The sequence below is a fragment of the Mustelus asterias genome, unplaced genomic scaffold (assembly GCF_964213995.1).
Source record: "Mustelus asterias unplaced genomic scaffold, sMusAst1.hap1.1 HAP1_SCAFFOLD_261, whole genome shotgun sequence".
Taxonomy (NCBI): Eukaryota; Metazoa; Chordata; class Chondrichthyes; order Carcharhiniformes; family Triakidae; genus Mustelus; species Mustelus asterias.
The window spans coordinates 1-129,301 of NW_027590227.1; the positions used below are offsets into that span (position 1 = coordinate 1).

At 48.3% G+C, this 129,301-nt stretch overlaps 1 protein-coding gene across 1 annotated transcript; it reads right to left on the bottom strand.

Annotated features, from left to right (window-relative positions):
- Nucleotides 1-8,166: 8,166 nt before the first annotated feature.
- LOC144485989 (uncharacterized) lies at nucleotides 8,167-95,321 on the bottom strand. The gene is made up of 9 exons (XM_078204087.1): nucleotides 95,247-95,321; nucleotides 74,626-74,704; nucleotides 67,873-68,505; nucleotides 66,539-66,759; nucleotides 53,626-53,845; nucleotides 46,071-46,688; nucleotides 43,775-45,176; nucleotides 14,254-14,423; nucleotides 8,167-10,674 (listed from the first exon to the last, which is right to left on the bottom strand). The coding sequence occupies exons 3-9, from the start codon at nucleotides 68,499-68,501 to the stop codon at nucleotides 8,661-8,663; spliced, it is 5,274 nt and encodes a 1,757-aa protein (XP_078060213.1). The 5' UTR covers nucleotides 68,502-68,505; nucleotides 74,626-74,704; nucleotides 95,247-95,321; the 3' UTR covers nucleotides 8,167-8,660.
- Between the last annotated feature and the right edge of the window lie 33,980 nt (nucleotides 95,322-129,301).

A 129,301-nucleotide genomic window follows, 5' to 3' on the forward strand; every position in this document is an offset into this window, starting at 1 on the left:
AGAGTGCGGGTTAATGGGGAATAAAGAGTAAAAGAGTGCGGGTTAATGGGAATAAAGGGTGCAGAGTGCTGGTTAATGGGGAATAAAGGGTACAGAGTGCTGGTTAATGGGGAATAAAGGGTGCAGAGTGCGGGTTAATGGGGAATAAAGGGTACAGAGTGCTGGTTAATGGGGAATAAAGAGTAAAGAGTGTGGGTTAATGGGGAATAAAGGGTACAGAGTGCTGGTTAATGGGGAATAAAGAGTAAAGAGTGCGGGTTAATGGGGAATAAAGGGTGCAGAGTGCTGGTTAATGGGGAATAAAGAGTAAAGAGTGTGGGTTAATGGGGAATAAAGGGTGCAGAGTGCGGGTTAATGGGGAATAAAGGGTACAGAGTGCTGGTTAATGGGGAATAAAGAGTAAAGAGTGTGGGTTAATGGGGAATAAAGGGTACAGAGTGCTGGTTAATGGGGAATAAAGGGTGCAGAGTGCTGGTTAATGGGGAATAAAGGGTGCAGAGTGCTGGTTAATGGGGAATAAAGGGTGCAGAGTGCGGGTTAATGGGGAATAAAGGGTGCAGAGTGCTGGTTAATGGGGAATAAAGGGTACAGAGTGCTGGTTAATGGGGAATATCAGACAGGGTGAGGGGATAGCCTGTCCTCGATGCTCTCTCATAGCGTTGCTGCCGGCCTCTTTCTGCTCTGTCGCGGTTCTCCCATTCCTGATAGGAGCACCAAATCTTCCTAATTCACAGTGATGCCTGATACAGAATCACGTGTTTCTTCAAGTATTCATTCACAACATGGATGGAAAAAGCACAGTTTTGTGCAGTTGCGACTTTGCAAGAGTTATAATTAAGCCGACAGGAGTCATTTCTCTTTTTCAGTGTTGAGTTTGGCACTTTATGCATCTCGATCCCTGGAGTTTTACAGCACTAAACAGTCCATTTGGTCCTTCCTATCTGCTGGCCACCAAGCACCTAACCCATTTTCCAGCACTTTCTCCGTAGCCTTGGAGTAAATGGCATTTCAAGTGCTCATCTAAACACTTCTTAAATGTTGTGAAGGTTCCCGACTCCACCACCCTTTCAGGCAGCAAGTTCCAGATTCCCACCACCTTCTGGGTGAAAAAGCTTTTCCTCAAATCCCCTCCCCATCTCCAGCCCCTGACCTTAAATTTATGCCCCCTGGTTCTGACTGACAGCCTCTTTTGCTTTCTGCATTTCATTTCTCAACTTCATCTTCAGTTCAGGATGTTTACGAATGGACTGGTATTATGGGTCAGGTTAGAAACTCCAAAGTGTTTCATGAAGCCCGCCTGAATCACAAGGTTTGCATCTTGAATGTGGCTAGGATAATCATGAGATGTTTCACTTCAGGTATGATTCAAGTGACCCACTAGGGAGCTTTTATCAAACAAAGTTTATTTAAGAGTATCGTTAACATGTCTAGTAAGAAAATTAGCAAGAAATTTTATCAATTACAAACAAGAAACAAAACCACTATAATGTATAACTCTTAGTGTGTATAAGCTGTTCCAATCAAAACCAAAATCTCCCATAGACAAAAGATCACAGATTTAACACAGCACAGCTCACTTTGTACTGGGATCGAGGCCGTTAGTTGAATTCTGCAGTCAAATGCTCTTGAGACTCAGAACAGTTTGAAGACAAGACAGCTTCACAAAGCACAGACCCTTTACTGCAGGATGGCAATAAGCTGTGCTTTCAGCTAACTGGTAAAACTTTCAAAATAAACAGAGAGACTTCTTTCAGCTGTGCTTCTAACACTGCCGCCAAAATGAAACTAAAAACAACCCTTGTCACCTGACTGTTTTTACTCCTCCCAACAATGACATCACCTAAGGCTGTGAGCTGAGAAACACTCGCTGTGAGAGCGCCAGAGATCATGATTTTTTTAAAAATCTCTTAAAGGGACACTAACGTCACACTGGGAACATAGGAAATGGGGACAGGAGGAGGCCATTTAATCTCTTGAGCCTGCTCTGCTCGTCAATGAGCTCGAAACATCGAAACTAGAAGTAGGCCGCCATTTGGCCCCTCAAGACTGCTGTGCCATTCATTTTGATCATGGCTGATCATTGAATTCGATATCATGATCCCCCTTCTCCCCATATCCCTGATAGGCTGATCTGTTTGTGCTGAGTTCCATGTTCCCCATCTACCTGTCGATTATCTTTGATCCCCTTGTATTACCAGAATCTATCTATCTCCGCCTTAAAAAATATTCAGCAGCCCTCATCTCTAACGCCTCCTGAACAGAAGTTTCTAAAGATGGCCAGCCCTCCGGGAGAACACATTTCTCATCTCCCAGCTAAAAGGGCAAACCTGATTTTAAATCAGTGCTACCCCCCACCCCCCTAGTTCTGGACTCCCCCACAAGACGAAACTTCCTTTCCAACATCCACTTTGTCAAGACTGTTCAGGATCTTAAATTCTTCAATCAGTGTTTGTCTTGAACAATTTATCATGCCTTAACTATTACTTTCAAGTCCTTTGTAATGCAGGGTTTCTTGTTTGGATAGGTCTTACTCATGAACCAGGAGCTGTTTACATAATTTTATAAGATATAAAATTAGGCCATTTGGCCCATCAGGCCCGCTCTGCCATTCGATCATGGCTGATGTCCTCCTCATCCCCATTTTCCTGCCTTCTCCCCATAACCCTTCAACCCATTCCCAATTAAAAATTTGTCTAACTCCCCCTTAAATTTACTCACTGTCCCAGCACCCACCGCACTTTGGGGGAGCGAATTCCACAGATTCACAACCCTTTGGGAGAAGTCGTTCCTCAACTGTTTTAAATTTGCTGCCCCTTATTCTAAGACTATGACCTCTCATCCTAGAATGCCCCACAAGAGGAAGCATCCGCTCCATGTCTACTTTATCCATACCTTTTATCATCTTAAATACCTCAATTTGATCTCCCCTCATTCTCTAAATTCCAGAGAGTATCGGCCTAAACTGTTCAATCTCTCTTCACACGACAAACCCCTCATCTCTGGAATCAATCTAGTGAACCTCCTCTGAACTGCCTCCAATGCCACTACATCCTTCAAGTACGGGGACAAAACTGTGCACAATACTCCAGGTGCAGCCTCACCAATGCCTTGTATAGTTGCAGCAATACGTCCTTACCTTTATATTCTATTCCTTTAGCTATAAGTGCCAACATTTCAATCACTTTCTTTAGTCTGCTGGAGCTGCACGCTAGTTTTCTGTGACTCCTGAATGAGGACACCCAGATCCCTCTGCACCAGAGCAGCCTGAAGTCTCTCTCCCTTTAGATAATAAGTCGCCTTCCCATTTTCCCGATCAAAATACACGACCCCACACTTATCCACGTTAAACTCCATCTGCCACTTTTTGGCCCACTCTCCGAACCTATCTGTATTCATTTGTAGGGTTCTTATTTCCTCATTGCAACTTACTGTCCTGCTTATTTTTGTGTCATCTGCAAATTTGACTATCAAGCCTTCTATCCCTGTATCCAAGTCGTTATAAATAGCTGGGGCTCAAGGACCGAACTCTGTGGCACCCCACTAGATACTTTTTGCCATCCACATCCCAACACTCTTGTCTTCAGTCCATCAGCCTTTCACCTATCCAAGCTAATAAATTACCCCTAATCCCATGTGATCTAACCTTTTGTGCAGCACCTTAGCAAAGGCCTTCTGGAAGTCCAGATATATTACATCTAGAGGATCCCCATTATCCACTTTGCTTGTTACATCTATGAAGAACTCTAGCAAATTAGTCCAACATGATTTGCCCTTCATAAAGCCATGCTGCCTCTGGTGGATAGAGTGATGATATCCTTGGTTATGATATCTCTGTGCTCTTCATCTTGAAAGTATCTCAATTCATGTTCTCAAAGCCAATTTGCAGAACTTGAATGGCCAAATTAAGCCAAACATCAACCAATATCCCGCCAATCCCAGTCAAATCAAAAGACTGATTAAGAGTCGAGAATGGAGCAAAAATATCGACCCAGTGTCTTCTCTCCAAGAGTGTAGTCATTGGGAGCCTCCATCAAAGCCAAGTGATTGATGTCACCGAGGATGATTGTGATTAACCTGAGACCACAGTAAAGGTAGTTGAATGCATTGTTTCAGAGAAGGATCTTCTTTTATAAATAATAAAGTGTAACAATAACAGTAAAAACTATGAAAACAGGAGCACTAGTAAAACATGTTTTGCTGGCAGAACACACTTATAGATTTGAAAAACCCTCCAAAACCCACACATGCTCAGAACCCTCACAGACACCAGTGAAACTACATTGGAGTAAAGGCTAGTAAGAACACTCTATACTCAAAATGATACTCCAAAACAATGATCATCAATGTATCTGGAGAAGGAGCGCACATTTCTTTACTGTTTCATGAACAACTCCTGCCAGCTCCTTGGCATTTGAATCTAGTGGAATGTATGTAACAAAATGAATATTGCTGAAAATATAGAGATTTGTTTGTTGTGGTCGTTGCTCTTTGTCTTGCATTCATTGGGACAGGTTTGCAAGAACTCCAAATCTCAGGGAGCTTATACTTCTAACATGTAATTGATTAAATTCACAGGGTGATCAAGTGGTCTGTAAGATATGCAAAGTAATTAGTTAGCGAGACAAGTACGTTTCTTAACCTGAACATGTTGGCACCAACATTTATTCACCCAAGCCTCCTCCTCAGGATTTATTGTCGGTTAACAGTAGTGGATCTAACCTAGCGTACCAGGTCAAATTCAACATTAATTGCATTGTCCGTAACACCCAAACTCAACTTGGTTTTCTGTCAGAGAATACTCAACTCCTGAACTCTGACAGAAATCTCGTGCAGCTCCGAACCTCAGCAAGATTATTGCTCGGACTATTGACTAGAAGTGCTGAACATTTCCTCTCCTTTTTGCTCGATGTCTTGCACCTCCTCACTTTCCTGGTCCACCTCGCTTCCAAAATTGGGTTGTTAAAGCATTTCCTCCTCTTGCACAGCGAACAACTTCAGAACATACCGATGATATGAAAGCATTGTGAACTGTCAGGGTGGTGTAGAACTTTTAAAGGACAAGTTGGCGGACAGATGGCAGAGCGATATGAAGTGATTCATTTTGGTCAGAATAACATGGAGAGGCAATATAAAATAAATGGTGCAATTATAAAGGGGGTGCAAAAGCAGAGGGAGCTGGGTGTATATGTGCACTGAAGGTGGACAGCTTGAGAGAGCAATTAATCAAGCAGATAGTATTCTAGGCTTTATTAATAGGGGCACAAAGTACACGAGCAATGAGGTTATGTTGAATTTGCTTCAATGATTCAATCTCAGCTGGAGTAACGTGCCACACTTCACAAAGGATGGGAATGCACTTTGGAGAGAGTGCAAAAAAGATGGTTCCAAAGATGAGGAACTTGGGGACTGTATTCACTGAAGAGAAGGCTAAGAGATTTGATACAAGTACTCAAATTCATGGGGCGATCTGGACAGAGTGGAGGGAGAGAAGCTGTTTCCACGGGTGGATAGATTGAGAACGAGAGTACCCAGATTTAAGGCGATTGACAAAAGAAGCTAGAGACACAGGGAGGAACTTTTTCTCTCAGCAAGTGGTTCGGGGCTGAAATGTACTGAAAGAGCATGGGGGAAGGCTGGTTCAATCCAGATGTTCAAGACGGAACTGCATTGTTATCTTAAAAGGAAGAATGTGCGGGATTATGGGGGGGGGGATGTTGTACTGAAGGAATTGCTCCTTCAGAAAGCTGGGGTAGAGGTGATAGGCCAGACAACCTCCTCCTTCCCTCGGTTAGACCACACTCAGAGCACTGTGCACATGAAATGTTAAGGGGTTAACATCCAATAAATCTCCTATGATCTTGGCCATTTGTAAAAAAAGTGAGCTCCTGCAAAAGTGCAAACGCAGCTGGTTGCTGTAAGATAAAACATTAAAAGAAAAAAGTTATTCTGAACTGCCACCCCGGCTTTGCAAAATAACAATTCCTCCTCGAGTAAACCGGTTTAGACGAGACTCGGTTGATACACACATGATCTGCTGTCCTTGTTTGAAGGAGATAACATTCGCTTTATGGGCAAAGCAGCGTCCCAAGATATATGGGAACGGTTGCTATCTCACACTCAAGCAATGGTGGATATGCAGTTTCGATGGGAACCGGGGGTGGGTTTTCAACATATTTATGGTTTTACTCACATACTGTCTTTGTACTTACTTCTGCTGTTGCTAAGCGCGTGATCTGGGGGTGAAGTTATACTGTGTGTATGTGACTATTTGCTGTAAAAAGAGTATAAAGGGAGAGACTGCACCCTGTTCGGACAGTATCGGTCGGCGAAGTTCAGCTCACTGTGCTGAGTTAGTAAAGCGATCCTCCAAAAGCTTGTACTTGCTTGAAAAATAAAGGACTGGGTTTTCTTATACAGATGTGTCTTGCTCTTGCATCAAGTACGTAAGGGTCTCTGAAAAACGAACCTGACACACAGTTCCAGTCTCCGTATCCCTCGGTTGGACCACACTGGGAGCACCGTGCACAGTTCCTGTCTCTGTATCCCTCGGTTGGACCACACTGGGAGCACCGTGCACAGTTCCTGTCACTGTATCCCTCGGTTGGACCACACTGGGAGCACCGTGCACAGTTCCAGTCTCCGTATCCCTCGGTTAGACCACACTGGGAGCACCGTGCACAGTTCCTGTCTCTGTATCCCTCGGTTAGACCACACTGGGAGCACCGTGCACAGTTCCTGTCTCTGTATCCCTCGGTTAGACCACACTGGGAGCACCGTGCACAGTTCCAGTCTCTGTATCCCTCGGTTAGACCACACTGGGAGCACCGTGCACAGTTCCAGTCTCCATATCCCTCGGTTGGACCACACTGGGAGCACCATGCACAGTTCCAGTCTCCGTATCCCTCGGTTAGACCACACTGGGAGCACCGTGCACAGTTCCAGTCTCCATATCCCTCGGTTGGACCACACTGGGAGCACCGTGCACAGTTCCTGTCTCTGTATCCCTTGGTTAGACCACACTGGGAGCACCGTGCACAGTTCCGGTCTCCGTATCCTTCGGTTAGACCACACTGGGAGCACTGTGCACAGTTCTGGTCTATGTATCCCTCAGTTAGACCACACTGGGAGCACAATGCACAGTTCCGGTCTCCCTATCCCTTGGTTCGACCACATTTGGGAGCACTGTGCACAGTTCTGGTCTCCCTATCCCTTGGTTCGACCACATTCGGGAGCACTGTGCACAGTTCTGGTCTCCCTATCCCTTGGTTCGACCACATTCGGGAGCACTGTGCACAGTTCTGGTCTCCCTATCCCTTGGTTAGACCACATTCGGGAGCACTGTGCACAGTTCTGGTCTCCCTATCCCTTGGTTCGACCACATTCGGGAGCACTGTGCACAGTTCTGGTCTCCCTATCCCTTGGTTCGACCACATTCGGGAGCACTGTGCACAGTTCTGGTCTCCCTATCCCTTGGTTCGACCACATTCGGGAGCACTGTGCACAGTTCTGGTCTCCCTATCCCTTGGTTCGACCACATTCGGGAGCACTGTGCACAGTTCTGGTCTCCCTATCCCTTGGTTCGACCACATTCGGGAGCACTGTGCACAGTTCTGGTCTCCCTATCCCTTGGTTCGACCACATTCGGGAGCACTGTGCACAGTTCTGGTCTGTGTATCCCTCGGTTAGACCACATTTGGGAGCACTGTGCACAGTTCTGGTCTCCCTATCCCTTGGTTAGACCACATTCGGGAGCACTGTGCACAGTTCTGGTCTGTGTATCCCTCAGTTAGACCACATTCGGGAGCACTGTGCACAGTTCTGGTCTGTGTATCCCTCGGTTAGACCACACTGGGCACTATCTTGTGCACAGTTCCAGTTAAGCCACCAGGAAAGATGGAACAGACTGGGTCTCAGATCTCTCGAAAAGAGAAGCTGAGATCTAAGACCAACAGAGTGCTTAAGATTATTTAAAAAGTTCAATGCAGCAGACAGATGTTTCCATTTATAGGCCTGGGGTCATCGTGCCACAGGCAGTGGCTCAAGGGGAACAGCAGAGGTAGGTTGTGGTGGCCATCACTTTAGGAACGACATTGGAAGATACCCCCTCCCGGGATCTGCTCTGGTATGAGGGCCTTCAGTTCACACAGAGAAGCTGCAAAATACCAGTTTTGTTTTCCATCACTTTATTTATAACCGTCATTGCTTCTCACAATTCTTTAAACAAGGCAGGGGAGACAAAACATGACTTTCAACTTTTCCGTTAAATATAAATTCTTTGCAACTATCGATTGGGGCATCTGACTGGACGCCAGCCCACTCCCACCTCCTGCCATCGCTGAGGCTGGTTTCCAATGGGGAACAAGCATCCTCTTGACCCTTCCTGACTCATGTCGCACACATGGTTACATTAAAACTCAGAACTTCCCCTCCTCTCCCACCACCAATAATGACATCTGGCGGGAGTCAGATTCGACCAATGCTGGATTCCCAAAGTCAGCGTTCCTGAGGAGTAGGCCAGAACTGTTAACCAAACCAATGAAGAATGAGAGAGGCGAGGTAGGCAGGAGAGGGGAGAGAGACAGAGTGTCCCCATGTGGGACGTGCACACACGCACACCGCCCAGCGGCTCAGGGCCTCTTCCCTGGACTGAGCAGAAGTCCCTACACGTGTGACCGCTGGTGTACGGACAGAGAGGAGGAGGTGGAGAAGGATTTTGCACACAGCACACACTGGAATGGTTTCTCCCCAGTGTGGATTCGGCGGTGGTTCAGGAGGCTGGAGGACTGGGTGAAAGCCTTGTCACAGGTCTCACACTTAAAGGGCTTCTCGCCAGTGTGGATGCGCTGGTGATTGAGGAGGGTGGAGAGTTGGGTGAAAGCCCGGTCGCACACCTCGCAGCGATGTGGCTTCTCACCCAGGTGGATGCGCTGATGATTCAGGAGGGTGGAGAGTTGGGTGAAAGCCCGGTCACACAGCTCACACTGGAAGGGCTTCTCCCCGGTGTGGGTGCGCTGGTGTTTCAGCACGTCAGACGACTGGTTGAAGCTGCGGCCACACGTCTGGCACTGGAAGGGCTTGTGACCAGCGTGAGTGCGGCGGTGGTTGGCTAGATTGACCGCCTGCCCGAAGGAGCGGCCGCATACTTCGCAAGGAAAGGTCTTCTCACCATCGTGAGAGCGCTGGTGTCGGGCCAGGTGCGAGGGATTGCTGAAACTCTTGAGGCAGACAGGACACTGGAAGGGTCTCTCGGCAGCATGGCTGTGCCGGTGGTTGAGCAGCTTAGAGGAGGTGCTAAAGGACTTTCCGCAGGTGGAGCAGCGGTAAGGCCGCTCGCCTGCGTGAACCCTGCGGTGCATGGCCAGCGAGGAGTCGTAGGCAAAGCGTTTGTGGCACACGTCACACTCATAGGGACGATCGCCAGCATGCGAGCGGCGGTGCACAGCCAGCTCTGCCGGGTCCGAGAAACCCTCGCGGCAGACATCACAGAGGAAGGGCCGGTCCCCGGCGTGCGTGCTCTGGTGGAGCAGCAGCTTGGAGGAGGTGCTAAAGGTCTCGTTGCAGACCTGGCAGCGGTGAGCTGTCTCCCGCTGGCTAGCTCTCCGCCGTTTGGCAGGAGTGGGGCTCTCTGATGGCGCAGGCTTGGCCTCGGTGTGGATACGCTGGTGGTTGAGCAGAATGGAGGACTGGGCGAAGGAGCGGTCGCAGTGCTCGCACTGAAAGGGCTTCTCCCCGGTGTGGGTGCGCTGGTGGGTCAGGAGGGTGGAGGACTGGGCAAAGGAGCGGTCGCAGTTGTCGCACTGAAAGGGCTTCTCCCCGGTGTGCGTGCGGTGGTGGTTGAGGAGGGTGGAGGACTGGGCAAAGGAGCGGTCACACAGCTCACACTGGAAGGGCTTCTCCCCGGTGTGTGTGCGCTGATGGTTCTGGAGGTCAGAAGCCTGGGCAAATGATTTGCTGCAGACCTGACAACAGTGTAGCTTCTCATCCAGGTGGATTCGCTCATGGACCAGGAACCAGGACAGCTGGCTGAAGGATTTATCGCACAGCGAGCAGCTGAAATACTTGTCTTTGGTCGTGGGCTCCGGTCTGGGACCAGCGGATTTTGTCCGGCTCTGGGGAACTGCAGCTGCTCCTGGGCTCTGGAGTGAACAACCTTCCTGAGCCCCGTCCGGCCAATCTACCTCTTCCTCCGAGTCCTGTCCCTGGGCCTCATCCTTAATCTCTCTCGATTCCATCTCCCCCTCCAAATCCTGCGATTCTACCTCATCCTCAACACAATCTAACCCCCCCTCACCCGCCAGCTCAGCTCCATCTGCGGATCCTATCTCATTCTTAGGGCTGCCCGAGCCTGCCTCAGCCTCCGAGGCGCAAGGTTGTTCATGCATTCGGTCAGGCGATTTGCACTCTCCCTCTGAGCCCAGTGAATCTTCCTTCAACTCTGAATGGCGACAGTCTGCTGTCTCCCCTGGGCTGTGGGGCGATGTAACCATGTCGATCACCTTCATTACGATGATCTGCGGAGCCAGCGGTCCCGGAGAGGAAGAATCACGCTTCTGGCCACGTCTGCCACAAGGAAATCTCTCTGGAGAGTTCCCTCCACAGCCCTTGCGCTCAATGCTGGCCTGCACTGAAGCTCTGTCCATATTCCTGCGCCTCCGCTGCCTCCAGTCAATGCTGCTGCAGAAATACAACAACAAGACGTTTTAGCCACCTTTCCCAGCCAGGTATCATTCCCGACACAGAACAATCCCGGCAATCACCCACTGGCTCATCCCATTAGTAACCCGCCACCATTAACCTGCCCTGCCAAGCAGAGACCCACAAACGTCCACATGTACTAAAACTACTCACAGCATCCCCAAATCCCTCGATTAGATTCCAGCCTGTAACTCACTCCCGGGTGCCTGTTATTCTATATATAAACCGCCCCGAACCCCTCGATTAGATTCCAGTCTGTAACTCACTCCCGGGTATCTGTTACTCTATATATAAACCACCCCGAACCCCTCGATTAGATTCCAGTCTGTAACTCACTCCCGGGTATCTGTTATTCTATATATAAACCACCCCGAACTCCTCGATTAGATTCCAGTCTGTAACTCACTCCCGGGTATCTGTTACTCTATATATAAACCACCCCGAACCCCTCGATTAGATTCCAGTCTGTAACTCACTCCCGGGTATCTGTTATTCTACATATAAACCACCCTGAACCCCTCGATTAGGTTCCAGTCTGTTACTCACTCCCGGGTATCTGTTATTCTATATATAAACCACCCTGAACCCCTCGATTAGATTCCAGTCTGTTACTCATTCCCGGGTATCTGTTATTCTATATATAAACCACCCTGAACCTCTCGATTAGATTCCAGTCTGTAACTCACTCCCGGGTATCTGTTATTCTATATATAAACCACCCTGAACCCCTCGATTAGATTCCAGTCTGTAACTCACTCCCGGGTATCAGTTATTCTGTATATAAACCACCCTGAACCCCTCGATTAGATTCCAGCCTGTAACTCACTCCCGGGTATCAGTTATTCTGTATATAAACCACCCTGAACCCCTCGATTAGACTCCAGTCTGTAACTCACTCCCGGGTATTTGTTATTCTATGTATAAACCACCCCGAAGCCCTCGATTAGATTCCAGTCTGTAACTCACTCCCGGGTATCTGTTATTCTATATATAAACCACCCCAAACCCCTCAATTAGATTCCAGTCTGTAACTCACTCCCGGGTATCTGTTATTCTATATATAAACCACCCCAAACCCCTCGATTAGATTCCAGTCTGTAACTCACTCCCGGGTATCTGTTATTCGATATATAAACCACCCTGAACCCCTCGATTAGATTCCAGTCTGTAACTCGCTCCCGGGTATCTGTTATTCGAAATATAAACCACCTTGAACCCCTCGATTAGATTCCAGTCTGTAACTCACTCCCGGGTATCTGTTATTCTATATATAAACCACCCCGAAGCCCTCGATTAGATTCCAGTCTGTAACTCACTCCCGGATATCTGTTATACTGTATATAAACCACCCTGAACCCCTCGATTAGATTCCAGTCTGTAACTCACTCCCGGGTATCTGTTATTCTATATATAAACCACCCCGAAGCCCTCGATTAGATTCCAGTCTGTAACTCACTCCCGGATATCTGTTATACTGTATATAAACCACCCTGAACCCCTCGATTAGATTCCAGCCTGTAACTCACTCCCGGGTATTTGTTATTCTATATATAAACCACCCCGAAGCCCTCGATTAGATTCCAGTCTGTAACTCACTCCGGGTATCTGTTATTCTACATATAAACCACCCCAAACCCCTCGATTAGATTCCAGTCTGTAACTCACTCCCGGGTATCTGTTATTCTATATATAAACCACCCTGAACCCCTCAATTAGATTCCAGTCTGTAACTCACTCCCGGTATCTGTTATTCTATATATAAAGCACCCCAAACCCCTCGATTAGATTCCAGTCTGTAACTCACTCCCGGGTATCTGTTATTCCATATATAAACTACCCTGAACCCCTCGATTAGATTCCAGTCTGTAACTCACTCCCGGGTATGTTATTCTATATATAAACCACCCCGAACCCCTCGATTAGATTGCAGTCTGTAACTCACTCCCGGGTATCAGTTATTCTATATATAAACCACCCTGAACCCCTCGATTAGATTCCAGTCTGTAACTCACTCCTGGGTATCTGTTATTCTATATATAAACCACCCCAAACCCCTGGATTGGATTCCAGTCTGTAACTCCCTCCTGGGAATATAGCTCTTATAAAATGCGGATAGTTTGAAGTACTTAAACATTCAATCGTCCCAAGGTGTCTTTGTGCAGTTGTTAATAATCCCAGACAAACACCCCATTTTAGAAACATAGAAAAACTACAGCACAAAACAGGCCCTTCGGCCCCACAAGTTGTGCCGAACATATCCCTACCTTTTAGGCCTACCTATAACCCTCCATCCTATTAAGCTCCATGTACTCATCCAGGAGTCTCTTAAAAGACCCTATTGAGTTTGCCTCCACCACCACTGACGGCAGCCGATTCCACTCGCCCACCATCATTTGTGTGAAAAACACAAATGCCCCTAACATTTCTCCTGTACCGACCCCCCAGCACCTTAAACCTGTGTCCTCTCATAGCAGCCATTTCCACCCTGGGAAAAAGCCTCTGAGAGTCCACCCGATCTATGCCTCTCAACATCTTATATACCTCTATTAGGTCTCCTCACATCCTACGTCTCTCCAAGGAGAAAAGATCGAGCTCCCTCAGCCTATCCTCAGAAGGCATGCCACTCAATCCAGGCAACATCCTTGTAAATGTCCTCTGCACCCTTTCAATCTTTTCCACATCCTTCCTGTCATGAGGCGACCAGAACTGAGCACAGTACTCCAAGTGGTGTCTGACGAAGGTCTTATATAGCTGCATCATCATCCCCGGACTCCTAAACTCAATCCCTCGATTGATAAAGGCCAGCACACCATACGCCTTCTTAACCACCTCCTCCACCTGCGGGGCCGATTTTAGAGTCCTATGGACCCGGACCCCAAGGTCCTTCTGATCCTCTACAGTACTAAGAGTCTTTCCCTTTATATTGTACTCCTTCATCCCATTTGACCTGCCAAAATGGACCACTACGCATTTATCTGGGTTGAAGTCTATCTGCCACTTCTCTGCCCAGTCTTGCATCCTATCTATGTCCCTCTGTAACTTCTGACATCCCTTCAGACTATCCACAACCCCACCAACCTTCGTGTCGTCGGCAAACTTACCAATCCATCCCTCCACTTCCTCATCCAGGTCATTTATGAAAATGACAAACAGCAAGGGTCCCCGAACAGATCCCTGGGGCACACCACTGGTGACCGACCTCCATTTAGAAAAAGACCCATCTATACCCACTCTCTGCCTCCTTTGGGCAAGCCAGTTCTGGATCCACAGGGCAGCAGCCCCTTGGATCCCATGCCCTCCCACTTTTTCTAGAAGCCTTGCATGGGGGACCTTATCGAACGCCTTGCTAAAATCCATATAAACCACATCTACCGCTTTCCCTTCGTCAATGCGTTCAGTCACATTTTCGAAGAACTCCACCAGGCTCGTAAGGCACGATCTGCCTTTGACAAAGCCATGCTGAGTATTCTTGAGCATACTAAACCTCTCTAAATGCTCATATATCCTGTCCCTCAGGATCTTCTCCATCAGTTTACCAACCACTGAGGTTAGACTCACCGGTCAGTAATATCCTGGGCTATCCCTATTCCCCTTCTTGAAAATAGGAACCACATCCGCAATCCTCCGGCACCTCTCCCGTCTCCATCGACGACGCAAAGATCATCGCCAGAGGCTCTGCAATCTCTTCCCTCGCCTCCCACAGTAACCTGGGGTACATCCCATCCGGACCCGGCGACTTATCTATCTTGATGCCATTTAAAGATTCCAGCACTGCCTCTTTGTTAAAGTCCACCGCAAGCCCGCAGTACATCCACCCAGGTCCTTCTCCTCTGTGAAAACTGAGGCAAAATACTCATTAAGCACCTCTGCCATTTCTACTGGTTCCGTACAGGATTATCAGGTAAATATGTTGATTTCTTGATTTCTCGAGGAATTCTTGATTTCTCGAGGAATTAAGGGCAATGGGGAGAGAGCGGGTAAATGGAGTTGAAATCAACCATGATTGAATGGTGGAGTGGACTCGATGGGCCGAATGGCCTTACTTCCGCTCCTATGTCTTATGGTCTTATGTGGGGGTAGGGCCTGGGTGGGATTGTGGTTGGTGCAGACTCGATGGGCCGAATGGCCTCCTTCTGCACTGTAGGGATTCTATGATTTCACCTTTTATCGGCCCTATTCCTTCACGTCTCATCCTTTTACTCTTCACATATTTATAGAACGCCTTAGGGTTTTCCTTAATCCTACCTGCCAAGGCCTTCTCGTGACCCCTTCTGGCTCTCCTAATTTCCTTCTTTAGTCCCTTCCTACAAGCCGTATACTCTTCTAAATCCCTATCTTCGCCAAGCTCTCTGAACCTTTTGGATGCTTTCCTTTTCTTCGCGACTAGTTCCCGCACAGCTTTCGTGCACCACGGTTCCTTTAACCTACCAACTCCTCCCTGTCTGCTCGGAACGTTGTCCTGTAGAACTCTATGTAGGGATTCACATTCTAATCAGTATTCTGTAACTTGATTTTTTGTGTCTCTGTGCACTGTTTGAGAGCACATTTCCACTCCATCTGACGAAGGAGCAGCGCTCAGAAAGCTTATGGTATTTGCTACCAAATAAACCTGTTGGACTTTAACCTGGTGTTGTGAGACTTCTTACTGTGGAACTCTAGACAGACATTCCTTGAAAAACTGCCACCTCTCTTCAGTACATTTTTCTGCTACCATGCCAACTTTCCCTGAGCACAGCCAGAATTGGAAGGTGGCCATTCAGCCCCTCTTGATCCTGTTCACTCTACCATTCGATACAATCTCACCTGCACTGCATTCTCTCCTCAATTCCCGCTGCTCCATCTCAAAAAGCCCCAGCAGCTGAGTACCCACAGCTCTCTGAGCTCGAGTAATCCCAAAATTCACCACAGCGAAGAAATGTCTCGTCTGAAAATGTACAACCTCTGCCCCTGTGGCACCCACAATCCACTCCCCTCGCCCCCAACCTGCAGCCAGGAGTGTCGGTGGGAAGGAAAAACAGCCTGTCAGTGGCAAATCTTTCAAAACAGCCTCTCGGATTTTGACCTTTTCAATGAGTTCACCTCCATTCTTCCAAACTCTCGAGAGTATGTGACAGATAAACAAGCCGCACCCAGCTGTGTTTGAGACTTGGCTTGTTGACAGCCAGGGACCATGCGGGATCAACCTCATTTGTTGTTTGTGGAATCTTGCTGTGCCGTCACACAGTAAAAGTTATGTCACACCAGGGCACACCCTGAGGGTGAGAGGGGGCGTCCCACTGGACCCTGGCTAACTCCCCATTCCCACTGCTGCTGTCCACTCTAACTGCCTCAGGCTGCACCAACCAATTCTCCCAATGACAGAGGCCATTCAGCCCACCATACCTTTACTGGCTCGTTGTCCCAGTTCAGCAGCTAACTCTATTTCCCACCCCTGCAATCCTTTCTTTCTTTTTATATCCGGCAGGATATAGGTCCCAAGCGCTGCTGCCTCACAGCGCCAGGGACCCGGGTTCGATTCCCGGCTTGGGTCACTGTCTGGGTGGAGTCTGCACCTTCTCCCCGTGTCTGCGTGGGTTTCCTCCCAGTCAGAAAGACGTGCTGGTTAGCTGGATTGGCCATGCTAACTTGCCCCTTTAGGGGACTATCTCGGGTAAACGCATGGGGTTACGGGGATAGGGCCTGGGTGGGATTGTAGTCAGTGCAGACTCGATGGGCTGAATGGCCTCTTTCTGCACTGCAGGAATTCGATAATTCTCATCCAAATAAATACCCTGTTTTGCAATGCCGGAACCTGCCGGGGCCCCACGCACTGGATAGTTCAATCCAAACCACTGGCTGTGATTGAATCCATCCCCTGCCTCTCCCTGTCTGTCTCTTTCAGGCCTGAGGCCTATCAGGGTGGGTGGCGATGGTGTGGGGGAGGGGCAGACCCTCACTTCCGGCTTCCAGAACCTTCCCCACTGCCACCGCCGTTATTTATTAATATCCGGGCCGGATCGGTTCCGCTCTATTGACCGAGGCCCGTTCACCCTCCCTCCGGTCAGCGGGACCAACCTGGCCTCGCGGCACCGAGCAACCTCCTTCCTCCCGCTCCGCGCCCTCCGCCGTCCGGGCGCCGACTGACGCCCCGGAGCCGGGGGGGGGGGGGGGGGGGCGGCCGAGGGTGGGGGCAGGGGCGGGGCGGGGGGCCGGCTACTTGGAAAACGACCAATGAGAAGACGGCCTGTCCCAACAGGCTGAAAGCGCCAGCCAATCAGGGTAGGGCTGGCCCCTGACTGACAGCCGTCGCGACCAACCAGGTGTCGGAACACCTGACTGATGGTCTCCCTAACCAATCAGATGCGGGATTGTTCCTGACGGACAGCCGCGCCGACCAATCGGATGCGAGCCCAGTGCTGACGGACAATTGCGGCGGCCATTCAGATGGCGAGCCTCCTGATTGACGGTTCCTCTGACCAATCATCTCGGAGCCCGCCTCCCTATCTGATCCGACTCCATTCCGCTCATGGACAGACGGCCAGTGAAACGGGGGCTCGTCCCAGGCTTGGATAAGCCCCCACGCCCCGCCCCCTGGCAATGCTAGCCCCGCCCCGTATTCGGGGTGTCTGTCAATCAGCGGCCGCTGGTGGCGCGCGGGGTGGCGGTTGTGGCGGTTGGTGTTTGAAAAGCGCGGGAAGTGGGGTGAGGCGGAGGAGGAGGGAATGGAGGGGCCAGCCTTTCCAACTAAACCCCTTAAAAATCAAAATATCAGCAATAACTACAAGCAGGGCTTGGGGGTGCGAGAGAAAAATACACTGGCTAATGTAAACCCTCACAATTAAATCAAGTCTCCTCATGAGGAGCTCAAGAACAAAAGGGATGGTGTTGGGAATTAATTTTCCCCTTTAATTAGTTTTATTTTTATTTATTATTGAACCCCATGCTTTGTTTTCAACCCCAGCGGAGAGGCTCCCTTGCAGTTAGCCAAGGTGCCCATTGGCATCCCCACCAACATGACTGACATGGCCAATGGCAAGTTGGTTCGGTGTTCACCTTCATCTGGTGTCTCAGCTGGAGGCTCTGAGAGGGCCTCAGAGTCCTTTCATTCAACAACGAGGCTCCCCGCTATCCCTCCTTCCTTCCCGTGGCGCTGGGAGGAGTGCAGCCAGACCAACATTTGTCAAGCACCAATCCCAAGGGGGAGGATGGATTGGGGTGGGGTTGTTTGGGGAAATAATAATCCTGGGGGTAGTGGGAGGTCCTGTAAAATGGCTGGGAAATAGAGGGAGGTAACACCCAGGGGAAAGAGTCCCAGGGAGGCTGAGAAGGGGTGACTGATGGAGGGGTAACTGAGGGGACAGAGTCTGACGGAGGGGGAAGGAGACTGGGGGAGAAGAGACTGAGGGATGGGCGACTGAGGGGAGAGAGTCTAAGAGGGGGGGGGGAACTGAGTGAGGGGAAGCCAAGGGGGGGAAGAGTTTGAGGGAATGGAGAGTGAGTGAGGGAGACCAAGGGAGGGGAAATCCACAATAAAAATAATTAATTGCGGGAGAGGCAACTTCAATGAGGCAAGAACCGAACTGGGTCAGTTAGGCTGGAATAAAGGTTTGGCAGGAAAAACTGTAAGGAGTCTCACACCGCCAGGTTAAAGTCCAACAGGTTTATTTGGTAGCAAACGCCACTAGCTTTCGGAGCGCTGCTCCTTCGTCAGATGGAGTGGAAATCAAAAACTGTAGCAGAACAACGGGCTACCAAAATGGTCCAGACACAGTCAAGGTATATTCCCTTCAAGGGCAAAATGTGGCAAACAAATCCAGAGCTCCGTGGATGGAAAAGGAGATCAAAATTAAGATAAGAAAAAAATGTGTGTATGACAAAGGTCAGGTCGAAAATACAGTTGAGAAATAAGAGGAAATCAGAAGGTTCAGAGGGAAGGTGGAAAAAGTACATGAGAGAAACAAAGAGAATTTAGGAGAAAAGTCTGGCAGCCAACATAAAAGCGAATCCCAAAGTACAGACACATAAATAGTAAAAGGAGTAGGGTCAATTTAGGGACCTAATAGGGGATTGACATATGGAGGCAGAGGGCATGCTGAAGTACTAAATGAATACTTTGCATCCGTCTTTGCCAAGAAGGTAGATGTTACCCAGGACTAGGTGACAAATGAAGAATCTCTGTCCCTAGAAGGGTTCAAATTTGATGAGGAAGTGTTGAATATACTGTGGGTACTGAAAGTTGACAAGACACCAGGACCAGATGAGAGGCATTGAAGAAAATAAGGGAACCATGGATGACAAGGGAAATTGTAAGCTTAGTGAAAAGGAAAAAATAAGCATATGATAAGTCTCGGCAACTAAAAACCGACAAAGCCCTTGAGGAGTATAGAGAAAGTAGGAAGGAAGTTAAATGTGGAATTAGGAGGGCTAAAAGGGGCCATGAAATGTCTCCAGCAAACAGGGTCAAGGAGAATCCCAAGGATTTTTATACATATATTAGCAAGAGGGTAGCAAGAGAAAGAGTAGGTCCACTCAAGGACAATGGAGGAAAGTTATGTGTGGAGCCACAGGAAGTGGGTGGGATCCTTAATGAGTACTTTGTATCGGTATTTACCAAGGAGAAGGACATGATGGATGTTAAGGTCAGGGATGGGTGTGTGAATGCTCTAGAGAATGTCAATATATCGAAGGAGGAAGCGTTGGGTATCTTAAATTGCATTAAGGTAGACAAGTCCCTGGGGCCAGATGGGATCGATTACAGGTTACTGCGGGAGGCAAGGGAAGAAATAGCTGGGGCCTTAACAGATATCTTCACATCCTCTTTGACCACAGGCGAGGTTCCAGAGGACTGGAGAGTAGCCAATGTTGTTCCCTTGTTTAAGAAAGAAAGCAGGGATAATCCAGAGAATTATAGGCTGGTGAGCCTGACGTCAGTGGTGGGGAAGTTTTTGGAGAAGATACTGAGGGACAGGATATGTGCACATTTGGAGGATAATGGACTAGTTAGTGACAGGCAGCATGGTTTTGTTTGGGGAAGGTCATGTCTCACCAACTTGATTGGGTTTTTTGAAGAGGTGACAAAGATAATTGATGAGGGGAGGGCTGTGGCATTGAGTACAAGAGTTGGGAAATCATGTTGCAGCTATATAAAACCTTGGTTAGGCTGCATTTGGAGTATTGCGTGCAGTTCCGGTCATTTCCAGAAGGATGTGGAAGCTTTGGAGAGAGTGCAGAGAAGGTTCACCAGGATATTGCCTAGTCTCGAAGGTGTTGGCTATGAGAAGAGGTTGAATAAACTAGGATTGTTTTCACTGGAAAAACGGAGGCTAAGGGTAAAGGGAGACCTGATAAAGGTCTACAAAATTATGAGAGGTATAAACAGGGTGGATAGTCAGAGGCTTTTCCCCAGGATGAAAATGCCAATTACAAGGCTGCACAGGTTCAAGGTGAGAGGGGAAAAGTTTAAGGGAGATGTGCGGGGTAAGTTTTTCACACAGAGAGTGGTGGGTGCCTGGAACGCGCTGCCAGAGGAGGTGGTGGAAGCAGGAACATTAGCAACATTTAAGAGGCATCTGGATGGCTACATGAATAGGGAGGGAATAGAGGGATACGGACTGGGTAAGGGCAGAAGGTATTTTTTTCATTTAGTTAGGGCATCATGATTGGTACAGGCTTGGAGGGCCGAAGAGCCTGTTCCTGTGCTGGACTTTTCATTGTTCTTTGTAATGAGAATGGAAATTACAGGGGTTGGGAGTGGGGCTGGCCAAATTCGTCCACTCTTCTCTAGACTCGGGGGAGGTGCTAGAAGACTTGTCAATTGCGAAGGTTATGCTCTTGTTGTTAGAAAACCAAAGGTGGTTTTAAGGGATTTGTATGGGTAAACATTAGAAATAGGCAGTGTTTTAGGTAGACTAAATTTCATGTGTCTTTGCCTGGAAGGGAGTTGTAGTTAGATTTCATGCTGAAGAAAAATGTTTGTCTGTGTGGGGGTTAGTTTCAGCTCCAGCTGAGATACTATTATGTTTAGAGAGCTACGGTGTGAAGAAAGATAGTTGCTAAGCAACTAGAGGGGCTCTAAGGGGAGCAGCAATTTTCATTGTTTTTTACTTTCAGCTAGAGTTGGCTGGAGACAGACAATGGAGTAATAACGATCTCTCTCATCTCTGCTGGGGGAAAAGAGGAAATTACTCTTTTAGATTTGCTGTAAGAAAAACCCTCCAATAGAGTATTGGTTCAGAAAGCCAGAGCCAAAGATCCAAAGAGCAACTAGTTAAGAAGCTAGAGAAAAAAAGAAAAGTTTCCAGAATGTGTGGAGTTAAAGAGAACTAAGAGAAAACTGGGAAATAGAACAGGATTCCCTTCAGGGACACCAGACAAAACTGAGGAGAAATCGATTGGTGAGGATACTAGCAAAAGGTTTTCTATTCTAAAGTTTGAAATGTTACTATTGTCCATAAACAAACTATAAAGTATTGGCTTGATATCAGTATTGGTGTAACAGTGAAAATCCGAAAAGGGTTAATCCAAAACCCTGGTATATGCCTATTGCTAAAAGTGGAGTGGAAGCTCTGGTCAAACAGGTCTTTTGGAAAATGTGAACTGGATTTTGGAGTGCGCTAAGTGAACGTATTGTGAAGAGAGATGATTTTAAATCGTATTTTGGGCGTAGAGTTTAGAAACTCTGACATGACAATCATTTGGGGGGGCAGAGATTCTGAGGAGAAATCTGCAAACTGAGACTGTGTACTAATGAGACTATTGTAGCTTCGAATGTACTTTGTCATCCGTGCTAACCTTAAAAGCTGTGAGTAATTGTTAAGCTAAAGGAGGAGTAAATGTACATTGTATATAATCCATTTTTCATGTTTAATAATTTATTTTGTCGTTAAAACTAATTAGTGGTCCCATGCCTCTGTTCCTCCACATTTGATTTAACAAAAAGTTGCAGTCTTTTGAGCCAGGGTTCCATCCTGGGATCTTCCCATACAGTTATAACGTCAACTGGGATCATAACACTTGTTTAAAAAAGGTTTTAAGCCTCAGCAATTACAGACCAGTCAGTTTAATATCAGTGCTGAACAAGCTTCCAGAAACAATCATTCAGGATAGAATTAGTAGTCATATGGAAAATTGTGGGTGGATTAGGAAGAGCCAGTCCCTTTCTAAAGGGGAAATCATGTTCATAGAGTCATAGAAGTTTACAGCATGGAAACAGGCCCTTCGGCCCAACTTGTCCATGCTGCCCTTTTCAAAAAAAAACTCCTAAGCTAATCCCAATTGCCCGCATTTGGCCCATATCCCTCTATACCCATCGTACCCATGTAACTGTCTAAATGCTTTTTAAAAGACAAAATTGTACCTGCCTCTACTACTACCTCTGACAGCTTGTTCCAGATGCTCACCACTTTCTGTGTGAAAGAATTGCCCCTCTGGACACTTTTGTATCTCTCCCCTCTCACCTTAAACCTTTGCCCTCTAGTTTTAGACTCCCCTACCTTTGGGAAAAGATATTGACTATCAAGCTGATCTACTCCTCTCATTATTTTATAGACCTCTATAAGATCACCCCTCAGCGTCCTACGCTCCAGAGAAAAAAGTCCCAGTCTATCCAGCCTCTCCTTATAACTCAATCCATCAAGTCCTGGTAGCATCCTAGTAAATCTTTTCTGCACTCTTTCTAGTTTAATAATATCCTTTCTATAATAGGGTGACCAGAATTGCACACGGTATTCCAAATGTGGCCTTACCAATGTCTTGTACAACTTCAACAAGACGTCCCAACTCCTGTATTCAATGTTCTGACCAATGAAACCAAGCATGCCAAATGCCTTCTTCACCACTCTGTCCACCTGTGACTCCAACTCCATGTTTAACTAGCTTGGCTGGAGTCGCAGAGGGTGGATGAGGGGAATGCTGTTGATGTGGTGTACATGGACTTTCAGAAGGCATTCGATACAGTGCCACACAACAGACTTGTGAGAAAGGTTTTTGCTCATGGAATAAAAGGAACAGCAGCAACTTGGGTACAACATTGGCTGAATAACGGGGCAGAGAGTAATGGTCAATGGATATTTTTTGGGCTAGAGGAAGGTTTGAACTGGTGTTCCCCAGGTGTTGGTATTGGGACCCTTTCCCTGATATATAATAATCTAGATCTTGGTGTGCAGGGGAGAATTTAAAAATTGGTGGATGACACAAAACTTGGAATTGTTGTAAAGTGTGGGCAGAACAGTGTGGAATTTCTGAAGGACAGAGACAAGTTGGTGGAGTGGCGGATACGGGGCCAATGAATGTGAGGAAGTGATGCATTTTGGTGGGAAGAACATGGAGAGACAACACAAAATAAGGGGTAAAATCCTTAAAGGGGCAGGAGCAGAGGCTGCTAGGTGTATATGTGGATTGATCACTGAAGGTGGCTGGACAGCTGGAGGGAGCAGTTAATAAAACAGTGAGTATTTTGACTGTATTAATAGGGGCACAGAGTACAAGAGCAAGAAGGTTATGCTGAACTTATACAAGACACTAGTTAGACCACAGCTGGAATATTGTGTACCACACGATAGGAAGGATGTGAATGCATTGGAGAGAGAGCAGAAGAGGTTTCCAAGAATGGTTCCAGGCAGGGATGAGAAACTTCAGTGATGAGGACAGATTGGAGAGGTTAGGACTGTTCTTGAAGAGCAGAAGGCTAAGAGGAGATTTGATTGAGATTCCACTGGACAGAGAAGAGGCAGAAACTGTTCCTGCTCATAAAAGGATCGAGAATAGGAGAGCACAGATTTAAAGTGATTTGCAAAAGAAGCAAATGTGATGTGAGAAATTCTTTTCCACGCAGCGAGTGGTTAGGTTCTGGAATGTTGCACCTGGCAGTGTGGGGGCAGATTCAATCAAAGCATTCAAGAGGGCATTAGATGATTATTTGGATTGAAACGATGTGTAGGGGTACGGGGAAAAGGCAGGAGAATGCCACTAAGTCATGATGTTCGTTTGGAGAGCCGATGCAGACAAGATGGGCTGAATGGCCACCTTCTGGCACCATAACAATTCTGTGATTGTGTCCAGTCACATATTGCTTCCTAACCCTTTTCAAATTAATGTTGTCAGGGCAGCAGTTAGCAGGATGACCCATGTTTCAAGGTAAACGAGAGAGCTGCAAGCAGGCAAAAGACTGAGTGAGTATGTACACAGTACCAGCAACACATAGAGTACTGATTTGATTTGATTTGATTTATTATTGTCACTTGTATTAACGTAGAGTGAAAAGTATTATTTCTTGCGCACTGTACAGACAAAGCATACCATTCATAGAGAAAGAAATGAGAGAGTGCAGAATGTAGTGTTACAGTCATAGCTAGGGTGTATAGAAAGATCAACTTAATACAAGGTAGGTCCATTCAAAAGTCTGACAGCAGCAGGGAAGAAGCTGTTCTTGAGTCGGTTGGTACGTGACCTCAGACTTTTGTATCTTTTTCCCGACGGAAGAAAGTGGAAGAGAGAATGTCCGGGGTGCGTGGGATCCTTAATTATGCTGGCTGCTTTGCTGAGGCAGCGGGAAATGTAGACAGAGTCAATGGATGGGAGGCTGGTTTGCGTGATTGATTGGGCTACATACATTCACGACCTTTTGTAGTTTCTTGCAATCTTGGGCAGAGCAGGAGCCATACCAAGCTGTGATACAACCAGAAAGAATGCTTTCTATGGTGCATCTGTAAAAGTTGGTGAGAGTCGTAGCTGACATGCCAAATTTCCTTAGCCTCCTTAGAAAGTAGAGGCGTTGGTGGGCTTTCTTAACTATAGTGCCAGCATGGGGGGACCAGGACAGGTTGTTGGTGATCTGGACACCTAAAAACTTGAAGCTCTCGACCCTTTCTACTTCGTTCCCATTGATGTAGACAGGGGCATGTTCTCCTTTATGTTTCCTGGAGTCGATGACAATCTCCTTCGTTTTATTGACATTGAGGGAGAGATTATTGTTGCTGCACCAGTTCCCAGTTCACCAGATTCTCGATCTCATTCCTGTTCTCTGTCTCGTCATTGTCTGAGATCTGACCCACTACGGTGGTGTCGTCAGCAAACTTGAAAATCGAATTGGAGGGGAATTTGGCCGCACAGTCATAGGTGTACAAGGAGTATAGTAGGGGGCTGAGAACACAGCTCTGTGGGGCATTGGTGTTGAGGATGATCGTGGAGGAGATGTTGTTGCCTATCCTTACTGATTGTGGTCTGTGAGTTAGGAAGTTCAGGATCCAGTCGCAGAGGGATGTGCCGAGGCCCAGGCCACGGAGTTTGGAGATGAGTTTTGTGGGAATAATGGTGTTGAAGGCTGAGCTGTAGTCAATAAATAGGAATCTGACACAGGTGTCCTTGTTATCTAGGTGTTCCAGGGTTGAGTGCAGGGCCAGGGAGATGGCATCTGCTTTGGACCTGTTGCGGCGGTAGGCAAACTGTAGTGGATTCAGGTGGTCTGGGAGGCTGGAATTGATTCGTGCCGTGACTAACCTTGCGAAGCACTTCATGATGATGGATGTCAGAGCCACCGGCCGATAGTCATTAAGGCTGCTTGGTTTTTCTGTGGTACCAGGATGATGGTCGTCTTCTTGAAGCAGATAGGAACCTCATTGTTGTAAAGAGAGGTTGAAGATGTCTGCGAATACTCCCGCCAGCTGATCCAACTGGGGTCACTTTGTGAGGGAGGAGGGAAAGTACATAATATTGCCACCTCTTGCATGGCTATATTGAGTGTACACTGTACTGGGGAAGAAAGTGATCTCTCTGTACAAACATTGGGAGAATGATGGCCTGGATTATGGTGCTCAAATCCACAAGTGTACACATCCACCACCGACAGTGCAGCACTCCCTCAGTACTGGCACCGGGGAGAGTGTCAGCCTGGATTATGGAGTTCAAATCCTAGAGTATATACATCTATCTCCGACAGTGCGGCACTCCCTCAGTACTGGCACCGGGGGGAGTGTCATCCAGGAATATTAGATTAGTCTCTGTTGTGAGATAAGAACATAAGAACATAAGAAATAGGAGCAGGAGTAGGCCATCTAGCCCCTCGAGCCTGCCCCGCCATTCAATGAGATCATGGCTGATCTGAAGTGGATCAGTTCCACTTCCCCGCCTGATCACTATAACCTCTAATTCCCTTACTGATCAGGAATCCATCTATCCGTGACTTAAACATATTCAACGAGGAAGCCTCCACCACTTCAATGGGCAGAGAATTCCAGAGATTCACCACCCTCTGAGAGAAGAAGTTCCTCCTCAACTCTGTCCTAAACTGACCCCCCTTTATTTTGAGGCTGTGCCCTCTAGTTCTAGTTTCCTTTCTAAGTGGAAAGAATCTCTCCACCTCGACCCTATCCAGCCCCTTCATTATCTTATAGGTCTCTATAAGATCCCCCCTCAGCCTTCTAAATTCCAACGAGTACAAACCCAATCTGCTCAGTCTCTCCTCATAATCAACACCCCTCATCTCTGGTATCAACCTGGTGAACCTTCTCTGCACTCCCTCCAAGACCAATATATCCTTCCGCAAGTAAGGGGACCAATACTGCACACAGTATTCCAGCTGTGGCCTCACCAATGCCCTGTACAGATGCAGCAAGACATCTCTGCTTTTATATTCTATCCCCCTTGCAATATGGGCCAACATCCCATTTGCCTTCTTGATCACCTGTTGCACCTGCAGACTGGGTTTTTGCGTCTCATGCACAAGGACCCCCAGGTCCCTTTGCACAGTAGCATGTTGTAATTTTTTTCCATTTAGATAATAATCCAATTTGCTATTATTTCCTCCAAATTGAATAACTTCGCATTTGTCAACGTTATACTCCATCTGCCAGATCCTCGCCCACTCACTCAGCCTGTCCAAATCTCCCTGCAGACTTTCTACGCCCTCCACACGATTCACTTTTCCACTTATCTTTGTGTCGTCTGCAAACTTTGTTACCCTACACTCAGTCCCCTCCTCCAGATCATCTATATAAATGGTAAATAGTTGAGGCCCCAGTACCGATCCCTGTGGCACGCCACTAGTTACCATCTGCCAACCAGAAAAGCACCCATTTATTCCGACTCTCTGCTTCCTGTCGGATAGCCAATCCCCAATCCACGCTAACACCCTACCCCCAACTCCGTGTGATCCAATCTTCTTCAGCAACCTTTTGTGAGGCACCTTATCAAACGCCTTTTGGAAATCCAAAAACACCGCATCCACCGGTTCCCCTCCGTCAACCGCACTAGTCACATCTTCATAAAAATCCAACAAGTTCGTCAAGCACGACTTTCCCCTCACGAATCCATGCTGCGTCTGCTTAATCGAACCATTCTTCTCCAGATGGCCTGCTATTTCTTCTTTAATGATGGATTCCAGCATTACAAAGAGATTGTTGTGAATTGAGAAACTCTCTGACTCGGGAGATGTGTGGCTACCTCCCACTGATGCAGGGTTTTCCTACACGTCTGGCTAGGCGGGATCTGGGATGGAAACATGGCGTGAGGTGGGGGCGATGTGGAGTCAGGGATCAAGTGCAGAATGAATAAGAAACTGACTACAGAACAGTCACTCAGTTGTCGGTGGGTGGCTGCCCCTTCTACTCAATTCTCATGGGACAAAGCCCTCATCTCAGCAATCAGCCTGGTGAACCTTTGTTGCACTTTTCGGCAACGATATTGAACCTTGACATCAAAGCCAGCAGGGAAGTGATTGGCTGGTGACTGGAAAGTAGTTTTTCTTTTTTTTCTCTTGGCATTGTAGTTGTTTATGTAAGTTAACTTAAGGGTTAAGTCATGGCAGGAGATCTCAGACCCGCGTCATGCTCGATGTGGGAATTCAGGGACCCTTCCGGTGTCCCTGGCTCCTTCACGTGCAAGAAGTGCGTCCAACTGCAGCTCCTGTTAGACCACTTGACGGCTCTGGAGCTGCGGCTGAGGAAGTTGTGGATAGCACGTTCAGTGAGTTGGTCACATCGCTGATAACACTTACTGAGGGAGACGGGGAATGGGTGACCACCAGACAGAGGAAGAGTAGGAAGGCAGTGTAGGGGTCCCCTGCAGTCATCTCCCTCCAAAACAGATTTACCGTTTTGGATACTGTTGGGGGAGATGGCTCACCAGGGGAAGGTGGCAGTAGCCAGGTTCATGGCACCGTGGCTGGCTCTGCTGCACAGGAGGCAGGAAAAAGAGTGGCAGAGCTATAGTGATAGGGGACTCAATTGCAAGGGGAATAAACAGGGGTTTCTGCAGATGCAACAAGACTCCAGGATTACAATGAACAAAGAACAATACAGCACAGGAACAGGCCCTTCGGCCCTCCAAGCCCGCGCCGCTCCCTGGTCCAAACTAGACCATTCTTTTGTATCCCTCCATTCCCACTCCGTTCATGTGGCTATCTAGATAAGTCTTAAACGTTCCCAGTGTGTCCGCCTCCACCACCTTGCCCGGCAGCGCATTCCAGGCCCCCACCACCCTCTGTGTAAAATATGTCCTTCTGATATCCGTGTTAAACCTCCCCCCCCTCACCTTGAACCTATGACCCCTCGTGAACGTCACCACCGACCTGGGGAAAAGCTTCCCACCGTTCACCCTATCTATGCCTTTCATAATTTTGTACACCTCTATTAGGTGACCCCTCATCCTCCGTCTTTCCAGGGAGAACAAGCCCAGTTTACCCAATCTCTCCTTATAACTAAGCCCCTCCATACCAGACAACATCCTGGTAAACCTTCTCTGCACTCTCTCTAAGGCCTCCACGTCCTTCTGGTAGTGTGGCGACCAGAACTGGACGCAGTATTCCAAATGCGGCCGAACCAACGTTCTATACAACTGCAACATCAGACCCCAACTTTTATACTCTGTGCCCCGTCCTATAAAGGCAAGCATGCCATATGTATGTTGCCTCCCTGGTGCAAGGGTCAAGGATATCTCAGAGTGGCTGCAGGGCATTCTGGAGGGGGAGGGTGAACTGCCATCTGTGTCGTGGTGCATATAGACACCAACAATATAGGTAAAAAACGGGATGAGGTCCTACAAGCTGAATTTAGGGAGTTCGGCGTTAAACCGAAAAGTAGGGCCTCAAAGGTAATCGTCTCAGGATTGCTACCAGTTCCATGTGCTAGTCAGAGTAGGAATGTCAGGTAGTTAAGATGAATATGTGGCTTGAGGGATGATGCAAGAGGGAGGGATTCAAATTCCTTGGACATTGGAACCGGTTCTGGGGGAGGTGGGACCAGTACAAATCAGATGGTCTGCACCTGGGCAGGACTGGAACCAATGTCCTCGGGGGAGTGTTTGCTCGTGCTGTTGGGGAGGGTTTAAACTAATGTGGTAGCAAAATGGGAATCGATACAGGAAGTCAGAAGGAAGTAAAGTGGGGACAGAAACAAAAGGCAGTGAAGGGAAAAGTGGAAGGCAGAGAAACTAAAGGCAGAAATCATAAAGGACCCGAGTACAGAGAACAGAGACTGTAGAGAACTCAGTGAATAAGTCCAATAAGGCTAAGAGAAATAAAACACAGGGAGAGTGTACAAAACATGACAGGACAGATGGTCTGAGGTGTGTTTGCTTTAACGCAAGGAGTATCACAGGTAAGGCAGATGAATTTAAAGCTTGGATCACTACATGGAACTATGATGTTGTGGCAACTACGGAGACTTGGATGAAAGAAGGGCAGGACAGGCAGCTTAACATTCCAGGATTTAGATGCTTCAGGCGAGATACAGAGGTGACAAAAGAGGTGATGAGAGAGAATGTCACAGCTATACAGGGGGAGGACACCTTGGGGATCATGCAGTGCGGTCATATGGGTAGAACTCAGGAACAGGAGCAGTGCAATCACACCGTTGGAGTTGTACTACAGTCCTCCCAACAGCCAGCATGAAATGGAGGAACTGATATGTCAGCAGATTTTGGGAAGATTAAGGAAAATCCCAAAGCTTTTCATGTGTATATAAGGAGGGAGAGGGTAGCGAAGGAAAGGGTGGGTTCACTCAAAGACTGGAGGGAATTTGTGCGTGGAGCCGGATGAGGTGAGTGAGGTCCTTAATGAGTACTTTGCATCAGTATTCACAAAGGAGAAGGATGTGGTGAGTGTAGAAAGGAGGATGTTGACATTCTAGGAAATGCTGAGATAAAAAGGGAGAAGTTATTGGAGGTCTTGAAAAACATTAAGGTGGACAAGTCCCCAGGGCCAGATAGGATCTATCCCAGAATATCGAGAGAGGCGAGGAAAGAAATTGCTGAGGCCTTGACCAAAATCTTTGTATCCTCTTTAGCCACAGGCGAGGTGCCAGAGGATTGAGAATAGCTAACATTGTTCCTCTGTTTAAGAAGGGCAGAAGAGACAATCTGGGAAATTACAGGCCTGTGAGCCTCACATCAGTGGTGGGGAAATTATTGGAGAAGATTCTTAGGGACAGGATGTACTCACATCTGGAAGAGAATAGGCTTATTAGTGATAGGCAGCATGGTTTTGTGAAGGGGAGGTCGTGTCTCACAAACCTGGTTGAGTCCTTTGAGGAAGTGACAAGAAACATTGACCAGGGCAGTAGGTGTTGTATACATGGACTTTAATAAAGCCTTTGATAAGGTTCCTCATGGCAGGCTGATACAGAAGGTGAAGTCATATGGGATCCAAGGTGAGCTGGTAAGATGGATACAAAACTGGCTTGGGCACAGAAAGCAGAGAGTAGCAGTGAAAGGGTACTTTTCTAACTGGAGATCTGTGACAAGCGGTGTTCCACAAGGATCAGTGCTGGGACCTCTGCTGTTTGTAATATATATAAATGATTTGGAGGAAAATGTAGGTGGTCTGATTAGTAAATTTGCGGATGATACAAAAATTGGGGGAATACCGGATAGTGAGGAGGATTGACAGAGGATACAGCAGAATATAAATCGGCTGGAGACCTGGGATGAAAGATGGCAGGTGGAATTTAACCCGGACAAATGTATGGTGATGCGATTTGGAAGGTCTACTGCAGAAGGAAAGTATACAGTAAATGGTAGAGCCCTTTGAAATATTAGCATACATGCGAATGATCCAGACATGAAGATCCGCACTTCCCTGAAGGTGGTAACTGGGGTGGACAAGGAAGGCGAATGGCATGCTGGCCTTCATCGGTCAGGGCTTTGAGAATAGGAATTGGAAAATCATGTTGCAGCTGTATAAGACTTTGGTTCGGCTGCATTTGGAGTGTTGTGTACAAGTCTGGTCACCACACTACCAGAAGGATGTTGATGCATTGGAAAGGGTGCAGAAGAGATTTACCATGATGTTGCCAGGTTTGGAGGATATGGACTATGAAGAAAGGTTGAACAAACTTGGATTGTTTTCATCGGAGGATGAGCGGGGACCTGATAGAGGTTTACAAGATTGACAGGCTTGGATAGAGTAGATAGAGTCTTTTTCCCAGGGTCAAAGGGTCAATTACTCAGGGACAGAGGTTGAAAGTGAAAGGAGGAAAGTTTTACACATAGAAGCTGGTGAATACCTGGAACGTGCTGCTGGAGGAGGTGGTGGAAGCAGATTTTCTAACAACATTCAAGAGACATCTGGATAGATACATGAATAGGCAGGGAATAGAGGGATATGGACCACGTAGAGGTAAAAATATATTAGAGGCGTCTGTGTCGGCATAGATTTAGAACATAGAACATAACAGCGCAGTACAGGCCCTTTGGCCCTCGATGTTGTGCTGACCAGTGGAACCAATCTAAAGCCCCTCTAATCTACACTATTCCAATATCATCCATATGTTTATCCAATAACCACTTGAACGCTCTCAACGTTGACGAGTCCACTACTGCTGCAGGCAGGGCATTCCATGCCCTTACTACTCTCTGAGTAAAGAACCTACCTCTAACATCTGTCCTATATCTCTCACCCCTCAATTTAAAGCTATGTCCCCTCGTGCTAGCCAACACCATCCGAGGAAAAAGGCTCTCACTATCCACCCTATCTAATCCTCTGATCATCTTGTATGCCTCTATTAAGTCACCTCTTAACCTTCTTCTCTCTAACAAAAACAACCTCAAGCCCCTCAGCCTTTCCTCATACGATTTTCCCACCATACCAGGTAACATCCTGGTAAATCTCCTCTGCACCCTTTCCAACACTTCCACATCTTTCCTATAATACGGCGACCAGAACTGTACGCAATACTCCAAATGTGGCCGCACCAGAGTTTTGTACAGTTGCAGCATGACCTCCTGGCTCCGAAACTCAATCCCTCTACCAATAAAAGCTAACACACCGTACGCCTTCTTAACAACCCTATCAACCTGGGTGCCAACTTTCAGGGATCTATGCACATGGACACCCAGATCCCTCTGTTCATCCACACTACCAAGTATCTTACCATTAGCCCAGTACTCTGTATTCCTGTTACTCCTTCCAAAGTGAATCACCTCACATTTTTCCGCATTAAACTCCATTTGCCACCTCTCAGCCCAGCTCTGCAGCTTATCTATGTCCCTCTGTAACCTGCCACTTCCCTCTGCATTGTCTACAACTCCACCGACTTTAGTGTCATCCGCAAATTTACTAATCCATCCTTCCACGCCCTCATCCAGGTCATGAATAAAAATGACAAACAGCAGTAGCCCCAAAACAGATCCTTGCGGTACACCACTAGTAACTGAACTCCAGGATGAATATTTCCCATCAACCACCACCCTTTGTTTTCTTACAGCTAGCCAATTCCTGATCCAAACCACTAAATCACCCTCAATCCCATGTGTCCGTATTTTCTGCAAAAGCTTATCATGGGGAACCTTATCAAACGCTTTGCTGAAATCCATATACACCACATCAACTGCTTTACCCTCATCTACCTCTTTGGTCACCTTCTCAAAGAACTCAATAAGGTTTGTGAGGCACGACCTACCCTTCACAAAACCGTGCTGACTATCCCTAATCAAATTATTCCTTTCTAGGTGATTATAAATCCTCTCTTATAATCCTTTCCAATCCTTTGCCCACAACAGAAGTAAGGCTCACCGGTCTATAATTACCAGGGTTGTCCCTACTCCCCTTCTTGAACAAGGGGACAACATTTGCTATCCTCCAGTCTTCTGGCACTGTTCCTGTAGACAATGACGACACAAAGATCAAAGCCAAAGGCTCTGCAATCTCCTCTCTAGCCTCCCAGAGAATCCTAGGATAAATCCCATCTGGCCCAGGGGACTTATCTATTTTTACCCTTTCCAGAATTGCTAACACCTCCTCCTTATGAACATCAATCCCATCCAGTCCAACAGCCTGCATCTCAGTACTCCCCTCGACAACACTGTCCCTCTCCAGTGTGAATACCGACGAAAAATATTCATTTAGTGCCTCTCCTATCTCTTCAGACTCCACGCACAACTTCCCACTACTGTCCTTGACTGGCCCTAATCTTACCCGAGTCATTCTCTTATTCCTGACATACCTATAGAAAGCTTTAGGGTTTTCCTTGATCCTACCTGCCAAAGACTTCTCATGTCCCCTCATGGCTCTTCTTAACTCTTTCTTTAGGTCCTTCCTGGCTAACTTGTAACTCTCAAGTGCCCTAACTGAGCCTTCACGTCTCATCTTAACATAAGTCTCCTTCTTCCTCTTCACAAGAGATTCAACCTCCTTAGTAAACCACGGTTCCCTCACACGTCTGCTTCCTCCCTGCCTGACAGGTACATATTTATCAAGGACGCGTAGTAGCTGTTCCTTGAACAAGTTCCACATTACAATTGTGCCCATCCCCTGCAGTTTCCTTCCCCAACCTATGCCAGCTAACTCTTGCCTAATCGCATCATAATTTCCTTTCCCCCAGCTATAACTCTTGCCCTTTGGTATATACCTATCCTTTTCCATTGCTAAAGTAAACGTAATCGAATTGTGGTCACTGTCACCAAAGTGCTCACCTACCTCCAAATCTAACACCTGGCCTGGTTCATTACCCAGTACCAAATCCAATGTGGCCTCGCCTCTTGTTGATCTATCTACATACTGCGTCAGGAAGCCTTTCTGCACACACTGGACAAAAACTGACCCCTCTAAAGTACTCGAACTATAGCTTTTCCAGTCAATATTTGTAAAGTTAAAGTCCCCCAGTACAACTACCCTGTTACTTTCGCTCCTATCCAGAATCATCTTTGCAATCTTTTCCTCTACATCTCTGGAACTTTTCAGAGGTCTATAAAAAACTCCCAACAGGGTGACCTCTCCTTTCCTGTTTCTAACCTCAGCCCAAACTATCTCAGTAGACGAGTCCTCATCAAATGTCCTTTCTGCCATCGTAATACTGTCCTTGACTAACAATGCTACACCTCCCCCTCTTTTACCACCTTCCCTGTACTTACTGAAACATCTAAACCCTGGAACCTGCAACAACCATTCCTGTCCCTGCTCTATCCATGTCTCCGAGATGGCCACAACATCGAAATCCCTGGTACCAACCCATGCTGCAAGCTCACCCACCTTATTCCGGATGCTCCTGGCATTGAAGTATACACACTTCAAACTGCCTGCCTGCCTGCCAGTACACTCCTGTGACTCTGAAACCTCATCCATGACCTCACTACTCTCAACCTCCTGTACAAAGAACAAAGAACAAAGAACAGTACAGCACAGGAAACAGGCCCTTCGGCCCTCCAAGCCTGTGCCGCTCCTTGGTCCAACTAGACCAATCGTTTGTATCCCTCCATTCCCAGGCTGCTCATGTGACTATCCAGGTAAGTCTTAAACGATGTCAGCGTGCCTGCCTCCACCACCCTACTTGGCAGCACATTCCAGGCCCCCACCACCCTCTGTGTAAAAAACGTCCCTCTGATATCCGAGTTATACTTCGCCCCTCTCAGCTTGAGCCCGTGACCCCTCGTGATCGTCACCTCCGACCTGGGAAAAAGCTTCCCACTGTTCACCCTATCTATACCCTTCATAATCTTGTACACCTCTATTAGATCTCCCCTCATTCTCCGTCTTTCCAAGGAGAACAACCCCAGTCTACCCAATCTCTCCTCATAGCTAAGACCCTCCATACCAGGCAACATCCTGGTAAACCTTCTCTGCGCTCTCTCTAACGCCTCCACGTCCTTCTGGTAGTGCGGCGACCAGAACTGGACGCAGTACTCCAAATGTGGCCTAACCAGCGTTCTATACAGCTGCATCATCAGACTCCAGCTTTTATACTCTATACCCCGTCCTATAAAGGCAAGCATACCATATGCCTTCTTCACCACCTTCTCCACCTGTGTTGCCACCTTCAAGGATTTGTGGACTTGCACACCTCGGTCCCTCTGTGTTTCTATACTCCTGATGACTCTGCCATTTATTGTATAACTCCTCCCTACATTATTTCTTCCAAAATGCATCACTTCGCATTTATCCGGATTAAACTCCATCTGCCACCTCTCCGCCCAATTTTCCAGCCTATCTATATCCTGCTGTATTGCCCGACAATGCTCTTCGCTATCCGCAAGTCCAGCCATCTTCGTGTCATCCGCAAACTTGCTGATTACACCAGTTACACCTTCTTCCAAATCATTTATATATATCACAAATAGTAGAGGTCCCAGTACAGAGCCCTGCGGAACACCACTGGTCACAGACCTCCAGCCGGAAAAAGACCCTTCGACCACTACCCTCTGTCTCCTATGGCCAAGCCAGTTCTCCACCCATCTAGCCACTTCTCCTTGTATCCCATGAGCCTTAACCTTCTTAACCAACCTGCCATGTGGGACTTTGTCAAATGCCTTACTGAAATCCATATAGACGACATCCACGGCCCTTCCTTCATCAACCGTTTGTGTCACTTCCTCAAAAAACTCCACCAAATTTGTAAGGCACGACCTCCCTCTTACAAAACCATGCTGTCTGTCACTAATGAGATTGTTCCGTTCTAAATGCACATACACCCTGTCTCTAAGAATCCTCTCCAACAACTTCCCTACCACGGACGTCAAGCTCACCGGCCTATAATTTCCTGGGTTATCCCTGCTACCCTTCTTAACAACGGGACCACATTCGCTATCCTCCGGAGCTACAATTCAGGTACCCACCCCCCTACTGAATTAGTTTAAACCTTCCCGAAGAGCATTAGCAAATTTCCCCCCCAAGATATTGGTACCCCTCTGGTTCAAGTGCAGACCATCCTGTTTGTTGAGGTCCCACCTACCCCAGAAAGAGCCCCAGTTGTCCAGGTATCTGAATCCCTCCCTCCTGCACCATCCCTGTAACCACGTGTTCAACTGCTCTCTCTCCCTATTCCTCTCCTCACTATCACGTGGCACGGGTAACAAACCAGAGATAACAACTTTGTTTGTTCTAGCCCTAAGCTTCCACCCTAACTCCCTGAATTTCTGCCTTACATCCCCATCCCTTTTCCTACCTATGTCTTGAGTGCCTAGGTGAACCACAACTTGGGGCTGGTCCCCCTCCCCCTTAAGGATTTTGAAAACACGATCCGAGACATCGCGGACTCTGGCTCCTGGGAGGCAACACACCAACCGCGAGTCTCTCTTGTTCCCGCAGAATCTCCTATCTGTCCCTTTAACTATGGAGTCCCCAATGACTAATCCTCTACTCCTCTCCCCCCTTCCCTTCTGAGCCACAAGGACAGACTCTGAGCCAGTGACCTGTACACCATGGCTTACCCCTGCTAAGTCGTCCCGCCCAACAGCATCCAAAAGTGTACTATCCCCAATTTCTACTACATTTTTTGTTTCTCCCCCCACTTGGATGGCTCCCTGTACCTTGGTGCTGTGGTCAGTTTGCTCATCCTCCCCTTCCCTACCCTTCTGAGCTGCCGGGCCGGACTCTGCGCCGGGGGCACGGCCACTGTTGCTTCCCCCAGGTAGGCTGCTCCCCCCAACAGTACTCAAACAGGAGTACTTATTTTTAAGGGGCACAGCCACTAGGGTACTCTCTAGTACCTGACCTTTCCCCTTCCCCTTCCTAACCGTGACCCACTTGTCTGTCTCCCGTGGCCCCGGTGTGACCACCTGTCTGTAACTCCTATCTATCACCTCCTCATTCTCCCTAATTTGGTGGGTCGAAGGGCCTGTTCCTGTGCTGTACTGTTCTTTGATATCCTCAGGGAAGGAGACCAAAACATTACAGCACACAATACTCCTGGAGTTGCCTCACCAGGGCTTTGTAGAGCTGATTTTGGCCCCAGCACAAATCACAGATTGAAGATCGTCAACCGAAAGCCTTGGGAACCAATTGTATTTTGGATTTCAGATCATTTTGGTTTTTGAATACCACATGTAAATATACATTACAAAGCCCTGAGCCTCGGAAAGCTCTTGTCGAAAGTAAATAAAATGGCTGGAAAAGTAAGGTGAAAGCTAAGAAAGTGTTTATTTGGAGTAAGGGCAATTATGAGGCTATTAGGCAGGAAATTAGAGGCATAAATTGGAAGGAGGTTTTCTCAGGGAAATGTACAGAAGAAATGTGGCAAATTTTCAAGGAAAATTTGTCTGGAGCTCTGCACAGCAACGTTCCAATGAGACAGGGGAGTTATGGTAGGTTACAGGAACCATGGTGCATGAAAGCTGTAATGAATTTAGTCAAGAAGAAAAGCCTACAAAAGGTTCAGGGAGCTAAGTAATGTTAGAAATCTAGAAGAGAATACAACTAGTAGGAAGGAACTTAAGAGGGAAATTAGAAGAGCAAGAAGGGGTCATGAGAAGGCCTTGGCAGACAGGATAAAGGAAAACCCCAAGGCATTCTACAAGTATGTTAAGAGCAAGAAGATAAGATGTGAAGGAGTAGGACCTATCAAATGTGACAGTGGGAAAGTCTGTATGGAACCGGTAGAAATAGCAAAGGTACTCAATGAATACTTTACTTCAGTATTCACAGTGGAAAAGGATCTTGGTATTTGCAGTGCAGACTTGCAGTGGATTGAGAAGATTGAGCATGTGGACATTAGGAAAGAGGATGTGTTGGAGCTTTTGCAAAGAACAAAGAACAAAGAACAATACAGCACAGGAACAGGCCCTTCGCCCTCCAAGCCCGCGCCGCTCCCTGGTCCAAACTAGACCATTCTTTTGTATCCCTCCATTCCCACTCCGTTCATATGGCTGTCTAGATAAGTCTTAAACGTTCCCAGTGTGTCCACCTCCACCACCTTGCCTGGCAGCGCATTCCAGGCCCCCACCACCCTCTGTGTAAAATATGTCCTTCTGATATCTGTGTTAAACCTCCCCCCCTTCACCTTGAACCTATGACCCCTCGTGAACGTCACCACCGACCCGGGGAAAAGCTTCTCACCGTTCACCCTATCTATGCCTTTCATAATTTTATACACCTCTATTAAGTCTCCCCTCATCCTCCGTCTTTCCAGGGAGAACAACCCCAGTTTACCCAATCTCTCCTCATAACTAAGCCCCTCCATACCAGGCAACATCCTGGTAAACCTCCTCTGTACTCTCTCCAAAGCCTCCACGTCCTTCTGGTAGTGTGGCGACCAGAACTGGACGCAGTATTCCAAATGCGGCCGAACCAACGTTCTATACATCTGCAACATCAGACCCCAACTTTTATACTCTATGCCCCGTCCTATAAAGGCAAGCATGCCATATGCCTTCTTCACCACCTTCTCCACCTGTGACGTCACCTTCAAGGATCTGTGGACTTGCACACCCAGGTCCCTCTGCGTATCTACACCCTTTAAGGTTCTGCCATTTATCATATAGCTCCTCCCTACATTATTTCTACCAAAATGGATCACTTCGCATTTATCAGGATTGAACTCCATCTGCCATTTCTTTGCCCAAATTTCCAGCCTATCTATATCCTTCTGTAGCTCCTGACAATGCTCCTCACTATCTGCAAGTCCTGCCAATTTTGTGTCGTCCGCAAACTTACTGATCACCCCAGTTACACCTTCTTCCAGATCATTTATATAAATCACAAACAGCAGAGGTCCCAACACAGAGCCCTGCGGAACACCACTAGTCACAGGCCTCCAGCCGGAAGAAGACCCTTCCACTACCACCCTCTGTCTTCTGTGACCAAGCCAGTTCTCCACCCATCTAGCCACCTCCCCCTTTATCCCATGAGATCCAACCTTTTTCACCAGCCTACCATGAGGGACTTTGTCAAACGCTTTACTAAAGTCCATATAGACGACATCCACGGCCCTTCCCTCGTCAACCATTCTGGTCACTTCTTCAAAAAACTCCACCAGGTTAGTGAGGCATGACCTCCCTCTCACAAAACCATGGACTATCGTTAATGAGTTTATTCCTTTCTAAATGCGTATACATCCTATCTCTAAGAATCTTCTCCAACAACTTCCCCACCACGGACGTCAAGCTCACTGGCCTATAATTACCCGGGTTATCCTTCCTACCTTTCTTAAATAACGGGACCACATTAGCTATCCTCCAATCCTCTGGGACCTCACCTGCGTCCAGTGACGAGACAAAGATTTGCGTCAGAGGCCCAGCGATTTCATCTCTCATCTCCCTGAGCAGCCTTGGATAGATTCCATCAGGCCCTGGGGATTTGTCAGTCTTTATATTCTCTAACATACCTAACACTTCCTCCCTTGTAATGGAGATTTTCTCCAACGGTTCAACACTCCCCTCCGAGACACTCCCAGCATCAAGTTAGATAAATCACCGGGACCAGATGGGATGTACCCCAGGTTACTGTGGGAGGCGAGGGAAGAGATTGCTGAGCCTCTGGCGATGATCTTTGCGTCATCAATGGAGACGGGAGAGGTTCCGGAGGATTGCAGATGTGGTTCCGTTATTCAAGAAAGGGAGAAGAGATAGCCCGGGAAATTATAGACCAGTGAGTCTAACCTCAGTGGTAGGTAAGTTGATGGAGAAGATCCTGAGAGGCAGGATTTATGAACATCTGGAGAGGAATAGTATGATCAGAAATAGCCAGCACGGCTTTGTCCAAGGCAGATCTTGCCTTACGAGCCTAATTGAATTTTTTGAAGATGTAACTGGACACATACATGAGGGAAGAGTGGTAGATGTAGTTTATATGGATTTCAGCAAGGCGTTTGATAAGGTGCCCCATGCAAGGCTTATTGAGAAAGTGAAGGGGCATGGGATACAAGGGGACATTGCCTTGTGGATTAACAACTGGCTTGCCCACAGAAGGCAAAGATTGGTTGTAGATGGGTCTTTTTCAGTATGGAGGTCGGTCACCAGTGGAGTGCCCCAGGGATCTGTTCTGGGACCCTTGCTCTTTGTGATTTTTATAAATGACCTGGATGAGGAAGTGGAAGCATGGGTGGGCAAGTTTGCTGATGACTAAAAGGTTGGTGGTGTTGTGGATAGTGTAGAGGGATGTCAGCAGTTGCAGAGACATAGATAAGATGCAAGACTGGGCGGAGAAGTGGCAGATGGCCTTCAACCCAGATAAGTGTGTGGTGGTTCATTTTGGCAGGTCGAATAGGATGAAAGAATATAATATTAAGGGTAAGACGCTTGGCAGTGTGGAAGATCAGAAGGATCTTGGGGTCCGGGTTCATAGGACACTCAAAGCAGCGTCGCAGGTAGAGGCTGTGGTTAAGAAGGTGTATGGAATACTGGCCTTCATCAATAGAGGAATTGAGTTTAGAAATCGGGAGATAATGCTGCAGCTGTATAGGACCCTGGTCAGACCCCACCTGAAGTACTGTGCCCAGTTCTGGTCGCCTCATTACAGAAAGGACGTGGAAGCCATAGAAAGGGTGCAGAGGAGATTTACAAGGATGTTGCCTGGATTAGGTGGCATGCCTTATGAGGGTGGGTTGAGGGAGCTAGGTCTTTTCTACTTGGAGAAGCGAAAGATGAGAGGTTACCTGGTAGAGGTGTATAAGATGTTGAGGGGTATTGATAGAGTGGATTCTCAGAGGCTTTTACCCAGGGTTGTAATGGTTGCCACAAGAGGTCACAGGTTTAGGGTGCTGGGGAGTAGGTACAGAGGAGATGTTAGGGGTAAGTTTTTCACTCAGAGGGTGGTGGGTGCGTGGAATCGGCTGCCGGTGGTGGTGGAGGCGGATTTGATAGGGTCTTTTAAGAGACTTTTGGATAAGTTCGTGGAAGTTAGTAAGATAGAGGGTTATAGGTAAGCCTAGTAGGTAGGGACATGTTCGGCGCAACTTGTGTGCCGAAGGGCCTGTTTGTGCTGTAGCTTTTCGATGCTCTATGTTCTAACACTGAATAATGAATATAGAGTACTTGTGAAAGGTTTCTTTTTGACATGATCACCACGGAAATCACAAGAGCAGACAAACAACTGGACAGCCCATGCTAAAGATTGATGAGGCTCAAAAATAGTGGGGTTTCTGGATGTACAGACAAAGGATATTCAACCTGTACTGCAGTGTGGGAAATCCGATATAACACAAGACACTGGGAATATTCAGTGTCTTTGGAGAGAGAAACTGAGTTGATGCATTTTGTCAGAACTAAAAAAAAATCAAAAATGTCATAGGTTGTAAGCAGACAAAATAGAGGGAAAATGGTGGCAAAGGACAAAAGGCAAGGTTCATTTTCAAACTGAAGAGGGGGCAGCTTTGGTTGTCAAAGGCAGTAGTAATAGAGGCAACAAACAAAAAGATGAGTGTGTCCAGAAGAGGTGTGAATGGAAGGGTGGTGAACAGCAGCTGATGTGTGATGGGCAAAAGAAAGAGTTAAGACTCAAACAGGCAAAGACAAAGAAGCTAAGTTGGGATGGCGGAAGTCATGGTCTGAAATCGTTGAACTCAGCGTTGAGTCCATGTAGCTGTAAGTGTCTGATCAAAAGATGAGCTGCTGTCCACTGAGCTTGACTGGAACATTGGCAGCAGACCGAGGGCAGAGATATCAGTGGGGGTACGAGCTGGGGAATTACAATGACAAGTGACTGGAAGCTTGGGGGTCATGCCTGGTGGCTGAGCGGACATGTTCCACAGTCATCTAATCAGCACTTTATTCTGCCCTGGGAGTAGAGCTGATTGCATTGAGAGTGGTGAACAGGATAGATTGAAACAAATACCAAATAAATCACTGCTTCAGGTGGAAGGAGTGTTTGGGGCTTTGGACTGCGGGCAGGGAGAGGCTAAGGAGTGCAGGAGTTGCTATGGACTGTGAGAATGGGAACGAGGTGATGGGAGTGACTGAAGAGTGGACCAGGGTATTGCTGAGGGAACAGTCCCTTCTCGATATTCAGAAGGTGTGTTTTTTTTCATTTATAGGACCAGTATTTATTGTGCATCCCCAATTGCCCCTTGAGAAGGTGGTGGGTGAGCTGTCTTCTTGAACTGCTGCAGTCCGTGTGGTGTAGGTACACCCACTGTGCTGTTAGGGAGGGAGTTCCAGGATTGTTATTGGACATCAGTCAGTCCCCGTGTGGTGTAGGTACACCCACCATGCTGTTAGGGAAGGCGTTCCAGGATTGTTATTGGACATCAGTCAGTCCTGTGTGGTGTAGGTACACCCACAGTGCTGTCAGGGAGGGAGTTCCAGGATTCTGACCCAGCGACAGTGAAGGAACAGCCGATATATTTCCAAGTCAGGATGGTGTGTGGGGGGCTTGGAGGGGGAGCTTGCAGGTGGTGGTGTTCCCCATGTGTCTGCTGCCCTTGTCCTTCTAGGTGGTGGGTTTGGAAGGTGCTGTTGAAGGAGCCTTGGTGAGTCGCTGCAGTGCATCTTGTAGATGGTACACACGGCTGCCTCTGGGCGTCGGTGGTGGAGGGAGTGAATGTTGGAGGTGGGGGTTAGCGTGTCGATCGAGCGGGGGCTGCTTTGTCCTGGATGGTGTTGAGCTTCTCGAGTGTTGTTAAGAGCCGCACCGATCCAGGCAAGTGGGGAGTATTCCATCCCACTCCTGACTTGTGTCCTTGTGGATGGTGGACAGGCTTTGGGGGGAGTCAGGAGGTGAGTTACTCTCCGCAGGATTTCCAGTCTCTGACCTGCTCTGGGAGCCACGGCTGGGTCTGGTTCAGTGTCTGGTCAATGGGAACCCCCAGGATGTTGACAGTGGGGGATTCAGTGATGCCTTTGATGTCAAGGGGAGATATTAGATTGTGTTGAAGGTGATATGCAAATAGAAATGGTTGTGTAAGATTAAACACAATTTTAGTGATTGATATGGAGCATCCTCCTGCTCCTAATTTTCACTTTTGAGAGATTACTAAAACCAGGAAAAAGAGAGATCTTTAAGATTATGGAAGGAGTTTGATATGGACAACCTAGTGAAGACCAGACCGGGATTAATCGATATGAGGCAGTCAGAAGCATTTTCTCCAATCAGTAGTAATGAGATGCAGAAACCATATGAGGTGTGCAGCTTTCTTTATTCGTATTAGCTGGCAAGTGAGCAACAACATACACGGGAAATAACTACATCCAGGGCATCAGAGACATCGACAGGCACTAAATTCACTTCTAATTGATGAGCAGCAAACTATTTCTTCACTAGTCAATCTGTCAGCAATTTCATGGAATGTCTACTGGTTAAGGTTTAAAAAAACACACACCAGAGAAACAGTATGTTTCTCAGCTCTGAAAAATCCACCACTCTAACCATATCCCAGATTTCTAAACACTTCACTATTGGCTACACGTTTGCCAGCAGTGACCAACGCCCCCCCCTCCCCCCACACTGAGACAGTGTGACCAGAGCAGCATGTGTTAACGAGGAGGGTGTTGGGGTAACAGTCTGGTGCCTACATCACACCAACATGGAGTGACCACAGTATAGGCCACATAGACAGCCCCAGTTGTTCAGTGTGCCGGCTGCTGAATGCAACTACACGCAAATTCCCATACAGAGACACGCACATAGAAATAGTCTCACATACACACATCCTACACAAATACCCTCTCATGCAAATACTCTCACGCACACTCCCTGTGCAAATACTCTCACGCACACACTCAGACATTTCCACATGCTTTCGCCCACATAAATACCTCCACATGTTAACACCCAACCACACAGTCATACCCTGATGCAAATCCTCTCAGATGTTAAGAGCCAAGCATTCTCAGCCCTACAGAAACACGTGCCTCAGAAACACCCAGGCACATGAGGTGCTGTGGAGTAGCGGCCTGGGGCCGAGAGGGGAGCCTCTGCATCAGCCGGATGGGACAGAAAGACCCAGTCTCCCTCCTTCCCTCAGACACGAGCCCGCTGGTGGACGGAGAGTGGAGGGGAGAATTTGGTCAGAGAGTTAATCCAGACCAGACAGCGGAATGGCCCGTCAGCATCCAGATCGCCGGCTCTACCTTGGCGCTCCCTGTCCCCGCTGCACTGGTGCTGGGACAACTCGGAGGCGTGGCTGAAGGTGTGGAGACAGGCAGCACACTGGAGCAGGTGGTCAGCAGGCAGTGGGCTGCACAGATGCCGGGAGAGGCGGCGAAGGTCACGGAAGCTCTCCAGGCACAGCGAGCACTGATAGAGGGGCTGGATGGGGGCCGGCGAGGGGGCAGGGGTCTGGGCCCGGGGGCAGCAGGGTTCCGCTGAGAGGGCAGAGGGGCGGACCTTGGCACACCGGTGGTTGGCCAGGTGGCCGGACTGGTTAAAGGCCCGTCCGCAGGCCTGGCAGCAGTAGGGCTTCTCTCCGGTGTGGATGTGCCGATGCCGCATGAGGGAGGACGAGTAGGCAAAGCGCTTCTGGCACAGGTCGCAGCGGTAGGGTTTGTCGCCCGTGTGCACCCGCCGGTGGTTCATAAGGTTGGAGGAGACAGCGAAGGCCCGGCCGCACGTCTCACACTTAAAGGGCCTCTCACCCGTGTGGATGCGCCGGTGGCTCGCCAGGTGCCCTGACTGATTGAAGGCCCGGTTGCAGTGGCCACACTTGAAGGGTTTCTCCCCGGTGTGCAGGCGGCGGTGGCTGGTCAGGGTGGACGAGTTGCCAAAGTGCTTGTGGCAGATGTCACACTCAAAGGGGCGTTCCCCAGTGTGCACCCTGCGGTGGCTGGCCAGGTAGGACAGGTTGCTGAAGCTCTTGTAGCATACACTGCACTGGAATAGGAAGCGGTCGGTGTGCAACCGCTGGTGGATGAGGAGCTTGGAGGATTCGCGGAAACCCTTGCCACAGGCCTCGCACTGGAAGGGCCGCTCCCCAGTGTGGATGCGTCCGTGGATCGCGAATGAGGAGGAATAGGCAAAGCGCTTGTGGCACACGTCACACTCGAATGGCTTCTCACCCGTGTGTGAGCGCTGGTGGACCGACAGCCAGGAAGAGCTGGCAAAGCACTTGTTGCAGACAAGGCAGCGGAATGGCTTCTCGCCTGTGTGCACCCGCCGGTGCTTCAGCAGGCCCGAGGCGTGCGGGAACGCCTTGTCGCACGCCTCACATTGGAAAGGCTTGTCTCCTGGCATCCTGCGCCGCCTGTTCGCTCCATCCCTCTGCCGCTGGACATCCGCCCCCTCCCCGGCTCCGATTGCTGCCCTTTCCGTGCCACCTGGCTTGCTTCCGTCACCGAGCTGCTGCTCCTGCCCGTGTTCCCCGGACGGTGAAGGGCACTTGGGGGCCGAGACCTGCTCCAAGAGCCCGTTGCTTCCCTGCACTGGGTTCATTCTGTGGGAGCAACAAGAAAACAGGACGTTCATACAGTCGTGAAGAGTTTTACAGCACAGAGACTCTTTGGCCCATTGCCTCAAGCACTATCTACCTATCAAACACTTGTCCTCGCTCTAGCTCCCTACTGGAATCTGCCCTGCCTATCTCCCAAAACCCCTCTGCCTCACTCATGTCTCACTCCTGGATCCCACATTTTCATTACCAGAGCCCTGGCCGACAGCCTTCCACCCGTCCCATGGGACAGTCAAATGCCGTTAAATAAATTGCCACAGAATTGACTCATCTGCAAAATGGTAGCTTCTGGATTCAGCATCAAACAAAATGGACAGAGTCCCAGGAAAGCAGAGGGGAGTACTGAGCGATTGCTATTCAGAATGTGAGGAGGAGAGAGTGGGCTTACCCAGGGCTCGGCATTAAGATAAAAGCAAAAACATTGCAGATACCGGAAATCTGAAATGGAAAGTGCCGGAAAAAGTCTGAGGGTAGAGAAAGAGAATTGAAGTGTTGAGTCCGACCAGACTGCAAAGGGCCGCATGCGATGCAGTCCCCCCTGCAAAGGGCCGCATGCGATGCAGTCCTCACTGCAAAGGGCTGCATGCGATGCAGTCCCCCCTGCAAAGGGCTGCATGCGATGCAGTCCCCCCTGCAAAGGGTTGCATGCGATGCAGCCCCCCCTGCAAAGGGCTGCATGCGATGCAGTCCCCCCTGCAAAGGGCTGCATGCGATGCAGTCCCCCCTGCAAAGGGCTGCATGCGATGCAGCCTTCCTGCAAAGGGCCGCATGCGATGCAGTCCTCCCTTCAAAGGGCCGCATGCGATGCAGTCCCCCCTGCAAAGGGCCGCAAGCGATGCAGTCCCCCCTGCAAAGGGCCGCATGCGATGCAGTCCTCACTGCAAAGGGCCGCATGCGATGCAGTCCTCCCTGCCAAGGGCTGCATGCGATGCAGTCCTCCCTTCAAAGGGCTGCATGCGATGCAGTCCCCCCTGCAAAGGGTTGCATGCGATGCAGTCCTCCCTGCAAAGGGCTGCATGCGATGCAGTCCTCCCTTCAAAGGGCTGCATGCGATGCAGTCCCCCCTGCAAAGGGTTGCATGCGATGCAGTCCTCCCTGCAAAGGGCTGCATGCGATGCAGTCCCCCCTGCAAAGGGCTGCATGCGATGCAGTCCTCCCTGCAAAGGGTTGCATGCGATGCAGTCCTCCCTGCAAAGGGCTGCATGCAATGCAGTCCTCCCTGCAAAGGGCTGCATGCGATGCAGCCTTCCTGCAAAGGGCCGCATGCGATGCAGTCCTCCCTTCAAAGGGCCGCATGCGATGCAGTCCCCCCTGCAAAGGGCTGCATGCGATGCAGTCCCCCCTGCAAAGGGCTGCATGCGATGCAGTCCCCCCTGCAAAGGGTTGCATGCGATGCAGTCCCCCCTGCAAAGGGCTGCATACGATGCAGTCCTCCCTGCAAAGGGCTGCATGCGATGCAGTCCTCCCTGCAAAGGGCTGCATGCGATGCAGTCCTCCCTTCAAAGGGCCGCATGCGATGCAGTCCTCACTGCAAAGGGCTGCATGCGATGCAGTCCCCCCTGCAAAGGGTTGCATGCGATGCAGTCCCCCCTGCAAAGGGCTGCATACGATGCAGTCCTCCCTGCAAAGGGCTGCATGCGATGCAGTCCTCCCTGCAAAGGGCTGCATGCGATGCAGTCCTCCCTGCAAAGGGCTGCATGCGATGCAGTCCTCCCTGCAAAGGGCCGCATGCGATGCAGTCCCCCCTGCAAAGGGCTGCATGCGATGCAGTCCCCCCTGCAAAGGGCTGCATGCGATGCAGTCCTCCCTGCAAAGGGCTGCATGCGATGCAGTCCTCCCTGCAAAGGGCTGCATACGATGGGATTATTTCAGACTTCATGTAAAACAATCCCCCCCACCCACCCCTAAAACTTTGCACCCGCACCAGAAGCTCCAACCTCCGTCCCCACGGCCACCTCAGACAACCAAACTCCAGCTTGTAGCCGGATCTCCTCCCACTCCTCCGGCCCAGAGTGCACCACGGGCACGCCTGCGCTTTTCTCTCCACCGACCCCCTCCCCCCCCGGCGCGGGGAATAGAGCGGTTTCCCAGCCGCGGAGCATGCTAGGTATGCAGGGCCGCCATTGCTTGGACTAGGCCTCCGGTTCACAGAAAAGGCCCAGAACGGGACTTCTTCCTGATCGACCGTCCATTCGCTGTTCCCAGTCATTTCCGAGGGGAGGGAGGGAATCGGGACCGTGCAACAATAGGAACAATTAGTTGTTCTTGGCAAAACAGGTCTGGCAGCAGCTGTTTTCTGTTTTAACTTTGTGGTACAAGGCACCATGGGCCGCACCGTGGTGCTGCTATCTCACAGCTCCAGCGACTTGGGTTTGATTCCGGCCTCGGGTGTCTGTCTGTTTGGAGTTTGCACAATGTTTTCCTGTCTGCATGGGTTTCCTCTGGGTGCACCAGTTTCCTCCCATAGTGCAAAGATGTGTAGGGAGTTTGTTTATTTGGTTTGACCTAAAAATAGGGCGAAGATGTGTAGGTTGGGTGAATTGGCCATGGTGAATTGTCCCTCAGTTTATGTGTATGTGTGTGTGTGTTCGCCCTGTGATGGACTGGTGTCCGGTCCTGGGTGTATCCTGCCTGCTGCCCAGTGTCTGTCAAGATAGGCTCCGACTCCCAGCCACACAGAACTGGTGTCAGTGAAAGTGAAGCAAAGAAATACAATATCTCGGATGGGCAAGTAATTTTCGCACCACAAAAGTGCCAGGCAATGACCATCTCCAACACAAAAGAATCTAACCATCACCCCTTGCCATTCAGTGGCATTACCATAGCTGAATCTCCCCACTATTAACATCATGGGGTTACTATTGATCAGAAACTGAACGGATCCAGCCGTATAAATACTGTGGCTACCAGAGCAGGTGAAAGGCTAGGAATCCTGTGGCGAGGAACTCATCTCCTGATTCCCCCCAAGTCCCGTTCACCATCTACAAGGACACAAGTCAGGACTGTGATTGAATACTCTCCACTTGCCTGGACGAGTGCGGCTCCAGCGACACTCGGACGCTGGACACCATCCAGGACAAAGCAGCTGTTTCATTGTTAACCCTTCCACAAGCATTCAATCCCTCCAACATTAACACTCAGTGGCAGCCGTGTGTACCATCTACAAGATGCATTGGAGCAACTGACCAAGGTTCCTGAGGCACCACCTTCTAAATCCTAGCCACTACTGCCCAGAAGATCTAGGGTAGCAGACACATGGGGAGTACCACCACCTGGAGGCTCCCCCTCCAAGTTACTCACCATCCTGATGAGGAAATATATCGGCTATTCCTTCAGTATCGCTGGGTCAAAATCCTGGAATTTTCTCCCTAACACCACTGTGGGTGCTCCTACACCTCTCAGACTGCAGTGGCTCAAGAAGACTGCTCACCACCACCTTCTCAAGGGGCAATTAGGGTTGGGCAATAATTGCTGCGCCCGGTCAGCAATACCCATATCCCTTAAATGAATTTTAATAAAGTCACACGGACGCAAAACGTGATGTGGAGATGCCAGCATTGGACTGGGGTCGGCACAGTAAAAAATCTCAACAGCAGGTTAAAATCCAACAGGTTTATTTGGTAGCACAAGCTTTCGGAGCGCTGCCCCTTCATCAGGTGAGTGCAGGAGCAGTGCTCCAAAAGCTCGTGCTACCAAATAAACCTGTTGGACTTTAACCTGGTGTTGTTAGACTTCTTACTGGACCCAAAACATGAACTGTTATTTCTACCTGCACAGATGCTGCCAGACCTGCTGAGTTCTTTGAGCATTCTCTGTTTTTGTTGCTAGTCCAGGCTAATACCTGGATTGGGCGGATTGTCTTATGAGGAAAGGTTGGACAGACTAGGCTAGTAACCACTGGAATTTAGAAGACTAAGAGGCGACTCAATTGAAACATATAAGATCCTGAAAGGTCTTGACAGGGTGGTGTAGAGAGGACAATACCTCTTGTGGGAGAATCTATAACTGGAGGTGGGGGGTGGTCACTGTTTAAAAATAAGGGGTAAAAGCCCGCTTACAATTCTTGCTCAATATATTGGAACATCAGGATGATCTAGAGAACTGAGGTTGGAGGAAAAATGTTTGGGTTTGCCAGAAGGAGCTGAGGATAAACTGCCAGTTAAATGTTTTGAGAGCTGGCTACCAACGCTTTCTCAACATGGAAACAAAAGCCAGGTGCACTCAATTAGAAAAAACACACCCTTACCTACTTTGAGGCTTAGGGACAACCAACACCACCCCCGGCCCATAATTTGTTTCCATAACTTCAGAGATCACCAAAAAGTGATGGAGGCAGCTACACATAGTGGGGCCTTGCTCTACGATGGAGCAAAGATCACTTTTATTTAAGAATTTTCAGTGGCGATACAACAAAGCACAAGGGTTTTGATGAAGTTACAAAACGACTGAAGGTCAATGCTGCATGGGGAAAGTATTTCCATCATGAATGTATCTGACCCTCCAAATTATTCTACTGATTTTGTTACTAAAGTCTTTGTGGATGTTGCTGAATTAGCAGCAGCAAATTCCTTCATAGGAGGGGACTTCAATTGCCACCTAATGGACCTGATAGTTTTGGAAGTGAATTTTAGAAGGAATTCATAGACATGCTAATAGAGCCATTCATTTGAAACAGGACAATTGCCTCAGCCGCTTAGCAAAGCGAATATCTCTTTAATTTTGAAAACAGGCAGGAGTCCAGAGGAATGTGCATCTTATAGACCAGTCTCACTTCTAAATGTAGATTTGAAATTCCTATCTAAAATACTGGTGTTGTATTTTGAGAATATTCTTCCCATGATTATCCAGGGCGATCAGAGTGGGCTTATAAGAGATTGTAATTCATATCACAATGTCGGGAGATTATTAAATATCGTTCAGCTTTCTCAAAAACAAGCAATAGGCAGCTTGCTGGTTTCATTAAGTGCAGAGAAAGCATTTGATCGGGTGGAATGAAATTATTTATTCAATACGCTGCAGAAATTTGGGCTGAGGGGGGCAGTGGAGGAGTTTAAATGGATAAGTGCTTTATAAAAACCCACTTGCAGCATAGAACATAGAACATAGAACATAGAACATTACAGCACAGAACAGGCCCTTCGGCCCACGATGTTGTGCCGACCTTCATCTGAAACCAAGATCAAGCTATCCCACTCCCTACCATCCTGGTGTGCTCCATGTGCCTATCCAATAACCGCTTAAATGTTCCTAAAGTGTCTGACTCCACCATCACTGCAGGCAGTCCATTCCACACCCCAACCACTCTCTGCGTGAAGAACCTACCTCTGATATCCTTCCGAGATCTCCCACCATGAACCCTATAGTTATGCCCCCTTGTAATAGCTCCATCCACCCGAGGAAATAGTCTTTGAACGTTCACTCTATCTATCCCCTTCATCATTTTATAAACCTCTATTAAGTCTCCCCTCAATCTCCTCCGCTCCAGAGAGAACAGCCCCAGCTCCCTCAACCTTTCCTCATAAGACCGACACTCCAAACCAGGCAGCATCCTGGTAAATCTCCTCTGCACTCTTTCCAGCGCTTCCACATCCTTCTTATAGTGAGGTGACCAGAACTGCACGCAATATTCCAAATGCGGTCTCACCAAGGTCCTGTACAGTTGCAGCATAACCCCACGGCTCTTAAACTCCAACCCCCTGTTAATAAAAGCTAACACACTATATGCCTTCTTCACAGCTCTATCCACTTGAGTGGCAACCTTTAGAGATCTGTGGATATGGACCCCAAGATCTCTCTGTTCCTCCACAGTCTTCAGAACCCTACCTTTGACCCTGTAATCCACATTTAAATTAGTCCTACCAAAATGAATCACCTCACATTTATCAGGGTTAAACTCCATTTGCCATTTTTCAGCCCAGCTTTGCATCCTATCTATGTCTCTTTGCAGCCTACAACAGCCCTCCACCTCATCCACTACTCCACCAATCTTGGTGTCATCAGCAAATTTACTGATCCACCCTTCAGCCCCCTCCTCTAAGTCATTAATAAAAATCACAAAGAGCAGAGGACCAAGCACCGATCCCTGCGGCACTCCGCTAGCAACCTGCCTCCAGTCCGAAAATTTTCCATCCACCACCACCCTCTGTCTTCGATCAGATAGCCAGTTACCTATCCAATCGGCCAACTTTCCCTCTATCCCACACCTCCTTACTTTCATCATAAGCCGACCATGGGGGACCTTATCAAACGCCTTACTAAAATCCATGTATATGACATCAACCGCCCTACCTTCATCAACACACCTAGTTACCTCCTCAAAAAATTCTATCAAATTTGTGAGGCACGATTTGCCCTTCACAAATCCGTGCTGACTATCCCGGATTAATCCGCATCTTTCTAAATGGTCGTAAATCCCATCCCTAAGGACCTTTTCCATCAATTTACCAACCACCGAAGTCAGACTAACCGGTCTATAATTACCAGGGTCATTTCTATTCCCTTTCTTAAACAGAGGAACAACATTCGCCATTCTCCAGTCCTCTGGCACCATCCCCGTGGACAGCGAGGACCCAAAGATCAAAGCCAAAGGCTCTGCAATCTCATCCCTCGCCTCCCAAAGAATCCTAGGATACATTTAATCAGGCCCAGGGGACTTATCGACCTTCAGTTTATTCAAAACTGCCAATACATCCTCCCTCCGAACATCTATTTCCTCCAGCCTATTCGCCTGTAACACCTTCTCTTCCTGAAAAACATGGCCCCTCTCCTTGGTGAACACTGAAGAAAAGTATTCATTCATCACCTCGCCTATCTCTACTGATTCCATACACAAGTTCCCACCACTGTCCTTGACCGGCCCTAACCTCACCCTGGTCATTCTTTTATTCCTCACATAAGAGTAAAAAGCCTTGGGGTTTTCCTTGATCCGACCCGCCAAGGACTTCTCATGTCCCCTCCTAGCTCTCCTCAGCCCCTTTTTCAGCTCATTCCTTGCTAACTTGTAACCCTCAATCGAGCCATCTGAACCTTGTTTCCTCATCCCTACATAAGCTTCCCTCTTCCTTTTCACAAGACATTCCACCTCTTTTGTGAACCATGGTTCCCTCACTCGGCCATTTCCTCCCTGCCTGACAGGGACATACCTATCAAGGACACCCAGTATTTGTTCCTTGAAAAAGTTCCACTTTTCATCAGTGCCTTTCCCTGACAGTTTCTGTTCCCATCTTATGCCCCCTAATTCTTGCCTAATCGCATCATAATTACCTCTCCCCCAATTGTAAGCCTTGCCCTGCCGTCCGGCCCTATCCCTCTCCATTGCAATAACAAAAGACACCGAATTGTGGTCACTATCTCTAAAGTTCTCTCCCACAACCAAATCTAACACTTGGCCCGGTTCATTTCCCAGTACCAAATCCAATGTGGCCTCACCCCTTGTCGGCCTATCCACATATTGTGTCAGGAAACCCTCCTGCACACACTGCACAAAAAGTGCCCCATCCAAACTATTTGACCTACAAAGGGGGGGGGATGTGGTTGGAATGCGAATACTTACAACTAATCAAGTCTTTAAGGTACAGACAATGTGAGTGGAGAGAGCATCAAGACAGCCTGTCTTGATGCTCTCTCCACTCACATTGTTTCGTTTCTTAAAGACTTGATTAGTTGTAAGTATTCGCATTCCAACCATTATTCATGTAAATTGAGTCTGTGTCTTTATAAGCTCTGTTTGTGAACAGAATTCCCACTCACCTGAAGAAGGGGCTTAGAGCTCCGAAAGCTTGTGTGGCTTTTGCTACCAAATAAACCTGTTGGACTTTAACCTGGTGTTGTTAAACTTCTTACCATTTCTTCACTGCATTTGTCTTTACTCTCCCCCATCCCGTTATTTGTTTTTTTAAATTTTATGTGGGACCGTCGGGTTAAATGAACCAACTGTGTTAGTTTCCTTTTTTTTATTTGTACATGAAATTATTTTGCTGTATTGTACCAGCTCTAAGGGTGTGTCGTTTCGTTTATAAAAAAAGAAAAACTCAAAATGTATTTAAAAAATAAGGGGTTGCCCAATTAAAAGGGAGATGAGGAGAAATGTTTTGCCTCAGAGGGTCGTGAGTCTTTGGAACTCTTCCTCAAAAGGCAGTGGAAGCAGTCTTTGAATACTTTTAGGGCAGAGGTGGCTAGATTCTTGATTAACAAGGAGGTGATATGGTATGGGGCGGTAGACAGGATGCAGATTTGTGGTTACTATTGGAGCAGCCATGATGGTATTAAATGGTGGAGCAGGCTCAAGGGGCTGAGTGGCCCTTTACTTGTAGGTGTACATTTCCAGAATATTTTTCATTTTTAAGAAGGGAGGTGGGGTGGGAGAATGAAGCCTGGGTTTCCATCTTTCTAGATGTGGGTGGGGGTCTTATGGCGCAGCAGTTAGCATCCCTACCTCTGGGCTGGTAGCTCCAAGTTCAAGTTGAATGGGTCAATTAGTGACCTGTAAATCTTTCCAATGCGCCTGATGGCAGGCGGCAAAGAGCAGAAGAGTTTCCTGTCAGCCTGAATGCAGAAAGCAATGGCCATCCGCAACAGCATCTTTGCCAAGCAGAATCGTGGACCAATCCAACGGAGGTGCATGGTCAACAACAGCTCTCTCGGACGCATGGTACCTGGATGAGAAGGGGTGTGGACGTTGCTGGACATGGTCGGCATTTGTTACCCATCTCCGATTGCCTCTTGAACTGAGTGTCTCTCTCGCCCATTTCAGAGAGGCAGTTGAGAGTCAACTGTTGCTGTGGGATCTGGAGCCACATAGGAACATAGGTCTCAGGAGGAGAACATTCAGCTCCTTGAGCCTGCATCCCCATTCAATAAGATCATGGCCAATCCAGTTGTGGTCTCAGCTCTTCTTTCCTGTTTCTCCCTCCCCCATAACCCTCAACTCCCCCATTGTTTTCTCTGGAGCAGAGAAGGCTGAGGGGGGACATGATTGAGGTGTATACGATTATGAGGGGTATGGACACGGTGAGCAGGGAGCAGCTGTTCCCCTTGGTTGAGGGGTCAGTCACGAGGGGGCAGAGTTTTAGGGTGAGGGGCAGGAAATTCAGAGGGGATTTGAGAATAAACCTTTTCACTCAGAGGGTGGTGGGGATCTGGAATGCGCTGCCTGGGAGGGTATTGGAGGCTGGAAACCTCACAACCGTTACAAAATATTTGGATAAGATCTTGAAATACCAAAATATTCAAGGATATGGGACAAGTGCAGGAAAATGGGATTAGTGCACCTTTAGTGGTAGTTATTGTCGATGCAGACTCGATGGGCCGAAGGGCCTTTTCAGTGCTGCACAACTCTGACTCACCTGAGGAAGGTACATAGGCCAGACCAGGTAAGGATGGCAGATTTCCTTCCCTAAAGGAAATTAATGGAACAAGTGCTTATGTGAAGAGACATCTGAAGTCTGTTGTTCCCCACCCCCCACAAGAGCATTAGCCCGGCCCTCTGGATTACTAGTCCAGTGATATTACCACTCCACCCCACCTGCAGGAACCGACCAGGGCTCTTGGTGCATTCAAAGGAGGTTGATGAATTTAGTAGGGAGGAGGGGGGAGAAAGGAAATAGTGAGCAGTATGAGAGGGTAAGATAGAGTCATAGAGTTTTACAGCACAAAAAGAGGCCTTTCAGCCCATTGTGTCTATGCGGCCATTTGGAACGCAAAGAGGGACATACAGAAGCAAACTGGTGTTTAACTCAATGAGGAGAGGTTGGGTCGACTGGGCGTATATTCACTGGAATTTAGAAGGATGAGAGGGGAATTACCAGATTACGTTTACTTTAGCAATGGAAAAGGATAGGTATATACCAAAGGGCAAGAGTTATAGCTGGGGGAAAGGAAATTATGATGCGATTAGGCGAGAGTTAGCTGGCATAGGTTGGGGAAGGAAACTGCAGGGGATGGGCACAATTGTAATGTGGAACTTGTTCAAGGAACAGCTACTACGCGTCCTTGATAAATATGTACCTGTCAGGCAGGGAGGAAGCAGACGTGTGAGAGAACCGTGGTTTACGAAGGAGGTTGAATCTCTTGTGAAGAGGAAGAAGGAGAATTATGTTAAGATGAGACGTGAAGGCTCAGTTAGGGCACTTGAGAGTTACAAGTTAGCCAGGAAGGACCTAAAGAAAGAGTTAAGAAGAGCCAAGAGGGGACATGAGAAGTCTTTGGCAGGCAGGATCAAGGAAAACCCTAAAGCTTTCTATAGGTATGTCAGGAGTAAAAGAATGACTAGGGTAAGATTAGGGCCAGTCAAGGACAGGAGTGGGAAGTTGTGCGTGGAGTCTGAAGAGATAGGAGAGGCACTAAATGAATATTTTTCGTCGGTATTCACACTGGAGAGGGACAGTGTTGTTGAGAGGAGTACTGAGATGCAGGCTGTTGGACTGGATGGGATTGAGGTTCATATGGAGGAGGTGTTAGCAATAGTGGAAAGGGTAAAAATAGATAAGTCCCCTGGGCCGGATGGGATTTATCCTAGGATTCTCTGGGAGGCTAGAGAGGAGATTGCAGAGCCTTTGGCTTTGATCTTTGTGTCGTCATTGTCTACAGGAACAGTGCCAGAAGACTGGAGGATAGCAAATGTTGTCCCCTTGTTCAAGAAGGGGAGTAGGGACAACCCTGGTAATTATAGACCGGTGAGCCTTACTTCTGTTGTGGGCAAAGTATTGGAAAGGATTATAAGAGAGGATTTATAATCACCTAGAAAGGAATAATTTGATTAGGGATAGTCAGCACGGTTTTGTGAAGGGTAGGTCGTGCCTCACAAACCTTATTGAGTTCTTTGAGAAGGTGACCAAAAAGGTGGATGAGGGTAAAGTGGTTGATGTGGTGTATATGGATTTCAGCAAAGCGTTTGATAAGGTTCCCCATGGTAAGCTTTTGCAGAAAATATGGACACATGGGATTGAGGGTGATTTAGTGGTTTGGATCTGGAATTGGCTAGCTGTAAGAAAACAAAGGGTGGTGGTTGATGGGAAATATTCATCCTGGAGTTCAGTTACTAGTGGTGTACCACAAGGATCTGTTTTGGGGCCACTGCTGTTTGTCATTTTTATTAATGACTTGGATGAGGGCGTGGAAGGATGGATTAGTAAATTTGCGGATGACACTAAAGTCGGTGGAGTTGTAGATAGTGCGGAGGGAAGTGGCAGGTTACAGAGGGACATAGATAAGCTGCAGAGCTGGGCTGAGAGGTGGCAAATGGAGTTTAATGCGGAAAAATGTGAGGTGATTCACTTTGGAAGGCGTAACAGGAATAGAGTACTGGGCTAATGGTAAGATACTTGGGAGTGTGGATGAACAGAGGGATCTGGGTGTCCATGTGCATAGATCCCTGAAAGTTGGCACCCAGGTTGATAGGGTTGTTAAGAAGGCGTACGGTGTGTTAGCTTTTATTGGTAGAGGGATTGAGTTTCGGAGCCAGGAGGTCATGCTGCAACTGTACAAAACTCTGGTGCGGCCGCTTTTGGAGTATTGCGTACAGTTCTGGTCGCCGTATTATAGGAAAGATGTGGAAGTGTTGGAAAGGGTGCAGAGGAGATTTACTAGGATGTTGCCTGGTATGGTGGGAAAATCGTATGAGGAAAGGCTGAGGGGCTTGAGGTTGTTTTTGTTAGAGAGAAGAAGGTTAAGAGGTGACTTAATAGAGGCATACAAGATGATCAGAGGATTAGATAGGGTGGATAGTGAGAGCCTTTTTCCTCGGATGGTGTTGGCTAGCATGAGGGGACATAGCTTTAAATTGAGGGGTGAGAGATATAGGACAGATGTTAGAGGTAGGTTCTTTACTCAGAGAGTAGTAAGTGCGTGGAATGCCCTGCCTGCAGCAGTGGTGGACTCGTCAACGTTGAGAGCGTTCAAGTGGTTATTGGATAAACATATGGATGATATTGGAATAGTGTAGATTAGAGGGGCTTTAGATTGGTACCACAGGTTGGCGCAACATCGAGGGCCGAAAGGCCTGTACTGCGCTGTAATGTTCTATGTTCTAGAAGGACATGGAAGCTTTGGACAGAGTGCAGAGAAGGTTCACCAGGATGCTGCCTGGTCTTGAGGGTGTTGGCTATGAGAAGAGGTTGAATAAACTAGGATTGTTTTCACTGGAAAGACGGAGGCTGAGGAGAGACCTGATAGAGGTCTACAAAATTGTGAGAGGTATAGACAGGGTGGATAGTCAGAGGCTTTTCCCCAGGGTGGAAGTGTCAATTACCCGGGGGGGGGGGGCACAGGTTCATGGTGAGAGGGGGGGAGTTTAAGGGAGATGTGCGGGGTAAGTTTTTCACGCAGAGTGGTGGGTGCCTGGAACGCGCTGCCAGAGGAGGTGGTGGAAGCAGGCACATTAGCAACATTTAAGAGGCATCTGGATGGGTCCATGAATAGGGAGGGAACAGGGGGATACGGACTGGGTAAGGGCAGAAAGTTTTATTTTAGTTTCATTCAGGCATCATGATTGGCACAGGCTTGGAGGGCCGAAGGGCCTGTTCCTGTGCCGTACTTTTCTTTGTTGTTTGGGATCTTATTGAAATGTCTAAAGTTTTGACAGGGCTGTTCAGACTGGATACAGGGATGTTGTTTCCCAGGCTGGGGTGGGGGGGGTCTAGAACAAGGGGTCACAGTCTCAGGATACAGGAGAGGCCATTTGGGACTGAGATGAGGAGAAATATCTTCACTCCTCGGTTGGTGAATCTGTGGAATTCTCTCCCACAGAAGGCTGTGGAGGCCAAGTCACTAAAGATATTAAAAAAGAAATAGATTTCTAGACGATAGAGGTGTCAACGGATATGGGCATTATGGCACTGAGATAGAGGATGAGTCATTATCACATTGAATCATGGAGCAGGCTTGAAGGGCTGAATGGCCTACTCCTGCTCTTATTTTCCACGTTTTTATGTATTCAAGGTTGCCTTAGACCGACTGTTGAGTAACAAGAGAGCACGGACTGAACTTCAGCTGAATGGCAGCTCCTGCCCCTGAATCATGTGTTCTCAAGGGCTGAGATAGAATGGGATTGGAGCTGAGTCTGGAGCCCACATGCAGCAACTGCATCAACACATCTCAGCAATTATGATATCAGACTTGGAGGGAGATAGGTTTTAGATTGATTTCCTTTATTCATCCATTGGATGAAGGCATCACTGACTAGGCCAGTATTTATTACCCATCCCTAATTGCCCTTTGAGAAACTGGTAGGTAAGCTGTCTTCTTGAACCCACTGCAATCTATGTGGTGTAGGTACACCCACAATGCTGTTAGGGAGGGAGTTCCAGGATTCTGATCCAGCGACAGTGAAGGAATGGCCGATATATTTCCAAGTCAGGATGGTGTGTATGGGGCTCAGAGGGGGAACTTGCAGGTGGTGGTGTTCCCCATGCGACGGCCCCCCTTGTCCTTCTCGGTGTAGAGGTGGTGGGTTTGGAAGGTGCTGTCGAAGGAACCTCTATGACTTTGAGCAGGGTGAAATGGGTTAAATTACTGAGGTGGTTTGAGGTGGGGGGGCGGGGGGGAGTGAATTTGTAGATCAGCTTTTATTCCTGAGAGCCCACGAGAGTGGAGTGCATTGTTCCTGATTTTGGGCACCGGGGAAGGAGGTGGGGCAGGAAGGGAGGTGGACCTCTTTGTGGGCCTGGCCAAGCCGTCCATTCATAGGTCGAGGCAGCGTCCATCCTGACCGGTACCTCTCGTGTACAGTTATGTCCACTGCTGGGTGCCCCTGGTTATAGTGTCCGATTGAGGGCACAGCGAGGACTGGGTTTGGCCCCTTTGTTTAGAAACATCCTCTGAGTTTCTGGTCCCTTTGATGCAGTTTCCCTTTAAATGGGCTGCCTTTCAATTCATCCCTCCATTAGTTGAATAAGTTTTTGTTCATCCAAAAGAACCATGAGACTGAAGTGTTTGAAATGTTCAGAGGAAAGCTGTACTCAATCTCCTTTAGAGCAGAGATGGTAAAGAGAAGCTCAGTCCAGTCCTGAGGAAGTGCTGCACAGCTGGAAGTGCCGTCTTTGAATAAGGTATTAAATGGAGGCCCTGTCCGCTCGCCTGCCTGCCGCCCAGCTTGGGTGGAGAGTGGGTGAGTTCCCCTGGCACCCTCGGACCAATATTTAGCTCTCATTGCTGTTTTCACTGCACACTTCAAAAAACCAGTACATGATTGGCTGTGACAGATCTGCGGGTGAGTGATAATTGCAAACCTATTTTTATTGATTAGAACTGTTAAGCCCCTCACCTCTTCTCCCATTTCCATTCGCTCCTCCCCCTTTCGATCCCTCACTCTTCTTCATAATAGTTCCGTGGGATCTTTTGCGTCAAACCAAGCGGAGAAACGGTGTGTTGTCTTAACTTCTCACCCAGAAGACACCGACTCCCTTAGCATTGAGCTGGGGTGTCAGCCTCGATTTGGGTATGGTCAAATCCTCCTCTCAACCACAACCTGGTCACTCAGGAGCTAGTGTGCTACCCCCCACTGTTTATTCATTCATGGGACGTAGCTGTCGCCAGCTAGGCCATCTTTTGATACCCATCCCTAATCTTCCCTCCAGAAGGTGGTGGGTGAGCTGCCCGCCATCTTGAACCGCTGCAGTTCGTGAGGTGTAGGCACACCATGGAGCTGTTAGGAAGGGAGTTCCAGGATTGTTATTGGACATCAGTCAGTCCGTGTGGTGTAGGTACACCCACAGTGCTGTTAGGGAGGGAGTTCTAGGATTGTTATTGGACATCAGTCAGTCCGTGTGGTGTAGGTACACTCACAGTGCTGTTAGAAGGGAGTTCCAGGATTGTTATTGGACATCAGTCAATCCGTGTGATGTAGGTACACCCACAGTGCTGTTAGGGAAGAAGTTCCAGGATTTCCAGCGACAGTGAAGGAACGGCCGATATATTTCCAAGTCAGGATGGTGTGTGTGGGGCTCGGAGGGGGAGCTTGCAGGTGGTGGTGTTCCCCATGCGTCTGCTGCTCTTGGGCCTTCTAGATGTAAAGTAACTTCAGTTCACATGGTGGGAGACTGGGAGAATCTGAGGGTGCTGTGTTAGAGGGCGAGGGGCAGTTCTCCTTCAAATGGAGGTTAAGGGGGAGGTTGAATTGAGCCGTTTGAAAATCGGGAAAGGGGGTTTTGCTACTGGAGTCAATAAGAAGAAATTATTTCCAACGACAGAAGGGCAGGGACCAGTGGGGACAAAGATTGAAGATGATTGGGAAAAGAACCAGAGGGGGCGGGTGAGGGGAGAGGGAATATTCATTTCAGACAGCAGCCAGTCATTGTGATCTGGAAGGCGCTGCCTGAAAGGGCGGCGGAAGCAGATTCTACAGGAACTTTCAAAAGGGACAATTGGAGAAATACTCGATGGGGAAAGAGTTATAGAGAGATGAAGGGGAAGAGAGGGGGTTGATTGGCTCCAGTTTCAGCAAAGCTGGTACAGGTATAATGTGTTGAATGAATTCCCTCAGTGCTACATTGTTCTATGATGGTGGAATAGCAAAACACCCTTGAGGGGCTGAATGGCTTCCTCCTGTTCCTGTGTAATAGGCTCGAGGGGCTGAATGGGGCCTCCTCCTGTTCCTGTGTAACAGGCTCGAGGGGCTGAATGGGGCCTCCTCCTGTTCCTGTGTAACAGGCTTGAGGGGCTGAATGGGGCCTCCTCCTGTTCCTGTGTAACAGGCTCGAGGGGCTGAATGGCCTCCTCCTGTTCCTGTGTAACAGGCTCGAGGGGCTGAAAGACCCTCCTGTTCCTGTGTAACAGGTCGAGGGGCTGAATGGCCCTCCTCCTGTTCCTGTGTAACAGGCTCGAGGGGCTGAATGGCCTCCTCTTGTTCCTGTGTAACAGGCTCGAGGGGCTGAATGGCCTCCTCCTGTTCCTGTGTAACAGGCTCGAAGGGCTGAATGGCCCTCCCACTGTTTGAGAATATCATCGATTATTTTTTAAAATCCTTCTGGTTCACTCATTCCCTTCACAGAATGAAATTTGCTGTTCCTACCCGGCATGGCCTACATGTGACCCACACAGCAATGTGGCTCATCATAACTGCCCCTCTGAAATGGCCCGAACAGTTCAAGGGGTAATCAGGGTTGGGGCAACAAATGCAGAGCTTGCCCAGTGATGTCCACATTTCCGTGAAACAATAAATACATTTTGAATTCCGTTGCTCGCGCCAGATATCGCGGTCATGTCCTGATATCATTGTGCGCTATTTTGGTCAGGGATACCAGAGTTTTAGCTTTCTTTAGCCTTAAAGTTCTGGCTGCAACCTTGATCCAGGGCAAAATGAACTGTCCCGACAGAAATGAAATTTAAAAGGGTGTCTGGGGAACTGGAGGTTTGTGTTTCAATGAGCTACCAAGACACCGTTTGCAGCATCTTTCCCCATTGGGATTTATTTATTACTGTTACAGCTCTGAAGCTGCTTGAGACAACTCCGCAGAACTGTTCCCTTCCTCCCGCCTGCCAACCACTACCAACCCCGAGGGAGCCTAGTGGAAGCCAGGCAGCAAGTAATTGCGTTCTGGGGCCAAGTTTGTCCGGAAGCATATTTCACACCATCTTTCAGGCCACCAGGCGCACACACTCAAGGGTGGAAAATTCAGGCCCATGTTTTTGATCGGGGGCAGGGAGGCGATGGCCTTGTGGACTATCGATCCAGAAACTCAGCTAATGTTCTGGAGATCCAGGCTCGCATTTCCCCACAGCAACTGGTGGAATTTGAATATCTGGAATTAAGAATTCACTGATGACCATGAAACTATTACCGATTGTCAGTAAAACCCATCGGGTTCACTCATGTCCTTCAGGGAAGGAAATCTGTCATTCTTACCTGGTCTGGCCGACATGTGACTCCAGAGCCACAACAATGTGGTTGACTGTCAACTGCCCTCTGAAATGGGCAAGCCAAGGGCAACAAGGGATGGGCAATAAATGCTGGCCAGCCAGCAATGCCCAAGTCCCATGAATGAAAAAAGGCAGGTGAATGAGCTTCCACAACAGTAGTGTAACCATTCACAAGACAGTCTTTAGATACGTTGTCTGGGAGTGGGGTGCAGGGGGGGCATTGCGAAGGCCAGGACCTCACGGGTAGCCTCAGCATTTACCTTCTGACAGTGCGGCACTCCCTCAGTACTGACCCTCTGACAGTGCGGCACTCCCTCAGCACTGACCCTCTGACAGTGCGGCACTCCCTCAGCACTGACCCTCTGACAGTGCGGCACTCCCTCAGTACTGACCCTCTGACAGTGCGGCACTCCCTCAGTACTGACCCTCTGACAGTGCGGCACTCCCTCAGCACTGACCCTCTGACAGTGCGGCACTCCCTCAGTACTGACCCTCTGACAGTGCGGCACTCCCTCAGCACTGACCCTCTGACAGTGCGGCACTCCCTCAGTACTGACCCTCTGACAGTGCGGCACTCCCTCAGCACTGACCCTCTGACAGTGCGGCACTCCCTCAGTACTGACCCTCTGACAGTGCGGCACTCCCTCAGTACTGACCCTCTGACAGTCAGCACTCCCTCAGCACTGACCCTCTGACAGTGCGGCACTCCCTCAGTACTGACCCTCTGACAGTCAGCACTCCCTCAGCACTGACCCTCTGACAGTGCGGCACTCCCTCAACACTGACCCTCTGACAGTGCGGCACTACCTCGTTACTGATCCTCTGACAGTGTGGCACTCCCTCATTACTGACCCTCTGACAGTGCGGCACTCCCTCAGTACTGACCCTCTGACAGTGCAGCACTCCCTCAGTGCTGCACTCCCTCAGTGCAGACCCTCTGACAGTGCGGCACTCCTTCAGTACTGGCCTTCTGACAGTGCAGCACTCCCTCAGCACTGACCCTCTGACAGTGCAGGTCTCCCTCAGTACTGACCCTCTGACAGTGCGGCATTCCCTCAGTACTGACCCTCTGACAGTGCGGCACTCCCTCAGTACTGACCCTCTGACAGTCAGCACTCCCTCAGCACTGACCCTCTGACAGTGCGGCACTCCCTCAGTACTGACCCTCTGACAGTGCGGCACTCCCTCAGTACTGACCCCCTGACAGTGCAGCGCTCCCTCAGCACTGACCCTCTGACAGTGCAGGTCTCCCTCAGTACTGACCCTCTGACAGTGCGGCATTTCCTCAGTACTGACCCTCTGACAGTGCGGCACTCCCTCAGTACTGATCCTCTGACAGTCAGCACTCCCTCAGCACTGACCCTCTGACAGTGCGGCACTCCCTCAGTACTGACCCTCTGACAGTGCGGCACTCCCTCAGTACTGACCCCCTGACAGTGCGGCACTCCCTCAGTACTGACCCTCTGACAGTGCAGCACTCCCTCAGTACTGACCCTCGACAGTGCAGCACTCCCTCAGCACTGACCCTCTGACAGTGCGGCACTCCCTCAGCACTGACCCTCTGACAGTGCGGCACTCCCTCAGTACTGACCCCCTGACAGTGCGGCACTCCCTCAGTACTTACCCTCGACAGTGCGGCACTCCCTCAGTACTGACCCTCTGACAGTGCGGCACTCCCTCAGTACTGACCCCCTGACAGTGCGGCACTCCCTCAGTACTGACCCCCTGACAGTGCGGCACTCCCTCAGTACTGACCCTCGACAGTGCGGCACTCCCTCAGCACTGACCCTCTGACAGTGCGGCACTCCCTCAGTACTGACCCCCTGACAGTGCGGCACTCCCTCAGTACTGACCCTCGACAGTGCGGCACTCCCTCAGTACTGACCCTCTGACAGTGCGGCACTCCCTCAGTACTGACCCTCTGACAGTGCGGCACTCCCTCAGCACTGACCCTCTGACAGTGCGGCACTCCCTCAGTACTGACCCTCTGACAGTGCGGCACTCCCTCAGCACTGACCCTCTGACAGTGCGGCACTCCCTCAGCACTGACCCTCTGACAGTGCGGCACACCCTCAATACTGACCCTCTGACAGTGCGGCACACCCTCAATACTGACCCTCTGACAGTGCGGCACTCCCTCAGCACTGACCCTCTGACAGTGCGGCACTCCCTCAGCACTGACCCTCTGACAGTGCGGCACTCCCTCAGCACTGACCCTCTGACAGTGCGGCACTCCCTCAGCACTGACCCTCTGACAGTGCGGCACTCCCTCAGTACTGACCCTCTGACAGTGCGGCACTCCCTCAGTACTCATTTTACGAGACACGGAAAGTCCTGAGAGGCCCGAGTGAGTGTGAACCAACCAGCAGATTTATTTTACAAATAATGTGTGAACAAAAAGGAGAAGGACATGTACACTGAATTCTAATCTAATCCAGAACATTCTTCATCGCATTCAGATAATGAAAGATGTCACACTGCCCCGGTTGGTGGCAATGTCCACCTTCCTTATCACTGGTTTCTCACAAGTCTGCTCAGTGTTACTTTGAGTGAGTGAGCTGGTCTCCCCACCACACACAACCGTCACGCGCAGCCGTGTGCTGATTCGGAAACGGAATGGTGGTCTTTCTGACCCCTCTTCTGCCTGCCTCCCAGCAGCCCCCATTTGCCAGTCAGGGCGCCAATTGGATAGGGATTCCACCACCATGCCCCGAAACCTCGCTAAAGTGTCAGGACTGGCACTGGTCTTCAGACCCTCTGCGTTTATGTAAATCCTCTCGAGTGTGTGACAACTGGACGGATAGTGGTGTACGCATGGACCAGCCCTCCCCTTTCGGGAGAGCTTGTTAATGTAACAAATCGCCTTTATTTCCTCTCCATGTGGGAGAGAGAGGGACAGATAGTGAGAGAGAGAGAGCAGAGGAGGGAGTCCAACACCTCCCACAAAATAATCCAAGTTATATTGTGGAAAATAATTTTTAAAAATGGTCCAAAGCAGCACTGCACTTGCTCCGGAGCAATTAAAGAGGTGGTGGAGAGAGGGTGAACTACAATGCGACTCACTGACCCAACGTTGCCGAATATATCCCCCCCCCCCCACGACCCTGACCCCGCGAATCCCAGCTGATTTGCCTTGTTGCTAACCCCTTCATGGGTCAGACTGAGAGTGGATGTGCATTGCTTTAAAAATATAATAATTATCGGGTTGTTTGTTGCTTTGCCGCTATTTTCGGGATCCCGTTGTGTGCAAAATGGACACATTTTCCCTCAACCTGTGTCTAATCCCAAACCCACACCTTGCTCCTCCCCCACCTCAGTCAGGTCCTGAGTGCCAGCAATCAACCTGAAGTCCGTCGATCAAGACTCCAGCTATTTTTTGAAAATGTGAAGGCATGCTGACCCAATTTGAGCCTGTCATTGTGGTAGTTTTTATTCTGAGAGGGTTCCTTTAACTTATTGGGAAAAGGTGAATCTCTAGCTAGCACTGCCAGGGGCTAGAGGAGATGGCGGTGCTCAGTATGGGCAGCCATCGCTAGAGTAACCAGCATTAAAATGAATCCAAGCTGAATTTCTTTGTGCGTATGGAGCCCCATGTGTCCCAGGCTTGTTGGAGATGGGGGTAGTGGTGGGATAGTGAGGGGTGGGATAGTGAGGGGTGGGATAGTGAGGGGTGGGATAGTGAGGGGTGGGATAGTGAGGGGTGGGATAGTGAGGGGTGGGATAGTGAGGGGTGGGATAGTGAGGGGTGGGATAGTGAGGGGTGGGATAGTGAGGGGTGGGATAGTGAGGGGTGGGATAGTGAGGGGTGGGATAGTGAGGGGTGGGATAGTGAGGGGTGGGATAGTGAGGGGTGGGATAGTGAGGGGTGGAAGCCACCACACTGGACGGTTTCTGTTGTGTCCTGAAGCAAGCAATTCCAAATCATATCAGGAGGGCTAAAAATAGAGCAATAGTCAGACCCACAAGAGTTTATTTCTCACAATGTTTGCTGTCACTTCCAAAGACCAGGAGCTTCAGTGGCCCCCCTGCCCCCTACTGCCGATGACCTCAATTGGGGGTGAGGGGGAAAGGGGGTTAACTAATCATGTTAACAGTCAGTGAGTCTGTTCATTAACAATTGGAATGGATTCTTCATTACTTCATGAACACTTTGCGTCGTTAATTCAAGTTTCCTACAAACTAGTTTTGTGCCAGCCTCCCTGTAATCAACTACTGGAAAATAAATCTGACTATTTGTCTTAACCTGGAGCCAGCTCGGGATGCAAGATCAATATCAGCTGCCAAGTACAACAGTAGGGGTTTATCCAAGCAGGCATGGCACTCTGCTTTATGTCACTGCATGACTCAAGAAGCAGGTTTTAGTTCATCCGGAGACAAGGTACTGGCTCGCTCACCAGGGGAGGAAGCCACACGGGATAGGGCAGCCCAACCACCGCCACGCTCTCTCTTTCTCTCTCTCTGGCGAAGCTCCTCCCAGGTCTGTCGCGGCTAACGATCGGTGCCGGGTGGGGTGCCCTCCTCCTCGTGCTCCTTCTGGTGCTCCTCCAGCTTGCACATGGTCTTGAAGCTTTTGCCGCAATCTGAGCAGATAAAGAGCTCCACGGCAGCCTCGAGGAATTCCCCATCGGATACGTCGGAGTTCCTGGCCTCATCCTGCTGAACCACCTCCGCATGCTCTGAGCTGCCCAGCTGGAGATGCCCCACCTCCAACTCACTGCAACAGAGGACAGCACAGTCAGCGCCCCGATTTATCGCCCAATTGCCTGCAGGTTTCAGACCCCTCCCCCTGCCCTGCAGCTCCCTCGATACGTCGGCCAGATTCCTCCCACTCCTCACTCAACATCATCAACCCCCCTCTCCCCTGCACTTACAAATGGCAAGTAACACTTGCACCACGAAGTGCCAGGCAATGACCATCTCCGAAAACAGAGAATCTAACCATTACCCCTTGACAATGGCATTACCATCGCTGAATCCCCCACTGTCAACTTCCTGAGGGTTACCATTGACCAGAAACTGAACTGGATCCAGCCATATAAATACTGTGGCTCCCAGAGCAGGTCAGAGGCTGGGAATCCTGCGGAGAGTAACTCATCTCCTGACTCCCCCCAAAGCCTGTCCACCATCCACAAGGACACAAGTCAGGAGTGGGATGGAATACTCCCCACTTGCCTGGATCAGTGCGGCTCCCAACAACACTCGAGAAGCTCGACACCATCCAGGACAAAGCAGCCCCCGCTCGATCGACACACTAACCTCCACCTTCAACATTCACTCCCTCCACCACCGACGCACAGAGGCAGCCGTGTGTACCATCTACAAGATGCACTGCAGCGACTCACCAAGGCTCCTTCAACAGCACCTTCCAAACCCGCCACCTCTACCACCTAGAAGGACAAGGGCAGCAGACACATGGGGAACACCCCCACCTGCAAGCTCCCCCTCCGAGCCCCACACACACCATCCTGACTTGGGAATATATCGGCTGTTCCTTCACTGTCGCTGGGTCAGAATCCTGGAACTCCCTCCCTAACAGCACTGTGGGTGTACCTACACCACATGGGACTGACTGATGTCCAATAACAATCCTGGAACTCCCTCCCTAACAGCACTGTGGGTGTACCTACACCACATGGGACTGACTGATGTCCAATAACAATCCTGGAACTCCCTCCCGAACAGCACAGTGGGTGTACCTACACCACACGGACTGCAGTGGGTTCAAGATGGCAACTCACCCACCAGTTTCTCAATGGGCAATTAGAGATGGGCAACAAATTATGCCGACATCCAGTGAAAGAATACAAAAAGGAGCCCGCGGTCTCACCTGGCGTCTGCACTGTGCAGTAGGACGTGTCTCCCGCTGCGGGAGCCGGCTCCGTACATGACACATCGGTACTTCTTTTCCTTGGTGTGGGTGCGCTGGTGCCGACGGAGGATGGAGGACTGACTGAAATCCTTGAGGCAGATCGGGCACCGGAAGGGCTTCTCGCCAGTGTGGGTGCGCTGATGGGTGGCCAGGTTGGAGAGGCGGCTGAAGTCGCGGCCACAGGTCTGGCAACGAAAGGGCTTCTCTCCGGTGTGGGTCAGCTGGTGCTTGACCAGGTTGGAGGGCTGGCTGAACTCCTTGCCGCAGGTCTGACACTGGAAAGGCCGCTCGCCGGTGTGGGTGCGCTCGTGCCGCACCAGGTTCGACTTGTGGTTGAAGTCCTTGTCGCAGGTTGTGCACTTGAAGGGCCTCTCGCCCGTGTGCACCCGCAAGTGCCTCTCGAAGTGGCATGAGTGCTCGAAGGTCTTCCCGCAATCTGAGCAGATAAAGCCCCGTTGGCCAGGGCGGCAGCGCCTCCGGACGCCTCCCCTACCTCCTGGGGGCCGGAGAATTGCTCGGATGCCCTCTGGCAGCATCTTCTTCTGCCGAGGTGCTGGCTCCTGCTGCTTCTGCTCCTCCTCCTCCATCAGCCTGGGAAGAGAGGGTCCAGAGTTACTGACAAAATTCACTATTCATCCCCAGCATCACCCAGTAATAGAGAGAACACTGGACACCCCATAATATCTAGAACACACATCCCATCCCCTGTAATACCGAGAACACACATCCCATCCCCTGTAATACCGAGAACACACATCCCATCACCCTGTAATACCAAGAACACACATCCCATCACCCTGTAATATCGAGAACACAAATCCTATCACCCTGTAATATCGAGAACACAAATCCCATCACCCTGTAATATCGAGAACACAAATCCCATCACCCTGTAATATCGAGAACACAAATCCCATCACCCTGTAATACCGAGAACACACATTCCATCACCCTGTAATACCAAGAACACACATCCCATCACCCTGTAATACCGAGAACACACATCCCATCGCCCTGTAATACCAAGAACACACATCCCATCACCCTGTAATAGAGAACACACATCCCATCACCCTGTAATATCGAGAACACAAATCCCATCACCCTGTAATATCGAGAACACAAATCCTATCACCCTGTAATAGAGAACACAAATCCCATCACCCTGTAATATCGAGAACACACATCCCATCACCCTGTAATATCGAGAACACAAATCCCATCACCCTGTAATAGAGAACACAAATCCCATCACCCTGTAATACCAAGAACACAAATACCATCACCCTGTAATAGAGAACACAAATCCCATCACAGTTTTTTTTTTTAACTGGTCGGTGCAACATCGTGGGCCGAAGGGCCTGTTCTGCGCTGTAATGTTCTATGTTCTATGTAATAGAGAACACACATCCCATCACCCTGTAATATCGAGAACACAAATCCCATCACCCTGTAATAGAGAACACAAATCCCATCACCCTGTAATAGAGAACACAAATCCCATCACCATGTAATAGAGAACACACATCCCATCACCCTGTAATAGAGAACACACATCCCATCACCCTGTAATATCGAGAACACAAATCCCATCACCATGTAATAGAGAACACACATCCCATCACCCTGTAATAGAGAACACAAATCCCATCACCATGTAATAGAGAACACACATCCCATCACCCTGTAATAGAGAACACACATCCCATCACCCTGTAATACCAAGAACACACATCCCATCATCCTGTAATACCAAGAACACGCATCCCATCACCCTGTAATACCAAGAACACACATCCCATCACCCTGTAATACCAAGAACACGCATTCCATCACCCTGTAATACCAAGAACACACATCCCATCACCCTGTAATACCAAGAACACACATCCCATCACCCTGTAATACCAAAAACACACATCCCATCACCCTGTAATACCAAGAACACACATTCCATCACCCTGTAATACCAAGAACACACATCCCATCACCCTGTAATACCAAGAACACACATTCCATCACCCTGTAATACCAAGAACACACATTCCATAGAACATAGAACAGAACAGTACAGCACAGAACAGGCCCTTCGGCCCACGATGTTGTGCCGACCTTCATCTGAAACCAAGATCAAGCTATCCCACTCCCTACCATCCTGGTGTGCTCCATGTGCCTATCCAATAACCGCTTAAATGTTCCTAAAGTGTCTGACTCCACTATCACTGCAGGCAGTCCATTCCACACCCCAACCACTCTCTGCGTGAAGAACCTACCTCTGATATCCTTCCTATATCTCCCACCATGAACCCTATAGTTATGCCCCCTCATAATAGCTCCATCCACCCGAGGAAATAGTCTTTGAACGTTCACTCGATCTATCCCCTTCATCATTTTATAAACCTCTATTAAGTCTCCCCTCAATCTCCTCCGCTCCAGAGAGAACAGCCCCAGCTCCCTCAACCTTTCCTCATAAGACCGACACTCCAAACCAGGCAGCATCCTGGTAAATCTCCTCTGCACTCTTTCCAGCGCTTCCACATCCTTCTTATAGTGAGGTGACCAGAACTGCACGCAATATTCCAAATGCGGTCTCACCAAGGTCCTGTACAGTTGCAGCATAACCCCACGGCTCTTAAACTCCAACCCCCTGTTAATAAAAGCTAACACACTATATGCCTTCTTCACAGCTCTATCCACTTGAGTGGCAACCATTAGAGATCTGTGGATATGGACCCCAAGATCTCTCTGTTCCTCCACAGTCTTCAGAACCCTACCTTTGACCCTGTAATCCACATTTAAATTAGTCCTACCAAAATGAATCACCTCACATTTATCAGGGTTAAACTCCATTTGCCATTTTTCAGCCCAGCTTTGCATCCTATCTATGTCTCTTTGCAGCCTACAACACCCCTCCACCTCATCCACTACTCCACCAATCTTGGTGTCATCAGCAAATTTACTGATCCACCCTTCAGCCCCCTCCTCTAAGTCATTAATAAAAATCACAAAGAGCAGAGGACCAAGCACCGATCCCTGCGGCACTCCGCTAGCAACCTGCCTCCAGTCCGAAAATTTTCCATCCACCACCACCCTCTGTCTTCGATCAGACAGCCAGTTACCTATCCAATCGGCCAACTTTCCCTCTATCCCACACCTCCTTACTTTCATCATAAGCCGACCATGGGGGACCTTATCAAACGCCTTACTAAAATCCATGTATATGACATCAACCGCCCTACCTTCATCAACACACCTAGTTACCTCCTCAAAAAATTCTATCAAATTTGTGAGGCACGATTTGCCCTTCACAAATCCGTGCTGACTATCCCAGATTAATCCGCATCTTTCTAAATGGTCGTAAATCCCATCCCTAAGGACCTTTTCCATCAATTTACCAACCACCGAAGTCAGACTAACCGGTCTATAATTACCAGGGTCATTTCTATTCCCTTTCTTAAACAGAGGAACAACATTTGCCACTCTCCAGTCCTCTGGCACCATCCCCGTGGACAGCGAGGACCCAAAGATCAAAGCCAAAGGCTCTGCAATCTCATCCCTCGCCTCCCAAAGAATCCTAGGATACATTTCATCAGGCCCAGGGGACTTATCGACCTTCAGTTTATTCAAAACTGCCAATACATCCTCCCTCCGAACATCTATTTCCTCCAGCCTATTAGCCTGTAACACCTTCTCTTCCTGAAAAACATGGCCCCTCTCCTTGGTGAACACTGAAGAAAAGTATTCATTCATCACCTCGCCTATCTCTACTGATTCCATACACAAGTTCCCACCACTGTCCTTGACCGGCCCTAACCTCACCCTGGTCATTCTTTTATTCCTCACATAAGAGTAAAAAGCCTTGGGGTTTTCCTTGATCCGACCCGCCAAGGACTTCTCATGTCCCCTCCTAGCTGTCCTCAGCCCCTTTTTCAGCTCGTTCCTTGCTAACTTGTAACCCTCAGTCGAGCCATCTGAACCTTGTTTCCTCATCCCTACATAAGCTTCCCTCTTCCTTTTCACAAGACATTCCACCTCTTTTGTGAACCACGGTTCCCTCACTCGGCCATTTCCTCCCTGCCTGACAGGGACATACCTATCAAGGACACCCAGTATTTGTTCCTTGAAAAAGTTCCACTTTTCATCAGTGCCTTTCCCTGACAGTTTCTGTTCCCATCTTATGCCCCCTAATTCTTGCCTAATCGTATCATAATTACCTCTCCCCCAATTGTAAGCCTTGCCCTGCCGTCCGGCCCTATCCCTCTCCATTGCAATAACAAAAGACACCGAATTGTGGTCACTATCTCCATCACCCTGTAATACCAAGAACACACATTCCATCACCCTGTAATACCAAGAACACACATTCCATCACCCTGTAATACCAAGAACACACATCCCATCAACCCGTAACAGAGAACACACATCCCATCACTCTGTAATACCAAGAACACACATTCCATCACCCTGTAATACCAAGAACACACATTCCATCACCCTGTAATACCAAGAACACACATTCCATCACCCTGTAATACCAAGAACACACATCCCATCAACCCGTAACAGAGAACACAAATCCCATCACCCATAAAATTGAGAGGGCACATACTGACATCCCATGAAACTCTATCCAGATTATATGCCTCAAAAAAAAAATCCAAATTACAACTCTCTTAATTTCAATATCACACACTGCCCCCAAATAAACCATAATATTCATATCTCACGCTGCCCCAAAAACAGACCATAATATTCATATCTCACACTCACCCTCCCAAAACAGACCATAATATCCATATCACAGACTGTGCCTCAAAAAGACAGCAGAATATCCATATCACGACCCCCAGAAAAAAAAGATAGTATCCATATCACACACTCATCAAAAACAGGCCATAATTTCCATTTCACACACACCCCTTCAAAAACAGGCCACAATATCCATATCAGACATTCCCCCTCATAAACAGGTCATATGTGGTGGGTAAGTTGTTGGAAGGTATTTTGAGAGACAGGATCTACAGGCATTTAGCGACACAAGGACTGATTAGGGACAGTCAACTTGGCTTTGTGAGTGGAAAATCATGTCTCACAAATTTGGTAGAGTTTCTTGAAGGGGTAACAAAGAAGGTAGATGAGGGCAGTGCAGTTGATGTTGTCTACATGGACTTTAGCAAGGCCTTTGACAAGGTACCGCATGGTAGGTTGTTGCATAAGGTTAAATCTCACGAGATCCAGGGTGAGGTAGCCAAATGGATACAAAATTGGCTTGATGACAGAAGCCAGAGGGTGGTTGTAGTGGGTTGTTTTTCAAACTGAAGGCCTGTGACCAGCGGTGTGCCTCAGGGATCAGTGCTGGGCCCACTGTTATTTGTCATTTATATTAATGATTTGGATGAGAATATAGAAGGCATTTGCAGATGACATCAAGATTGGTGGCATAGTGGTCAGTGAAGAAGGTTATCTCGGATTGCAACGGGATCTTGATCAATTGGGCTAGTGGGCTGACGAATGGCAGATGGAGTTTAATTTAGATAAATGCGAGGTGATGCATTTTGGTAGACTGAACCAGGGCAGGACTTACTCAATTAATGGTAGGGCTTTGGGGAGAGTTACAGAACAAAGAGATCTAGGGGTACATGTTCATAGCTCCTTGAAAGTGGAGTCACAGGTGGACAGAGTGGCAAAGAAGGCATTCCACATGGTTTCATTGGTCAGAACATTGAATACAGGAGTTGGGACGTCTTGTTGAAGTTGTACAAGACATTGGTAAGGCCACACTTGGAATACTGTGTGCAATTCTGGTCACCCTATTATAGAAAGGATATTATTAAACTAGAAAGAGTGCAGAAAAGATTTACTAGCATGCTACCGGGACTTGATGGATTGAGTTATAAGGAGAGGCTGGATAGACTGGGACTTTTTTCTCTGGAGCGTAGGAGGCTGAGGGGTGATCTTATAGAGGTCTATAAAATAATGAGGGGCACAGATCAGCTGGATAGTCAATATCTTTTCCCAAAGGTAGGGGAGTCTAAAACTAGAGGGCATAAGTTTAAGGTGAGAGGGGAGAGATACAAAAGTGTCCAGAGGGGCAATGTTTTCACACAGAGGGTGGTGAGCGTCTGGAACAAGCTGCCGGAGGTAGTAGTAGAGGCGGGTACAATTTTGTCTTTTAAAAAGCATTTAGATAGTTACATGGGCACGATGGGTATAGAGGGATATGGGCCAAACGCGGGCAATTAGGACTAGCTTCAGGGTTTAAAAAAAGGGCAGCATGGAACAAGTTGGGCCATGCTGTAAACCTCTATAACTCTGACACACAATCCCCCTCAAATTCAGAGATAATATGCATATCACACATTAACACTCAAAAGGAGAGCATAATATCCATGTTATATACACTCCCCCACCCTCTCAAAAAAGACCATAACATCCATATCTCATACACTTCTCAAAAACAGACCATAATACCTATATCACACACTGTCCCACAAAGACAGGCCATAACATCCATATCACACACTACCCCTCAAAAACAAAGCATAATATCCATTTCACACACCCCTTCAAAAACAGACCATAAAACTGTATCAGACTCTCACTGCAAAACTTGCCATGTTATCCATATCACACTCCCTCAAAAAAACAGCGTAACATCCATATCATGCACTATCGCTCAAAAACAGATCATAATATCCATATCTCTCTTACCTCCTCAAAAACAGAGCAAAATATCCATATCAGGCTTCCCCCGAAAAGCAGGCCATATTATCCATATCACACACTTCCCCTGAAAAGCAGAGCATAATATACATATCACTTCCCCTCAAAAACATTGCATAATATCCATATCACACTCTGCCCCTCAAAAAAACCCCCAGAATATACAGATCACACACTACCAATCCAAAACAGACTAGAATATCCAAAAAACAGAGAATAATATCCATATCACACACTCCCCCTCAAAAACAGACCATAATTATCCATATCACACACTACCCCGCAAAAACGCACCATAATATTCATATCACACACTACCCATCAAAACAGACCATAATATCCATATCAGACACTCCTCAAAAAGAAAGCATAATATCTATATCACAGACTACCCCTCAAAAACAGAACATAATATCTACATCAGTCTCCCCCTCAAAAACAGACCATAATATCCACATCAGTCTCCCCCTCAAAACAGAGCAAAATATCCATATCATACTTTCCCCCTCAAAAAGCCATAATATCCATAATCAGACACGTGCCCTAAAAGGGCCATAATACCCATATCACACTCCCCCTCAAAAACAGACAATAATATCCTCATCACAGATTACCCCTCAAAAACAGGCCATAATATCCATATCTCACACACTTCCTCAAAAACAGAGCATAATATCCATATCACACACCCCCCCACAAAAATGGAGCATAATATCCATATCACACACTCCCCCACAAAAACGGAGCATAATATCCACATCACACACTCCCCCTCAAAAACCGAGCATAAAGTCATCCATTTTGGGAGGAATAACACCAAAATGGACTATTGTTTAAATGGTAAAAAATTGCAGCATGCTGCTGTGCAGAGGGACCTGGGTGTCCTTGTGCAGGAATCACAAAAAGTTGGTTTGCGGGTGCAGCAGGTAATTAAGAAGGCAAATGGAATTTTGTCCTTCATTGCCAGATGGATGGAGTTTAAAAACAGCAAGTTTATGTTCCAGCTGTATAAGGTGCTGGTGAGGCCACACCTGGAGTACTGTGTACAGTTTTGGTCTCCTTACTTGAGAAAGGATATACTGGAGGGGGTACAGAGGAGATTCACTAGGTTGATTCCGGAGTTGAGAGGGTTGGCTTATGAGGAGAGACGGAGTAGACTGGGGCTATACTCATTGGAATTCAGAAGAATGAGGGGAGATCTTATAGAAACATATAAGATTATGAAGGGAATAGATAAGATAGAAGCAGGGAAGTTGTTTCCACTGGCGGGTGAAACTAGAACTAGGGGGCATAGCCTCAAAATAAGAGGGAGCAGATTTAGGACTGAGTTGAGGAGGAACTTCTTCACCCAAAGGGTTGTGAATCTGTGGAATTCCCTGCCCAGTGAAGCAGTTGAGGCTACCTCATTAAATGTTTTTAAGGCAAGGATAGATAAATATTTGAACAGTAAAGGAATTAAGGGTTATGGTGAGTGGGCGGGTAAGTGGAGCTGAGTCCACAAAAAGATCAGCCATGATCTTATTGAATGGCGGAGCAGGCTTGAGGGGCCAGATGGCCTACTCCTGCTCCTAGTTCCTATGTTATGTTCTTATTACTACATCTGTATCACACTCTTTCCCCCCTCCCCACAAAAAAAACAGCATTATATTCACATCACACACTCCCCTCAAAAACAGGCCATAATATCCATATCACACGCTACCCCTTAAAAACAGAGAATATCATACACTCCCCCTCAAAAACAGCAAAATATCCATATCAAACACTACCAATCAAAAACAGACCATAATATCCATATCTCACACTCCTCAAAAACAGAGCTAAGTATCCATATCGCGCACTATGAAAAACAGGCCATACTATCCATATCACACACTTCCCCTGAAAAGCAGAGCATAACATACATATAACACATCCCCCTCAAAAAACAGACCATTATCCATATTACACACTACCCCACAAAAACACCATAATACCCATATCACACACTACCCGTCACAACAGACCATAATATCCACAGCAGACTCCCCCTCAAAAACAGACCATAATATCCACATCAGAGTCTCCCCCTCAAAAACAGAGCAAAATATCCATATTACACTCTCCCCCTCAAAGAAAAGCCATAATATCTATATCATACACTCGCCCTCAAAAACAGACAATAATATTGATATCAGAGATTATCCCTCAAAAACAGGCCATAATACCCATATCACACATTCGCCCTCAGAAACAGAATGCCTCAAAAACAGACAATAATATCATATCAGAGATTATCCCTCAAAAACAGATCATAACATCCATATCACACTCCCACTCAAAAACGAGCATAATATCCATATCACACACTAACCCTCAAAAACAGGCCATAATACCCATATCACACACTCTCCCTCAAAAAAGAGCATTAAATCCATACAACACACTATCCCTCAAAAACAGACCCTAATATCCATATCAGCCTCCCCCTGAAAAATCAAGCCATAACATCCATATTACACATTCCCTTGAAAGGCAAAGCACAATATCCATATAGAGTCATAGAGGTTTACAGCATGAAAACAGGCCCTTCGGCCCAACTGGTCCATGCTTTTAAACCTCAAAGCTAATCCCAATTGCCTGCATTTGGCCCTTATCCCTCTATACCCATCTTACCCGTGTAACTGTCTAAACGCTTTTTAAAATGGATGAGAATATAGGGGCAAGGTTAGTAAGTTTGCAGATGACACCAAGATTTGTGGCATGGTGGACAGTGAGGAAGGTTATCTCCAATTGCAGTGGGATCTTGATCAATTGGGCCATTGGGCTGACGAATGGCAGATGGAGTTTAATTTAGACAAATGCGAGATAATGCATTTTGGTAGATTGAACCAGGGCAGGACTTACTCAGTTAATGTTAGGGCGTTGGGGAGAGTTACGGAACAAAGAGATCTAGGGAAACATGTTCATAGCTCCTTGAAAGTGGAGTCACAGGTGGACAGAGTGGTGAAGAAGGCATTCGGCATGTTTGGTTTCATTGGTCAGAACATTGAATACAGGAGTTGGGACGTCTTGTTGAAGTTGTACAAGACATTGGTAAGGCCACACTTGGAATACTGTGTGCAATTCTGGTCACCCTATTATAGAAAGGATATTATTAAACTAGAAAGAGTGCAGAAAAGATTTACTAGGATGCTACCGGGACTTGATGGTTTGAGTTATAAGGAGAGGCTGAATAGACTGGGACTTTTTTCTCTGGAGCGTAGGAGGCTGAGGGGTGATCTTATAGAGGTCTATAAAATAATGAGGGGCACAGACAAGGTAGATAGTCAATATCTTTTCCCAAAGGGAGGGGAGTCTAAAACTAGAGGGCAAAGGTTTAAGGTGAGAGCGGAGAGATACAAAAGTGTCCAGAGGGGCAATTTTTTCACACAGAGGGTGGTGAGTGTCTGGAACAAGTAGTAGTACAGGCGGGTACAATTTTATTTTTTAAAAAGCATTTAGATAGTTCCATGGGTACGATGGGCATAGAGAGATTTGGGCCAAATGCAGGCAATTGGGATTAGTTTAGGGGTTTTCAAAAAAAAGGGCGGCATGGACAATTTGGGCTGAAGGGCCTGTGTCCATGCTATAAACCTCTATGACTCTCAAAGACAAAATTGTACCTGCCTCTACCTCTGGCAGCTTGTTCCAGGCACTCACTGTGTGAAAAGATTGCCCCTCTGGACCCTTTTGTATTTCTCCCCTCTCACCGTAAATTTATGCCCTCTAGTTTTAGACTCCCCTACCTTTGGGAAAAGATATTGACTATCTAGCTGATCTGTGCCCCTCATTATTTTGTAGACCTCTATAAGATCACCCCTCAGCCTTCTGCGCTGCCTCTCCTTATAACTCAAACCATCAAGTCCCGGTAGCATCCTAGTAAATCTTTTCTGCACTCTTTCTAGTTTAATAATATCCTTTCTATAATAGGGTGACCAGAATTGCACACAGTATTCCAAGTGTGGCCTTACCAATGTCTTGTACAACTTCAACAAGACGTCCCAACTCCTGTATTCAATATTCTGACCAATGAAACCAAGCGTGCTGATGGCCTGCTGCTCCTAGTTCTAATGTACTGTTATTATTATATCTGTATCACTTCCCCCTCCAAAATAAAGCGTTATATCCATATCACACACCCCACCTCAAAAACAGACCATAATCTCCATATCAGCCTCCCCCCTCAAAAACAGACCATAATATCCATATCACACACTCCCCCTCAAAAACAGGTCATAATATATCACACACCCTCCCGCACAAACACACCATAATATCCATATCACACACTACCCCTCAAAACAGACCATAATATCCATAATGACACACACTCCCGCAAAAACACACCATAATATCCATATCAGATACTCCTCAAAAAGCAAGCATAATATCCAAATTACACACTCGCCCTTAAAACAGACCATGATATCCACAATCACACACATACCCTTAAACCAATCTATAATATCCATATAACACACCCACCCTCGAAAGCAGAGCTTAATATCCATATCACACACAGCCCTTCAAAAACAGACCATAATATCTACATTCGACGCTACCCCTCAAAAACAAGGCATAATATCCATATCTCACACACCCGTCAAAAACAGGTCATAATATCCAAATCACACACTCCCCCTCAGAAACAGAGCATAATACGGGCAGCTCCCCCTCAAAAATGTAGTATGGGTGGCACGGTGGTTAGCATTGCTGCCTCACAGCACCAGGAACCCGGGATCAAATCCGGCCACAGGTCACTGTCTGTGTGGAGTTTGCACATTTCCCCGTGTCTGCGTGGGTTTCCTCCGGGTGCTTCGGTTTCCTCCCACAGTCCAAAGATGTGTGGGTTAGGTTGACTGACCATGCTAAATTGACATCAGCGTCGGGGATTAGCAGGGTAAATAGTGAGGTTATGGAAATAGGGCCTGGGTGGGCTTGTGGTTTGTGCAGACCCGATGGGCCGAATGGCCTCTTTCTGCACTGTAGAGATTCTATGATTCTACATCCATATCACACACACACCCCCTCAAAAAACAGACCATAATATCCATATCACATAATCCCCCCCCAAAAACAGACCATAATATCCATATCACACACTACCCTCAAGACAGACCACTAGGATGCTACCAGGACCTGATGGATTGAGTTTTAAGGATGATGGATTGAGTTTTAAGGAGAGGCTGGATAGACTGGGACTTTTTTCTCTGGAGTGTAGGAGGCTGAGGGGTGATCTTATAGAGGTCTATAAAATAATGAGGGGCACAGATCAGCGAGATAGTCAGTATCTTTTCCCAAAGGTAGGAGAGTCTAAAACTAGAGGGCAAAGGTTTAAGGCGAGAGGGGAAAGATACAAAAGTGTCCAGAGGGGCAATTCTTTCACACAGAGGGTGGTGAGTGTCTGGAACAAGCTGCCGGAGGTAGTAGTAGAGACGGGTACAATTTTGTCTTTTAAAAAGCATTTAAATAGTTACATGGATAAGATGGGTATAGAGGGATATGGGCCAAATGGGGGCAATTGGGATTAGCTCAGGGGTTTTGAAAAAAAAAGGGCGGCATGGACAAGTTGGCCCGAAGGGCCTGTTTCCATGCTGTAAACCTCTATGACTCTAATATCCATATCTCTCACACTCCTCAAAAACAGACCATAATCTCCATATATTACTCCCCCCTCAAGAAAATTGTATAATATCCATATCACACACTCTTAGTCGAAAATAGAGCAGAATGACGATCTGGCTTGATGACAGAAAATGGAGGGTGATTGTAGAGGGTTGTTTTTCAAACTGGAGGCCTGCGACCAGCGTTGTGCCTTAGGGATCGGTGCTGGGTGCACTGTTATTTGTCTTTCATAGTAATGATTTTGATGAGAATTTAAGAGGCTTGGCGAGCATGTTTGCAGATGACACCAAGATTGGTGGCATAGTGGACAGTGGAGAAGGTTATTTGGATTGCAACGGGATCTTGATCAATTGGGCCAGTGGGCTGACGAATGGCAGATGGAGTTTAATTTAGATAAATGCAAAGTGAACCAGGGCAGGACTTACTCAGTTAATGGTGGGGCATTGGGAAGAGTTATAGAACAAAGAGATCGAGGGGTACAGGTTCATAGCTCTTTGAAAGTGGAGTCACAGGTGGATAGAGTAGTAAAGAAGGCATTCGGCATGCTTAGTTTCACTGGTCAGAACATTGAATACAGGTGTTGGGACGTCTTGTTGAAGTTGTACAAGACATTGGTAAGGCCACACTTGGAATACTGTGTACAGTTCTGGTCACTATTATAGAAAGGATATTATTAAATCAGAAAGAGTGCAGAAAAGATTTACTAGGATGCTAGCAGGACTTGATGGTTTGAGTATAAGGAGGCTGGATAGACTGGGACTTTTTTCTCTGGAGCGTAGGAGGCTGAGGGGTGATCTTATAGAGGTCTATAAAATAATGAGGGACATGGATCAGCTAGATAGTCAACATCTTTTCCCAAAAGTAGGGGAGTCTAAAACTGGAGGCATAGGTTTAAGGCGAGGCGAGAGATACGAAAGGATCCAGAGGGGCAATTTTTTCACACAATTGTCTGGAACAAGCTGGCAGAGGTAGTAGTAGAGGCGGGTACAATTTTGTCTTTTAAAAAGCGTTCAGACAGTTACATGAGTAAGATGGGTATGGAGGGATATGGACCAAACGCGGGCAATTGGGACTAGCTTAGGAGTTTAAAAAAAAGGGGTGACATGTACAAGTTGGGCCAAAGGGCCTGTTTCCATGCTGTAAACCTCTATGACTCTATAACATGCATGTCACACACAACCCCTCAAAAACAGGCCATAGTATCCACATCACACTACACCTCAAAACAGACCATAATATCCATATCACATACCTCCCTGAAAACAGACCTTTATACCATATCACACATTTCCGCTCAAAACAGTAATATCTATATCAGACCCCCCTCAAAAACAGACCATAATATCCAAATGGTACACTCCCCCTCAAAAATAGACCACAATATCCATATTTCACACACCCCTCAAACACAGACCATAATATCCTTATCACACACACCCCCACAAAAGACTATAATATCACACACTACCCCTCAAAACAGAGTATATCAATATTCATATCCATATATTTATAATATACATAACTGACTTGGAAGAAAATGTAAGTGCTCTGGTTAGCAAGTTTGTGGATGAAACTAAGATTGCGGATAGTGATGAAGATTGTCAGAGAATACAGCAGGATATCGATAGACTGGAAAATTGGGCGGAGAAATGACAGATGGCATTTAATCCGGACAAATGTGAGGTGATGCATTTTGGTCGATCCGATTCAGGTGGGAGCTATAAAATGGCAGAACCATCAGGAGCGTGGACACACGGAGAGATCTGGGAGTACAGGCCCACAGATCCTTCAAAGTGGCAGCACAGGTGGACAAGGTGGTGAAGGAAGCATACGGCATGTTTGTCTTCATCGGCTGGGGCATCGAGTAGAAAAGTTGGCAAATTATGTTACAGTTATATAAAACGTTGGTTCGGCCACATTTGGAATACTGTGTCCAATTCTGGTCATCACACTACCAGAAGGATGTGGAGGCTTTGGAGAGAGAGCAGAAAAGGTTTACCAGGATGTTGCCTGGTATGGAGGGTATTAGCTATGAGGAGAGATTGAATAAACTGGGATTGTTCTCCCTGGAAAGACGGAGGCTGAGGGGTGACTTGATAGAAGTTAATAAGATTATGAGGAGTATGGATAGGGTGAAGAGTTGGAAGCTTTTTCCCAGGACAGAAATGACAATTACAAGGGGGCACAAGTTCAAGATAAGGGGGGAAAGGTTCAGTGGAGGTGTGCGGGGGAGGTTTTTTTACACAGAGGGTGGTGGGGGCCTGGAATGTGCTGCCAAGTGAGGTGGTTGAGGCAGATACATTAGCCACATTTAAGACTTATCTTGATAGGCGCATGAACAAATGGGGAATAGAGGGATATAAGTGGTTGTTTTAAGATAGGTAAACATGATCGGCGCAGGCTTGGAGGGTGAAGGGCCTGTTCCTGCGCTGTATTGTTCTTTGTTCTTTCATCACACACTCCCCCTCCAAAAGAGACCACAATATCCATATCACACTATCCCCTCAAAAACAGAGCATAATATCCAGATCACACCCCCCTCAAAGACAGAGCATAATATCCATATCACAGACTTCCCCTCAAAAACAGCCCGTAATATCCATATCAAAACACCCTCAAAAACAGACCATAATATCCAGATCACACCCACCCCCAAAAACAGAGCATAATGTCCATATCACACTTTACCCCTCAAAAACAGACCATAATATACAATTACACCCCCCTAAAAAACCATAACACACAGATTACACCCCAAAAAAAATCTTAAAATACAGATTACCCAGCCCCCAAAACACCATAATATCCAGATTACACAGCCCCCAAAAACTGTAATATCCAGATTACATCCACCCTAAAAACCGTAATATCCAGATTCCACACCCCCCTAAAAACCATAATATCCACATTACACACCTCTTAAAAACCATAATATCCAGATTACACCCCCCCAAAAAAAAATAACATCCAGATTACACAGTCCCCAAAAACCATAACATCCAGATTACACAGTCCCCAAAAACCATAATATCCAGATTACCACCCCTCTAAAACCCAAAATATCCAGATTACACATCCCCCTAAAAACCATAATATCCACATTACACACCTCTTAAAAACCATAATATCCAGATTACACCCCCCCAAAACACCATAACATCCAGATTACACAGTCCCCAAAAACCATAACATCCAGATTACACAGTCCCCAAAAACCATAATATCCAGATTACCACCCCTCTAAAACCCAAAATATCCAGATTACACACCCCCTACAAACCACATTATCCAGATTACACAGCCCCCTAAAACCATAATATCCAGATTACACCACCCTAAAAACCATAATATCCAGATTACACCCCCCTAAAAACCATAATATCCAGATTACACCACCCTAAAAACCATAATATCCAGATAACACATCCCCCTAAAAACCATAATATCCACATTACACACCCCCTACAAACCATAAAATCCAGATTACACAGCCCCCTAAAAGCCATCATATCCAGATTACACCCCCCTAAAAACCATAATATCCAGATTACACCCCCTAAAAACCATAATATCCACATTACACAGCCCCCTAAAAGCCATCATATCCAGATTACGCACCCCTCTACAAACCATAATATCCAGATTACACCCCTCTACAAACCATAATATCCAGATTACACACCGCCCAAAAACTATCATATCCAGATTACACACCCCCCTACAAACCATAATATCCAGATTACACACCGCCCAAAAACTATCATATCCAGATTACACACCCCCCTACAAACCATAATATCCAGATTACACACCCCTCGACAAACCATAATATCCAGATTACACCCCTCTACAAACCATAATATCCAGATTACACACCGCCCAAAAACTATCATATCCAGATTACACACCCCCCTACAAACCATAATATCCAGATTACACAGCCCCCTAAAAACTATCATATCCAGATTACACACCCCTCTACAAACCATAATATCCAGATTACACCCCCCTAAAAACCATAATATCCAGATTACACACCCCTAAAAACCATAATATCCAGATTACACCCCCCCTAATAACCATAATATCCAGATTACACACCCCTAAAAACCATAATATCCAGATAACACCCCCCTAAAAACCATAATATCCAGATTACACACCCCGAAAAACCATAATATCCAGATTACATCCCCCTAAAAACCATAATATCCAGATTACACCCCCCCCTAAAAACCATAATATCCAGATTACACACCCCTAAAAACCATAATATCCAGATTACACCCCCCCCCTAATAACCATAAAATCCAGATTACACCCCCTAAAAACCATATCCAGATTACACACCCCCCATAAAACCATAATATCCAGATTACACAGCCCCCTAAAAGCCATCATATCCAGATTACACACCCCTCTACAAACCATAATATCCAGATTACACACTCCCCTACAAACCATAATATCCAGATTACACCCCCCCCTAATAACCATAAAATCCAGATTACACCCCCTAAAAACCATAATATCCAGATTACACAGCCCCCTAAAAGCCATCATATCCAGATTACACACTCCCCTACAAACCATAATATCCAGATTACACAGCCCCCTAAAAACTATCATATCCAGATTACACACCACTCTACAAACCATAATATCCAGATTACACACCCCCCTACAAACCATAATATCCACATTACACACCCCCTAAAAACCATAATATCCAGATTACACCCCCCTAAAAACCATAATATCCAGATTACACACCCCCCTACAAACCATAATATCCACATTACACACCCCCTAAAAACCATAATATCCCGATTACACCCCCTAAAAACCATCACATCCAGATTACACCCCCCCCTAAAAACCATAATATCCAGATTACACAGTCCCCTGAAAACCATAATATCCAGTTTACACCCCCCTAAAAACCATAATATCCAGATTACACATCCCCCTAAAAAACCATCATATCCAGATTACACCCCCCTAAAAACCATAATATCCACATTACACACCCCCTAAAAACCATAATATCCAGATTACACACCGCTCTACAAACCATAATATCCAGATTACAAACCCCCTAAAAACCATAATATCCAGATTGCACACCACTAAAAACCATAATATCCAGATTACACACCCCCCTAATAACAATAAAATCCAGATTACACCCCCTAAAAAACCATCATATCCAGATTACAAACCCCCCATAAAACCAGGCTTCTGCAGAAAATGCAGATGTATGGGATTGGGGGTGATCTAGGAAATTGGATCAGGAATTGGCTAGCGGATAGGAAACAGAGGGTGGTGGTTGATAGTAAATATTCATCATGGAGTGCGGTTACAAGTGGTGTACCTCAGGGATCTGTTTTGGGGCCACTGCTGTTTGTAATATTTATTAATGATCTGGATGAGGGTATAGTTGGGTGGATTAGCAAATTTGCTGATGACACCAAAGTCGGTGGTGTGGTAGACAGTGAGGAAGGGTGTCGTAGTTTGCAGGAAGACTTAGACAGGTTGCAAAGTTGGGCCGAGAGGTGGCGGATGGAGTTTAATGCGGAGAAGTGTGAGGTAATTCACTTTGGTAGGAATAACAGATGTGTTGAGTATAGGGCTAACGGGAGGACTTTGAATAGTGTGGAGGAGCAGAGGGATCTAGGTGTATGTGTGCATAGATCCCTGAAAGTTGGGAATCAAGTAGGTAAGGTTGTTAAGAAGGCATATGGTGTCTTGGCGTTTATTGGTAGGGGGATTGAATTTAGGAGTCGTAGCGTTATGTTGCAACTGTACACAACTCTGGTGCGGCCGCACTTGGAGTACTGTGTGCAGTTCTGGTCCCCACATTACAGGAAGGATGTGGAGGCTTTGGAGAGGGTGCAGAGGAGGTTTACCAGGATGTTGCCTGGTATGGAGGGGAGATCCTATGAGGAGAGGCTGAGGGATTTGGGATTGTTTTCGCTGGAAAGGCGGCGGCTAAGAGGGGATCTTATTGAAACATATAAGATGATTAGAGGTTTAGATAGGGTGGATAGTGATAGCCTTTTTCCTCTGATGGAGAAATCCAGCACGAGGGGGCATGGCTTTAAATTGAGGGGGGGTAGTTATAGAACCGATGTCAGGGGTAGGTTCTTTACCCAGAGGGTGGTGAGGGATTGGAATGCCCTGCCAGCATCAGTAGTAAATGCGCCTAGTTTGGGGGCGTTTAAGAGATCCGTAGATAGGTTCATGGACGAAAAGAAATTGGTTTAGGTTGGAGGGTCACAGTTTTTTTTTAACTGGTCGGTGCAACATCGTGGGCCGAAGGGCCTGTTCTGCGCTGTAATGTTCTATGTTCTATGTTCTATGTTCTATAATATCCAGATTCCACACCCCCCTAAAAACCATAAAATCCAGATTACACACCCCCTAAAAACCATAATATCCAGATTACACACCCCCTAAAAACCATAATATCCAAATTAAACACCCCTAAAAACCATAAAATCCAGATTACACACCCACCTACAAACCATAATATCCAGATTACACACCCCCTTAAAAACCATAATATCCAGATTACACATCCCCCTAAAAACCATAAAATCCAGATTACACAGCCCCCTAAAAGCCATCATATCCAGATTACACACTCCCCTACAAACCATAATATCCAGATTACACACCCCCCTACAAACTAATATCCAGATTACACAGCCCCCTAAAAACTATCATATCCAGATTACACACCCCTCTACAAACCATAATGTCCAGATTACACACCCCCCTACAAACCATAATATCCACATTACACACCCCCTACAAACCATAATATCCAGATAACACAGGTCCCAAAAAACCATAATATCCCGATTACACCCCCTAAAAACCATCATATCCAGATTACACATCCCCCTAAAAATCATAAAATCCAGATTACACAGCCCCCTAAAAGCCATCATATCCAGATTACACACCCCTCTACAAACCATAATATCCAGATTACACACTCCCCAACAAACCATAATATCCAGATTACACACCCCTCTACAAACCATAATATCCAGATTACACACCCCCTAAAAACCATAATATCCAGATTACACACTCCCCAACAAACCATAATATCCAGATTACACACCCCCTAAAAACCATAATATCCAGATTACACATTCCCCTACAAACCATAATATCCACATTACACACCCCCTACAAACCATAATATCCAGATAACACAGGTCCCAAAAAACCATAATATCCCGATTACAGTCCCCAACAAACCATAATATCCAGATTACACACCCCTCTACAAACCATAATATCCAGATTACACACCCCCTAAAAACCATCATATCCAGATTACACACCCCTCTACAAACCATAATATCCAGATTACACCCCCCCCTACAAACCATAATATCCAGATTACACCCCCCCACCTACAAACCATAATATCCAGATTACACAGCCCCCTAAAAACTATCATATCCAGATTACACACCACTCTACAAACCATAATATCCAGATTACACACCCCCTAAAAACCATCACATCCAGATTACACCCCCCTAAAAACCATAATATCCAGATTACACCCCCCCAAAAACCACAATGTCCAGATAACACTGCCCCTAAAAACCATAATATCCACATTACACTCCCCCTACAAACCATAAAATCCAGATTACACAGCCCCCTAAAAGCCATCATATCCAGATTACACATCCCTAAAAACCATAATATCCAGATTACACCCCCCTAAAAACCATAAAATCCAGATTACACAGCCCCCTAAAAGCCATAATATCCAGATTACACCCCTCTACAAACCATAATATCCAGATTACACACCGCCCAAAAACTATCATATCCAGATTACACACCCCTAAAAACCATAATATCCAGATTACACACCCCCCTACAAACCATAATATCCAGATTACACACCCCCCTACAAACCATTATATCCAGATTACACAGCCCCCTACAAACCATAATATCCAGATTACACACTCCCCTAAAAACAATAATATCCACATTACACACCCCCTAAAAACCATAATATCCAGATTACACAGTCCCCTGAAAACCATAATATCCAGTTTACACCCCCCTAAAAACCATAATATCCAGATTACACATCCCCCTAAAAAACCATCATATCCAGATTACACCCCCCTAAAAACCATAATATCCACATTACACACCCCCTAAAAACCATAATATCCAGATTACACACCGCTCTACAAACCATAATATCCAGATTACAAACCCCCTAAAAACCATAATATCCAGATTACACACCTCTAAAAACCATAATATCCAGATTACACCCCCCCCTAATAACAATAAAATCCAGATTACACCCCCTAAAAACCATCATATCCAGATTACAAACCCCCATAAAACCATAATATCCAGATTACACACCCCCCTAAAAACCATAAAATCCAGATTACACAGCCCCCTAAAAGCCATCATATCCAGATTACACACCCACCTACAAACCATAATATCCAGATTACACACCCCCTTAAAAACCATAATATCCAGATTACACATCCCCCTAAAAACCATAATATCCAGATTACACATCCCCCTAAAAACCATAAAATCCAGATTACACACTCCCCTACAAACCATAATATCCAGATTACACACCCCCCTACAAACTAATATCCAGATTACACAGCCCCCTAAAAACTATCATATCCAGATTACACACCCCTCTACAAACCATAATGTCCAGATTACACACCCCCCTACAAACCATAATATCCACATTACACACCCCCTACAAACCATAATATCCAGATAACACAGGTCCCAAAAAACCATAATATCCCGATTACACCCCCTAAAAACCATCATATCCATATTACACACCCCTCTACAAACCATAATATCCAGATTACACACTCCCCAACAAACCATAATATCTAGATTACACACCCCTCTACAAACCATAATATCCAGATTACACACCCCTCTACAAACCATAATATCCAGATTACACACCCCCTAAAAACCATAATATCCAGATTACACACCCCTCTACAAACCATAATATCCAGATTACACACCCCTCTACAAACCATAATATCCAGATTACACCCCCCCAAAAAACCATAATATCCAGATTACACTCCCCTAAAAACTATCATATCCAGATTACACACCACTCTACAAAACATAATATCCAGATTACACCCCCCCCTACAAACCATAATATCCACATTACACACCCCCTACAAACCATAATATCCAGATAACACAGCCCCTAAAAACCATAATATCCCGATTACACCTCCTAAAAACCATCACATCCAGATTACACCCCCCCTAAAAACCACAATATCCAGATAACACTGCCCCTAAAAACCATAATATCCACATTACACACCCCCTACAAACCATAATATCCAGATTACACAGCCCCCTAAAAGCCATCATATCCAGATTACACACCCCCTACAAACCATAAAATCCAGATTACACAGCCCCCTAAAAGCCATCATATCCAGATTACACACCCCCCTAAAAACCATAATATCCAGATTACACACCGCCCAAAAACTATCATATCCAGATTACACACCCCTAAAAACCATAATATCCAGATTACACACCCCCCTACAAACCATAATATCCAGATTACACAGCCCCCTAAAAGCCATCATATCCAGATTACACACCCCCCTACAAACCATAATATCCAGATTACACCCCCCCCTACAAACCATAATATCCAGATTACACACCCCCCTACAAACCATTATATCCAGATTACACACCCCCCTACAAACCATTATATCCAGATTACACACCCCCTACAAACCATTATATCCAGATTACACAGCCCCCTAAAAACTATCATATCCAGATTACACACCACTCTACAAACCGTAATATCCAGATTACACCCCCCCTAAAAACCACAATATCCAGATAACACTGCCCCTAAAAACCATAATATCCACATTACACACCCCCTACAAACTATAATATCCAGATAACACACCCCCTAAAAAGGATAAAATCCAGATTACACACCCCCTAAAAAGGATAAAATCCAGATTACACACCCCCCTAAAAAATCATATCCAAATTACACACCCCTAAAAACCATAATATCCAGATTACAAACCCCCCATAAAACCATAATATCCAGATTACACCCCCCTAAAAACCATAAAATCCAGATTACAACCCCCTAAAAACCATCATATACAGATTACACACCAGCCTAAAAGCCATCATATCCAGATTACACCCCCCTAAAAACCATAATATCCACATTACACACCCCCTAAAAACCACAATATCCAGATTACACACCCCCCTAAAAACCATAATATCCAGATTACACACCCCTAAAAACCATAATATCCAGATTACACAGCCCCCTAAAAACCATAATATCCAGATTACACACCCCTAAAAACCATAATATCCAGATTACACAGCCCCCTAAAAACCATAATATCCAGATTACACACCCCTAAAAACCATAATATCCAGATTGCACACCCCCTAAAAACCATAATATCCACATTACACACCCCCTAAAAACCATAATATCCACATTACACACCCCTAAAAACCATAATATCCACATTACACACCCCTCTAAAAACCATAATATCCAGATTACACACCCCCTAAAAACCATAATATCCAGATTACACCCCCCTAAAAACCATAAAATCCAGATTACACACCCCCTAAAAACCATAATATCCACATTACACACCCCCTAAAAACCACAATATCCAGATTACACACCCCCCTAAAAACCATAATATCCAGATTACACACCCCTAAAAACCATAATATCCAGATTACACAGCCCCCTAAAAACCATAATATCCAGATTACACACCCCTAAAAACCATAATATCCAGATTACACACCCCCTAAAAAGGATAAAATCCAGATTACACACCCCCCTAAAAAATCATATCCAAATTACACACCCCTAAAAACCATAATATCCAGATTACAAACCCCCCATAAAACCATAATATCCAGATTACACCCCCCCTAAAAACCATAAAATCCAGATTACAACCCCCTAAAAACCATCATATACAGATTACACACCAGCCTAAAAGCCATCATATCCAGATTACACCCCCCTAAAAACCATAATATCCACATTACACACCCCCTAAAAACCACAATATCCAGATTACACACCCCCCTAAAAACCATAATATCCAGATTACACACCCCTAAAAACCATAATATCCAGATTACACAGCCCCCTAAAAACCATAATATCCAGATTACACACCCCTAAAAACCATAATATCCAGATTACACAGCCCCCTAAAAACCATAATATCCAGATTACACACCCCTAAAAACCATAATATCCAGATTGCACACCCCCTAAAAACCATAATATCCACATTACACACCCCCTAAAAACCATAATATCCACATTACACACCCCTAAAAACCATAATATCCACATTACACACCCCTCTAAAAACCATAATATCCAGATTACACACCCCCTAAAAACCATAATATCCAGATTACACCCCCCTAAAAACCATAAAATCCAGATTACACACCCCCTAAAAACCATAATATCCACATTACACACCCCCTAAAAACCACAATATCCAGATTACACACCCCCCTAAAAACCATAATATCCAGATTACACACCCCTAAAAACCATAATATCCAGATTACACAGCCCCCTAAAAACCATAATATCCAGATTACACACCCCTAAAAACCATAATATCCAGATTACACAGCCCCCTAAAAACCATAATATCCAGATTACACACCCCTAAAAACCATAATATCCAGATTGCACACCCCCTAAAAACCATAATATCCAGATTACACACCCCTAAAAACCATAATATCCAGATTACACAGCCCCCTAAAAACCATAATATCCAGATTACACACCCCTAAAAACCATAATATCCAGATTGCACACCCCCTAAAAACCATAATATCCACATTACACACCCCCTAAAAACCATAATATCCACATTACACACCCCAAAAAACCATAATATCCACATTACACACCCCTCTAAAAACCATAATATCCAGATTACACACCCCCTAAAAACCATAATATCCAGATTACACCCCCGTAAAAACCATAAAATCCAGATTACACACCCCCTAAAAACCATAATATCCACATTACACACCCCTAAAAACCATAATATCCACATTACACACCCCTCTAAAAACCATAATATCCAGATTACACACCCCCTAAAAACCATAATATCCAGATTACACACCCCCTAAAAACCATAATATCCAGATTACATCCCCCTAAAAACCATAATATCCAGATTACACCCCTCTAAAAACCATAATATCCAGATTACATCCCCCTAAAAACCATAATATCCAGATTACACCCCTCTAAAAACCATAATATCCAGATTACACCCCCCTCTAAAAACCATAATATCCAGATTACACCCCCCTAAAAACCATAATATCCAGATTACACACCCCCTAAAAACCATAATATCCAGATTACACCCCCCCAAAAACCATAAAATCCAGATTACACCACCCTAAAAACGATAATATCCAGATTACATACCCCCTACAAACCATAATATCCAGATTACACCCCCCTAAAAACCATAATATCCAGATTACACCCCCCTAAAAACCATAAAATCCAGACTACACACCCCCTAAAAACCATAATATCCAGATTACACACCCCCTAAAAACCATAATATCCAGATTACACACCCCTAAAAACCATAATATCCAGATTACACACCCCCTAAAAACCATAAAATCCAGACTACACACCCCCTAAAAACCATAATATCCAGATTACACACCCCCTAAAAACCATAATATCCAGATTACACCCCTCTAAAAACCATAATATCCAGATTACACATCCCCCTAAAAACCACAATATCCAGATTACACCCCCCCAAAAAAACCACAATATCCAGATTACACCCCCCAAAAACCATAATATCCAGATTACACATACCCCTAAAAACCATAATATCCAGATGACACCCCCTAAAAACCATAATATCCAGATTACAAACCCCCGAAAAACCATGATATCCAGATTACAAACTCCAAAAAACCATAATATCCAGATTACACACTCCCCCAAAAACCATAATATCCAGATTACACACCCCCTAAGAACCATAATATCCAGATTACACCCCCTAAAAACCATAATATCCAGATTACATACCCCCTAAAAACCATAATATCCAGATTACACACTCCCCTAAAAACAATAATATCCAGATTACACCCCCCTAAAAACCATAATATCCAGATTACACATCCCCCTAAAAACCATAATATCCAGATTACACCCCCCCTAAAAACAATAATATCCAGATTACACCCCCCTAAAAACCATAATATCCAGATTACATACCCCCTAAAAACCATAATATCCAGATTACACACTCCCCTAAAAACAATAATATCCAGATTACACCCCCCTAAAAACCATAATATCCAGATTACATACCCCCTAAAAACCATAATATCCAGATTACACACTCCCCTAAAAACAATAATATCCAGATTACTACCCCGTACAAACCATAATATCCAGATTACACACCCCCTAAAAACCATCATAGCCAGATTACACATTGCCCTAAAAACCATCATATCCAGATTACACACCCCCCTAAAAACCATAATATCCAGATTACACCCCCTAAAAACCATCATATCCAGATTACACCCCCCTAAAAATCATAATATCCAAATTACACACCCCTAAAAACCATAATATCCAGATTACACATCCCCCTAAAAACCATAATATCCAGATTACACAACCCCCTAAAAACCATAATATCCAGATTACACCCCCCTAAAAACCATAATATCCAGATTACACCCCCCCTAAAAACAATAATATCCAGATTACACCCCCCTAAAAACCATAATATCCAGATTACATACCCCCTAAAAACCATAATATCCAGATTACACACTCCCCTAAAAACAATAATATCCAGATTACACCCCCCTAAAAACCATAATATCCAGATTACATACCCCCTAAAAACCATAATATCCAGATTACACACTCCCCTAAAAACCATAATATACAGATTACACATCCCCCTAAAAACCATAATATCCAGATTACACACCCCCTAAAAACCATAATATACAGATTACACATCCCCCTAAAAACCATAATATCCAGATTACACACCCCCTAAAAACCATAATATACAGATTACACATCCCCCTAAAAACCATAATATCCAGATTACACACCCCCTAAAAACCATAATATCCAGATTACACACCCCCTAAAAACCATAATATCCAGATTACACACCCCCTAAAAACCATAATATCCAGATTACACATCCCCCTAAAAACCATAATATCCAGATTACACACCCCCCTAAAAACCATAATATCCAGATTACACACCCCCCTAAAAACCATAATATCCAGATTACACACTCCCCTAAAAACCATAATATCCAGATTACACACCCCCCTAAAAACCATAAAATCCAGATTACACACCCCCTAAAAACCATAATATCCAGATTACACACCCCCCTAAAAACCATAATATCCAGATTACACCCCCTAAAAACCATAATATCCAGATTACACACCCCCCTAAAAACAATCATATCCACATTACACATCGCCCTGAAGAGAACATAATATCCACATTACACATCGCCCTAAAAACAATCATATCCACATTACACATCGCCCTGAAGAGAACATAATATCCAGCTCAAGTCCCCCCTCTGAAGCGACCCCCGATGTGCGGTTCCCCTCCCCCACACTCCTGGCCTTCTCTCTCTCTGTTCCCCCTTCTCGGTCTGTCTTTCTTTTTCTTTATTGATTTCCCTCCTGGGTTGGGGCGGCCCACATCCTGCTTCCTTCCTTCACCCCTTCACTATCTGCCCTCTCCCCTTCCTCAACCGGACCTCAGCTTCTTCTCCCTCTTTCTCCCTCTCCCTGATCCTCCGCCGGCGCTGGGAGGACTCCAGACCGGCCCGGGGTGCATTGCGTGCAAGAGGGGGCATGGTTTGGGTTTGGCGCATGCGCCGCGCCGGACGGGGCGAGGGCGGTTCCACCTGCGCGGGGCGCTCTGGGTAATGCGCCCCGCCATTGAGGGACTCCACATCGCAAATGGTGAATGGCCCTCACAAGCAAACTCGGATTGTGCTTTTTTTAATCCGGGCTGCAGGTGAAAATATTTGGGGGACTGGATTAATGGAAGAGAGGTAAAATTCTTCAGTTGCAGTGAAGCGTACAGGTTCAGAGGACCTGGCCATTTAAGTGCATCAATTATTTAAACTTGCAGAACAGGTGGATAAAGCACATAGTATTAGTGACATTATAGTAGATGTGAACGCATTGGTTTTTGATTTGATTTATTATTGTCACATGTATTAACATACTGTGAAAAGTATTGTTTCTTGCGTACTATACAGACAAAGCATACCGTTCATCGAGAAGGAAACGAGAGAGTGCAGAATGTAGTGTTACAGTCATAGCTCGGGTGTAGAGAAAGATCAACTTAATGCAAAGTAGGTCCATTCAAAAGTCTGACAGCAGCAGGGAAGAAGCTGTTCATGAGTCGGTTGGTACGTGACCTCAGACTTTTGTATCTTTTCCTGATGGAAGAGAGAATGTCCGGGGTGCGTGGGGTCCTTAATTACGCTAGCTGCTTTGCCGAGGCAGCGGCAAGTATAGACAGAGTCAATGGATGGAAGGCTGTTTGCGTGATGGATTGGGCTACATTCACGACCTTTCGTAGTTTCTTGCGGTCTTGGGCAGAGCAAGAGCCATACCAAGCTGTGATACAATCAGAAAGAATGCTTTCTATGATGCTTCTGTAAAAGTTGGTGAGAGTCGTAGCTGACATGCCAAATTTCCTTAGTGTTCTGAGAAAGTAGAGGTGTTGGTGGGGCTTTCTTAACTATCGTGTCGGCATGGGGGGGACCAGGACAGGTTGTTGATGATCTGGATACCTAAAAACTTGAAGCTCTCGACCATTTCCACTTCGTCCCTGCTGTTGTGGAAAGGGGCATGTTCTCCGCCACACCTCCTGAAGTCAATGACAATCTTGTTCATTTGAGGGCATTGAGGGAGAGATTATTGTTGCTGCACCAGTTCACCAGATTCTCGATCTCATTCCTGTACTCTGTCTCATCATTGTTTGAGATCCGACCCACTACGGTGGTATCGTCAGCAAACTTGAAAATTGAGTTGGAAGGAAATTTGGCCGCACAGTCATAGGTGTATAAGGAGTATAGCAGGGGGCTGAGAACACAGCCTTGTGGGGCACCGGTGTTGAGGATGATCGTGGAGGAGGTGTTGTTGCCTATCCTTACTGATTGTGGTCTGTGAGTTAGGAAGTTCAGGATCCAGTTGCAGAGGGAGGAGCCGAGGCCCAGGCCACAGAGTTTGGAGATGAGTTTCGTATGAATAATAGTGTTGAAGGCTGAACTGTAGTCAATAAATAGGAGTCTGACACAGGTGTCCTTGTTACCTAGGTGTTCCAGGGTTGAGTGCAGGATGAGGGAGATGGCATCTGTTGTGGACCTGATGCGGCAGTAGGCAAACTGTAGTGGATCCAGGCAGTCCGGGAGGCTGGAATTGATTCGTGCTATAACTAGCCTTTTGAAGCACTTCATAATGATGGATGTCAGAGCCACCGGCCGATAGTCATTAAGGCTGCCTGGCTTTCCTTAGGTACCGGGATAATGGTCATCTTCTTAAAGCAGATAGGAACCTCAGATTGTTGTAAAGAGAGGTTGAAGATATCTATGAATACCCCCGCCAGCTGATCCACGCAGGATCTGAGTGCTCGTTCGGGTACCCCATCCGGGCCAGTTGCTCTCTGGGGTTGACCTTGGAGAAAGCTGCTCTGACATCTGCAATGGTGACCCCAGATACAGGTTCATCCAGGGCTTCTTGGGTGGAGGGCATGCTCTCACCGACCTCTTGCTCAAAATGGACATAGAATGCATTGAGCTCATCAGGGAGGGGTGCGTTGGAGCCGGCAATTTTACACGCTTTCATCCTGTAGCCTGTTATGTCTTGCAGACCTTGCCATAGTCGGCGGGGGTCGGTGTAGCTAGCCTGGGACTCTAGCTTGGTCCGGTATTGTCTTTTGGTATCTTTGATGGATCTCCTTCGATCGTATCTGGCTTTCTTGTATAGGTCAGTGTCGCCTGACTTGAACGCCTCAGACCTGGACTTCAGCAAGCAGTGGATATCCCTGTTCATCCACGGTTTCTGGTTGGGGAACACACAGATTTGCTTCTTTGGCACACAGTCTTCTACACACTTACTAATGAAGTCAGTTACTGTAGTGGCGTACTCGTTCAGGCTGGTCGCAGAGTTTTTAAATACTGACCAGTTCACTGACTCCAAGCAGTCTCATGGGAGATCATCCGATTCCTCAGACCAATATTGGAACATAGAAAAAATACAGGACAAACAGGCCCTTCGGCCCACAAGTTGCGCTGGTCATGTCCCTACCTACCTAGGCTTATATATAGGCTTACCTATTACCCTCAATCCTATCAAGTCCCATGTACTCTGGAGGGATACAAAAGAATGGTCTAGTTTGGACCAGGGAGCGGCGTGGGCTTGGAGGGCTGAAGGGCCTGTTCCTGTGCTGTATTGTTCTTTGTTCTACTCATCCAGAAGTCTCTTAAAAGACCCCATCGTGTTTGCCTCCACCACCACTGACGGCAGCCGATTCCACTCACCCACCACCCTCTGAGTGAAAAACTTACCCCTGACATCTCCTCTGTATCTAGTCCCCAGCACCTTAAACCTGTGTCCTCTCGTAGCAGCCACTTCAGCCCTGGGAAAAAGCCTCTGAGAATCCATCCAATCTATACCTCTCAACATCTTGTACACCTCTATCAGGTCACCTCTCATCCTTCGTCTCTCCAAGGAGAAAAGACCGAGCTCCCTCAGCCTATCCTCATAAGGCATGCCAACCAATCCAGGCAACATCCTTGTAAATCTCCTCTGCACCCTTTCAATCATTTCCACATCCCTCCTGTAATGAGGCGACCAGAACTGAGCACAGTACTCCAAGTGGGGTCTGACGAGGGTCTTATATAGCTGCATCATTATCCCCGGCCTCCTAAACTCAATCCCTCGATTGATGAAGGCCAGCACACCATACGCCTTCTTAACCACTTCCTCTACCTGCGAGGCCGATTTAAGAGTCCTATGAACAAAGAACAAGAACAAAGAACAATACAGCACAGGAACAGGCCCTTCGGCCCTCCAAGCCCGTGCCGCTCCCTGGTCCAAACTAGACCATTCTTTTGTATCCCTCCATTCCCATTCTGTTCATGTGGCTATCTAGATAAGTCTTAAACGTTCCCAGTGTGTCCACCTCCACCACCTTGCCCGGCAGTACATTCCAGGCCCCCACCACCCTCTGTGTAAAATAACGTCCTTCTCATATCCGTGTTAAACCTCCCCCCCACTCCCCCCCGCCTCACCTTGAACCTATGACCCCTCGTGAACGTCACCACCGACCTGGGAAAAAGCTTCCCACCGTTCACCCTATCTATGCCTTTCATAATTTTATACACCTCTATTAGGTCACCCCTCATCCTCCGTCTTTCCAGTGAGAACAACCCCAGTTTACCCAATCTCTCCACATAACTAAGCCTTTCCATACCAGGCAACATCCTGGTAAACCTCCTCTGTACTCTCTCCAAAGCCTCCACGTCCTTCTGGTAGTGTGGCGACCAGAACTGGACGCAGTATTCCAAATGCGGCCGAACCAACGTTCTATACAACTGCAACATCAGACCCCAACTTTTATACTCTATGCCCCGTCCTATAAAGGCAAGCATGCCATATGCCTTATTCACTACTTTCTCCACCTGTGACGTCACCTTCAAGGATCTGTGGACTTGCACACCCAGGTCCCTCTGCATACCTACACCCTTTATGGTTCTGCCATTTATCATATAGCTCCTCCCTACATTATTTCTACCAAAATGCATCACTTCGCATTTAGAACATAGAACATAGAACATTACAGCGCAGAACAGGCCCTTCGGCCCACGATGTTGCACCGACCAGTTAAAAAAAAACTGTGACCCTCCAACCTAAACCAATTTCTTTTCGTCCATGAACCTATCTACGGATCTCTTAAACGCCCCCAAACTAGGCGCATTTACTACTGATGCTGGCAGGGCATTCCAATCCCTCACCACCCTCTGGGTAAAGAACCTACCCCTGACATCGGTTCTATAACTACCCCCCCTCAATTTAAAGCCATGCCCCCTCGTGCTGGATTTCTCCATCAGAGGAAAAAGGCTATCACTATCCACCCTATCTAAACCTCTAATCATCTTATATGTTTCAATAAGATCCCCTCTTAGCCGCCGCCTTTCCAGCGAAAACAATCCCAAATCCCTCAGCCTCTCCTCATAGGATCTCCCCTCCATACCAGGCAACATCCTGGTAAACCTCCTCTGCACCCTCTCCAAAGCCTCCACATCCTTCCTGTAATGTGGGGACCAGAACTGCACACAGTACTCCAAGTGCGGCCGCACCAGAGTTGTGTACAGTTGCAACATAACGCTACGACTCCTAAATTCAATCCCCCTACCAATAAACGCCAAGACACCATATGCCTTCTTAACAACCTTATCTACTTGATTCCCAACTTTCAGGGATCTATGCACACATACACCTAGATCCCTCTGCTCCTCCACACTATTCAAAGTCCTCCCGTTAGCCCTATACTCAACACATCTGTTATTCCTACCAAAGTGAATTACCTCACACTTCTCCGCATTAAACTCCATCCGCCACCTCTCGGCCCAACTTTGCAACCTGTCTAAGTCTTCCTGCAAACTACGACACCCTTCCTCACTGTCTACCACACCACCGACTTTGGTGTCATCAGCAAATTTGCTAATCCACCCAACTATACCCTCATCCAGATCATTAATAAATATTACAAACAGCAGTGGCCCCAAAACAGATCCCTGAGGTACACCACTTGTAACCGCACTCCATGATGAATATTTACTATCAACCACCACCCTCTGTTTCCTATCCGCTAGCCAATTCCTGATCCAATTTCCTAGATCACCCCCAATCCCATACATCTGCATTTTCTGCAGAAGCCTACCATGGTGAACCTTATCAAACGCCTTACTAAAATCCATATATACCACGTCCACTGCCTTGCCCCCATCCACCTCCTTGGTCACTTTCTCAAAAACTCAATTAGGTTAGTAAGGCACGACCTACCTGCCACAAAACCATGCTGACTATCAGGATTTATCAGGATTGAACTCCATCTGCCATTTCTTTGCCCAAATTTCCAGCCGATCTATATCCTTCTGTAGCCTCTGACAATGTTCCTCACTATCTGCAAGTCCAGCCATTTTCGTGTCGTCCGCAAACTTACCGATCACCCCAGTTACACCTTCTTCCAGATCGTTTATATAAATCACAAACAGCAGAGGTCCCAATACAGACCCCTGCGGAACACCACTAATCACAGGCATCCAGCCGGAAAAAGACCCTTCCACTACCACCCTCTGTCTTCTGTGACCAAGCCAGTTCTCCACCCATCGAGCCACCTCCCCCTTTATCCCATGAGATCCAACCTTTTGCACCAACCTACCATGAGGGACTTTGTCAAACGCTTTACTAAAGTCCATATAGACGACATTCACGGCCTTTCCCTCGTCAACCATTCTAGTCACCACTTGAAAAAACTCCACCAGGTTAGTGAGGCACGACCTCCCTCTCACAAAACCATGCTGACTATCGTTAATGAGTTTATTCCTTTCTAAATGCGCATACATCCTATCTCTAAGAATCCTCTCCAACAACTTCCCTACCATGGACGTCAAGCTCACCGGCCTATAATTTCCCGGGTTATCCTTCCTACCCTTCTTAAATAACGGGACCACATTAGCTATCCTCCAATCCTCTGGGACCTCACCTGTGTCCAGTGACAAGACAAAGATTTGCATCAGAGGCCCAGCGATTTCATCTCTCGTCTCCCTGAGAAGCCTTGGATAGATTCCATCAGGCCCTGGGGATTTGTCAGTCTTTATATTCCCTAAAAAACCTAACACTTCCTCCTTTTGTAATGGAGATTTTCTCCAACGGGTCAACACTCCCCTCCGAGACACTCCCAGTCAACACATCCCTCTCTCCTTTGTGAATACCGACGCAAAGTATTCATTTAGGATCTCCCCTACTTCTTTGGGCTCTGAGTATAATTCCCCACTTTTATCCCTGAGAGGTCCGATTTTTTCCCTGACAACACTTTTGTTCCTAACGTATGAATAAAATGCCTTGGGATTCTCCTTAATCCTGTCTGCCAAGGACATTTCGTGACCCCTTTTTGCCCTTCTAATTCCTCGTTTGAGTTCTTTCCTACTTTCTTTGTATTCCTCCAGAGCTCCCTCCGTTTTTAGCAGCCTGGACCTAACGTACGCCTCTTGTTTCTTTTTGACCAATCCCTCAATTTCCCTGGTTATCCACGGTTCTCGAATCCTACCCTTCCTATCCTTTTTTACAGGCACATGCCTATCCTGCAGCCCTAAAAACTGTTCCTTAAAAGACTCCCACATGCCAGATGTGGATTTACCCTCAAACAGCCTCTCCCAATCAACAGCTGCCAATTTCTGCCTAATCCCACGAAAGTTAGCCTTCCCCCAATCCAACAACTTACCCTTGGGACACCACTCATCCTTTTCCATCACGATCCTAAAGTTAACAGAATTGTGGTCACTATTTGCCACATGTTCCCCTACCGAAACTTTGAAGACCTGACCGGGCTCATTCCCCAGTACTAGGTCCAGTATAGCCCCCTCTCTAGTCGGGCTATCTACCTCTTGTTCCAGAGAACCCTCCTGTATGCATTTTACAAATTCCTCCCCATTCAGACTCCCAGCCCTACGCGATTTCCAGTCTATACCAGGGAAATTGAAGTCTCCCACTACAACAACCCGACTTTTCCTGCACCTATCCATTATCTCCTGACATATCCGTTCTCCCACTTCCCTTGGGCTGTTGGGAGGCCTCTAGTATACCCCCAACAGAGTGACTATGGCCTTCCTGTTTCTGAGCTCCACGCACAGTGACTCGTTACATGACCCCTCTGAATTGTCCTCCCTCTGCACCGCTGTAATATGCTCTTCAACTAATACTGCAACTCCCCCACCTCTTTTGGCCCCTCCTCTGTCTCGCCTAAAACACTTGTACCCCGGAATATTCAGTTGCCAGTCCTGTCCCTCTTTCAACCAAGTCTCTGTCACCGCAACCACATCCAAATTCCTCGTAAGCATTAAGGCCCTAAGTTCGTCTGTCTTACCTGCTACGCTCCTTGCATGGAAGTAGATGCACTCCAGACCTCCCCCAGAGTGCTCTTCTTCTTTGCCAGCCTTGTCCCAGCCCCAAGCTCGTCCCCAGCCTCTACACTTGTGGACATAATTTTTTGATCCCCACCCCCCCCTACCATATTAGTTTAAACCCACCTGAACTGCACTAGCAAATCTCCCAGCCAGGATATTCGTGCCCTTCCAATTTAGTTGTGACCCGTCCTTCTTGTACATTTGCCCTCCTCTCTTGAAAACTTCCCAGTGATCCAGGAATATGAAGCCCTCCCTCCTGGACCAGTCCTTTAGCCAAGCGTTCAATTGTACTATCTCCCTATTCCTAGCCTCACTGGCACGAGGCATTGGGAGCAGCCCAGAGATTGCCACCCTGGAGGCCCTACTTTTTAGCCTATTTCCCAACTCCCTGTATGGACCCGGACCCCAAGGTCCTTCTGATCCTCTACACTGCTAAGAGTCTTACCCTTGATATTATACTCCTTCATCCCATTTGACCTGCCAAAATCGACCACTACACATTTATCCGGGTTGAAGTCCATCTGCCACTTCTCCGCCCAGTCTTGCATCCTATCTACGTCACGCTGCAGCTTCTGACATCCCTCCAACCTATGCACAACACCACCAACCTTCGTGTCGTCGGCAAACTTACCAACCCATCCCTCCACTTCCTCATCCAGGTCATTTATGAAAATGACAAACAGCAAGGGTCCCAGAACAGATCCCTGGGGCACTCCACTGGTGACCGACCTCCATTCAGAAAAAGACCCATCTACAACCACTCTCTGCCTTCTGCAGGCAAGCCAGTTCTGAATCCACAAGGCAACAACCATGCCCTCTCACTTTCTCGAGAAGTCTTGCATGGGGGACCTTATCGAACGCCTTGCTGAAGTCCATGTAAACCACATCTACCGCTTTTCCTTCGTCAATGCGTTCAGTCACATTTTCAAAGAACTCCACCAGGCTCGTAAGGCACGATTTGTCTTTGACAAAGCCGTGCTGACTACTTTTGAGCATACTAAACTTCTCTAAATGTTCATAAATCCTGTCCCTCAGGATCTTCTCCATCAACTTACCAACCACTGAGGTTAGACTCACCGGTCGGTAATTTCCTGGGCTATCCCTATTCCCTTTCTTGAATATAGGAACCACATCCGCAATCCTCCAATCCTCCGGAAGCTCTCCCATCTCCATTGATGACGCAAAGATCATCGCCAGAGGCTCTGCAATCTCTTCCCTCACCTTCCACAGTAACCTGGGGTACATCCCATCTGGTCCTGGCGACTTATCTATCTTGATGCTCTTCAACATTTCCAACACATCCTCTTTCTTAATGTCCTCAATCTCAATCTGCTCAGTCCGCCTCAATCCTGTAGTACAACCACCCAGGTCTTTTTCCACCGTGAACACCGAGGTAAAATATTCATTAAGCACCTCTGCTATTTCTTCCGGTTCTGTACAGACTTTCTGTACAGACTTTCTCACCTTCACCTTTTATAGGTCCTATTCCTTCTCTTCACATATTCATAGAACGCCTTAGGGTTCTCCTTAATCTTACCTGCCAAGGCCTTCTCGTGACCCCTTCTGGCTCTCCTAATTTCTTTCTTAAATCCCTTCCTACAAGCCGTATACTCATCTAGATCCCTAACATCGCCTAGCTCTCTGAACCTTTGGTACGCTTTCCTTTTCTTTCTCACTAGGTTCAGCGCAGCTTTCGTGCACCACGGTTCCCGTAACCTACCAACACCTCCCTGTCTCATCGGGACGTTGTCATGCAGAACTCCAGACAAACATTCCTTGAAAATCTGCCACCTTACTTCAGTACTTTTCCTCGAGAATGCCTCCTTCCAATTTACGCCTCTAATCTGCTGCCTGATAGAACATAGAACACAGCATAGAACAGGCCCTTCGGCCCACAATGTTGTGCCGAGCTTTATCTGAAACCAAGATCAAGCTATCCCACTCCCTATCATCCTGGTGTGCTCCATGTGCCTATCCAATAACCGCTTAAATGTTCCTAAAGTGTCTGACTCCACTATCATTTATACCTCCATTTATATAGATGATCTGGAGGAGGGGACGGAGTGTAGGGTAACGAAGTTTGCAGACGACACAAAGATAAGTGGAAAAGTGAATCGTGTGGAGGACAGAGAAGATCTGCAGAGAGATTTGGACAGGCTGAGTGAGTGGGCGAGGATATGGCAAATGGAGTATAACGTTGATAAATGCGAGGTTATACACTTTGGAGGAAATAATAACAAATGGGATTACTATCTCAATGGAAACAAATTAAAACATGCTACTGTGCAAAGGGACCTGGGGGTCCTTGTGCATGAGACGCAAAAGCCCAGTCTGCAGGTACAACAGGTGATCAAGAAGGCAAATGGGATGTTGGCCTATATTGCGAGGGGGATAGAATATAAAAGCAGGGCTGTCTTGATGCACCTGTACAGGGCATTGGTGAGGTCGCAGCTGGAATACTGTGTGCAGTATTGGTCCCCTTATATGAGGAAGGATATATTGGCATTGGAGGGAGTGCAGAGAAGGTTCACCAGGTTGATACCGGAGATGAGGGGTTTGGATTATGAGGAGAGGCTGAGGAGATTGGGTTTGTACTCGTTGGAGTTTAGAAGGATGAGGGGGGATCTTATGGAGACTTATAAGATAATGCGGGGGCTGGATAGGGTGGAGGCGGAGAGATTCTTTCCACTTAGTAAGGAAGTTAAAACGAGAGGACACAGCCTCAAAATAAAGGGGGGTCGGTTTAAGACAGAGTTGAGGAGGAACTTCTTCTCCCAGAGGGTGGTGAATCTCTGGAATTCTCTGCCCACTGAGGTGGTGGAGGCTACCTCGCTGAATATGTTTAAAGCGCGGATGGATGGATTCCTGATCGGTAAGGGAATTAAGGGTTATGGGGATCAGGCGGGTAAGTGGTACTGATCCACGTCAGATCAGCCATGATCTTATTGAATGGCGGGGCAGGCTCGAGGGGCTAGATGGCCTACTCCTGCTCCTATTTCTTATGTTTTTATGTTCTTATCACTGCAGGCAGTCCATTCCACACCCCAACCACTCTCTGCGTAAAGAACCTACCTCTGATATCCTTCCTATATCTCCCACCACGAACCCTATAGTTATGCCCCCTTGTAATAGCTCCATCCACCTGAGGAAATAGTCTTTGAACATTCACTCTATCTATCCCCTTCATCATTTTATAAACCTCTATTAAGTCTCCCCTCAGCCTCCTCCGCTCCAGAGAGAACAGCCCTAGCTCCCTCAACCTTTCCTCATAAGACCTACCCTCCAAACCAGGCAGCATCCTGGTAAATCTCCTCTGCACTCTTCCCAGCGCTTCCACATCCTTCTTATAGTGAGGTGACCAGAACTGCACACAATATTCCAAATGTGGTCTCACCAAGGTCCTGTACAGTTGCAGCATAACCCCACGGCTCTTAAACTCCAACCCCCCGTTAATAAAAGCTAACACACTATAGGCCTTCTTCACAGCACTATCCACTTGAGTGGCAACCTTTAGAGATCTGTGGATATGGACCCCAAGATCTCTCTGTTCCTCCACAGTCTTCAGAACCCTACCTTTGACCCTGTAATCCACATTTAAATTTGTCCTACCAAAATGAATCACCTCACATTTATCAGGGTTAAATTCCATTTGCCATTTTTCAGCCCAGCTTTGCATCCTATCTATGTCTCTTTGCAGCCTACAACAGCCCTCCACCTCATCCACTACTCCACCAATCTTGGTGTCATCAGCAAATGTACTGATCCACCCTTCAGCCCCCTCCTCTAAGTCATTAATAAAAATCACAAAGAGCAGAGGACCAAGCACTGATCCCTGCGGCACTCCGCTAGCAACCTGCCTCCAATCCAAAAATTTTCCATTCACCACCACCCTCTGTCTTCGATCAGACAGCCAGTTACCTATCCAATCGGCCAACTTTCCCTCTATCCCACACCTCCTCACTTTCATCAAAAGCCGACCATGGGGGACCTTATCAAACGCCTTACTAAAATCCATGTATATGACATCAACTGCCCTACCTTCATCAACACACTTAGTTACCTCCTCAATGGCTGATGGCTTCATATTTCCCCTTACTCCAGATATCTCTTTCCAATGCTAGCATAAAGGAGATAGAGTTATGATCACTATCCCCAAGATGCTCCCCCACTGAGAGATCCGATGCCTGTCCAGGCTCATTAGCCAGTACCAGATCGAGTACAGCCTCCTCTTGTAGGCTTATCCACATGCTGTCAGGAAACCCTCCTGAACACACCTAACAAACTCCTCCCCATCCAAACCCCTTACGCTAGGGATATTCCATTCGATGTTTGGGAAATTAAAGTCTCCCATCACGACAACCCTGTTATTACTACATCTCTCCAGGATCTGTTTCCCTATCTGCTCCTCAACATCCCTGTTAGTATTGGGCGGCCTGTAGAAAACACCCAGCAAAGTGATCGACCCCTTCCCGCTCCGAACTTCCACCCACAGAGACTCCGTAGACAATCCCTCCACGGCTTCCACCTTCTCTACAGCTGTGACACTATCCCTGATCAGCAGTGCCACTTCCCCCCCCTCTTTTGCCTCCCTCTCTGTCCTTTCTGAAACCCGGCACCTGAAGTATCCAGTCCTGTCCCTGACCCCAAGTCTCCATAATGGCCCCCACATCACACTTCCAAGCATCGATCCACACTCTAAGCTCATCCACTTTATTCACTACACTGCTGGCGTTAAAATAGACACATCTCAAACCTTCGGTCTGAGCTCTCCCCTTCTCCATCACCCATCTATTCTCCCTCTTACCCTGTCTACAATCCTTCTCTATTTGCGAGCTACCCTCCTCGCTCTCAGTCCCCTCATCATGATTCCCTCCCCCCAACCTTTCTAGTTTAAAGTCTCCCCAGTAGCCTTAGCCAACCTTCCTGCCAGGATATTGGTCCCCCTGGGATTCAAGTGCCACCCGTCTTTTTTGTACAGGTCACACCTGCCCCTAAAGAGATCCCAATGATCCAGGAACCTGAATCCCTGCCCCCCGCTCCAGTCCCTCAGCCACACATTCATCCTCCACCTCACTCCATTCCTGCTCTCACTTTCCTGTGGTACAGGCAGCAATCCTGAGATTACTACCTTTGTGTTCCTCATTCCCAACTGTCTACCTAACTCCCTATATTCTTTTTTCATGACCCCTTCCCTCTTCCTACCTATGTCAGCGGTACCAATATGTACCACGACCTCTGGCTCCTCTCCCTCCCACCTCAGGATATCTGGGATGCGATCAGAGACATCCTGTTGGAAAAAATTATAAGGGATAGGATTTATAGTTATTTGGAGAGTAATGAATTGATAGGTGATAGTCAGCATGGTTTTGTGGCAGGTAGGTCGTGCCTTACTAACCTTATTGAGTTTTTTGAGAAAGTGACCAAGGAGGTGGATGGGGGCAAGGCAGTGGACGTGGTATATATGGATTTTAGTAAGGCGTTTGATAAGGTTCACCATGGTAGGCTTCTGCAGAAAATGCAGATGTATGGGATTGGGGGTGATCTAGGAAATTGGATCAGGAATTGGCTAGCGGATAGGAAACAGAGGGTGGTGGTTGATAGTAAATATTCATCATGGAGTGCGGTTACAAGTGGTGTACCTCAGGGATCTGTTTTGGGGCCACTGCTGTTTGTAATATTTATTAATGATCTGGATGAGGGTATAGTTGGGTGGATTAGCAAATTTGCTGATGACACCAAAGTCGGTGGTGTGGTAGACAGTGAGGAAGGGTGTCGTAGTTTGCAGGAAGACTTAGACAGGTTGCAAAGTTGGGCCGAGAGGTGGCGGATGGAGTTTAATGCGGAGAAGTGTGAGGTAATTCACTTTGGTAGGAATAACAGATGTGTTGAGTATAGGGCTAACGGGAGGACTTTGAATAGTGTGGAGGAGCAGAGGGATCTAGGTGTATGTGTGCATAGATCCCTGAAAGTTGGGAATCAAGTAGATAAGGTTGTTAAGAAGGCATATGGTGTCTTGGCGTTTATTGGTAGGGGGATTGAATTTAGGAGTCGTAGCGTTATGTTGCAACTGTACACAACTCTGGTGCGGCCGCACTTGGAGTACTGTGTGCAGTTCTGGTCCCCACATTACAGGAAGGATGTGGAGGCTTTGGAGAGGGTGCAGAGGAGGTTTACCAGGATGTTGCCTGGTATGGAGGGGAGATCCTATGAGGAGAGGCTGAGGGATTTGGGATTGTTTTCGCTGGAAAGGCGGCGGCTAAGAGGGGATCTTATTGAAACATATAAGATGATTAGAGGTTTAGATAGGGTGGATAGTGATAGCCTTTTTCCTCTGATGGAGAAATCCAGCACGAGGGGGCATGGCTTTAAATTGAGGGGGGGTAGTTATAGAACCGATGTCAGGGGTAGGTTCTTTACCCAGAGGGTGGTGAGGGATTGGAATGCCCTGCCAGCATCAGTAGTAAATGCGCCTAGTTTGGGGGCGTTTAAGAGATCCGTAGATAGGTTCATGGACGAAAAGAAATTGGTTTAGGTTGGAGGGTCACAGTTTTTTTTTACTGGTCGGTGCAACATCGTGGGCCGAAGGGCCTGTTCTGCGCTGTAATGTTCTATGTTCTATGTTCTATCCTGGATCCCGGCACCAGGGAGGCAGACCACCATCCGAGACTCCCGTCTGCTTCTGCAAAAACGCCTGTCTGACCCCCTTACTGTTGAGTCCCCGATTAATACTGCCTTCCTCCTCCTTTCCATAGCCCTCTGAGTTACAGGGCCGGACTCTGCTCCAGAGACACGGCCACTGCTGCTTCCCCCAGGCGGGCTGTCCCCCCCAGCAGTACTCAGACAGGAGTACTTATTGCATGACTTCATTTGATGGATTCTCCTGCTTCAGTATGGGGACTGGCACAAAGACTGGGGACAATCGTGAACACACTGGGGGGAGACGTGAACGCACTGGAGTGCAATTTAAATATGCGTTGGGGTGACTGGGCAGGTACAGGAGCAGGGATGTCTTGATGCAGTTATACAAGACCTTGGTGTGGCCACACCTGGAGTATTGTGTGCAGTTTTGGTCTTATATGTTCTTGAAAGGATGTTCTTGCTCCAAAGGGAGTGCAGGGAAGGTTTACCAGATTGATTCCTGGGATGGCAGGACTGACATGAGGATAAGGGATACATTTTTTAAAAAAATTCTCATCCTGTTCCAATCCCTCCCTCGCTCCCTCCCTCCCTATCTCTGTAACCTCCTCCAGCCCCTACAATTCTCATCCTCCTGTTCAAATCCCTCCCTCGCTCCCTCCCTCCCTATCTCTGTAACCTCCTCCAGCCCCTACAATTCCCATCCTCCTGTTCAAATCCCTCCCTCGCTCCCTCCCTCCCTATCTCTGTAACCTCCTCCAGCCCCTACAATTCCCATCCTCCTGTTCAAATCCCTCCCTCCCTATCTCTGTCACATGGTTAATCACCTGCTGCCCTCCAAGGTATCTGTGCTCCTCAAAATATGTCCTCCTGAGCAACCCTCAATTCTAATCACTACACCAGTAATTAAGCCATGATCTTATTGAATGCCAGAGGAGGCATGGTGACCAATTGGTTCACACTCCTGCTTCAATGAGCGGCTGATTCCCAACGGTGGCCCTGCTTCAAATGCCAGAGCTTCAAGCTATGGAACACAGTCTTTGCATCTCTCGATATCAACTTCTTCATACAAAGGGGAATGAAAACTTTGGAACTCTCTCACCCAATAAAGATGTCAAGACTGGGGCCCAGTTGGAAACAGATTAAAAGATTTTTGGCAAAATACTGCGGATGCTGGAAACTTAAACAGAAAATGCTGGAAAATCTCAGCAGGTCTGACAGCATCTGTAGAGAGAGAATCGAGCCAATGTTTCGAACCTGGGTGGCCCATTGTTAGAGCTGACAGATTTTTGTTGGGTAACAGGATTAAGGATGTCAGAAATAAGGTTATATTTGGAGTTAAAAGACAAATCAATGAGGTATTGATTGAATAGTAGAGCAATCTGAAGAGACTGAAGGACCTCCTTCTGTTCCTGTGTGACAGGCTGGAGGGGCTGAATGGCCTCCTCCTGTTCCTGTGTGACAGGCTCGAGGGGCTAAATGGCCTCCTCCTGTTCCTGTGTGACAGGCTCAAGGGGCTGAATGGCCTCCTCCTGTTCCTGTGTAACAGGCTCGTGGGGCAAAATGGCCTCCTCCTGTTCCTGTGTTACAGGTTCAAGGGGCTGAATGGCCTCCTCCTGTCCCTGTGTGACAGGCTCGTGGGGCAAAATGGCCTCCTGTTCCTGTGTGACAGGCTCGAGGGGCTGAATGGCCTCCTCCTGTTCCTGTGTGACAGGTTCGAGGGGCTGAATGGCCTCCTCCTGTTCCTGTGTAACAGGCTCGAGGGGCTGAATGGCCTCCTCTGCTTTGGGAAGAAGTGTCTGCAGAGATAGTTGCTGCATTGGTTATAGTGTAGAACCGGTGATCTTATTGAAACATATCAGATCCTGAGGGTGGACAGCAGGAGGGTGTTTCCCCCTAGTGGTAGAGACCAGAATGAGTAGAGGGTGTGTCACAGTTTAAGGGTTTTAAATCCAAGATGTGGAGAATTTGTTTCCTCTCAGAGCATCATTAGTCTGCGGAATTCTCTGATGATGCTGGTTTGGAGAGGCGGTGTAGGCTTCCTTCTGCACTGTCACAATTCTCCTGCCATTAAAGCTTTCTCTGCCTCGTTCTCTATTCTGTTCCAAGTGCTTCACCCATCTCTTATGCAGTTCAAAATTCCTCATATTTCTGCCTCTCTTCAGCTCTGAAGAAGAGTCATGGGTGGGGGTGGAGGATGGGGCTTGTAATGTTAACTCTATTTTCTATCTCTCCATCGATGCTGCTGAGTTTTTCCAGCATGTATTACCCATGCCTAATTGCCCCTTGGCCATTTTAGAGTCAACCATTGGGTCTGGAGTCATGATTAGGCCAGGCCAGGTAAGGACAGCAGATTTCCTTCCCTAAAGCAGCAATAGTGAACCAGATGGGTTTTCTTTTTACAGCAGTCGACAATTGTTTCATGGTCATCATTAGATTTTTAATTCCAGATTGGAAATTGAATTCAAAATCTGCCGTGGTGGGATTCAACCTGGGTCCCCAGAGTACTACCCTGGCTCTCTGAATTACTATCAGCATCCTTTATCCGGCCTCCCCAGGTTGCAGGCCTGACAAAGGATTGGTTAGCTAACAGGAAGCAAACAAGAGGGATAAATAGGTCTTTTTTCAGGTTGGCAAGCTGCAACAAGCAGACTACCACAGGGTCAGTGCTGGGGCCTCAACTAGACGGCACGGTGGCACAGTGGTTAGCACTGCTGCCTCGCAGTACCAGGGACCCGAGTTTAATTCCGGCCTTGGGCGACTGTGTGTGCAGTCCATACATTCTCCCTGTGTCTGCGCGGGTTTCCTCTGGGAGCTCCGGTTTCCTCCCATACTCCAAAGATGTGGTGGTTGGATCTATTGGCCAATCTAAATTGCTCCTTAGTTTCCTAAGATGTATAGGTTAGGGGGATTAGCAGGGTAAATGTGCTGGATTACAGGAAAGGGACCTGGGCCGGATGCTCTGTTGGAGAGTCAGTGCAGATACGATGGGCTGAAGGACCTCCTTTTGCACTGTAGGGATATGATGATACTATTTACAATATCCATCAATAAACTGGATGAAGGGAACAGATGTATGGTAGCTCAATTTGCCGATGACGCCAAGGTCAGGTTGGAAAGTAACTTGTCAAAAAGGATTATAGAGGAGTCTGGTGAGCGGGCAGATATTGGCAAATGGAGAATAATGTGGAAAAATATGAATCTGTTCACTGAGGCAGCAGGAGTAAAAAAGCAGTGTAACACTAAAATTGAGAGAAAACTGGGAGAGATCAGAGTGTCCTGGTACATGAACCACAAGTTGTTAGTGTGAGCGACAGCAAGTGATTTGGAAAGTGAATAAAATTTCGTTATTGCAAGTGGAATGCATTTTTAAAAATTTTAATTCTTTTAAGGAATGTGGACATCACAACCAATCTCAGAATCCCATCAGTGCAGAAGGAGGCATGTAGTCCATTGAGTCTGCATTGACAACAACCTCCACCACCACCCCCAACCCCAGCCCTATCCCCATAATCCGACAGATTTACCCTGCGAGCCCCGACACTCAGAGGCAATTTAACATGGCCAATCCACCGAACCTGCACATCATTGCACTGGGGTCTCTCTCTCTCACACACACACACACTGGGGTCTCTCTCTGTCACACACACACACACTGGGGTCTCTCTCTGTCACACACACACACACACACACAGACTGGGGTCTCACACACACACACACACACACACACACACACACACTGGGGTCTCACACACACACACACTGGGGTCTCACACACACACACACTGGGGTCTCTCTCTCTCACACACACACACTGGGGTCTCTCTCTGTCACACACACACACACTGGGGTCTCTCTCTGTCACACACACACACACACACACACACACACAGACTGGGGTCTCACACACACACACACACACACACACACACACTGGGGTCTCACACACACACACACACACTGGGGTCTCACACACACACACACACACAGACTGGGGTCTCACACACACACACACACACACACACACACACTGGGGTCTCACACACACACACACTGGGGTCTCACACACACACACTGGGGTCTCACACACACACACTGGGGTCACACACACACACACTGGGGTCTCACACACACACTGGGGTCTCACACACACACACACACACACTGGGGTCTCACACACACACTGGGGTCTCACACACACACACTGGGGTCACACACACACACACTGGGGTCTCACACACACACTGGGGTCTCACACACACACACACACACACTGGGGTCTCACACACACACACACTGGGGTCTCACACACACACACACTGGGGTCTCACACACACACACTGGGGTCTCACACACACACACACTGGGGTCTCACACACACACACTGGGGTCTCACACACACACTGGGGTCTCACACACACACACTGGGGTCACACACACACACACACTGGGGTCTCACACACACACTGGGGTCTCACACACACACACACACACACTGGGGTCTCACACACACACTGGGGTCTCACACACACACTGAGGTCTCACACACACACTGGGGTCTCACACACACACACTGGGGTCACACACACACACACTGGGGTCTCACACACACACACTGGGGTCTCACACACACACACTGGGGTCTCACACACACACTGGGGTCTCACACACACACTGGGGTCTCACACACACACACTGGGGTCACACACACACACACACTGGGGTCTCACACACACACACTGGGGTCTCACACACACACACTGGGGTCTCACACACACACACTGGGGTCTCACACACACACTGGGGTCTCACACACACACTGGGGTCTCACACACACACACTGGGGTCACACACACACACACTGGGGTCTCACACACACACACTGGGGTCTCACACACACACACTGGGGTCTCACACACACACACACTGGGGTCTCACACACACACACACACTGGGGTCTCACACACACACACACTGGGGTCTCACACACACACACACACTGAGGTCTCACACACACACTCACACTGGGGTCTCACACACACACACACACTGAGGTCTCACACACACACACTGGGGTCTCACACACACACACTGGGGTCACACACACACACACACTGGGGTCTCACACACACACACTGGGGTCACACACACACACACACTGGGGTCTCACACACACACACACACACTGGGGTCTCACACACACACACTGGGGTCACACACACACACACACTGGGGTCTCACACACACACACTGGGGTCTCACACACACACTGGGGTCTCACACACACACTGGGGTCTCACACACACACTGGGGTCTCACACACACACACACTGGGGTCTCACACACACACTGGGGTCACACACACACACACTGGGGTCTCACACACACACTGGGGTCTCACACACACACTGGGGTCACACACACACACACACTGGGGTCTCACACACACACACTGGGGTCTCACACACACACTGGGGTCTCACACACACACTGGGGTCTCTCACACACACACTGGGGTCTCACACACACACACTGGGGTCACACACACACACACACTGGGGTCACACACACACACACTGGGGTCTCACACACACACACACTGGGGTCACACACACACACACACTGGGGTCACACACACACACACTGGGGTCTCACACACACACACACTGGGGTCACACACACACACACACTGGGGTCACACACACACACACTGGGGTCTCACACACACACACACTGGGGTCTCACACACACACTGGGGTCTCTCACACACACACTGGGGTCTCACACACACACACTGGGGTCACACACACACACACACTGGGGTCACACACACACACACTGGGGTCTCACACACACACACACTGGGGTCTCACACACACACACTGGGGTCTCACACACACACACTGGGGTCTCACACACACACACTGGGGTCACACACACACACACTGGGGTCTCACACACACACACTGGGGTCTCACACACACACACTGGGGTCACACACACACACTGAGGTCTCACACACATACTGGGGTCTCACACACACACACACACACACACTGGGGTCTCACACACACACACTGGGGTCACACACACACACACTGGGGTCTCACACACACACACTGGGGTCTCACACACACACTGGGGTCTCTCACACACACTGGGGTCTCACACACACACACACACACTGGGGTCACACACACACACTGGGGTCTCACACACACACACTGGGGTCTCACACACACACACACTGGGGTCACACACACACACACTGGGGTCTCACACACACACACTGGGGTCTCACACACACACACTGGGGTCTCACACACACACACTGGGGTCTCACACACACACACTGGGGTCTCACACACACACACTGGGGTCTCACACACACACACTGGGGTCTCACACACACACACTGGGGTCTCACACACACACACTGGGGTCTCACACACACACACTGGGGTCTCACACACACACACTGGGGTCACACACACACACTGAGGTCTCACACACACACACTGGGGTCACACACACACACACACTGGGGTCACACACACACACACTGGGGTCACACACACACACACACTGGGGTCACACACACACACACACTGGGGTCACACACACACACACACTGGGGTCACACACACACACACACTGGGGTCACACACACACACACACTGGGGTCACACACACACACACACTGGGGTCTCACACACACACTGAGGTCTCACACACACACTGGGGTCTCACACACACACTGGGGTCTCACACACACACACTGGGGTCACACACACACACACTGGGGTCTCACACACACACACTGAGGTCTCACACACACACACTGGGGTCACACACACACACTGGGGTCTCACACACACACACTGGGGTCACACACACACACACTGGGGTCACACACACACACACTGGGGTCTCACACACACACACTGGGGTCTCACACACACACACTGGGGTCTCACACACACACACTGGGGTCTCACACACACACACTGGGGTCTCACACACACACACACTGGGGTCTCACACACACACACTGGGGTCTCACACACACACACACTGGGGTCTCACACACACACACTGAGGTCTCACACACACACACACTGGGGTCTCACACACACACACTGAGGTCTCACACACACACTGGGGTCTCACACACACACACACTGGGGTCTCACACACACACACACTGGGGTCTCACACACACACACACACTGGGGTCTCACACACACACACACTGGGGTCTCACACACACACACACACACACTGGGGTCTCACACACACATGCACACACACACTGGGGTCTCACACACACACACACACACACTGGGGTCTCACACACACACTGGGGTCTCACACACACACTGGGGTCACACACACACACTGGGGTCTCACACACACACACTGGGGTCTCACACACACACTGGGGTCTCACACACACACTGGGGTCACACACACACACACTGGGGTCTCACACACACACTGGGGTCTCTCACACACACACTGGGGTCTCACACACACACACTGGGGTCACACACACACACACACTGGGGTCACACACACACACACTGGGGTCTCACACACACACACTGGGGTCACACACACACACACACTGGGGTCACACACACACACACTGGGGTCTCACACACACACACTGGGGTCTCACACACACACACTGGGGTCACACACACACACACACTGGGGTCACACACACACACACTGGGGTCACACACACACACACTGGGGTCTCACACACACACACACTGGGGTCACACACACACACACTGGGGTCACACACACACACACACTGGGGTCACACACACACACACTGGGGTCACACACACACACACACTGGGGTCACACACACACACACACTGGGGTCACACACACACACACACTGGGGTCTCACACACACACACTGAGGTCTCACACACACACTGGGGTCTCACACACACACACTGGGGTCTCACACACACACACTGAGGTCTCACACACACACTGGGGTCTCACACACACACACTGGGGTCTCACACACACACACACTGGGGTCTCACACACACACACTGGGGTCTCACACACACATTGGGGTCTCTCACACACACTGGGGTCTCACACACACACACTGGGGTCTCACACACACACACTGGGGTCTCACACACACACACTGGGGTCACACACACACACACTGGGGTCTCACACACACACACTGGGGTCTCACACACACACACTGGGGTCTCACACACACACACTGAGGTCTCACACACACACTGGGGTCTCACACACACACACACACACTGGGGTCTCACACACACACACTGGGGTCTCACACACACATTGGGGTCTCTCACACACACTGGGGTCACACACACACACTGGGGTCTCACACACACACACTGGGGTCTCACACACACACACTGGGGTCTCACACACACACACTGGGGTCTCACACACACACACTGGGGTCTCACACACACACTGGGGTCTCTCACACACACTGGGGTCTCACACACACACACACACACTGGGGTCACACACACACACACACACACTGGGGTCTCACACACACACACTGGGGTCTCACACACACACACACTGGGGTCACACACACACACACTGGGGTCTCACACACACACACACTGGGGTCACACACACACACACACTGGGGTCTCACACACACACACTGGGGTCTCACACACACACACTGGGGTCTCACACACACACACTGGGGTCTCACACACACACACTGGGGTCTCACACACACACACTGGGGTCTCACACACACACACTGGGGTCTCACACACACACACTGGGGTCTCACACACACACACACTGGGGTCTCACACACACACACACTGGGGTCACACACACACACTGAGGTCTCACACACACACACTGGGGTCACACACACACACACACTGGGGTCACACACACACACACTGGGGTCACACACACACACACACTGGGGTCACACACACACACACACTGGGGTCACACACACACACACACTGGGGTCTCACACACACACACTGGGGTCTCACACACACACACTGGGGTCACACACACACACTGAGGTCTCACACACACACACTGGGGTCACACACACACACACACTGGGGTCACACACACACACACTGGGGTCACACACACACACACACTGGGGTCACACACACACACACACTGGGGTCACACACACACACACACTGGGGTCACACACACACACACACTGGGGTCACACACACACACACACTGGGGTCACACACACACACACACTGGGGTCTCACACACACACTGAGGTCTCACACACACACTGGGGTCTCACACACACACTGGGGTCTCACACACACACACTGGGGTCACACACACACACACTGGGGTCTCACACACACACACTGAGGTCTCACACACACACTGGGGTCTCACACACACACTGGGGTCTCACACACACACACTGGGGTCACACACACACACACTGGGGTCACACACACACACACTGGGGTCTCACACACACACACTGGGGTCTCACACACACACACTGGGGTCTCACACACACACACTGGGGTCTCACACACACACACACTGGGGTCTCACACACACACACTGGGGTCTCACACACACACACACTGGGGTCTCACACACACACACTGAGGTCTCACACACACACACACTGGGGTCTCACACACACACACACACACACTGGGGTCTCACACACACACACACACACACTGGGGTCTCACACACACACACACACACACTGGGGTCTCACACACACACACACTGGGGTCTCACACACACACTGGGGTCACACACACACACACTGGGGTCTCACACACACACTGGGGTCTCTCACACACACACTGGGGTCTCACACACACACACTGGGGTCACACACACACACACACTGGGGTCACACACACACACACTGGGGTCTCACACACACACACTGGGGTCACACACACACACACACTGGGGTCACACACACACACACTGGGGTCTCACACACACACACTGGGGTCTCACACACACACACTGGGGTCACACACACACACACACTGGGGTCACACACACACACACACTGGGGTCACACACACACACACTGGGGTCACACACACACACACACTGGGGTCACACACACACACACTGGGGTCACACACACACACACACTGGGGTCTCACACACACACACTGAGGTCTCACACACACACTGGGGTCTCACACACACACACTGGGGTCTCACACACACACACACTGGGGTCTCACACACACACACTGGGGTCTCACACACACATTGGGGTCTCTCACACACACTGGGGTCTCACACACACACACTGGGGTCTCACACACACACACTGGGGTCTCACACACACACACTGGGGTCACACACACACACACTGGGGTCTCACACACACACACTGGGGTCACACACACACACACTGGGGTCACACACACACACTGGGGTCTCACACACACACACACACTGGGGTCTCACACACACATACTGAGGTCTCACACACACACTGGGGTCTCACACACACACACTGGGGTCTCACACACACACACTGGGGTCTCACACACACACACTGGGGTCTCACACACACACACTGGGGTCTCACACACACATTGGGGTCTCTCACACACACTGGGGTCACACACACACACTGGGGTCTCACACACACACACTGGGGTCTCACACACACACACTGGGGTCTCACACACACACACTGGGGTCTCACACACACACACTGGGGTCTCACACACACACACACTGGGGTCTCACACACACACACTGGGGTCTCACACACACACACTGGGGTCTCACACACACACTGAGGTCTCACACACACACACTGGGGTCTCACACACACACACTGGGGTCTCACACACACATTGGGGTCTCTCACACACACTGGGGTCACACACACACACTGGGGTCTCACACACACACACTGGGGTCTCACACACACACACTGGGGTCTCACACACACACACTGGGGTCTCACACACACACACTGGGGTCTCACACACACACACTGGGGTCTCACACACACACACACTGGGGTCTCACACACACACACTGGGGTCTCACACACACACACTGGGGTCTCACACACACACTGAGGTCTCACACACACACACTGGGGTCTCACACACACACACACACTGGGGTCACACACACACACTGGGGTCTCACACACACACACTGGGGTCTCACACACACACACTGGGGTCTCACACACACACACTGGGGTCTCACACACACACACTGGGGTCTCACACACACACACTGGGGTCTCACACACACACACACTGGGGTCTCACACACACACACTGGGGTCTCACACACACACACTGGGGTCTCACACACACACTGAGGTCTCACACACACACACTGGGGTCTCACACACACACACTGGGGTCTCACACACACACACACTGGGGTCACACACACACACACTGGGGTCTCACACACACACACTGGGGTCTCACACACACACACTGGGGTCTCACACACACACACTGGGGTCTCACACACACACACTGGGGTCTCACACACACACACTGGGGTCTCACACACACACACTGGGGTCACACACACACACACTGGGGTCTCACACACACACACTGGGGTCACACACACACACACTGGGGTCTCACACACACACACTGGGGTCTCACACACACACACTGGGGTCTCACACACACACACTGGGGTCTCACACACACACACACTGGGGTCACACACACACACACTGGGGTCACACACACACACACTGGGGTCTCACACACACACACTGGGGTCTCACACACACACACACTGGGGTCACACACACACACACTGGGGTCTCACACACACACACTGGGGTCTCACACACACACACTGGGGTCTCACACACACACACTGGGGTCTCACACACACACACACTGGGGTCACACACACACACACTGGGGTCACACACACACACACTGGGGTCTCACACACACACACTGGGGTCTCACACACACACACACTGGGGTCACACACACACACACTGGGGTCTCACACACACACACTGGGGTCTCACACACACACACTGGGGTCACACACACACACACTGGGGTCACACACACACACACACTGGGGTCACACACACACACACACACTGGGGTCACACACACACACACACTGGGGTCTCACACACACACTGGGGTCACACACACACTGGGGTCACACACACACACACACACTGGGGTCTCACACACACACACACTGGGGTCTCACACACACACACACACTGGGGTCTCACACACACACACACACTGGGGTCTCACACACACACACACTGGGGTCTCACACACACACACACACTGGGGTCACACACACACACACACTGGGGTCACACACACACACACACTGGGGTCTCACACACACACACACTGGGGTCTCACACACACACACACTGGGGTCACACACACACACACTGGGGTCACACACACACACACAGGGGTCACACACACACACACACACTGGGGTCACACACACACACACACTGGGGTCACACACACACACACACACTGGGGTCTCACACACACACACTGGGGTCTCACACACACACACACTGGGGTCTCACACACACACACTGGGGTCACACACACACACACACACTGGGGTCTCACACACACACACTGGGGTCACACACACACACACACACTGGGGTCTCACACACACACTGAGGTCTCACACACACTGGGGTCTCACACACACACACACTGGGGTCACACACACACACACTGGGGTCACACACACACACTGAGGTCTCACACACACACACACACTGGGGTCACACACACACACACTGGGGTCACACACACACACACACTGGGGTCACACACACACACACACTGGGGTCTCACACACACACACTGAGGTCTCACACACACTGGGGTCTCACACACACACACACTGGGGTCACACACACACACTGAGGTCTCACACACACACACTGGGGTCACACACACACACACACTGGGGTCACACACACACACACTGGGGTCACACACACACACACACTGGGGTCACACACACACACACACACTGGGGTCACACACACACTGGGGTCTCACACACACACACTGGGGTCTCACACACACACACTGGGGTCACACACACACACTGAGGTCTCACACACACACACTGGGGTCACACACACACACACACTGGGGTCACACACACACACTGGGGTCACACACACACACACACTGGGGTCACACACACACACACACTGGGGTCACACACACACACACTGGGGTCACACACACACACACACTGGGGTCACACACACACACACACTGGGGTCACACACACACACACACTGGGGTCTCACACACACACACTGGGGTCTCACACACACACACTGGGGTCTCACACACACACACTGGGGTCACACACACACACACACTGGGGTCTCACACACACACACTGAGGTCTCACACACACACACTGAGGTCTCACACACACACACACTGGGGTCACACACACACACACTGGGGTCACACACACACACACTGGGGTCACACACACACACACTGGGGTCTCACACACACACACTGGGGTCTCACACACACACACTGGGGTCACACACACACACTGGGGTCTCACACACACACACTGGGGTCTCACACACACACACACTGGGGTCTCACACACACACACACTGGGGTCTCACACACACACACACTGGGGTCTCACACACACACACACTGGGGTCTCACACACACACACACTGGGGTCTCACACACACACACACTGGGGTCTCTCACACACACACACTGGGGTCACACACACACACACACTGGGGTCTCACACACACACACACACTGGGGTCACACACACACACACTGGGGTCTCACACACACACACTGGGGTCTCACACACACACACTGGGGTCTCACACACACACACTGGGGTCTCACACACACACACTGGGGTCTCACACACACACACACTGGGGTCTCACACACACACACTGGGGTCACACACACACACTGGGGTCTCACACACACACACTGGGGTCTCTCACACACACACACACTGGGGTCACACACACACACTGGGGTCACACACACACACACTGGGGTCTCTCACACACACACACTGGGGTCACACACACACACTGGGGTCACACACACACACACTGGGGTCTCTCACACACACACACTGGGGTCACACACACACACTGGGGTCTCTCACACACACACACTGGGGTCACACACACACACTGGGGTCACACACACACACACTGGGGTCACACACACACACACTGGGGTCACACACACACACACTGGGGTCACACACACACACACTGGGGTCTCTCACACACACACACTGGGGTCACACACACACACACTGGGGTCTCTCACACACACACACTGGGGTCACACACACACACTGGGGTCACACACACACACACTGGGGTCACACACACACACTGGGGTCACACACACACACACTGGGGTCTAACACACACACACTGGGGTCACACACACACACACTGGGGTCACACACACACACACTGGGGTCACACACACACACTGGGGTCTCACACACACACACTGGGGTCACACACACACACACACTGGGGTCTCACACACACACACTGGGGTCTCACACACACACACTGGGGTCACACACACACATACACTGGGGTCTCACACACACACACTGAGGTCTCACACACACACACACTGGGGTCACACACACACACTGAGGTCTCACACACACACACTGAGGTCTCACACACACACACACTGGGGTCTCACACACACACACTGGGGTCTCACACACACACACTGGGGTCTCACACACACACACTGGGGTCTCACACACACACACACTGGGGTCTCACACACACACACTGGGGTCTCACACACACACACACTGAGGTCTCACACACACACACTGGGGTCACACACACACACACTGGGGTCTCACACACACACACACTGGGGTCACACACACACACACACTGGGGTCTCACACACACACACACTGGGGTCTCACACACACACACTGGGGTCTCACACACACACACTGGGGTCTCACACACACACACACTGGGGTCTCACACACACACACTGGGGTCTCACACACACACACTGGGGTCACACACACACACACTGGGGTCTCACACACACACACACTGGGGTCACACACACACACACACTGGGGTCTCACACACACACACTGGGGTCTCACACACACACACTGGGGTCACACACACACACACTGAGGTCTCACACACACACACTGGGGTCACACACACACACACACTGGGGTCTCACACACACACACACTGGGGTCACACACACACACACTGGGGTCTCACACACACACACACTGGGGTCTCACACACACACACTGGGGTCTCACACACACACACACTGGGGTCACACACACACACACTGAGGTCTCACACACACACACTGGGGTCACACACACACACACTGGGGTCTCACACACACACACTGGGGTCTCACACACACACACTGGGGTCTCACACACACACACTGGGGTCTCACACACACACACTGGGGTCACACACACACACTGGGGTCTCACACACACACACTGAGGTCTCACACACACACACTGGGGTCACACACACACACTGGGGTCTCACACACACACACACTGGGATCTCACACACACACACTCGGGTCACACACACACACACTGGGGTCTCACACACACACACACTGGGGTCACACACACACACTGGGGTCACACACACACACACTGGGGTCTCTCACACACACACACTGGGGTCACACACACACACTGGGGTCACACACACACACACTGGGGTCTCTCACACACACACACTGGGGTCACACACACACACACTGGGGTCTCACACACACACACACTGGGGTCTCTCACACACACACACTGGGGTCACACACACACACTGGGGTCACACACACACACACTGGGGTCACACACACACACACTGGGGTCACACACACACACACTGGGGTCACACACACACACACTGGGGTCTCTCACACACACACACTGGGGTCACACACACACACACTGGGGTCTCTCACACACACACACTGGGGTCACACACACACACTGGGGTCACACACACACACACTGGGGTCACACACACACACACTGGGGTCACACACACACACACTGGGGTCTCACACACACACACTGGGGTCACACACACACACACTGGGGTCACACACACACACACTGGGGTCACACACACACACTGGGGTCTCACACACACACTGGGGTCTCTCACACACACTGGGGTCTCACACACACACACACACACTGGGGTCACACACACACACTGGGGTCTCACACACACACACACTGGGGTCTCACACACACACACTGGGGTCTCACACACACACTGGGGTCTCACACACACACTGGGGTCACACACACACACACACTGGGGTCACACACACACACACTGGGGTCACACACACACACACACTGGGGTCTCACACACACACACACTGGGGTCTCACACACACACACACACTGGGGTCTCACACACACACACACTGGGGTCTCACACACACACACACTGGGGTCTCACACACACACACACTGGGGTCACACACACACACACACTGGGGTCACACACACACACACACTGGGGTCACACACACACACACACTGGGGTCTCACACACACACACACTGGGGTCTCACACACAAACACACTGGGGTCACACACACACACACTGGGGTCACACACACACACACACTGGGGTCACACACACACACACACTGGGGTCACACACACACACACACTGGGGTCTCACACACACACACTGGGGTCTCACACACACACACACTGGGGTCTCACACACACACACTGGGGTCACACACACACACACACACTGGGGTCTCACACACACACACTGGGGTCACACACACACACACACACTGGGGTCTCACACACACACTGAGGTCTCACACACACTGGGGTCTCACACACACACACACTGGGGTCACACACACACACACTGGGGTCACACACACACACACTGGGGTCACACACACACACTGAGGTCTCACACACACACACACACTGGGGTCACACACACACACACTGGGGTCACACACACACACACACTGGGGTCACACACACACACACACTGGGGTCTCACACACACACACTGGGGTCTCACACACACACACTGAGGTCTCACACACACTGGGGTCTCACACACACACACACTGGGGTCACACACACACACTGAGGTCTCACACACACACACTGGGGTCACACACACACACACACTGGGGTCACACACACACACACTGGGGTCACACACACACACACACTGGGGTCACACACACACACACACTGGGGTCACACACACACACACACTGGGGTCTCACACACACACACTGGGGTCTCACACACACACACTGGGGTCACACACACACACTGAGGTCTCACACACACACACTGGGGTCACACACACACACACACTGGGGTCACACACACACACACTGGGGTCACACACACACACACACTGGGGTCACACACACACACACACTGGGGTCACACACACACACACACTGGGGTCACACACACACACACACTGGGGTCACACACACACACACACTGGGGTCACACACACACACACACTGGGGTCTCACACACACACTGAGGTCTCACACACACACTGGGGTCTCACACACACACTGGGGTCTCACACACACACACTGGGGTCACACACACACACACTGGGGTCTCACACACACACACTGAGGTCTCACACACACACTGGGGTCTCACACACACACTGGGGTCTCACACACACACACTGGGGTCACACACACACACACTGGGGTCTCACACACACACACTGGGGTCTCACACACACACACTGGGGTCTCACACACACACACTGGGGTCTCACACACACACACTGGGGTCTCACACACACACACACTGGGGTCTCACACACACACACACACACACTGGGGTCACACACACACACACTGGGGTCTCACACACACACTGGGGTCTCACACACACACACACACACACTGGGGTCTCACACACACACTGGGGTCTCACACACACACACTGGGGTCACACACACACACACACTGGGGTCACACACACACACACTGGGGTCTCACACACACACACTGGGGTCACACACACACACACACTGGGGTCACACACACACACACTGGGGTCTCACACACACACACTGGGGTCACACACACACACACTGGGGTCTCACACACACACATGGGGTCTCACACACACACACACACACTGGGGTCACACACACACACACTGGGGTCACACACACACACACTGGGGTCTCACACACACACACTGGGGTCACACACACACACACTGGGGTCTCACACACACACACTGGGGTCTCACACACACACTGGGGTCTCTCACACACACATGGGGTCTCACACACCACACACACACACTGGGGTCACACACACACACTGGGGTCTCACACACACACACTGGGGTCTCACACACACACACTGGGGTCTCACACACACACTGAGGTCTCACACACACACACTGGGGTCTCACACACACACACACTGGGGTCACACACACACACACTGGGGTCTCACACACACACACTGGGGTCTCACACACACACACTGGGGTCTCACACACACACACTGGGGTCTCACACACACACACACACTGGGGTCTCACACACACACACACTGGGGTCACACACACACACTGAGGTCTCACACACACACACTGGGGTCTCACACACACACACACACTGGGGTCACACACACACACACTGGGGTCTCACACACACACACACTGGGGTCTCACACACCACACACAACTGGGGTCTCACACACACACACTGGGGTCTCACACACACACACTGGTTGTCACACACACACTGGGGTCACACACACACACTGGGGTCACACCACACACACAAGGGGTCACACACACACACACACTGGGGTCTCACACACACACACACTGGGGTCTCACACACACACACACTGGGGTCTCACACACACACACACACTGGGGTCTCACACACACACACACTGGGGTCTCACACACACACACACTGGGGTCACACACACACACACACTGGGGTCTCACACACACACACCTCACACACACACATGGGGTCTTCACACACACACACACTGGGGTCACACACACACACACACTGGGGTCTCACACACACACACACTGGGGTCACACACACACACACTGGGGTCACACACAACACACACTGGGGTCACACACACACACACACTGGGGTCTCACACACACACACACTGGGGTCTCACACACACACACACACTGGGGTCACACACACACACACACACTGGGGTCTCACACACACACACTGGGGTCTCACACACACACACACACACTGGGGTCTCACACACACACACTGGGGTCACACACACACACACACACACAGGGGTCTCACACACACCACACTGGGGTCTCACACACACACACACACTGGGGTCTCACACACACACACTGGGGTCACACACACACACACACACTGGGGTCTCACACACACACACTGGGGTCTCACACACACCACACTGGGGTCTCACACACACACACTGGGGTCACACACAGTTCACACACACACTGGGGTCTCACACACACACACACTGGGGTCACACACACACACACACACTGGGGTCTCACACACACACACTGGGGTCTCACACACACACACACACTGGGGTCTCACACACACACACACACAGGGTCTCACACACACACACTGGGGTCTCACACACACACACACACACTGGGGTCTCACACACACACTGGGGTCTCACACACACACACACTGGGGTCACACACACACACACACACTGGGGTCTCACACACACACTGGGGTCACACACACACACACACTGGGGTCTCACACACACACACACACTGGG

Bases quoted from the DNA above. Each gene is read 5' to 3' on its own strand.
- LOC144485989 (XM_078204087.1), bottom strand. From the start codon at position 68,501: ATGGAGGAGGAGGAGCAGAAGCAGCAGGAGCCAGCACCTCGGCAGAAG. The intron at 53,846-66,538 runs GTTAGCCGCGAC...CTTCTCATCCAG, and splicing joins CACCCCACCCGGCACCGATC to GTACCATGCGTCCGAGAGAG. The intron at 10,675-14,253 runs GTGAGTCTAACC...GTATTTCTGCAG, and splicing joins GCCCAGGATATTACTGACCG to CAGCATTGACTGGAGGCAGC.